The sequence below is a fragment of the Pelmatolapia mariae genome, linkage group LG8 (assembly GCF_036321145.2).
Source record: "Pelmatolapia mariae isolate MD_Pm_ZW linkage group LG8, Pm_UMD_F_2, whole genome shotgun sequence".
Classification (NCBI taxonomy): domain Eukaryota; kingdom Metazoa; phylum Chordata; class Actinopteri; order Cichliformes; family Cichlidae; genus Pelmatolapia; species Pelmatolapia mariae.
In genome coordinates, this window is record NC_086234.1 from 25,766,176 (window position 1) to 25,888,036 (window position 121,861).

General features: G+C 40.9%; 2 protein-coding genes across 7 annotated transcripts; both read right to left on the reverse strand.

The window, feature by feature from the left end:
- Positions 1-41,742: 41,742 nt before the first annotated feature.
- On the reverse strand, positions 41,743-43,971 carry LOC134633332 (WAP, Kazal, immunoglobulin, Kunitz and NTR domain-containing protein 2-like). Its single transcript, XM_063482205.1, has 2 exons — positions 43,786-43,971; positions 41,743-43,287 (listed from the first exon to the last, which is right to left on the reverse strand). The coding sequence occupies exons 1-2, from the start codon at positions 43,969-43,971 to the stop codon at positions 41,743-41,745; spliced, it is 1,731 nt and encodes a 576-aa protein (XP_063338275.1).
- Positions 43,972-49,343: 5,372 nt separating this feature from the next.
- abcc3 (ATP-binding cassette, sub-family C (CFTR/MRP), member 3) lies at positions 49,344-116,758 on the reverse strand. 6 transcript variants are annotated; one of them, XM_063481675.1, is made up of 32 exons: positions 116,397-116,733; positions 93,238-93,414; positions 92,253-92,366; positions 87,710-87,847; positions 79,902-80,027; positions 79,595-79,656; positions 77,947-78,081; positions 75,968-75,994; positions 74,160-74,411; positions 70,576-70,753; positions 70,248-70,409; positions 69,484-69,576; positions 69,152-69,355; positions 67,978-68,124; positions 67,785-67,872; positions 67,504-67,570; positions 67,298-67,424; positions 65,776-65,952; positions 65,385-65,552; positions 63,268-63,451; positions 63,065-63,173; positions 62,662-62,818; positions 62,254-62,461; positions 61,453-61,763; positions 56,302-56,501; positions 54,969-55,095; positions 53,875-53,976; positions 53,233-53,379; positions 52,982-53,140; positions 52,000-52,166; positions 51,722-51,916; positions 49,344-51,163 (listed from the first exon to the last, which is right to left on the reverse strand). In XM_063481675.1, exons 1-32 carry the CDS (start codon positions 116,430-116,432, stop codon positions 51,052-51,054), a joined length of 4,656 nt encoding a protein of 1,551 aa, XP_063337745.1. In that variant the 5' UTR covers positions 116,433-116,733; the 3' UTR covers positions 49,344-51,051. The 6 variants fall into 6 exon arrangements, 5 of the variants coding, with proteins under 5 accessions (XP_063337745.1, XP_063337750.1, XP_063337744.1 ...); XM_063481674.1 differs by lacking the exon at positions 61,453-61,763 and adding an exon at positions 60,342-60,655 and having other exon boundaries at positions 49,346-51,163; positions 116,397-116,732; XM_063481680.1 differs by lacking the exon at positions 75,968-75,994 and having other exon boundaries at positions 49,345-51,163; positions 116,397-116,732.
- Between the last annotated feature and the right edge of the window lie 5,103 nt (positions 116,759-121,861).

Sequence of the window (121,861 nt, forward strand, 5' to 3'; positions counted from 1 at the left end):
CTGGTATAGTGTTAAGTATAGTGATATTACACGGTGTTGGCATCAAATAAGCACCTGTTCGAAAAGACCTGGAATATAACATGATGCTCATTTATATACAGAAATCCTACACTTCATCTTTAAAAGCATCCATGCCTGAATGGCATTTGTATAAGTGTGAAGAAGTAGTTGGAGGAAAATACGGCAAACAGTAGGATACTAACTATAATCAGCCACTCTTGCTGGACTCAAGTGTACCTTACTGTGAGTGAGTTGAACTGTAGCGATTTGTTGTGCAGCTGACCTGTGCTACTGCAGTCAGCTGGGCCCTAAGACACCGGCCAGGCCCTGTCGCTCCCAATTAGCCCATCGTAGCCTCTCGCCGCTCCTAATTCAATCCTTCTGCTGAGCTCAGCCTGGAGTAAACTACTCACACAAGGGTTACTCACTGCTAACCCACTATTGATAGGCATGTTCACTCTGCTAGCATTTCATTGTAGCATGTTAATCAGCTCTGCAGCTGCAGTGTGATGAGAAATGTTGAGCTCTCAAAGCAGGACCTGAACTTTGCTTTTTCTGCCAGCAGAGCAAATTTAAAAACAAAATGATTTTGATTTCCACTATGTGCACAATCGCACATAACATGTTGGTGATTTTGTAATCAAATTTCATATTTTTATGCTGCCTAAAATGACTTTTGCTTGCTTTTTATTAGACATACACCAATCAGACATAACATTTTGACCAAGTGACTAAAACTGATTTTCTCTTCATGATGGAACTTGTTGGTGGGGTGTATATGCAGTATTAGTGAGCGAGTGAACAGTTTGTACTCAAATTTGATGTGTTAGAAGCAGGAAAAATGAGCAAGTGTAAGGATTTGAGCAAGTTTTACAAAAGAGTGCTATGGCTCAACGACTGCAGCTCTTATGCGGTGTTCCCGGTCTGCATTAGTCAGTATCTACCAAATGTGGTCCAAGGAAGAAACAGGAAGGCTGGAGGAAGGCCAAGGAAGGCTCACTGGTAAACATAGGGAGAATAAACCGTGTGCTCTAATTCTACAGACAGCCCCACTGTCCGAAAATGCTCATGCTGGTTCTGATAGAAAGGTGCCAGAATACAGGGTGCCCATGGTGATCCCTGCCCACTCCTGGACACGAGAGGATCAGAACTGGACCATGGATCAATGGAAGAAGGTTGCCTGGTCTGATGAGTCATGCTTTCTTTTATTACCGGGGACGGCAGGGTGTGTGTGCATTGCTTACCTGGTACCAGGATGCACCGTGGGAAGAAGGCAAGCTGACGGAAGTAGTGTGATGCTGGGAAACACTAAGTCCTGCCATCTATGTGGATGTTACATTGACCACCACACATTTAAGCATTGTTGCAGATCATGTACTCCCTTTCATGGAAACAGTATTTCCTGTTTGCTGTGGCCTCTTACAGCAGCTGCTTCTAGTTATGGTGCATTGGCTGTGTGGATGTCTTTTTATTTATGTTAGAGATATTAGCAAAGATATGTTTACATCATTAACTCAGTTGTACCTGCACCACCCGGTGGATTTCATTCATGAGGAGTACATCTCTGTTTGTTACATCTCTGGAGCCTTTGTGCAACTTTTCCTGGATAGTAAAATTCTTTTATTCCTTTGTCAGCAGGATATGTCTTTTGTACCAGCTTGTTCCAGCTTTTCATTGAACAAGTGTATGACTACCCTGTGAAATATTTTTAACACAGACCCTCTAAGCAAGAGATGGAAATATTCTACTTTTGTTCATTACCTCACACAACAACCCCTGAACTGAAAATGGTGTCGAAGAAGAGGAAAAGTACTAAAGCAGACTGCCATTCATGTTTATTTATTCTAAGAATTTTAAGCAATTTATCCACCTTGTATCCAATTTTCTCAGCTGACTTAATAAGCAGTCTGAAGCATCACATCTTTGGACTGTAAGGAAGCAGGAACTCTGAAGCCCATACGAGCATGGGGCAGCAGGATTAACCACTGCACCTCCACCACCTAGTAGAAACTGGGATGTTTTCAACTCTGTGAAATAGACACAAGTTTCTCTTATCTGCGTGGGGTCTCTCTGGGTACTCTGGCTTCTTCCCACAGTCCAAAGATATGCAGTTAGTGTGGTTAGGTTAACTGGTAACTCTAAATTGCCCATAGGCGCAAATGGTTGTCTGTCTCTATGTGTTAACCCTGCGACAGACTGGTGACCTGTCCTGGGTTACCCTGCCTCTTGCCCTATGACAGCTGGGATAGGCTCCAGCCTGCCACCATGACCCTGAAAAGGAAAAGTGGAAGAGAATGGATGGATGGATTTCAAATGCTAAAATGTAAGGATTATATTTTAGTAGGAAGTATACTTTGTGTAAGAAACACATATGTTGTCAAGGGGATGCATCACTATGGCAACTAAAAAAAAACCCAGCCATTTTATTTTAATCCAAATTGTGATCTTTTGTAAGCCTAAACTAGTAGTTTTAATACCTTACCCTAACCAAGTAATGAATTTAAATTAATAATGGAAAAGTACAAATGATGTGTGAAAGTCTCTATCTATTGCATACATATACAAAATGATTAGCTTCACTCTGAACCCAATAATGTGGACTTCTTTGTCTTTAAAAGTGGAAAATATTAATTTTGTGTACATGAACATGAATCAGGACATACGATACTGGACTGCTGAAACCTGTGTTGAGGACAAAAGCAAGAATCAACAGATTAGAGAGCAGTCGTGAGTCTTCCTGCATTCATATACAACTACCTGTATAACACATTTTGAAGAAAACATAACTGTAATGTTAAATTTAATGTGCGGTACATTTGGCATGTTTCATATGTTTTTAATAAATGCGTCTGTAAAATGATCAGTTTTTTCCTTTCAAAACACTTATACACTGATCATGCTGCGCCACATCAATGTTTGTGCAACATTTTTACCCGAAAAGTTCAGGGAATGACTGAATTAAGCAAAATAGTAACAAAATCCCAATCTTTTCCTTAACAGGTATGCCTGCACATTTATTGTTGTGCAGTATGTATGTCCACCATCTATCCCAACCACCTGCCAAAAAAACAACTACAAAAATGAAAACAGAACATTTTCTGTGGGCACAATCCTCCCAGTAAGAGCACTGCCACCTAAAATGACTTCCAGGGGACAGTGTTAATTGAGTCAGTATGTCCTGTCAAAATATCAATAAACCTCTCACTGCTCACTCACCATAAGTCTTTCTGAGCATGACCTCAATGCATAAGCAGTGAATGATATGGATGGACTGCATGCTGGACTTGTTGTCAGAAAGGCTACTCTGCTGCAAAAGATCAAAGGTCCACTACTTGCAGTAATAAACCACAGTGCCCATCAGTAGTTTGGCATCCCGTCCAAGTGACCTGGAACAATGCATTAACTCTCTCCCTGGTCTCTTATTATAAGATTCTCCCTCTAAGATTGCCTGAGATGTAAATATAGCTAGTATTTCAGTGTCTGCTTGTCCAATCTGCAGCAGTGAAATGAAGTTGACCTGAAGAATAATACAGGACAGAAAATCAAAAAGTAAGCTGATCCCTTGTTTTGGAGGAAGGAGGATGTGACGGAGATAGTGGTTCCAGTCCAATTGAAATGAATGAGAGCAGCCTCCTTGACAGTGGAACATATGGGGATCACGCATGTGTACGTTCTCATTCTACACTGACTGACAGCTGGTTTCAGGTGAACAGGAGAGAAACCAGAGACGAGGAGGTCAACAGACACTGGGCTCACTGGCTCAGGTAGATTGGGTCAGTGTTTCCATTCACACCTCACCATCCCTTGACAGACTAGCCCTGAACAAGTTGTTTAATACAGAAGATTTGCTTCCAAGAAGTAAGTAAATATGATACTAGGCCTATCTAACAGTTGTTTATCTTTTATCTTTTTTTAAAATAAGTAAAATATACTGTATCTATATTTGGGTCTATGCCTTCACAGAGGGTTTGTCTACCTCTTTGTTTATCCTGGGACGCCTCGCTCACTGAAAAAAATCATATAGAAACTGATACCTGCGCTACTGGGATGATTACCATGGATCTTTACAGGGATGCATTCATATGGATTATGCAGACAAGTTCTTGCTAAGCAAACAGGAGGAAGTCACTTTTGCTGGCACAAAAAGCCCAGGGTGGCAGCAGTAAACAAACGGAGACATGACAGTCAGACACACTGAGAGACACCCGCAGGTCATATCTGTCGTTACTTATTGCTCCAGTTTCTCTCTTCTCTTCCTTTTACTGTTCTAATTTGTTTTGTTTTTTAAAAACCTTCAGATCTGCATTTACTTCTCTTTAACTGCCCAAAACATACAAAGCTTGAGAGATATGTATATATTTGATAAGCTGAACAAATGAGAATTGTGCATTTCTTTTACAGAAAAACTGGAAACATTGAGCTTGAGAAGAGAATGTCTTTTGTGGGGGGTTTTGGGACACATGAACCATCTAACAGATTTTTTTGCAGAAATAGAATAAACAAAGAAAACTGCAAGAACTTTGAAAGACCTTTAATACTTTCTTAAGCAATGCTTACTTAAATTAATAAGCAGCTATGGGAAAAATATGGAGTAGGGTATTTCAAAGTAAAGTGGGAGGGAATCAGTAAAATGGGAGGGGCTTGAAAGCTCTCACAGTTTGGATTCAGTTGACTGATACTATCTCTACTTTTAAGATTAGGCTTAAAGATTAAAGTTAGGGCTGGACCCTGAACCCTCCCTTAGATAAGCCCAGGCCATGATGCACTGAGTGCTTCCTCTTCATCACCTCTTTTCACTGTCTGCTTGTTTAAACACGCCTTTGCATCCACTAATTAGTTATTGTTACTCAACTGTTTGGTGTTTGGTTTCTGATTGCTGTCAAAAGACCAACTTTTGACAACATAACCTTTTAACTCTCTTGAAATGGACTTAAACACATTTTCAGCATATTTAAATCAATTTCTCCCTGTATCTGTCAGTGTCACTGTCTGCCAGTGAATAGAGGGTTCTTTCTGTCTCAGTCAATTGCTCATTTGCACAAACTTGAGAACTCTATCTTACCTTCAGCTTTTTTAGTCAGCCTATTGCAGCGAGCTTTAACTTTATGTCAGCGAGTAACAGATAAAGTCTGTCAACAGTCCCACCATAATGTCTCCAGAAATGGCATAGTTGAGTTAATAATTACTGCTCTTATTTGTATTCCATTTGATTTCAGAGAGGTAAGGTATTAGTGCTACAGCTTTCAAATGTGTCTGTCTTTGCACATACATTATAATGAGTGATGGCACAAACCGTGAGAAAGAAAAAGACATAAAATTTTGATCATTTTCTTCTAAACTCCTAGAACACTGTGCGACATGTCTAAGAAAGTCCAAACGACATTAACGCTCACTGATTCAAAGGGTTCAGAGCTCCCAGGAAAACAGGCTAACACATGTGCGTGTACACGGTCGTGCTTGCAGATGGACACACAGACACACACTCAGAAACAAACAGTATCTCATTATATCTCAGTTGTGCCCTGCAGCAGGGTGAGTATTTAGACAGTTGTCCAGAGGAGTTTGCAGGGAGTTACCATGTTAGATTGTGCACAAATTAGTTTGCACCCTGAGGGCAAAGTCGATGCCAGCCTCAGGGGCTCTGTGAGTGCGGCTGTGTGTGTGTCTCTCGCTGCAGAGTTGGGAAAGTGCCTGAGTATGCTGGAGGTGGAGGACATCACACATGTCCCCGTGTACTTCTGCCAGCGTCCAAAAATAAGTAGGCACTCGTATTGACCTCTTGTTGATGAATTTGTCTCTGGGTAAAGATCACCAATGTCTCAGCAATGCATATCATGTTCATCTGCTTGTTTTCCTCCTCCTCTTCTCTTCCTCTTCAGTCTTACATCAACTGCAAGACATTAATTTCTCCCCTTTTCATCCTCTGCCTCTCTGTATTTGCTGTGGCAGCTGTAGTTGCTCTTTTTTTTATTTTAGTAGGCCTGTTGGCTGCCTGATGATTAATTGGATGGCGGGGCTCAGGTTGTAAATAGATGTTCTATTCTCATGGTTGTTTTTCCCAGTTCGGAGACCACGCAGCTGATTAGAATCCTCGCCAAATATGAAACCCAGCAGGTGCTGGGAAGCCCAAGGTTAACACAAGCCACACACATACATCCACTTATCTGGGTTTCCTTTTATGTGTGTGCCGCTGAAAGATGAGAGGCACGCAACTGTAAGCTGAATAACGAGATCTAAGCAACGCACACAAATGCATTTTTGCCTGTTACCGCATATGCAGGAACCAGAAGGTGATTTTGCATCTGAGTCATATCCATGAATAAACACTACAATATCATCTCTACAGTAAACCCAGTGTGACAAGTATCCTATTTAAAAAAGGACAGGTTACAATAACACAACCCACACCAAACGCAATCTCAGAGTCCATCGACAAGCAGCCATGTGCTCCCAGACGACCAGTGACTCATGAGAGGCCATAATCACACCCACTGTGGGGCTCTAGTGACTGACAGCAGCAGCTGAAAGTTTCTACAAAACATAACATTTAGCTTCCGCTCACTATTATCAACCCACACAAATGAACTTTAAGTGAAGTAATTGGATGATTCGAACAAAAATAAAATGGAATCATAAACATGTGCTGCAAACTGCTTTCTCTTCAGTAGTAAGGCTCACATAATGCATTGAAAGTAGCCAAGTAGCAAGCAATCTGCAGTTCCTGGAGTGACCACTTGAGGTTAGCTAATTTACTTCCCTTCATAACAACTGCACAGGGGGTTCATTATATCTCAACAATTTAGTTAAATGTTACTAAATAAAAAAATATGCAGTGTTTTATTATTTTTTACATTCACAGAAGAATATTCATGTCTGTCTGTGTTTTTCACAGCCAGTTATCTTCTCTATCCTCCATCCTATCTAATGTTAGATTTGGTCTGTGAGTTCCTCAGGATGGTTTCCAGGTAATTCAGTTTCCCCCACACAAACAGCATTTCTGTACAACTAAATTACAGCAATTACGTTTCAAAGGAAATGCATTTGCATCCAATTTTCCATTAAAGTAATGAAATGTGAACTGGCACCTTTGACAAGCATATGCATATATTTTCAGCCAAAATACTCACTCTCACATCTCTAGCAGTTTAATGTCTAGTTTTATGTTATGTTTAGGCTTGCAATACTTATGATTAAAGGAAGATTATGATCTGCTTAAAAGAAGGCAACAAAATCCAGATGTCTGGATGTCTCAGTGTGTGAGACGGGCACTTAGTATGCCCACCATCCACACAAACCACCTCTTGCCTACTTTAAAGGAGTTCTGTAGAAAAAATATTTTGCCAGAAACAACATAAATCAACTCTAACATTCAAACCGTCTTCTCTATATTGTGCTATCTCTCTTGTGCTACTCAAACAACTCTGTCCCACTGAGGCACAGACCCAAACTCCTGGGGGTGTTCTGTCCTGTCTTGGCAGTGGATTATGGGTGGTGTGGGGCTCCGTGGATCAGGTTTGTTTTGTTGCATCCCACAGTTTGGATGCCAGACAAATCTATTTTTGTCATGTTCACAATTCAACAGCTGCCTCAAGGTGCTTTATTTTGTAAGGTAAGAAAACCCCCCAAATTAGACAACCATCACGTACTTGGGGACGGTGGGAAAGAAAAACTCCCTTTTAGCAGGAAGAATCTGCCATGACCGGTTCGGGCTGAGGGGATGGAAACAGGACATACTGTGGAAAAGAGCTGGAGATTAATAATTAGCTAACGATTAAATGCAGAGTGCTATATAAACACACAGAAAGTGAAAAACGTCATGCTCAGGGCATCATGGGAAACCTAGTAGCTAAGGGAGTGTTCAGGGTCACCAGGTCCACCAGAGTTTTCAGCTTTGTCTGGATCCAAGAATTTTTTAATCAAAATATGAAAATATTTTACTTGGCCTGACTCCATATTCAACATGTTTGAAATAGCGTCACTTAACAGCACTTCACTTGAAACAGTGAAAATGGCAAGACCAACTCTACTATATTATATTCAAGAGTCACTTCAGCTTTTTCATTTCCAGCTGCACATGTAGTTTGAGTGTTATTGAAGAGTTTATTGATTTCTACACCTCAAACTAATGAAATTAATTTAGTTTTTATAGTCTCCAAACCAAACAAAGAAATAATCAGACGATGTTACAGAGTGTAGGTCAAATTCTGCACTGTTGTTCTAGAATTGGTGTTCAGTGTTCACTGCTTTCTATATAAAACTTTCAGCAGGGCTTGCTGGGTATTTCTGTTTTGATGCATTGCCATCTCCCGGTGCTGTCATATCCCAAACATAATCTCTTGAGAAAATCAGAATCAGAATTTTTGTAGCAGAAGGAAAGACTGAGCTGACTGCTCAGGCAAGGTTGCTTGGTGTGTATTTGAAGTTTTGGTGTCCCTCATATCGCTCCTCTACTTCCTCCATTCTGCTAGACATAAACCACACACTGGCTTCTCTCGAGAGGACCCTCACATTGAGGTCCATGTGACCTCCGAACAGAGTCTGAAGTGAGGGAAGCAGCAAGTGAGACGGTGCATCCATGCATGTGTAAAATCACAGTTTTCTGAAATTTCCTTTCAGTGCCTAGAGATTAATTGGTACACAGGTGTGCACGTTTGCTTGTTGATTAGTGTTTGTTGTGTGTGAATGTGAGAAGAGAGGACTAGAATAGTCTCCGCTCTTTACAGGATCCACTAATGAGCTTCATGTGTTTGGTAAAGGCGTCCTGCAACTCTCCTTGCTTTTCTGAAGCAGCTAAAAAGTACGCTGCGCAATGACCAGCATCTATGTATTCATTCCATAACTTCGTAATTGTCATTCATATTTATTAAAAAGATATTTAAACTATTTTCATCTGACATGAAATAGGTCATAATAGTGAATTCTTCTCTACAGCTGCCTTAATAAAAACTATTCTAGATTTGGCCTACTATCAAAATGGAGCCGTTTATCTTTGCCATGTGCTGTCGGCTTTGTGTTCATACCTTTGATATGCTGTTTAGTGATGCTGAGTCTCAAAACAGCCAATGACGACACAATGAGAATTGATAAGAGAATCAATAAGTGACTCAGTACTCAAATAAAAACCAATACAAAAAGGTATCCAGAAGAGCATCTCTGAACACACGTTCAAATTCCACCACCATCTGACCTTCTGGACTTTTACCCTTAACACTAGACCTACCCAACACCTCCTCATCACCTCTGTCCCTGCACCTACATGCCTATTGAAGTCTGCTCCAATCACCAATCTCTCACCCTTGGTCACACTCTACAACTTCAACCAATTTTAACTCCAGAATTCCTCTTTCTCCCTAACTGACATCCAACCTGTGGGGAATACACACTGACAGCTTTCAGTATGGCTACTTTGTTTTCCATCTTCAGACTTATGATTCTGTCTGACACTCTCTTCACCTCCACAACACTATTCACCTGCTCTTCTATTTAAGAATACCATTCCTTCCTACTTCATGTTTCTTCCTATCTATGCCATGGTAGAATAGCTTGAGTCCATCTCCAGTTCTATTCGCTTTAGTTCACTTCTAACTGGTCTCCTGCATACACAGTATCTACTTTCCTTCTCTCCATCCAACTCTTTCCTTTTACCATCCATATTCCCTATATTGAGAGTCTTTACTCTCACCACCATGCTCTTGCCTTTCCTTCACGCTCAGCTGTTGTTAACTCAGGCCTCAGCCTATTCTTTATGATTCCCAGCCTTAAGGGAGAAGACTTTCTACCAGAAAGGCTTTCAAAGGGTTGTTGGCAGACAGAGACCGCAATACAAGTAGGTTTGTTGCTTAACTCAGAACCCAAGAGTAAACGTCATCTGCTAACTTAAGTCTGTATCATATGTTTTGATAATTTATCCACCAAAAGGTGTTCAGAGTTCTACAAATGCAGCCATTCACCCTCTGGAATAATGTTAACAGCAACTTCATTCACCCAAAAGCTCATTCTTCTCGTTTCCTGCAAATCCAGCACCTCAGAGTTGTATTGCTTGTTGTAGATGTTACAGATTTTTTTATGCAAGTTTCAAGAAAATGTATGAAGTCATTTGGAAGAGTTTAGCTTGAAATAAGCACATCTCAGCTTGGCTTTTAAAAGACTAGAGTTCTCACTGCAGGCACACACAGGGCATCGTGTGTGCCTGCAGTGAGAACGCTTTCCTCTACACACACACATTCAGTTTGAGCACTCACCTAATAATAGATCCAACCAGGTCCACTGCTTCTCTAACGTCACTTCTCTCCACTTGCCAGTAACTCTGCACCCTAGAAACAGCATCAGTGACACCACTAACCTGTCACATGATGAGGGTAAACGGTATACAGCTAGCTATTCATATGACTGTAAAAGCTGCACTGTTACAAAAATTATACTTTTAAGAAGTTTGAGAAGGAATGCATTCCTGATTAAAAACTAGATTGTCTGCCTGTTCCTGTTCCTCTATTATCTTCTTTCTTAGAAGCATTAGCTTCACTAACAGCCTTATAAACAACTTTTACATCTGCACAAAGCAAAGCGGGGAGAGCAAATTTGGTTATTGTCAGTGTTATATAGCAAAGGCATGTTTTTTTACTTGCAGTGGCAGGGAATTTCATTATCTTTTGATTTCACATTTCATAAAATGTAAAAAATGTTGAGTAGATTACAAGGACTCTAAAACTTAGGCAGTTAAATTTAATTCAGCTATCAATCGTTTTATTTGTTTCACTAGGGAAAGGTGCATTTTGGATATTTCACTGTCAAATTGATGTGTTAATCCACAGGACTGAAAGGTAAAATAAATGTAATGGAAGCAGTTTTTTAAGAAAATCATTATTATTTCTATAGTTATTAACTTTGTGTATTTACTTTCCCATTAAATAAAGAAAGATTAAAAGCTTCAGTTATTAGACTTGTGTGACAGCCCTCTCATTAGCACACTGAAGCAGAAATACAGAAAGAATGTAAAATAAATAGAATGAAATCAAAAAGGTCGGGCATGGGCAAATCCATCCATCCATCCATCCATCCATCCATCCATCCATCTAGCCAACCACTTCCTTTTCCTCTGGAGGGAAACCAAGGCCCAAGCCAATGAAGAGACTGTCTCTCCAGTCTGTCCTGGGCCTTCAACAGTTATTTATGCCTGAATCACATCACCTAGTAACTGTCCAGGGAACCGAATATAAATTAATGCCGAAAGCTCAATCATGAATACGTGTCAAGGGACCTGTTTACCCTTCCAGGGACAGGCTCAGATCTGGAATCTGGTAGAGAATAACTAGAGACCTTAGCCCAATGGGGGGTAGTCCAGACCCAGCTGCAAGACTTACATGGGCCTGCCCTCCTGTGGCCCCACAACCTGCAGGATAGGCTGTAGAGTTTGGGGCAATTTTGTTCTTTGCTTTTTATTTTGGCAGTTGTCCTCCATAATACTCCATCCTAAAGGAAAAGGAAGAAGCACAAATCTTGGTTGTTTTAAAAAAAAAAAAATCAAAATATATTTAATGCATTCAACACTCAATTTCACTCCACTACAAAGACTTTCTTTGTGTATTATGACATCTGTGTTTCCCAGTGCAGGGACTAATCTAAAGAATCAAAACAGAATCAGAGCACTCTAGCCTCTTTCCACACAGCAGCTACATCACTTACAGCTTTTTGTGTTTATGGAAATGAATCCCTTGAACTATATGCTGTGGTTTTTTTATTGACAACACTTTTGCAACACGCGCTTAAAGGCATACACCTGCTGAGCTGCCGGCTTCAAATGAGCACACCCACGCTGCATGTGCGTGGCATGCAGGAGTGTGACGCTGTTAACACACGTCACATACCCAGGAGCTAAAAATGTCTCTCTAGAGTGGGCGTCGATGACAGGAACAGGAGCCCACTTACTCTGCACATCAGCCAGACAGGGACATGTGAATGTGTGAAAACCCTTCTAAACATGTGCATCTCCTCAAGCTCACTCTCACTCATATACAGCACTATACCTATACACTTTCTTTAGGAGTGAATGGCGGCATAAGCACATTTATGACTATTCAGCATTTATGCAGCGAGATTTCTAATGCTCAAAGACCCCATAAAATCTAGTCCTGCTCTAATTACGTTCTGTGTATTAGTAAAATTCTCAAATCTCTCATGTGGAATTGTTGAAATAAGAATGAATTTCCCAGAACAGTAACTTAGCTTTTGTACAGTTTATCACAAGAAACCCTCCTTTAAAATCCAATATGACATCCAGAATCCCTCCTTTCTCTGTTCTGCTGTTTTGTTGGATTTATCAAACACAGCATCTGTAAAGATCATACAGTGTTAGCTCTCACTGGCAGAGGACACCTAGATGGTTGTGACACACAACCACGCACAAGTCTGGCACTGGCCTTTTAGCTGGGATTTCATATAAGTCAAATCTTATGCCAAAACTGACTTCTAAGAAATCTCTTGTATTTCCCATCAATTTGAGAAACATAACAGCAAAACCAGCGAAGAAAATGTTAAAAAAGTAGCTGGATTTTAGTTTTAAAATTAGCTTTTGTCTCTTAAAGGAAATGCGTGTGTTCCGGTTCTTCCTATCTCGGTGGGGACCAAAACCTGAAATTTACTATACTGGTGGGGACCAACAGCCCTCGTGGGGACCAAAATCCAGGTCCCCACGGGGTTGAAGGCATTTTTCACACTCAAAATGTGGTTTTAGTGTCAAGGTTACGTTAGGGTTATGGTTAGGTTTAGGGTAAGGGTTAGGGGTAGGCATTCATTTTTGATGGTTAGGTTTAGGGTAAGCGGCTAGGAAAAGCATTATGTCAATGAGATGTCCCCACAAGGATAGCAACACCAGACGTGTGTGTGTGTGTGTGTGTGTGTGTGTGTGTGTGTGTGTGTGTGTGTGTGTGTGTGTGTGTGTGTGTGTGTGTGTGTGCGTGTGTTTCAGCCTGGCCCTATTTTTCTTTTTTCAGTCTAAATTTTTAATATGCATGAAAAGTGTTTGGAATTGGTTCAACACTGAGTTAGAATGCTCTAACTGGCAACCAAGAAACAGCTATTATGTAATCCTGCAGAGGAACCGCCTTCATCAAAGAGTGCTTGTTTTTACAAAGATCACACTCGGATTAAAATGTTACAGTAGTCCACGATCTCCACTCGGAATATACAGTAAGTTGTAGAGAGCTTACGATCATCATTGTAGCCAATCTTGGACTGCTAGTTCATTACCCAAGCTGAAAATTAATTACACATCTGAAATTAAGCAGGGCACCCCAGTTCTGAATAAAACTTTTGCAGTATGTTATGACATCTGTGTTTTATACTTCAGGGACTAATCTAAAGGCCTACCAACCGCACAAACATGAACAAGAGAATCCTACATTACACATGTATTTGACAGTACACAACAACAAAATGCAGGCACATGGTTGCAAAGTTCATTGCTTATACCAGCTTCAGTCTGCAGAAAGCTAAACTAAACACAATGACAAAGAACACCAGACTCTTTCAAAATAAACCAGGATACATGGAGACAGACATGAAAACACAAGCTTGACAGACCTAAAACACATGACAGACTAGACAAGAAACCAAACACAACAACCAAGGAGACAGATTATAAATAATGGCTAACCTAAAACTCAACTTAAGTCTAAATAAGAATAACACGTGAACTTAAATTCACAAACCTAACATAAGAAACTCAAAAACAAAGAATAAAACTCAAAACGTTGGGTCAAAGCGCACTTTTCTCATAGCACCTCTTCTTGGATGTTTTCTTGTCTTTGCCCCTCTTCTGCTTGATTTAGCTCCTTTACTGTGACTGTCTATCAAACGTCCTCATAACAGCCCACAAAGTAATCATCTACTGCAGATTTTACTACACAATTAATCCCTGAGATATTTTAATACCTGCAAAAAACTGGCAATCTATCCAGGGTGGACCCTGCCTCTTTCTAGCCTAATGGCATCAAACCATACTGACAAAACAAACATGGCTGACAGAGCGAGGGGGGTCCACAGTCAACAAAACAAACTCTCTAATGCTTTCAGACTGGCTCATTCACTGTATTTTCTAAAGTGGACTAACTTAAGAAATTCCATTACCTCGACATTTGAGATAATGATGAAGTATGACAGTGAGATTAATATTTCTGTATTCTGAATGTGTCAGGAGGAGATGTGTTAATGTACAAATGTGCTGTGTACAATAAGGTTACTTACCACTGGTGAGCTTTTATTGGCTGATTTCTCATTATGGTTACAAAAACCATTCCCCACCTTTGAGTTTCTTTATTTACATTTCACATATAATATTCCCACACATAGCTATTTACTTGCATAATAACTGGTTTTATGACATTAAATAACATGTGTTATCATCCTCAAATTGCAGGCACTGTTAAAGTGTGTTGCACATCCTGCTGCCTTTTTTACTGTTTATCTTATCAGTCACGTCTGGGTGTTTGAACCAAATAAAAAGGAAAGAAATTTGTTTGTCGTTTGGGCGTTGAGGTAGTGTTGTGGTAGTCAAAGCCCATAACACACCCATACCACAAACACCACACCCAGTGTGAATGTAAATGTGGTAAGTGAATACCTGAAGTTGTACCTGAAATGTGTGGCTTCCTTTTGGAAGTAATAGGATCACAGGTATGAAGGATAACTTTGCAGTTCTGTGCGCTTGGGTGTGTGCACATGTGTGTGTCTTCGTGGTTTTGAGTACTTTGGCAGGTGCTTATATGTCCGTCTGGATTTAGATACATTTTGCCATAACAGTGTGAAAGATAGAGTCCTTTAGTCTTACAAGGTGAACGGTCAGGTTTAAACATGAGTGTGCGATAACCCCTGACCATTGAGTAAGCTGCACTGGAAGTATGTAAAAGAGTCATTTCCTTAATCTCCCATTGTTGTAGGGTCTTTTTAACTCATACTACTAAGGAGCTGAATAATGAGGCCAACATGGAAGTAGCAGAAACTGGAGTTTCTTTAGGTGCCAATTAGAGGCGATATTACAGGAAGTCAGTCTCTGCAGTCTCCCATGTTAACATTTTAAAAGAAGCATTTAAAAGCATTTAAAGCCTGGTAACAAAACAGTTACAGCCTATTTAGATGGCCTCGTCCTTCATAACAACTCTGAGTCGGGTGAATGGTTTTTATAGTTCATCACTCTGGATATTTGATTTAGGTACAAGGCCACATTGATTGGCAGGTGTCCCAATCAAAGCCTGGCTTCGTCGTCTTCTTGGGAGTCATTAAACTGGTCTTCTTCATTTTGTGTGACAAATATTATGGCTTGCTATGTAAAACAGATTATCCAAGAAAAACTGAAGTAGGCTTCAGCTTCAATTTCACCCTTACAATTGGTGCTTTTGCAGCTTGCTAACTAGAGATGCTAGCATTATTTGACATCTTAGCAGTCCATCCTTTTTATCCATCCAAGGTCATTTATGTCATAAAACAACAAAAACAAAACAACAACAAGGGGTGGCTGTAGCTCAGGTGGCAGAGCAGGTCACCCACCAATCAGAAGGTCGGTGGTTCGATCCCAGGCTGCCTCCTGGCTGTATACCAAATATCCTTGGGCAAGATACTAACCCCATGTTTGCCTACTGGTGGTGGTCAGAGGGCCCGGTGGCGCCAGTGTCCGGCAGCCTCGCCTCTGTCAGTGCGCCCCAGGGCAGCTGTGGCTACAATGTAGCTTGTCATCACCAGTGAGTGAATGGGTGAATGACTGAATGTAGTGTAAAGCGCTTTGGGGTCCTTAGGGACTGAGTAAAGCGCTATACAAATGCAGACCATTTACCATAACAAAGTTAATCTTGAAGCTTAAAAAGATTCACAAACCAGTAGTTGACATTTTGGTGGCTACATCCATGTTTCCCAGATGATACATCTTTGGGTATATGATTTCTGATGTATAGACTGTGTGATCCAATTGCAAGCTGGTCTCTAAACTCTTCTTAAAAACATAAAAACCTAACTGTTGCTTGTAATAATAATTTCTTCTGTTGATAATGGCCATTAAGAGATCTGCTCTCATTGTGCTTCCAGTGTAAGTGATGGAGGATAAAATCCATGGAGCTTTTCTCAATAAAATCTTATTTTGAGTCAAAAGAGTCATCTTCCAGAGTTTTCTTTAGATCTTTGTAACAATGTAGTAAGAAAAAGAAGGTATTTCTTTTAGAAACTATTTTATTCTAGAAATATCATTTATTAGAATGGACACTGCCTTACATATATATATATGAAAAAAAAATCATTTACAAATACTTTTCAGTTCATTTAGGTACAGAGTTTAAATCCATTAACAAGATTAACTTTTGTGCTGATAAGTTGTGGAAAAAGCTCTATAAGTGTTGTGTTTAATATTCCATAAACGCCCAGGGGTTCTCACTTGCTGATAAAATGTTGCTAATTAATACGCATGACTTATTAATGAACAGATTAAGGTCCAATGATTCAAAGAATGTTTCCTCATTTCTGTCCTGGCAAAAATTTCTAACCAACCAGTAATTCCTTACTATATTTTTTAAAAAGGTCATGAATCACGACTCCTCCGGTTTTTATTAGAGCTAAAGGCGGGTCTGAAACTGTATTCAGTTAGCGAGGTACAATGATGATGTTGGTCACTTTTTGCTTGTCGTGAATTTAAAAAGATCAACAGGCACAATTCCAGACACCAGTATAGTCCACCAACAGCTGAAGTTTGCGGTGTGTGTTAGAAGCTCTGACCAGGGAGATGTTAATTGCTCTTCCATAATCTTCAGCCACACAGCTGTTCTAATGTTGTGGGGGGGGGGGGGGGTCCTTTTAAATTTACCCCCCCACCACCACTCCTCTTAAAAACAAAACAAAGACAAACTATCTCTGCTGAACAGTGAAGAGATTCTGTGAGCTTGCCAGACAATCAATGAATTTGAATTTGATTGCTGGCTCATTTAGCAGAATGCGATTCCTGCTTAGCTGGGAGACAATTAGAGCCAATCAGCTATGAACACAGTCTTTCCATAAATCTTGTTTTCGGACTGCAGCCAGAGTGCCCCCCCCCCCCACATACACACACACACACACACACACCCATTCCCTAAAAGGAATTAAGAGTATCGATTTTGTTGTGATAATTATAGCTTTCATTAACAGAGGCTACAAAACAGAGCAGTCTCCTCTGGAAGTCGTTTCACCCCAAGGGCAAGTTGGACTGATGGCTTTCTTAAATATGGCAGAGTGTATCTAACTGATGACCAAGGCATTGGTTTAGAGCAGTTGGAATGAAGTTATCAATAACAGGGTTGGGTGAATAAGCATGGTTGTGTATGGGCTTTATGTGTCATCAAGGTGTGGACGTATCAGCCCCCAATCAGAGCATACAGAGCTTTAAAGGAACACTGAATTAAACTGGTGGTCCCAAATAGAGACAAAACAAAGTTTCTCTCTCATAAGAGAGTTTTTGCATCACTCACACACAGTCTGACTAACACAGGTAAAGTCACAGTGTACACCAGTGAGGTACAAGGAGATTTTAAGCGATTTATGAGTATTTATAAGAAGAATTTGCTTATAAATTTATGGATTTTATATATATTCAAGTCCCTAAAAATGAAAAGGTATCCTCTTATAAATGATTACCTCCTCTATTTGAGTCAGAATATTCCCATCCGAAAGCTTCAAATAATGATTTCCTGGCAGATGTCAGTGGCACAGATATGCACCAGGTCGTGGTCATAGCGAGAAGCTGCCAACGCTAACACACTGCTATATGGCCATACAGGATGCAGAGAGATAGTGGTCCTCTTTTACAAAATGCCAAGGCCAGCAGACGTGGTGATTCACAATTTGAGGCATTTCTTTGCTTTGCTTTCTCTCGCTGGTTTGCACTTGCTTTTTTCTGTCACTTTCATGAAACATCAACCTCTGAGGCTGAAAAATTAACCAAAAAAAACTGCAGTTCCTCCCACAGCCACTTGAGACTGTTTAAAAGTGAGTTAGTCCCCATAGATTGCAGTGTTTACATTATTTCGCCTTTATAACAAATTTCCCTGGGTGTTTTTTTCTTTAATAACTTTAATAACCTTTTGGATTTCTACTGGGGCTCACCTCTGACCTTCCAAGCACCCGGATGTTACAAGTTTGGAGTGAGAGGCCCATTTCACAACTGCTTCAACCTGGCACCAATGCCACTTTGTGTCTACGACTTCTCCTTCACTTTAAAGGCTGTTCAGCATTCGCTGCCTGATTGATGGAGACATCTGGATTTCAGATGTTTCAAGACTTTCTAGCACTTTAGCGACGAGGTTTGACTGGTTGACTGGAGCAAGAAATACAAGTTTCTGTTTTATGGGCATCAATAAGCATCCAGCTGTGAGTAGAGATCATGTAGTGATGTGAGTAGAATAGTCATCGATCAGCTGCAATTCCATGACCTATGTATCCGATGTGGCCAAAAAAACAGAAATGGGAGGAAAAAATGAGAGAAGACAATGAGGATGGACATGCTGAAAGTTTTTTTTTCCCTCTGTCTACCTTTCTTCACAGGAAGGAGCCAGCTCAGGGCTTACATTGAGATTCAGCGCCAGCTCTCTTCCTCTGTTTTCTATTCTGTCAGTGTGAAGCAGAGAAGCAGGAGAGATAGAGTGTTCTCTGTATCAGCACTCCAGGGGCTACATGGCAGGCAGAGACAAGTTTCCAACAGTTTCTCCATCACATGGGGAGCTTCTCGTCTGGATGTGCGCATTCAAACCAGCCCTGTGTTTGAGGACAGGCATTAGTTTTTCCATGCCTTGAGTGTATGAGCATTCCAGAGCCACACTGCTGCACTCACAGCGTCTGAGAGCCTGCGGCATTATAGAAGAGGGAGAATACAATTCCCTTATGAGGAACGTATGTTTCAGTGCGCCACAGCTAACCTTGGCTTGTCAGAGGTGCTGTTTGTTTTTGGGCTCTCTGGTATATGTGTGTGTGTGTGTGTGTGTTAGTAGGAGGCACATCATCCCTTCACTTCTGCAGCAAGCTGCCCTTGAATTACTGCAGTCTTTCTCTCCCTTTATCACTCTCACAATCACAAACTGCAGTCGCACACACACACAGACTCACACCCAGGGGCACACACAGGGCAGATGTGCGGGCTTGAATAACCCCTCGTTTCTTAGCTGCTGCTAAAAAAAGAAGCTCTCGCCGCTCCGACGCTGATAGAATTGCATAATGATTGTGATGTCAGCATTGTTCTTCCCACGGTAACAAGTGACGCTGACGGGCAGTGGAGCAGATGAGCACGCGGGGGACTGAGGCAGAGGTAGAGGAGAGAGAAAGCGTAGGGTGGTTTGAATATAAAGGATATAAAGTCAAAAAGGCACTCCTTACAAATGGATGGGGATGCTGTATATTCTGTTTGCCTTCTGCTTTTTCAGTATTCACCTCTTATGTTGACTTTGATTCAGAATTAAGAAAAAAGCATGTCATACAAACTCATCATTGTCACCTCTCTCTTATCCCTCAGGCTTATGCAGGTATACAGTGTCACAGGCCAAGTATAAATATGAGCAGTAGAATTCAGGTCCCTTTTTATGAGAGCATGAGGGTGGGAATGGATGTTTGTATTTGAGTGTGCCTGTATGTCTGTGTCTATATGTCAGGTTGGGTATCAGACGCCACCTCTCTGGGGACATCTCAGGCCCTCCAAGGTTTGGAGGCCTATCTCCCCCCACCACTTCCCCTGCCGGTGGCAGGGGAAGTGGTGCTTATCGGGGCCTGGAACCTGGGGCTCGCTCGGGCCACTTCGGGGGTGGGGTGCCCTCGGCCTCTCGGCCTGGGGCTCGGTCACTCAGGCACAGCTGGCTGCCGGCGGAGCTCACGGGCACGTCACTGCAACCCCCCCTGGCTTCTGCTCCGCGGCTGCTGAGTGATCCCTCATCTGGGACTCTCCTCAGCTCTTTCTGGGACAGTGGCGCGGCTGCCCCTCTGTTGGTCTTCCTTGGTCTCTTGTGTTCTGGGGGCCTCTGGATGTCTGGAGTTTTGATCTCCTCCATACCTGCTTCATGCCCTGGAGGATGGGACTGTGGCCCCCCACACCCTCTAGCAGATCATTACATTAAGGAACCTTTTAAATACAAGCGCGCTCATGCTCACAGGTGTACACACAGGTGATCACACACACAAACTACACCCTTTTTGGCTCCTACCTCAAAGCACACTGTGCGCTGTCGATCTTACGTGCTGCACAATAATGTTTAATATTAAGTATGTAGTGTTATATTCCCATATATCATTGTGATGTTGTTTATTCTATTACTCTCGTTTTCTTCTGCTTGTTTTCTTTTTTCTTTCTCAACAGGTGATCCAGGTGATCGATATATGTATTTTTTGTCTGCTTATTTTGTTGGTTTTTGTTTTTTGCCCTTTATCCCCGTCCCTCTTCTCCGCTGTTTTTTTTTTTTGTTTTGTTTTTTCCCCCCTCTTTCTTTCTCCCTTTTCTTTTCCCCTGTCCCGTATCTAGCAAGTAAAAAAAATAAAATAAAATAAAATAAACAATAAAAGGTAAATCAAATGGACCATTACGGCAAGGCTGGGATGGTCCATTTGGTAAAGTAAATCCGTTGGTCATCTTTCTTCGCCTTTAGACAATAATTCTGATGGCAAAAGAACCAAACGGGACAGGTTTAAAAAAAAAAAAAAAAAAAAAAAAGAATTCAGGTCCCTTGTCACAATGTCATTAACTCATATCTTGCGCTTCTGGATTGTACATTCCTGATGTTTTAATGAATAAACTTATATTTTTAGCCCGTAGTGGAGTGAAGAAAGCGTTACTTTTTTCCAGTGGCCAAATCAGTGAAATATAGCCAATTTATAGCCAGCGTTTCTGTGTCTGAAACATCTGCACTGTAACATCTGCACTGCTGCTGATCAAGTCCTGAAATACTCTCTTAATTTTTCTAGTGGATGTGCCGTTAGGAAACTTCTTCAGCTGATGCAAATGTGCCTGATTTTGTTTTTTGGAGGTTTCTCTGTGCATTACATTAACAAAATGTCTTTGACATTTGGACATTTTGATCAATGCTTTACTATTTCTATTATTGGTGCAATCATAGTGTTACAGTATATGATACTGGTGCATTACAGTTGCCATTTAGACTGGGATGTCATTTAACTTTGATGTTGCTACAGGAATTCGTCTCAGACAAGCTTCTCTGTTACCAACAAATTATGGAATTATTGAAGGATTCTTGGATATTTAAACATTTGTGTCAATTTTCTAATAGGACTACCTATCCTTGTAGCAACAAGGATAGGTACTCTGCTACTGTTGTATCTGTTTTTCTTACTTGTTAGAGTAAAAGTGCAGCAACAAACTCCAACAGAACTCACAAGCCAGTGCAGATGTTAATGTGTTAGTATGGTAAAGCTCAGCTGGATAAAAAACTGATAAAAAGGTCTGTGAACAAAAATATGCACACGCACAGAATGCACTCCCTCCTGTAGTTCTTTTAAGCCCTCGTGCAATCATCATGCTGGGTGAGAGATCAGGGGTGGCGACCTCCATGAATTCTGGTCACATTAAAGAGGTGCTAGCATGCTGATTCTGAGAAATAGCCATCTAATTACCACATAGGATCAGAGAAATTATTAGAGTAAGCGCCGGAACGCAGCAGGAGGGGAAACTAAATGCCGAGGCCTTTATTGTTGTAGCTGTGGAGAGCGTGAGTTAACCACAGTATAATTAGCTGGAGAAGGTGTTTAAAATTACACAATGAGCTGCATTTCATCCCCCTGCCTCCATTCTTGGCACCAGATGCTTTATGTGTCAAAAAAAAACAAAAACAAAAGGAAAAGTTATATATTTTATTGGGAATTTAATGCATTGACGTCATACACTTTACATGACGTTCACAGCATGAACTGTTCCCAGCTGTCAGTTTATTCACTCCCCCCCCCCCAGGCTAAAGCCTGGAGATGAGTCCAAATATAGCAGGGGAGGGAGAGGGGGATGAGTGAGTCATCAAGATCAACTGAACGTGTGTGTGTGTGTGTGTGTGTGTGTGTGTGTGTGTGTGTGTGTGTGTGTGTTATCATGTTCAGCATGAATACATTTAAACTCACACATGCATAATAGAATTGCGTGGCTTCATGAATTATATTTCTGAGTTGCCTTACATGCTTAATAATATTACATTTTATTGTAAATGATAAAGTATTGTAATGTTTCAGATTTTTATTTCTATCTGCAGTAGTTTGTATTCGACACTATGGCTCTTCCATTAGTCACAGATATGAAGTCAGAGGAGCTGGGCTGTTGGTGGGTTGCAAAGTTGTTTGCAGATACACGACTGTAGGCAGACTAAAACAGCCAATACAGTGTGCATGTGTAAGAGTTGGCTATTGGATGTATGTAAAGACATCAGCTGAACCACCAGCATTAAGATCAGCTGATCTGCTTGGATCGTCACTGTGCTTGACTTGATAGTCTGCTTGAACCAATGCTATGCTCAGTCTGTGGTGCTAAGAGCAATAGTAAACTAAACTATAGACTAAAGCCTGCTTTTCCAAACGTGTTAAGGCTGGGGGGTGTTTTGACTTTTGTAACAGTCATTTCAGCATTCAGTATCCAGAGCTGTAAATGGGTGGAGTTGAACTACATGCCCAAGCTCCATGACTTTTCTTGTTTAGAACCAATATAGAAAGCACCAGGCAATTTGCAGCCAGGTCACTGCAACTTAAAGCCATAACTTTTGACTATTCATGTCATATTTGCCATATTACAATATTACCCATATAACACTCCACAGCATATCTCAACATAGACTTGTGTCTCTACAGGATCACCTAGGGAGTACAGTCATGATGAGCATTGAAGGTAGACGAATCACTTCAACTTGTTCCTGTATTATCTCCTCTTTCTATTATTCTCTCTACTGGAAATACTACATCTGGCTTAGGGAAGCAGTGAGGACTGAGTAAAGCATGCAGGTCACAGCATGCATGGTGCCGACTCTTTAATTGTGAATTCTCAGGCAATTATACAGGCTTTGTAACAGATAGCTGCCATAGTAAAGGTGCCTGGCTGAGACAATCTGAAGGTAGCGAGCACTCTTTAAGGATTCGTCTTATTACAGGTGGCAGCAGTACCACAGAATGAACTGGACCAAGTAATAACTAAGACCAGATCTAACTTGACCACTATTGGATCCTACAGAAGAGAGACCGTGCGTATCTCATACTCAAGGCTGTTTATCCCTGCCCTCTGTCAGAGGAGTGTTTCCTCACCTTAACCAGGAAAAGTAGCACCAACATTTTGTGCCACAGTGTAGAAGTTTAGGAAAGGGTTAAATTTGGGGTTAAACAATTAGGAATCATCATCACTGTAAAAATAAAATAAATAAATAAAATAAAACATATATGTAGCTAAAGTTATGGAAAAAATATGGTTGAAAGAAATTAACTGTACCATCTACCCTAACTTTGATAAAATTGTAATAGACTCAAAATGAAATGTTACTGTGAGTTATAACAGGCTGCTTCTATAAATGACTAATGGGGTAATTCTGAGTAAAGGGAAGAGGCGATTTTAGCAAGTTACAGATAAAGTAATTTTTTAAGATTATTTAAAAGAACAAGAGAATACTGTACTTATACATATAGACCAATACTGTAATTACATCTTACAACAAACTGATACATTTTCATAAACTTCCAATTAATCCATTAAAATTACAAAGGCACAGGCACTGGTTTTGGAAGCTGTCATGTTGTCACCTTGAATACAGTCGCACTTTATATATGTGGCAAGCAACCAGTCACATATGTACACCTAATCAGTCACTTTTAATTTAAAGATTACAAATAGCTCTCTCATGACCATTTAACATTTGTATAGAATCGAGTTCAGCGCAATCTGCACTCTACTGACATCTAGTGGTGAGATTTCACACGCTATACCTTTAAAGGAAAAATGTGTTTTTTGGAATTTGGGTGACCTCATTAAATATAATAGTGATCAGATGGACATTTTTAACATGCAGAGACTACAAGAACATAATACAGCAAAGCCTGTATGATTCCAACACCTAAAGCATCACCTGTAAAGGAGCTGAAACAGATGCACCAGAATGCATCAGAAGACTTTTGAAGAGTTTACTCGAGGTTAGATTGAGAGAAAAGAATGAGGGGAAAAAATCATACTGGCTGCTTCTCTGGAGACGAACCTTAAACCTTGAGAATGCAAGATAATAAATACAAAAAGGCACTGAGTCATCCCTTCTTGCTTTAACACCGTGCCCCTCTATATTCATGTAGAGCAGCCGCCGTGCAGTGAATCTGTCTGTGGATCCACAATGCCACTCCTTGGTGAATTTACACATGACTGTTTGTGCAGAGGCTTTCCCTGTCAAGTGGATGTGCTGTGTAACCACAAATCTCTAATGGAGCATAGTGTATGTTTTCTAAAGACAGACTCATTTAAGTTTCATCAGGCTGCTCCTGAGGATTCAGGGGAAGGACTCCAGCCGATGGGGAGGAGGAGAGCTGTTGTGGCATCTGATAGCCAAATTAAGCAAAGTAGTGCATCTCCTCACCTCTGCACCTCTGCACTTCTCTTCCTCACATAAGAACAACTAAATACTTTTTCTTTGTTTCTCTTCACGACTGCTCATAGGAAGCCAATAAATACACAGCAGGGCTAGATGAACCTGATTTGGGGCCCAAAGCAAAAGTGAGCTATGGTCCCCCCTCCCTGCCTTGACTTCCCTTCAGTAGTATAAACAACAATATTAAAGATAATAATGCAGGGGCCACCTTAAAGCTCTCATAATGTCACATATCACACAAAGTCCTTCAGTTGCTGTTCGGCAGTAATGTCGATGACTGCAAAGTCAAAGGGGAAAAAGTTATTCTGTTGCATGCTTGTATTTTGCATTTGTGTGAGTATGTGATAAGATGCATGAAAAGAAATGTGTCTGCACAATGAGCTAAAAATCAACACACCTTAAATGTGTACCCCTGACTTTTTAAATGTACCAGTTCTTCATGATTTTAGACTTTAGAATTAACTTAGCATGAATGCCTTTAGGAGGAAGCCGGGGTACCCGAAGAGAAGATACGCAGGCAGAACATCCAAACTCCACACAGGAAGGCCACAGCTGGCCTGTATGCATGTTGTAAATAAAATAATGGATGCAATTTAAAGTTAAGGACATAAGCTGAGTATTTTCCATTGTGTTGTTTGCATTTTATTTAAAATAACCACTGAGGAAATTTGCAAACTTGTTTGCAAGTTGAGATAAAACTGCAGCACATTCAGTTTTGTTCTTTTACCTACTGCAGGACAAAATGAATTAATAAAGCTCATGTTGTTCGCAGAAATCGATGCAGTTAACATGTTGGTATTTTATATAGCACGTTAGCATGCAAACTGCATGGATGTGATGCTCAGCGTACGATTCTATGTTGGAATTTTATCAGAAATGTAGACAAGGACGGCAATGATTTTCTAAGAATGCAGGGTTGGTGTTGCAAGTGTAAACAATCAGCACGAGAAAACATCAGGATACACAGATGTATCACAGCTAAGTGAATAAAACTGTAACTTAAAATGAAAACTGACTGACTGTGTGAGCTAACACAGCCAGGAATAAAATGAAAGAGGCAATTGCCGCGCTCGTTCTGTTCCTTTTATTAACATTTTGATCACGCATTGCTCCTTTAACAAAAAGTACTGTAGAAATATTTCCCTCAGATCTGTTGCAGTAATTTCCAATCTTGTGATGTTTACGGCCAGTTAGAAGATTAGCTGCAGAATTACTTAGTCAGTTTGGAATTACTCTTTGGTTACTGATCACACAGTACACGAGGTACACATTTACTGTGTCTCCCTTGTGTGTGTGTGGTTTAACAGATTGTTTTCTGTGTTTAGGCTGTTATTTGTGTCAATATGTCTCAGCAATTCTGAACAAATTTGAGCGTGGGAGTGTTGGTGCGCAGGCCTGTGTGTGCTGAGTGCATGTGTTTGAGAGAGGGAGAGAAAGGGGAGAGTGAACACGATGTACCCAGGCACAGTTTTCCTGGGCCGTGTCCAACTGTAGGAGACTGCTCACAGCTATGTACTTTGGGGACACCTCCTCTCCCACCTCCCCTTTCCCTGTTCTCTGTCTGAGTCCTAATCTGATCTACCCCTGTGACCTCACTTTACCCCCCACCTCAAAACGCATACTGCCACCGATACCCATCCAGTGCCCCTGACTTCCTGTCTTATCACACTTCTTCCCTCTCCTTCCTGCCCTTGTCCTCCAAACCTTTTTTCACGGTCTTCAGCAGCCTTTTAATGGCCTCGACACCCCGCCTCCCTACCACTTCCTCTCCTCTTTCTCTCCTTGTATTTCATCCCTCGCTACCTTTCACTTGTCCTTTGGAAGCTTAGAGTAGAGTTTGGTCATGTGAGGTGAATGCCGTCTCCTGTGCCAAGCCTGCAGGCTGGCGCCAGCAGCATGAAGACAAAACAGAACCACTCTAAAATACACACACACACACACACACACACACATGCAGTCACATTCTAAAGGTCTACAGCAGCACGTGCACTGAGAATTTAAAGTGGCAACCCCTGAGAGCTTCTTGTTTTTAGTTTGGGAACATATCTCGTGCTAAGCAATTATTAAGGTGGTGTTTTTGATCTGTGGCCAACACCTTTCTGACACTGAATTTTCTGACCACAGTTCTTCTTCTGTCCAACCCCGTCCCATCAAAACAAAAGAAAAAAAAAGGTCGAGTGCCAGAGTATTTTTCCCAGGAATGACCAGAGAAGCTTGGCACGCTGAATCCTTGCTGCCAGTTTGTTCAGTGGTCAGTTGTTGTACTTGAACTACCCTCATCATGATTACATCCAAAGTATGGTCATGGACAATCACAAGTCTTTAACTAATAGGCATGTGGTTTCACAGTTTGTTTCAGTCTTTACTCACAGTACTCTCCTACTTTCTTGCTTTGGTGATGCACGGTTCTTTCTAACAACTTTATTGCTGTCTACGTCGTCCACTTCAAAGTAAACGACAAAACTTCAGCATGCAGACTGCAAAAGGGGAGGACATGCACGACAGAGTGATTCTACTTCATTATCAAATTTAAAGTTTGTTAGTGACTAAAATAAAAAAATGATCATGGAAGGGCCAATCATCTAATTAGTAGGCAACATGCTTTGCCACCTGAGCCACGACTAACCCTAAAACTCCCACTCAGAAGCTGAGAGTCTGAAGTTTCATCTCATGAAATTTCACAAGGTAGTTTTCGAACGGTACTGCTAAAAGATTAACAGACAGGTAGAGAGACAAATGTCACCAAACACATATTTTAGTCAGAGGTAAACTTTTTAAGATGGATGGGGTTTTTTTCAGCAGTCTAATTGGATAACTCTTTCCCAGATCAGGGAGAAGGGAGGTGGGTCTGAAAAGATAGAGAAACAGCAATACTGAAAGAGAGGGTAGATGAACGAGGGAACAAGGGAACCAATTGGATGAGCAAGGGAAATCTGGGTTTAAGAGCTTTGCTCCGCTTTAACACGAGCAAATTATTCAGAGCCTGCAAACAATGGAGCCAAGAGGGGAAGAGGACTCAGCTGAGATCAACACCATGTAGGAATTAATGAAGTTCTCCGCCAACACACAGCCGAGAGATTTTACAGTCTGGAGGCTGGAGAGGCTCTCCTAATTGTGTTTTGACAAAACAGAAATGTCTCATACTTCATTTTCCAATTAGAACTGCTGCACTGATAAAGACGGAGAGATTTTTGTCTGTTCTGGCAATTTGCAAGGCAATTAACATAAATTGAACAAAATCTTTGCTTCCCTCTGATTCTTCATCTATATAGATTTCTACTGAATCCCTGTGTTTTTCTATATATTATATATGTTTGTGTAAAAGTGTCTGAACCAGAAGCAGTTGCACGGCTGTACTGTACTGTAGCCAGCGATGGGCGGTACTGTAATCCGATTACTTTTTTTCAAGTAACGAATAAAGTAAGGGATCACTATTGCAAAAAGTAATTAGATTACTGTTACTCTCCCATAAGCACGCTGCGTTACTGCGTTACTGCGTTACTTAACCGTGATTTTGTTTGTGTCTCATGACAAACGTAAGTGTGTGTGATGTCTGTGGTAACAGATGTGTGTAGATCAACAATGGATAATATGGAGTGCGCGAGAGAGTACGACCATGCAGCATTTAAAGCTTGGAAGTGCTGACATTACTTTGAGTTTCATTCTGTGAAAAGTGACAAAAACGTTAGTGTTTGCTGTACACTCTGCGTGGGAAGAAAACTTCTTTCTACAGCGAAAAATTAAACTTCAGATCTGAGCAAGCAACGAGCACGCTGCCACAGGAATGTGAAATTCACAGAGAAACCCCCGGATCCTCCCACTGACATGACCGCTGCAGCACCGGGCAAACCTCCACCCGCCCCACTCCTGCTAAACAGGTGAAAATAGACTTAAGAGTGACAGGACTTAGTGCCGCTATTTGAAAGAGTGCGTGTAAACACAAAAAAATATTTCATTTTATATTCTGGAATATGCAGAAAATAGGTTTAAATGTTAAACAAATTTCTTCAAGTCAAAGAATGTTGCATACAATTACATTTTTGCTTGATGCAATGTGCATGAAGTTAAAAGATTAAAACTAATAAAACAAGTTTTAAGAAGAGACTTTTTCATTTGATTCAATTTTATATGATGGATTATGCATAAAAAAATACAATTGGGCTGAAAGGTCGATTGCTTTATTACATATTCAGGTTGTGTAATGTTTTTTAAAAGTAACTAAGTAATAAAGTAACTAGTTACTTTTCAAAATAAGTAATCAGTAAAGTAACAGGATTACTTTCTTGGAGAACTAATCAGTAATTAGTAACTAATTACCATTTTCAAGTAACTTGACCAACACTGACTGTAGCTGTATGTAAGTGAGCAGCAAAGATTTAAATCTATGGATCAGGTAAACGTGTGGTATGAAGAGGGGAAAAACAGTTTACGTCAGAGTTTTAGTATCTTTAAGCTCCTTGTTTTGGTTTTGTAACAGATAAACTTGATTTGTTTGAATTTGCAGCAGCAACAAACAACCATTTTATAAAGAACAACAAAACTCTGAAAACTCTACATTAATCAAAACTCTACATTAAGAATCAGTCATTTATTAGAAAGACACATTTAGCATTCAACAAACGTGAATTGCCTTCAATTAAATTTAAATCCATGTTTGAATTTGACTTATTTGTGCTTGTTTTTTAAAAAAAAAAAAAAAAACTGTACTGAAAAGAATAGCTGTGCATATCTGTGTAAGTTAATATTTTCACACTTGTGCAGTAGCAACTGCAAAGACTTATGACTAATGTTTACTCTGAAATCCTTAATGTAGTTGTGTTGTGAATATTATTCCAATTATATCGTCTTTTATTGATTGGATGTTAATTGTTGTGGATGTTGTCCAAGTGTTCCAGCATAAAGTTGAGCTAACGCACCACCATGACTGAGACTCCTGTGGTGATTTTGTCAGTGTTATCATTCAGGGTGATTGTTAAAACATAAGGTTGTATACTTAACACTGCAGCTCTTTTACTATAATAAAGTATTGAATTCATGTGAATATATTGGTACACTCAAAAAAAGTTAAACATTTTTAGGTTATTTAATAAAATAAGAGCCGATTATTTACCATACAACTACACAGATTTTGCCCCTGACAAAATCTATTACAATAAAATAACCAGTTGAAGCTTTAAGTAGAGGTATGGAAGTTAGAAAGCCTTTTTTTTAAATTCAGTGATTAATCTGTTGATTTGTTGGCAAATGAGACACTCTATATGTCTATTTAATGAATCGGTTAATTAAATTACTGATTTTGGCCCCTAAAGTAGAAATACTAATCTTTTAGAGTGAACTTTTTCTAAATAATAACTCTATTCTAATGTTTAGCTTGGGAAACCTGGGCAGCGTTTTCTATTTCAGGTCCTACCTACAGTTTGTCTCTTCAAATAGAGCATACTGTGTATGCTGATCCAATATTTTTAATGCGATGCACAGCCGATCATACATTTTGATTAGCTCTAGAAACAGAATATTTAAAAAGAGAGATGTAAAAACAAGATCAGTAGTTTTATATGAGTAGGAAAAAGTAGCAAAGCAGTAAGTAAAATCTTTCTGTCCTCATAAAACCTTTTCTTTATGCAATCAGCAACAGCAACTTACATCACAATTATGTCACAAAGATTTAGATCGAGGTAAATCAACTCTGCTAAGCCAAAAATAGATTTCTTCTGTTAGTTTGGTTGCAAACGGCATCTGCTACAGCTCTCATGTGAAACTAAATCAGGCTGTGTCCATATGGCTCTGATGTTTCCATCGCTGCAGGTCGGCCGGTAACAGTGGGCTTAGTATATAACGTCCCTGATAGATCCTGTATTGATCTCTTTCTCTCTCACACACACTCTGTGTCTTTGTGGTCTGCCAGCACCCTGATTAAACTTCTAAAGCAGATTGCATAATACATGCAACAGAAGCGGGGCAGTGGAGATTTAGAACAGCACCCTCTCTCTCTCTCTCTCTCTCTCGCTGATGAAGGGATTGCATAAGAAAGGAGAAGGGATGGATTCAGGTCATGGTGGCTCTGGGAGCCAGCGTGAGTGATTAGACCAGACACACTCAGGCGAGCTTGCTCAGTGTCTGGAGAGGAGGGATGGAGGCAAGTGAAGGAGAGACCGAGAGAGACCAGCCTGTCAGCCCATTCCACTTGACTGCTGCTCTGTTCCTGACCAGCCTGTGTGTGCTGTTCCAAAAATAAAACACTATGAAGGAGTGGGCGAGCACATGCATATGCAGCAACACTCCCCCGACAGATATATACACACTTTCTAGCCACATTTAGACAAGTACAATTGGGACAGCTTTACTCTGACATTTGATTGTTTGAAGAAAAAAAAACTCCACGTAATCTCTAATCTCTGTTAATCACTGTGTAAGCTTCAGTTTCCCCACACTTCCTTTTAGATTAGCCCTTTTTTATTAGATTTCTCTGGTTTAATTGAAGCTTTATATCATATTTAAACATTGAGATGAGTCAGTGAGACAACATAAATATAATTGTTTCAGGATAAAGTTCTCCCTCTAAACACAAGCTGTCAGTTTTTACCTTTCTGTTTGAGATTACAGAACAATGATATTGATACGTCTGTAGATGGAAACTTGTTTAATTAGCATGAAAAGTAGAAGCAAGGGTGAAGCATCTAGGCTTGTTTGTTAGCTCTTAAACTGTGGCTTTTCTATATACTGTACATTTCCTGCACATCACTAGAGGTTTTATACTTATTGAGCTACATATATATGAAGTAGTTCATGAATTAATACACCTCTGCTGGACCTAAAGGCACTTCTACTGCTATGGAAACCTTGCACCTTGGATAAAGAGATTAAAAATGGGTGGCTGGGTCATCTGGTTGCTCTAAAAGGTAATTTAAGCAGTTTTAAGCATGCTCTTCAAACGTAGCATCTGATATAATATCACAGGTAATTCTGTAGGAACCAGCAATGTAGGTAGCACTAGCATTTGCTTCCACTTGGCCAAATCTGGTCATGTCCATTTTTTTAAGCAACATATAGTAGCAAAGGCAAAAAAGTTCATCTCCAAGGTTCAGAAACGTAGCCAGCAAACTAATGCTCATTTTCTGAATTTGACACCATGACTGACCCTTTTCTACAATCATTGATTTGACACCATTAGCTAATGTTAAATAAAAACCAGAATGCATTGGTTATATTTTAGCGCACTTTTTAAAAACATAGCCACATTAGCTTGTAACTAATGCCGAGCTTGGCACGGAAATTTCCACTGATAAAGCATTCCTTTACTGTATCCAACAAATGCTACGGTACCATAGCTTCATCCACTTGCCGTTTTGCTTTTTCTTTGTTCATCCCATCTGTCGCTGATATGTAAATGTTTAATATGAAATACGCAATGCTGTTACGTAATCTTTACTGATGTTTACTATTCTGGGGATTTTTCGTGCCATTAAATCAGTATCAAAGATCTCATTATGCATGAGAAAAAAAATCCCCAAAACAAATGAAACCCATGAAATATTCAGGAGCCGTCAATCAAGGAGAGTAAACTGGTTCTGAAAGTGTCATTTGCTGTCACAGCATGACATGAAAATAAATGAAGGGAGGATGCACTTTCTCCCCTCATTTTCCACCAGCCACTCACTGTTTTGCTTCAAGCATCAAAACATGCTGAGTGTGCAGTGTGTGTGTGTGTGTGTGTGTGTGTGTGTGTGTGTGTGCTTGTCTTACTTAAATTGTGGGGACATGCATTTTTGGTATAGTTACATTGCGGGGACTTGTCTCTTTTATGTTGAAGACAAACAACCCCCCATGGCTACATCCCTATATTTTAGGCTGATAACTTGATTTAAGGTTAGCACAGGGGTAGACAGCTGATGGTAAATCGATGTAATGACCTCAAATGTGTATACATGTGTTTGTTTTGTATACGTTACCAACCTTTGTTACATAAGGACAGCAGTAGTAGAACAGATGTGACCTTAGGCTCGGTAACTGGTTTACAGAATGGGGTAGTTAAAAGTGTAATCTAGCAGTTGGATGGAAGACAGAAGCCGATAGTCCATTTGAATAGCTCCCTTTAATGTCTTCATTATATGGTCAATAATCTGGGCTTTAGATAACAACATTTTTCTTCTAGAAGACAAACTACTTTTCCTGAATGTGTTCCTGCATTGTGGATAATAAGACTCCAACAACGAACCACTGATCTCTGAAATTGTTTAAATGTAATTATAGGAAAAATGGGCAAACTGATAGAAAGTGAACTGATGTATGCTCACAGTGTTGTGTCACTATGCTTCAGTATGGATGTTAGAGGTAACAGATAACATGAGCTTGTGCTTCCCTCTAGTGGAATTGAAAGGTTGCTGCACCTGTTGGTTGCATGACAGCTAGAAACAGACATAGGACAACTTCTTTCATTGATTTTTATTTGCATGGTATGTGCATTTGTTTTTCTTTATAGCCTTAATTGGAAAAACACATTAAGATAAGCATTATTAATAATTAAGGCAACTTTTTCGACTTAAGTAGAAAGTCACTTTTATGAATGTGCAAGCAAATTTATATTCATAAAAAGTTATCCAGGTACTTTATTTAAATTTCCATTTTTTTTTTTTTTTTACTACTCCAGAACTTTTAGGAGAAAGAAACTTTTCTTTTACAATTAAAGGATAAACAAATCCCAAGTAGAACATGATCTGTAGAAAATCAGTTTAACATCAGTTTAACCTATGACATGAAAACAAAAAAAACCCAAAATACAAAACAGCAAAAGTCCCACCTCACAATCTACATCTTACCAAATACCACCAGATGCTACACTACTTCGGGGGAGTCTATGACTTGATAGGACAGAGCTGTTTGTCACTTCATTATTCATCCTGCTACACAACTGTATCATATTTGATACATGTAGATTTTGTGAACTAGATTTCTACATCATCAGTGGGATTTTTTCCCCCTGAACAAACTTAAATAAATTCCACAAAAAAAATGTAAGCAATAACTTGCATTTACCAAATAGGATTATTATTATTATTAATAACAACAACAACAACAACAACAACAACAACAATAATAATAATAATAATAATAAATATTATTTTGAATTGTCAAAGGGTTTAATAAACACATTTTCAAAGATTTGAATTTTTTGGCAATTATTTTATGGTTCAGGCTTCACAGATCAGCGTATGCCAGTGTTCACATACTTTACTCTCATAAAAAATAAATATTTTTGAACTACATTTAAATTTTAAGTTAATAAATGAGGTTTTTTTTCTTATATAGCAGCTCAGTGGAGAACAAATTTCTGTTTAAAGTTATTTTTCTTTTAGATGTATAAATAACATTAGATTTTGACAGAAAGACTGAATCATAAATATCTGTCAAGTCAAAGTCCCTTTCATTTTGATGTGCATGTTAAAAGTGGTTCAGCTGTATAAGAACCAGCAAAACACAGATACAGATTTATGGAAGTTAGAACAGCGACCTGATGCATGATGCTTGACTAAAATACTTGAGTAAGGTTTTCTGATATTTAAGACGTCTTTTTTCAGTGTTACAAATGTAGCACTGTATTTTATTTTATTTTTACTTTAATTTAAGTAAAGGATCTGATTATGTCATCCACCACTGTTAAATCACATGTCAAACTCAGATTTTAATCCAGCCTGCACGTCATTGTTGGTTCTAAAAATACTTTTTCCCTGGTTGTAGCTTCAAGCACCTCCAAGCTTGATCTCCCCAAAAGGCAAAACACGGGGAAGCAGGCAATTTTAAGAGAGGCTGGCAACTGCGAACTTATTTACAGTGCAAAAGAAATGCCTCAACACACACTAAGACGAATAGAATTTGTTATTTCGATTATAGTCATAAGCTGAGCTACAAAGACACATGAAGCAGGCAGAAAGTTGTTGAACTCAAAAGCAGCATGCAGCTGAAACAAAATATTGTTCTTTAAAGCAAATTTCAAAGGGACAGATCTGTAAATGAAAGTTTCTTCATATCAGAGTATAGAAATAGCTCAGATAGGGTTTTTCTGAGAAAATGAACACTATAAATTTTAGGTTGGTGTCATAAAGCTGAGCAGTCTGGTACAGGTAAAATTCAAAATCAGTGATCTCTAAGTTTTCTCACTCAACCCCTTTTTCTTTTAGCTGCTTTAGGAGTCACCACAGAGAAGCATCTGCCTTCATATCGCTCTATCCTTAGCGTCCTCCTCTGTCACAGCAGCCTTCTGCATGTCCTCCTTCACTGCATCCATCAATCTTCACTGTGCTCTTCCTGTTTCCCTACTGCCTGGAAGCTCCATATTCAGCATTCTTTGTCCAGTGTATCCATTCGTCCCTACTTTGTGCCTGTCCAAACCATGTCAGCCTTACCACTTTAACATTGTCTCCTAACCGCTGGACCTGAGCGGTCCCTCCTATTTACTCGTTTCTAATTGTGGTCACGATCAATGAAAATCTCAGTATCTACTTCTTACGCAGCTATTGAGTTTATCATTTAGTATTCAGATGTGAAAAATGCTCATTCTTGTGAACTGGCTAACTCATTTCATGAGTAAGAAGACACCAAGCTGCATGTGAGAAGGCTTGGACTTGCATTTTATAGTAAACAAGAAGCACTCTGATAACTAACTAACTAACTCAACTCTCTGGACAGAATTTATTTTCTGTATATTAATTTTGTTTTTATTGTTCTTTTTAAACATACTTTAATAAGTTTTTAGTGCACTAAAAATCAAATAAGGGTGGCATTCAATTCAAATCAATTTTTTTAAATACAGCGCTAAATCACAGCGACAGTCGCCTCAAGGTGCTTTATATTTTATTGTAGAATAGAATAGAATAGAATAGAATAAAATTCAACTTTATTGTCATTGCACATGTCACAGGTACAAGGCAATGAAATGCAGTTTGCATCCATCCAGAAGTGCTTTAGCCATAATATAGATATGTTACAAAATATATATTAGCAATAGATAAAAAAAAAAAAAACGCTAAATAGCAATATCTGTAGACTGTACAATAATACATACAGAGAAAAACCCAACAATCAGATGACCCCCTATGGGCAAGCACTTTGGCGACAGTGGGAAGGAAAAACTCCTTTTTAACAGGAAGAAACCTCCGGCAGAACCAGGCTCAGGGAGGGGCGGGGCCATCTACCATGACCGGCTGGGGTGAGAGGAGGAAGCCGGGATAAAGACATGCTGTGGAAAAATCTTGACATGAATAACTTGAACTTATTTATGTAACTTTTAATATTATACCACAGTATATTTCAAACTAAATAGGCATCTCATTCTCTTTCTCTTGAAAGTAATTTTTTTAAAGATATAATGCATTTTGGGGTCAACTTGAAAGAAAGGCAGACATGTAATATAAAAGTGAGGTCAGAGTTCAAATATGACATGATATTTGACTGTGTAATGTGATATTTAGAATCCCCATATACCAGTATTATTTCCTAAACACAAACACAGGTAGTAAAGATATTTTATGAAAGTTTGAACTTTTTTGACCTTGAAGGCGAGGTCAGAGGTCAAATGTAACACGATATTTAAGATCTTTATACACTACATTCTATATGTTGACAATGCACACCACACTTGTAGGACTCTATTTCTGTGTTATGAGGCTTTTTTAAGTCAACCTTGAAAACTTTGGTGGATAAGATAAATTTAATGGAATGTTAACATGACCCCACTCTGCACCCTGTAGAGGTGACACACACACACACACACACACACACACACACACACACACACACACACATGCAAATTCTACCAAAAACATAACCTCCTTTGTGGCAGTAATTAAAGCAAAGGATCAGAACCTTTTGCTACAAGCCTCATTCACCCAGTCATACAGCACTTTTATTCTGTTCCCAAGTCTAACAGTCAGGCACGCACTCACATGTCGGGAGTTCAGTATCTTGTCTAAAGACGATTACAGTAAACATGCAGACTGGAAGAGGGAGCAAATCACATTGCTTCCTATGCCACCATTGCGCTTGAATGGAGTCACATTTCCCTTATTGACCCTTAACAAGGGAATGTAGTTTTCAATTTATTGTGCACAAAAATTTCAGATTACAGAGAAATGGTATCTGCTGTTAAACATTTAAGTGACTACCGCAGAATCCTGATGTAACAACTCGAGCGTTTAGATTAAACAACATCAAAGTACAGAATGTGTGGAGAAAATGTGTTATCATATTTCCATACATTTAATATATTTAGTTTAGATTGGACTTTGTGTTGGTAGCAAAGGAAAAATCTGAATGAAAACAAGCTGCAGTCAACACCAGAGGATGCTGTGGTGCATGCAACCTCGTCAAATACAGAACCACATAACCTGGCCAACACACTGAGATCCCCATGCTTCTGTCAACTAGGTCGTCCCTACGTGACCTTGGGAAAAAAAAGACATGTCTGTCACAGCTCAACAGTTGCCTCAAGGCACTTTATATTGTAGGGTAAAAACATTACAATGATAGAGAGAAAACAGAACAAAGCTAAATAGCATTTTTAGATCGAGATTTAAAAAAAAAGAATATAAGCAGAAGACTTGACAAATGCCGTGATGTGAGGTAATCTGTTCCTGGCCTTGACTCGGTGATTGCCTTTTCAGACATCATCATCAGAGAGTCTGTCACATTTGACAAAGAAGGGCCTGGGGGTGAAGCACTTTGCTCAAGGCCACCTATGTTTGTGATTCAGGGTAGTGACAGCATTTAACAGTCGCTTCAGCTTTAGACCAGCTACCACCTACCAGCTTCAGACCTTTCAGCTGCTCCTGCTCCAGGATGATATACTGCCACGGAGATCCCGTTCATCTCCAGTCAATGCGTGTGAGTGGCCACTGTATCTTCTCAATAGACATTCGAAATGATATAACCATAACAGATGCAGGTCATGAATCAAAGGTCTTAAACCACCCGGCTAGCTGATCTGTTCCACAGGTGCTACTGTCCAAATCTGCTCTGGATAGACAACGTGAAGGCACCGCATAGATGTACACACAGAGAGTGTAACCGGCCCTGCTGTCCTAGTCTCCGCTCCCTGTGCTGTCCTTTCTCCCTGATGCAAGTCTACATCTGAGACTCACGCAGACCACACCGACTATTCCGGCCTTGTGTGAACCGAGCTTGTGAACGCAGTGACCCCATCAAATCAGCAAAGCCAGAGAGAAAGCAAAGGGGGGAGAAAAAAATACGTGAGTGAAAATTCTGCACAGCATATCAAAGCATAACTCTTGTACCCTTTCAGTTGGCCCAGCTCAAATTAGAAAAGCATAAAAGTCTGCGAGTGCCTGAAAAATAAGGATCACACATGTTTCAAATATGCTGAATTTTAATTGATAATAAATTGTGCTTTTGTAGACCTCAGACGATGCATTGAAGTAGTTAAAGGTGTTTTTTTTTTTTAATGCACATAGGTTGGAAAATGAGAAGAGAAGAAAAATAATTGATGGCTTTTGCGGTTCTTTTAAGGGATTTTTTGTTTGCTTGTTGAGCTAGTTTCCTCAGATGAACTGTTGGTTTTACCTGCTTGGCCTCAATCCAAACTAAATTAAAGGGACAGTAGTGTGGGTATGCACTCATGAGGAAAGCATTATGAAGAACCCTGACTGTTATACTTGGTCCTCTGTGAGCCACTGAAACAGTTTTGACCTGTCAGCATGAAGCTATTGTGGTTCAAATCTTCATGCACATAACCCTCCACTACTGACTGAAAAACGCACAAGCATTCCCATTTTGGAGACACTATGATGTGGTTGCCTGGTTTGTGCATTGTATCTGAGCTCTGCGAACGTTCATGATTCAAACCCTGACCTTTCTATGTAAAGTTCTGGAGCGTTAAAAACTGCCTTAAATATTAAAAGAATGTGCATTACTGGGTAAAAAGTGGTTCTGGCTGATAGCTGTGAAATCAACTTTAACATTTTAACTCATTCTTTCACTATGCAATCATTTGAATTTATATGAGTACTTTTATTTTAATGATAAATCCTCTTCTTTAATGCAGCTTTTCATTCTTTATCTTTTTGTCCATGTAGAATTGGTCATTGATGTAAAACTATGCAGACAAGCAAGTACCACTATACCCTGGTGACAACCACACACATACAGAATAATCCAACAAAAGATTTGAATATCATGGTAATTTAGACCTTTCAATGACTTCTTTGAACTGGTCTTTTTCTTGGGTGGAATGACTGACATCATTCGGGCTGGATACTTGACCATTCATCTTGGTAGAATTTGTAGAGATCATTTTAATTACTTGGTTTACAGTTAGCACACTCAAATAAATTCAGTGGGGTTGAAGCAGGAGCTTTGGGAAGGCTATTCCAGAAGCTTAATGGAGCCATTTCTTAATAACTGCAGATTCTGAGAGTTATTCCGATGTGTCACCACTTTACCAAGTTCCGGACAAAAACCTAAACTGCTGCCCTCAGATGAGATTAAATTGGTTAGGATGTTCAGGAACACCCAAGGAACCACCATGGCTCAATCCTGCCAAAAATCAACACCTTCAAGCGTGACTAAAATGTGCAGCTGCCCACATGGATGAGCCAAACGTCTTGAGAAAACTTTAATGGTTACATGAAACAAACAGTGAGCAATTTGGTCACAATGAGAAGATGTATATTTGGAGGATGAGTAAACCTGAGGCTTTCAAACCTAAGAAAATTAGACCAACTGTCAAACATGGTAGTGGTAGCATCATGCTCTGGGGCTGTTTTGCTGCCAGTTGTACTGAATATTGTTAGAATAATGAAAAAGTGGGGCTACTTCCATGTCCTTCAACTTCATGTCAAATCAACATCTAGTTGGTTGAAAGTTTGATTCAGTTTGGGTGTTTCAACAGAAAATGATCCCAAACAAACAAAACTGGTTTGGAATAGATAACAACATTTAGCTTCTGCAATGGTCTTCCCAAAGCCCCAACCTCAACCTGAAAATGTATGGACTAGGCTTAAAAGCCAAGTCTGAACAAGGAAAACCAACCAATTTAAATTAACTCTACCAATTCTGTCAAGAAGAATGGTCAAATATCCAACTAGGATTATCCCAGAACCTCATTGATGGCTACTAAAAGAATGTGGTCAAGGTGAGACTTGCTAAGGGAAATTTAACCAAATCCTGCTTTTCACCTTGTGTGGATTGAAGAAAATCCAAAATTTCAAACTTGTGCATCAAGCAATCGAGCAATACAGTTAAAAACAGCTTTTGCTAGCTTTGCTTGACTCCTTAAATATACATTAAGAAACATGGCTGTCTTGTCTTGTGCCTTGAAGCCCTTCTTTGCAATGTGCAGAAGTTAGGGAATTATAGGGAGTAAGCAAAACCACTATGTAGCTTATGAGAGTGCATGTTTCAAAACTTAAAAGTATCTTGTTTTGAATTGATAATTTGCACAAGATGTGGAGGTTACACCCTTTTTGTACAGCTATACGTGCATATAGAGGCCCCAATCTCCGTAATTAAGTCCTTTAATCAGTTATCAGGTATATATAATTAATTTGTATTTCTAAACGGCCATCTTTCCAAAATAGCATTTTGATCCATACAGTTAGTTTGCTTTTAGTTGTCAAAATCTGGAGAATCTGCAAAAACATACCAAAGATTAAACTATCTTTAGATCAGCTATGTGAATGAAGCAGTCAAACCCACAGACCTCAGTGTCCTGAGGAGTTGTCTGTAATGTCATCCCGTCCATAGTGGATGGGATGAGGGATTGAGAGATTCTAAAATGAATTAACAGCGTATCAGAGAGCAATAAAAGGTTGGCAAACTTTGTGTTTGTGTTGTTGATATCAACTTTGTTTATATCACTTTCTGATGTGATCCAAGGTGCTGCAGATCTAATATTTTTCAGAGTCTAGAGACTCAACAGCTGCTGAAGTGCAGGTCTGACCTCCCGGGTGGTTTTGCCAGTAAAGGAACACCATACATGGGCTGATCTCTGCCTCCATCACCGCTCTGGATGGGAGAAACAGAATCTCATCTGGGAAGTAGAACACCCTCGTCGAAGCCCACCAAGGCCTTTTCCTAGTAACCCAGAGATGCCGGCTGGCACGGCATGAAACACATAACTCTTGTATGGGAGTGGATCTGAGGTTTACGGCCTGGGATCCTTACCCAATTAGGCTGGACCATGGAGGCAAAACAAAATAGGGTGAAGTTTTTACAATGCCACATGGGTGTTTGGAATGGATGGGTTCTGTTTGGAGGTTTGCAGGGATGGGGAGGGGGCAGGGTGGACTGTGGATATGCTATTCCCAAGTCTCTTTTATCACAACCTGTCAGCGGAGCTACACAGGTACAGTACACAGAGCAGCTGCTGTCTGTCATCACAACAGGTACAAAGGCACCAAAACTGAGCTGAAAAGGTAATCTGGTTCCACACTCCTGTTAGCCTTATAAAGTAAGATCGCCATGACTGCCCTCCCTCATAATATGGTGTTACAAGACAAGAAATGAGGAGGAAAGAGAAGATCCCAAATGTTTATTTTCTTTATACATTACACAAAATACAAAAGTCCACTTGATTTCAGAGAGGATGTGAGGTACAAAATCAAAGACAAGCTTCCATGGTAATAAATACCCAAGAAATAAGAGAAGGACGATATAAAATGAGCAGCTGCTTTGGAGAAAATGTGGTAAATATAATATTTTACAACTCATTCATTTGGATGAAATCTATGCAGTCATACTGCATATGCAGTATGGCACATGTCCTGGTGTGCCACACCAAGTAAATGTTAGGATGTTAAAAGTTCCTGGTCACATACCAAGTATTTAAAATGGAGAGTTCAAATTGTTTCATGCTTTGATGCCAAACGTCTACAAGCTATATTTCTGCATAGGTGAGAGAGGATATGAGGGAGGACAGAGTAAGGTAACTCTCCTGTGTTCACTTACATGGCATTTGGGTTAATAACTCCAATGGCTGGACAAAGAAATGCTTCCCTGCAAACTGACAACACAAAACATAAACAATATCATAGTGAAACATTAAGAACTCCAAATGTAGCTAGAATGCTCAAAAGATCTCGACAGTACTGTGGGCAATGTTCAGAATATAATAGCTTAACATTATGTACAGATATTAGCTCTACTGAGGGCTGTTGGTGATCGCTTTGAGAATGTCACATGTGTTCTTAGAGATGACCTCTTTCAGTTTCCGTACCCGACGAGGGCTAGATGCTCCCATGTAACTCTCAGGCTGAAGGATGGCCATGCCATCGCTGACATTGCCCATGATGATGACCTGGCCCTCTGCAGCAGCAGCTGTGATGTTGGGGCATGGGCAGTTCCAGTCCATGTTGATGAAAGTGACCTCCAGGGGCTCCTTGCCAAAGAAGCGGAGACCCATCTTCTCATCTTTGAAGATCTCCTCCACAGTCACGAGGGCGTGGCCTGAGTCTTTCTCCTCTGTGAGCTCAGACATGCGACCCAGGATGACGAAGTCGCTGCGGCAGAAGCTCGTCACCATCTTGCCTCTCGGCTTACAGGCCTTGCAGTTTTGGTTTTTTGGGAAGGGGCACATCTCCTCGCAGCCTTCTTTAGATTCAAAGTTGTTTTCATTTCCTTCACAACCTCCGTAAATGAAGGACTGACACTGCTGTAGGGTGGTGCTGTACGCCCACCGCGGCTCGTATGCCTTGCAGGGGCCTTGCAGGGTGGGGAGCCCACAGGGGCCAGACAGTTCCGGACCACAGCACTGCATGCACTCCTCATATGTCTGGAACACCTTCCTGGGCTGCTGGCTGTTGTTGTGGCAGTGCGTAAAGGAGAAGCAGTTGTTGGATTTGGACTCGTAGTACCAGCTGACTTTCTGCAGCTCACTCCCACAATCCTCTGCGCTGTCAAGGGGTTTCAGACATTCGTCAGGCAGGCAGCGGGTCTGGTTCTTGGGTTCAGGAGTTTTGTGTAACTCTGTGGGCAGCACAGTGAATGGGTGTTTGGCTTGCACTAAACCAGATGGGTTCTGAGCCGTGCAGGTGTAGACCCCTGAATCACGCAGCTGGGCGTTATAGATGACAAGCTGACCGATGTTTGTGACCACCATGTTACCCCTAACATGATTGGGCCTCATGAGAACCCTCTCTACCCCATCAGGCATCTGCTTCTCCCATGTGATCTCAGGCCGGGGGCGACCGATGATGTCACACAGGAAGCTTGCCGTTTCCCCGACATTCACAGTCTGTGGAGTGGGGCTGCTTATCAGTACAGGTGGCTGAGGCTCGGTGGTGGGTGGGATAGTCGCCTGAAGGGTCGCAGTGGTTGGCCGGAGAGTGGTCACCTGGGGCAGAGAAGGGCTCGTGTTGGGCCACATCAGATGGAAGCGGCACGTGACAACGGTCAGGGTGATGCCCTTAGAGCACGCCTCTGCATCCATGTAGCACTTGTTGTAGTAGGTCATGCCATCAGAGGCGCAGGTGAAATGTGGCTCCTTCTCACAGCGGTCCCGGCATTTGCACACCGGCTGACCGTCCCAGATGTCGCACTCAGAGCCCTGCTGAGTGCACATGAAATTGGCGCAGGTTGCTTCCTTTGGCATTCCCACGGGGCCCTTCTTTCCATCCACATAACGGGCTGCCACACAGCTTCGATTCCCACACACATTTTGACAACACTTCTCATAGGACTCGCACTCCTGCAAGAGGGAGAAAAAAAGTGCTTTGAATCCAAGATGGAACAAAACTAAACTTTCCATGTGGGATATAAACAGTTTAAAAAGTCAAAAGTAACTTATATACCTAAAACAGAAGCAGCTGAAAAATAACTACAACTAGAAAGAGTCATGCATGATATGATATTTACAAATTAAATAGAAATAAAATAGAAATATTGCACCAATAAGGCACATATTCTAATAAAGTAAATAAATGTGTAATTGTTCCTTTTGTATAGTCATAGTTACAGAGTCTATCATCATTTTCGTGCACTTGTATTTTGAGTTTAATTAATTTGATTAAAAACAAAACCAAGGACATCAAACAATGTGGCACAATACCATCACAATAATATAGTTATCCTGACTGTTTTTTTTTTCTTTTTTGTTCACTCTATTTGAAAATCCCACATGCACTATTAACAAAAAATAAAACAAACCACGATAAGCCTTCATTCCAAGTTACTGCCATGACATTACCTGGTCAGATTCACACTCTCGTGTGCAGGTGCTCATGGCGTCTACCCACAGGTTGGGGTTCATATCATTGGGGCAGATCCCCCCGTGCGTATAGTCAATGTGGGTCAAAACTCCGACCTGGAGCTCCATCCACACTGACACACACGTCAGGAACCAGATCCAGCGCGGAAACAGCATCCACCACATCTTCAGAGCGGCGCGCAATTCAACAAGTGCTGAAAGTTAAAACAACCAAACGAACAAAGTAATGTGTGTTTCTGTGATCCGGCTGTAAATCAGTTCTACTCGAAATAAAGGCAGGTGTGCAAACGAGTCAAAGCGCATCAGTCTCCAGAGTCCGTGCGATGTGTGTCAGCTGATAAATTCACTTCTCTATTTATACCACCAACCCGCCGCCATCGCTGCTAACAAGACGCGCCAAGTAACTCGCAAAATGACAGTTATGAGTTTCTCCTTAGATGTTGAAAGAAGCTTTAAAAAAAGCGAAAAGCTGGCGGGGCACCTGCCTGTGAAAAGGATTGCTGGTAACCCCGTTTAACCCTTTGCGGTCCCCGCCGGCGCCAGGGCGCACCGTGCGCTATGACGCACGGAAAGAAAAGTCTCAAAGGCATTTTTCAGCTTACAAAAATGTAGTTCTTATTATTTAACGACTGCAAAACAACAAAAAACACATGTTAACACACATTCAGACTGTTTGAATTAAAGCTGCGTGTTCGGTTTTTACAGGTAACAAGAAGTGATGTACTTTGACTTTACATACTATGAATATAGAAGTCTTATATCACACACACACACACACACACACACACACACACACAGGATTTTTTTTTTTTTTTTTTACAGATGTTGGAACTCATATTTTAACAAACACAACATGCTCTTGGAAAATACATCATTTTTAAAGACAACAAAACCATGTCATAGTTATAATTTTATTCTAATATGCTTAATTTTTTCATTACTTAATATTAATGACAACTGTTTGTAAAAATCTATAATGGGCCAAATAAAGGGAAATATGTGACCTGCAGTACTTTGTGATCAGCACTAATAAATGCAGTAAATTTCCATCAGGTTAGACATAATGATAATGTCGATAACAGCAGTTATAAACAGAATCCATTTCAATGTGATTGCATTCATTGGGATTCCATGAAACACACTGACGTAGCTGATTACATACTGTTCCTCACTTTAATAGACTTTCTGCACTGTGTAAAACACGATAACTTGCAGCCTGAGCTCAATAAAGCCATTTTAGCCATGTACAAGTTCATGCTTCTACCTGCTTGATACATTGCACACTCAGTGGACTTTTTCTTGTCTCTGTAAATGCATGCAATCTGTGATACGTGACTGGTGTTGCACAACAATCTCTATTTTCCACGTAGCAGTTTTCCATTTATACAGTCCACATTCTTCAGCCGTCTGCATACATCCTACAAAGCATGTCTTTGTACACAGGATTACTTTGAATTTATGCAAATGTACAGACTTGTTCTCAAATTCCAGAAAAGAAAAAGAACGGTCTCTGAATCTTGGCTTGAGGACATTATTTGACAAGAACAAAGCTTAATTGGAGCACTGAAACAGGTTATCACCCAAAACTTAAGTACTCATTTGGGTTTGGGTTCATATCCAAGACTTAAAATAGAAAACATGAGTCCAGCTTTCAATCTGTTCCTTAACAAGTCCGACTGGCAAACCAGCAGAGGTGAGATGAGGACAGTGCAACTCAAAAACGGGAAAAAAAATACTTTGAAGGTGTGCTCTGCAGTGGGCGTGAGAGTTGGCACCGTGTTTAATGAATGAAGTTGTTATTATCATTTCTTCAGTCCTTTCCTGTGTAAACCGCTTCCACTGGTTTCCTCCACAGTTCAGCTGAGGACAGGGTAGCTATTAGACTGCCTTCCAGTGCAATAACGGTGGCCTCATGCTGCGTTTAAGTATGTGTGTGCAGGAGATTGTTTGTTCTTCATGCAGACGTGGTGATTTTTGTGTAAACCTGTGTGCGTGTGTGTATGACAAGCTAATAAATAAAGCCTTGTTTATCTGGATCTTGCCATGCTCCGGATCCTGTAGAAGGATTATTTTAGGTCCATTTCAGTGCTAATCATAAAAAAACATATTCCCATATTCTCCATGATTCACTATGTCACCTTATATTATTGTTTACTGGATATGTGTTTGTGGTTGGGGCAACTTACTGTACTTCTTGTTATTGGATATTCACTAGGAGCAAAATGTGTACGTGCACACAGATGAAAATACCTGTCGCTCTCCCCAGGGCAGAAAGAGTTACAAATGAGAGGTTTCATAATGAGGGAGGATTGTAAACTGTTAACTGTTGTCAAACTCAGTAAGGGCAGACACATCTTGGGGCTACAAATAATAAGCTTATTTTGTAGAATCACAAAAATTCCCCAGGTGTCAGGAAAATTACAAAATCATGAAATGGCATGCCCTCAGGTGAGAGGTTATGTGAGGATTACAAGCTTTGATATCAGTTTTTTTATTTAGACTATTAAAGTCAACACCTGTCAAAGTTGAAGAGACAAAACATCATCATAGTTTTTGAGATTACCCCAGTAATGAAGATCAGCTGGCTGACATTAGACCTGTACAACAATTTTAAAAAGTATTTTGAAGAATTTAGCAACAGGTTGGTGAAGTAAAACAAAATCCAAAGAAACAACTTTGACTTTAGCAAACATCTGCATGTTTGGTTGAAGAGATATCAGCTGAAGTAGGGCATCTGGCATTAAAAAAAGTATATATATATAAAATATATATATATATATAAAAAAAGAAGTATATATATATATATATATATATATATATATATATATATATATATATATATATATATGTATACTTCTTTTTTTTTAAGAAATCTGTGCCAAATCAAACATTACACATTATCTCATATCATCATCCATCTGCTGTGGCGACCTTTAGGGAAATAAGAGAGCGGAAATCTCTGGACGGTAATTAGAAAAAGCACTTAACTAAACTTGTCAACAGAATGTGAAATATCAATAGCAGTGATGCTACATCAAAGGAGTCTACACATGGTGCTGCGGCAATATTAGGTGAAGTTGAACCAGGGCTACAGGCTGTGGCTCCGTCCATGTCACAGATGAGTTGAGTCAGAGAGTAATGTCTACTCTGTCCTGACAGCAGGCTGGGCTGATACGTTGGCAAACCTCAAACAGTTTCTGGGTATATTTTTGCAGTGGTGGTCTGCATTGACCCCGAGTAGCAACGTTGCCAGAGTGGAATTTGGCCAAAAATGTTAGGTAGTGTGTAAGCACCGACACAAACACTAGGACCCAAGGTTTTCTTTCAAAACTTTGTATTGCAACAAGATTATCAGTGCTTGTCCCCTTCAGTGGTTTTAATGTTGTGGCCCCTCATTTACAAATGGTAAATGGACTGATTCTTATATATGCGGCCACCCCCACCTACACACCTATAGTGTATATGCCAAAAGAAGCTACCAGGAAACTGACTCTAGCTTTATATTACAGTAAAATCTGACTAATGCCAGCCTTCTTGGTGACCACCTGGTATTTATTTCTCAATTTAAAACCAGTTATGCATTTCTCAAAAATCTAGACCTCTTCTATGAATTTCCTGACATCTGTGGGTGGCCTAGACATATCAAAAGAACATCTTGCTCTGTCTGGTACTCCGATATTGAGCAATACTGAGCAACATTCTGACAAGGCATCAAAAAATAACACTCAAACCTTCTTGCTGTGTCACTGTTGTGCTAAAGTTGTTTTTAATCTTCCTCTCACCTCTGGGTCCGATTCTGTACATCTGTGCCAATAGGCAGGGACCTTATTAAGGAAGCTGGCACCACAGCTTTCATTCATGCCGCCCTATCAACATTTATCAGTTTTAGCATGTTGGAGACAAAGAAAGGTGTGTGCCAGGGAAAAATACTGAGAAATGTTAACTGCAGTGTTTCTGTGTGTGGGGCAAGAGACATCTTGCTGTAAGGAATCTAAGGTGAACTTCTCTTCTTTGCCCTGTCATGGTCTCTCTTCCTACTTTCTCTTAATCCCCAATCAGTTCTGAGAACAGCCAACCCAATTTCCAATAACATATCCACAGAATCAATGTATAAAACAATAGAAAAAGCAACAAATCCCTCTCGATCCACAGTTAAGAAAGCTCTTACATTAACTCTCTTGTCTTATTAGATTTTAATTTATTGTATTTTTGTACTAGTTTCTACCAGCACTGTAGTAAAATTACCATATTTTTGCCTGTTAGGATACATCAAGGAAGACACACAAGTTCCTTCAGTTTTAAGTGAAGAAGTTGGGGCAACAGTCAGTTTCCTGGCTTGCTGACTGAGTGTGAGCACACTCTAGTGGATGGTTGGAATAATTACATACTGACTGGCACTAACGTTAGGTAGATTACCCCCCAAAAACTGGTGATTTGCAACACTGTCTCTTCTTAATTGTAAAAATAAAAACATCTTTGCTGCATCACTGTATAAATGACATTCACACAAAGCACAACTGAAACAGTCTTGTTTTGTTTTACCTGAAAAAAAAATCCAAATATGTAAAATATCTAATTTAAGAAATCTGTACTGACTACAAGGCTACATGGGAATGATTCATTAGCCACAACTTGAATGAAACAACCCTCTGGACATCATCAGCATACATTTTTTAAACTAAGGCTCCTCCAGAGTCACATAACCAATTATAGAACTGATTTGCCTTCCAAAGCAGTAATCCCCGTGACCACTGAGACCCCATTTGGATTTTTAGGCCGGTGTGTAAGATATTCTGAAAGTCCCGTCTGCATCCCTTTATATCAGGTCAATGCAACCTTTGGTTAAAGGTTAACTCTAACAAGTTTCACTTCATATAATTCATTCTACCACACCTGTATTCCCGAGTTCCAAACGGATTGACCCTGGTGCTGGTAACGTTAAAAGAACTTTCTGGGTGTCTTTTATTATCTTTGCCAATAAATATCCCCACAAAAATGTGGAAGAAAAATTTGTTGCACACTTCAACCCATGTAAGTAGTATATAATTGGTACATTTGCATGTATGTGCACACAAAAAGGTCCCACTTACATACTACTCCTAAATTCTACAAATAAGGTCCTCTAAGAACTCTCATCTGGTAGAAAAACCCAAGAATTAAACCATCCTTTTTTTAAACCTATTAATATTTTGGTTTTTTTAAAGGCTTTTCTGTTTGGTTGTTTAAAGGGGTGGGCTTTAATCCAACCCCTAACCCTAGACCAGGGGTGGGCAACTCCAGGCCTCAAGGTTTTAGATGTGTCCTTGATCCAACACAGCTCATTTAAGTGGCTAAATTACCTCCTCAACATGTCTTGAAGTTCTCCAGAGGCCTGGTAATGAACTAATCATTTGATTCAGGTGGACACCGGCCCTCGACGGTCACCCTGAATCTGGTGGATGTTTTGAGATTAACTAGAATCAGACACTAAACAAAGACTCCTGCAGAAGCTGACATGATACATTTTCTTGCAATGGCGTTATCATTACTGATGATTTATTAAATCTTTATGACAAATGTCCCAAAAGATGATGGTAACCTTTCAGATATGCATTATGTTTTATTTTCTTCAGGTTTTTCTGTTGTTGTGGTGTTTCTGTTATGAAATGTTCTTCAGTGTTGTGAGTATGTGACGACTTGCAACCAACAACAAGAACACTTGATATGAATGTGTGACATTTTAGACTTGGTAAGCAGGATTGTCTGGACTTAAAATATGAGTAATTCTAAATACATTTTTCAGATAAACAAAAAACAAGTCAATCTTCCAACAAGCCATTCAGTTTCAGTATTGGGTTAGTGGAGGGATGTCAAACTCATCTCAGCCACATGCAGCCCACTTTGACCTTAAGTGGGTTGGACCAATTTATTCATTTCCATAGCGCCAAATGACAACTGTCGCCACAACCAGTGAAGCTTCCCTTCCCAGTTAGTGTAAAGAACTTTAGCTGCACAAATTAAGGCCCTCTATAACTCAGTTTTTCTGCATCACAGAGAAGTTGCTGTAGAAAATGAAAGAAGTTCAGAAAGGCTCTTTGGACTTGTAAGAAATATATGGGTAAAACTGCAGATAGGGTTGGGGTGGCTCTTAAGAAAATATAGTTAATATAGTCCTCTGGACTTTGGGTCTTATGTTTGACACACCTGAGCTAGAATAACCAGTTTACAACAAACCTGTTATGTGCCCAAACTAACAACAGAGCACATTAATCTCTTAGCATCCACGAGGTCACAGCAACCCATCTAGGATAAAGGTTCCACACCCAAGTGGAAAAACAGCATTTTTTGAAAGGCAGCATTTTTTTTTAAATCAGACATAACAAAATAAACCCCAAGCAGCCTCTTTAACATAAAAAGCAAATATCTTGATTGTAAAATGTTAAAGTCATATCATATTTGACCCTTTGGCATGCAAATGACAATCCCATCTGGAAACATGACTTCAATAAGCAGAAACAAAAATCAGAAGGTTTTATACCCCAGCACCATTTAAAGACAGCACAACAATTTCGTTCTTCCTTTTTTATATATAAAGGCATTTTCATATTTCATATTTTGGTGGTACATAATTCAAGTTTTTATAGATTTGGTTCACAGAAGAATCACATAAGTAACTGAGCACACTTCCCTAGATAAGACAATTCTTTAAAAGTAGCTTAAATAATAGTGCAGTACAAAAATAAGTGGGTTTATCACAAAAATGTAGGTTTTTTTCTCATGTGAAAGGTACAGTGGCACATTATTCTTCTTTGTAGAAAATATGAAATTAAAAAAGTTCCTCCTTTTTTTGTTGTCGTGTTGTTTGTTTTGCAGCAGAGAGCCGATTAGAAAACGATACATTCACTGGCTTTCTTTATCCCACTGGCAGAAGGCACTAGAGAGCAGACTTGGCTCAAATGACATTTGCACTTATGGCTTTTTTTACTTGCAGGACAATCAGAGCCAGAAACTTCCTACTGAAACATTTGTTTATGTCCTGATGTGTTTTTGACAGACGCTGCAACTACTTGCAAGTGCTAAATGACCCAAGTCTGCAGAGGAGCTCAGGCTTCATTCAAAGAGAGCAATAAGGTTCCTGAAAATGATAACAAGTGCACACAGAAAGTATTCTTCGGTTCCACTGCCAGGTTTCAAACAGACTCAGACTGAAGTGAACTGAGCTGAATTCCAGACTCCGGTTTACAACATCGGGACAAAAAGGCAGTTCTACTGTGCCAGTCCTGCATCTTTAGCCATGCCGTAGAAGATTCCTCTCTTAGATATAAGGTTTGTAGGAGTATCAAACTCAGCTATCCGTCCCTTGTCCAACACCAGCACTCTGTAAGAAGAAAGGAAGAGAGTGTGATTCATTCACAAGACCTATACAGGTTTTAAATCAGTACATTCTTATTTTCTTTTACACACACATCACATTATCAAATTTACTCCTACTTTGCTTTTGGTAGAAAAGCATCAGTATTGTGTGTTACGGTTCTAAAAATCTCAGGAATTCTCTTGATGACTATTCGTCCTTCAAAATAATGAGCAGCTATTTCTAAAATAGTTTTAAAGTGGCCCATTTCTGCCCCTGGGACCTGACTAGAGTAGCTTTGCATGATTCAAAATAATGAATAATAGATGTTTTAGCCACATTCTCTTTGAGGGCATCCTCCCTTTAAGCCAAGGATGATAAGAATGGCTCTCCCTTGCAAAAAAGAAGAGTTGAACAGCAGGTCGGCTACAACCACAGTTTTGTTCCTGAGATGACCATACTAAGGATATCCATCGTCTATGAGCGTTCACCATTGTAACAGTACATATATATATATATATATGACAGAAAAAAGGAAAAGCAGGTGGTGCATTTTCCCTTCAAAGTAATCGGTAAGGTACTAACCTTGTATAATCCATTATTGTGTTGAGTCTGTGTGCAATGGTGAAGACAGTGCAGTCTTCAAACTGAGTCCTGATGGTGGATTGGATGAGGTCATCTGTCTCCAAGTCGATAGCAGCAGTAGCTTCATCCAGGATGAGGATCCTGGTCTTCCTCAAGAGGGCTCGAGCTAAACACACTAGCTGCCTCTGGCCCACACTGGAGACACACCAAAATCCAGTAAATGAAACAGCATTTACAGACAAGCCTTGTTCACCCTGCTTCTTTGTCTTTGAGCGTACCTGAGGTTCTCTCCTCCCTCTGAACATTCTAGGTCCAGTTTTGCTGCCTGGTTACTGACAAACTTCTGGAGGTGAGAATGTTCCAGGGCTTTCCACACCTCTTCATCGCTGTACTTCTCAAAAGGGTCCAGGTTCATCCTCAGTGTCCCAGAGAACAGCACAGGCTCCTGAGGCAAACACAGAAACACACGTGAGCAGGAATAAGCTACCACAACCCTGGCTGGAAAGGAAAACCGACAGATGGACATTCAGCTAGGCTCTCACTCTGATATTATTCGATGCTACAGAGTGGCAGGGTGAACTTGGGTGGGTGCAGGGTGGTGGTGGGTTTCACTGGTAAGGTGCAAAGCACTAGCTTTAGTTTACAGCAGACAGACAGACAGATCAGCAACTAAATTAAGAATTAGCAGTCTCCAGAGCCTCAGTCAACATAACAACAATCTAAATAACCCCGTTTATGTGACTCAAGCTGTTTTCACATAATCTTTGAACAATTTTTACAATAACATTTTTACAATAACAGGCTCAGGGAGGGGCAGATGGCTGCCCCTCCCTGAGCCTGGTTCTTCCTGTTAAAAGGGAGCTTTTCCTTCCCACTGTTGCCAAGTGGCTGCTCACAGGGGGGTTGTTTGACTGGTGATTTCAGATGTTTCCCGACTAGAGATAGCTGAATATAGAGCTTGAGACAGCAGTAGCAGATATCACATTGAATAATATTAACTGCGCTATGTGCGCATTGGCTTAAAAGATTTGGTCCTTGAGTTATCCCAGACCCTAATAAGTGGTAGAAGTAAATGGATGTCTTTTAGACTGTAATTACTACTCTGAATCATTTAGCTTAGTTTAATTTTTTTCCTGTTGATGTATGAGATCTAAACTGTACATATTTCATTGAAAAATTAAGATTGTTAGCACAAATACTGACATATAATCCTTTTCAAACATACAGGTGCTTCATTGAGGCAGAATTTAGCAGTCGTACCTGTGGAATGATGGTGAGTTTAGACCGCAGGTCGTGCAGGCCTATCTCTGATATCTTCACGTTGTCGATGCTGATCTCGCCTCCCGCAGCTTCCAGCAATCTGAAGAGGCAGAGCGTCATCGAAGACTTGCCAGCCCCCGTACGACCCACGATACCGATCTGCGCAGAAACAAACGGAGTTGTGTTGAACACCCCACTGAGCCATTATTCTGCACTGATAAATAAATCGTCTCGGCATATCCTCCCCACACCTTCTCTCCTCCCTTGACTTTTAGTGTGATGTCCTTCAGAACGAGGTCCAGTCCCTCTCGGTACCGAACGCTGTAGTCGTGGAACTCCACATTCCCCTGCATGGGCCATTCAGGTGGGGGCTTCTTGTCCTCCACCTCCCAGGGGGCCTGTAAACACAAACACAGCTCTTCATGGTAGGAAAACTTTCTGAGCAACTCATTAGCCTATTTGACTTCGACCAGAACGGATTTGTTTATCAGGCTAAGAAGTCAGAGAGCTGTACTTCTTTGCACAGCCACTCGGAGCTGCCAAATATTTATTTCACCTCTGGGATGCACCGGATGCTTCAAACAAAGGCTTTCAATAACAGCTATACCAACTAATGCACAGAAGGGGCACTTTCTGTGATGGCTACTGAAAAAGTACACTGTGTACAGTATAAGTGCAATGTTTCTCTGCAACAGAGGGGCCCTTGTTGGCAGCAGGTAAGCTAACATTTCTGGAACTAGTTACAGTTTATAGGTTTTTTTTTTACATGGCTAAATTCCTAATTTTAACTGTAGCACAAAGCCAACACCACTTTAAAAGCAAACATATGAACAGTCCCATCTTCACAGAGTATTAGAGAGGTGCTTAAAGGGAAATATGCATTCATGACATACCTCTGTCTTGGTCTCAGAGTACTCCTTCACTCTCTCCACTGCTACTATGTTGTTCTCCAGTTCTGAAGTCATCCGCACCATCCAGTTCAAAGACATGGTCACCTATTGAAACAATGCCTTATGAAACATTCCAGAAATTTACAATAAGGGATACTGTGTGTCCACCACAGCAAAGTAAGGCAACGCAAAACAACTTCCAGAGCCTTGTAAATAAAAAATGACTTACATAAAAGACATTAAGACAAAATGAAAAGGAAAAAGTTTTAAATTGAGCAGAAAACAAGTAGGCCCTTCACAAGAACGTGAAGCAGCTCAACTAGATACTAAAGAGCTGAACTTACAATATGAAGACTTATTCACATATAACTTCATTCAATTAAAGCTGTATAATATTTGGTGAAGTTTAAGGAAAGCGTTAGCATGCAAGTAAAGTAAAGTTTATTAGCTAAAACTGAGCAAAAGGATAAATGATGCAACTTAACAACCCCATCCAATAAAATTGTGATACAGAGTAAAATGCAGATACATTCAGAAAGCAATGATCTGCTTTAAGTGAGAAAATCTGCCATTAAATGAAGCTCATTCTTAATTTGATGACAGCAACATATCTCAAAAATACAGAGACAGATTCATGTTTACCACTGTGCAACACCACCTCTTATTTAAACAACAGTCTGTAAACACTGAAATTTCTAAAGCACATTATAGATTAGAAGAGTAGTAACTGTGAGGCACAGATGATAAAATATTTAAAAGGATAAATGCTAGAAACTAATTATGAAGTAATAGGGGTTGAAATAGCTTGTGTAAAATAAATTAAGATGCTTTGCTAATCAACAAACATGAGTTTTCATAAAGTTAAAAGTAACTGATAAAGTGATAAGAGGCAATACTGAGAACAGTTATAGCGCTCTATATTTCAAGCAAACAATAGGCTAAAAGAGGAGATAACACTGATTTGATCCATGGTAAAAATACCAGTGACTGCAGCTTTACTGAGAAAGCATTCTAAATATAACAAATACTATAAAGTGACATTATTACTGGTTAAATGAGATATCTAGATCATATTCTTGTAATAGCTGTAGTAGTACCTGTAGAGCATAGGACACCGACAGACCCACGAGACCGGGACTAAGACTGTCCTTTCCTGTCACCGCAAACAGGCCAGCAAACAACACAATGCAGTTTCCAATGAACTCAATTCGCACTCCGAGCCACCTGCAAAACAGCAGATGCAGTTGACCTTAAGAACACCTGAGAAACTAAAACACGGGATAATTCAGCACCTCATGTTACGACAATAATGACTTATACTCATTACTGGGATACAAGGGGCAGTGCCATTGATAGAGCCACAGGTTTTAGAAATATTCTTTATTGTGGAGCAACACTATAGTAAGTACAGTATATTTTCTTATGTGTGTATAGACAGTGTGTGAATTCCTTTTGTGCTTTTCACTCTTTGCACTCAGACAGTGTTTCACATTAACGCCATCTTTCCAATAAGATGGACAGATGTTAGAAAATCTGCTTTTTTAAAAAGGATCAGGTGAGAACTTTGATAATGACCTTGACCTTTCTCACTATGTGTTAATAGACCTCTCTGCATTGAATAATACTTGTTATTAATCTCTGGTTCTCTTCCACAGCATGTATTTTATCCCGTCTTTCTTCTCTCACCCCAACAGATGGCTCCGCCCCTCCCTGAGCCTGGTTCTGCTGGAGGTTTCTTCCTGTTAAAAGGGAGTTTTTCCTTCCCACTGTCGCCAAAGTGCTTGCTCATAGGGGGTCAAATGATAGTTGGGTTTTTCTCTGTATCTATTATTGTAGGGTCTACCTTACAATATAAAGCACCTTGAGGCGATTGTTGTTGATTTGGCGCTATATAAATAAAATTGAATTGAGTTGAATATTACCTATGCTACACCCAGTTAGCTTAGCTTATCATAAAAGCTGCACACAGGTGCAAACGATTTGCTAAGCTTTGTTAGAAGCTACCAAAATTTCACTGTGCACTTTGAGTTTAAACAGTCATTGTAGTTAACCATAATAAACCTACAGACACGAGCAGGATTGATTTTCTCATCCTGTCACTCAAATTTAAGGCTGAATAGAAGAGAAGATGTCTTTGAGCATGAGTACCTCTTACCTTCCTATAGTTATAAACACTAGATATTCGCCATTTGTGCACACGAGACAATGAGATTTTTAAAAAACCCACCTTATAGAACTTTAGGGGCTCCATAAGTAACAGATTATGTGCAGCCATAATTGTGACAATTTGAAACAAAATTCAAAGCAGAAAGAATCAGTCAAACAGAGACGCAGAATTTTTACATGCAGTGGCTGTGCACAGAGCGACACAAGAACTCTTTTTAACAAGACTGGAACACAGCTGCTTCTCTGCTGGAGCAGGATACTTGCCTGTTTGACACTATACCAGGGTAGTAACTCTTTTGGTTCTCATCCACTTTGATATCACTCATCAGAACAAAGGCAGAGTGCCTGCCATATGCTCGGATTACACTACAGCCAGTGATGGTCTCAGAGAAATGGGAGTATATGGGAGAGCGGCTGACCGACTCCAGACGCTTTAGCTGCCGAGACGTGGCAACGTAAAATCTCTACAAGCATTGAGGGGGAGAAAAACAGACAATGTTAAAACACAACAAGGCTTTCCATGTGCTTAGATATGTTTAAATATGATGCAAATACAGGCTCGCACGCATACACACGCACACCCACACAGAGTAATGAAGAAAGCCTATGTTAACAAAACAACTGCAGATATTTGACCCTGAGCTTTTAAGCGTCGATAATAATATTAAACTAATACAAATAACAAGATTCACTGATAAAATCCACAAAGCTGACAGAACAGGTGATTTTTATCTGCAGGTGTTTTGTTTTTCATTACACATATATCTGCATCCAAATCAAATTTATATACAAACAGCCGTAATATTTCTGAAAGTGTTAGAAGCTTGAAGCGATAGTTCTGCTTTTCTGAGTATTTGGTAGTTTCTCAGCACAGTGAGATTAAAGACGAATACGGCAGAGAGACAAGCGATGCAAAGTGGATGCCATGACAAAGCTGCAGGAACAACATTTAGTGTTACTGTTAAGCTGATATTAGTTGTGTGAGTGTGCAGTTAGTATCACGTAGTAAGGACACAGAATATTCCCTATATTCCCTATCAGACAAACTGATAGTTGGGTAAGGAAATCTTTGGACAGTGACGCAACCTTTATCATTTTTGCCCTTTATGCCACATTTGAAATGAAAGATGCAATTTTATTTATAAAAAAAATCAAAAAAAAAATCGTATAGACAGTTTTATATGTTCATAATGTGAAATATGACTTGACAAGTAACCTATGTTATAGATATTTTTTATTAGTTACACAGGAAAAGGTTAGAATATGAGACGTATATACCTGATGTGGTCATGGCACAACATGTGGCTAAATGAGCCCACTTTAGGTTAATCAGGCTACCCTTTGACTACAATGGACTGTAGGAAGATTAATGGCTTAATAAACATTTTAGTTCATTCTAAAAGAGTTAATGTGTACTTACTAAGATAAAAAAGACATCTGCAAACATCTGCAGAAGACAAACATAATGGATGAATGATCACAGCATCCGTTCCATGGTTAAAAAAAAAAACGTGGATAACACTCTTTAGGATGTCCGTAAATCATTATCCACACCTATGGTAAATCGAGATGCCACAAGAGTAAATATAGAGGGTTCACCACAAGGTGCAAACCAGCGATCTGTCTCAACATTAAAAAGAATTGGGCACTGGTTTAAATCACAGGTTGAGTTGGAGCCAGGTGAATCTCTCCCAAACCGGTCGCAGCAGATGGCCCCGCCCCTCCCTGAGCCTGGTTCTGCTGGAGGTTTCTTCCTGTTAAAAGGGAGTTTTTCCTTCCCATTGTTGCCAAAGTGCTTGCTCATAGGGGGTCATATGATTGTTGGTTTTTCTCTGTATGTATTATTGTAGGATCTACCTTACAATATAAAGCGCCTTGACACGACTGTTGCTGCGATTTGTGTATGAATAAAATTGAATTGGATTGAATTGAATTGAATCATTGTCCTCCGTTTTTGTTGCACTGGAAGAATCGCATGTTATTCTCCATCTACATGCTTCTGTTGGGTCAGATTACTCTGTAAATGTTAGTGTTAATTTCCAATCTTCTGTGGATAATATGCAGTTATATTTTCTGCCGACAGGCTGTTACGTAAACACGGTCTCACATTGCTGGGCTTTTCGCTCAGATTCAGCCAAGCATTGAAGTTTAACAGACAACTTTCTTCATCTACTACATCTTGTGTGGCATCAGAGAGCTTAAATTGTGAAAATTGTGTCACTTCCCAATCACCTCCAGACCTAACTGTATTATCCTAAATCAGGGGTGGGCAATTCCAGGCCTCGAGGGCCGGTGTCCTGCTAGTTTTAGATGTGTCCTTGATCCAACACAGCTGATTTAAATGGCTAAATTACCTCCTCAACATGTCCTGAACTTCTCCAGAGGCCTAGTAATGAACTAATCATTTGATTCAGGTGTTTTGACCCAGGGTGAGATCTAAAACCTGCAGGATCCTTGAGGCCTGGAGTTGCTCACCCCTTTCCTAAAGCCTTTCAAAATCCTATAAGAAAAACCTGTAGTGAGTTGGCACCTGACAAAAAGAGATTCATACTCATTCATATTCTAGTCACCTAGTTATTGAACAGCTGTTTGAGCCTTCAACTAAATGCCTGCACACCTAACTGAAAGCCAAAGGGCTGACACTGCACAATTTCATCCGATGAGTTAGATAAACCTGTGATATGCAATAAAAAGCTGAGATAACCCTGATACCAGAAAAGTAAAAAGGACACCATGTGTTAAAATTGTTATTTTGCCCTTTAACTGCACATAGGCAACAAAGTGTTGCTTGAGCACTGAGACAAAAAGCTAACATGTAAAACTGCATTTAAAATACCTTCTTCAACCACCTTTTCTATGAGGCTTTAAAACTGCCGACGTAACAGAGCCATGACCGGTTGGCTGTTAAGCTCATGAAAATCAAAACACAGATATAAAAATCAGCAGAAATTTCTTTGGTGAATGTTAGTGTTGATTATATCTCATAGCATTTATTAAAAAGTATATTAACACAGCAGTGCTGAACACTATAGAGAGATACCACCAACATTAACCACTGCTGCTGACACCAACACCACTAAACAGATTAGAAAGGGCTGCTCTCACGGCAGAAATGTTTGCCCTATCCTCGGTGAAGTTACTCATCTTCTGTGCATTTGATTGTTAAAAAAAGGATGTAAATAAAGAAATGTAGTTTATGAATGAGCTTTTAGCTTTAAGTAATACGAGCTCCCAAACTAGAACCAAATTATACTGGATTCTTCAAGGCTGGGGCCAACATCTATTGAAATAACCTGACAGCATTTTAGCCAAAATTACCCCAATTGTATTTTTTTGTGGTGTATATGGGACAACATATATGATGATACCGATATATCTGCATGAGGCCAACACTGACAGTTAATTTAAAGCGCAAAGGCCCAAATATGTTTTGCGAAATGAAAAATAAAATTCCTTAAAAACTGTTCTTTACTGCTTTATGAAACCTCGCAGAGGAACAGATAAGTTTCTTTTTGACACACTGACCGATGTTAAGAGCAGGAAAAACATGCACGGCTCTTCATCAACATCTGATTTGCAGTTAGTAATATTATTTCTGCCCTAAGAGAGGCCCTGCCTCCGTGGATCGACTGTAACGAGTGCTGGGCTGTATACCTTTATATATGATACACAGAGACGTTTCTCAAGGCTAACAGGTGTTTTTTTGGGCTACAAAGTTTAGAAGAATAACTTCTAAATGTGATGTGTTTCAAAGCTTCACTCACAAGCTCGTATGCAGGAGTGCAGCTGTGTCTCACGCAAAGTACTATTATTTTACCACGTCTATATTCAGTACCAGTGCGCTTTGAGATATGAGTGCCAAATGCAGTGACCTGATTGGTCAGATGTGTTCATGCAGTAACTATAACAAGAACAACAACATGATCTACTGTGCAAATACTTGTGTGATAGATATTTCAGGTCATACTGCCCAGCACTAACTGTAATCCAATTCACATTTGTTGATTACAGCAAAAAACAGTTTAACCGACGTTTTGCTGCATTTTAAACCCATAAAACCAACTACGGCTCACACAGTCTTAAACTACACACTGGCCACTGAGCGACTAAGGCCACAACAGTTTATGACTACTGGACTAGACCAAACCACACAGCAACTAAATCTAGAAGAGCAACGATTACTGCCTCAAACACATGCAGCTGTTTACTACCACACACACACACACACACACACACACACACTCAACAGCACTCGCAGACATGCATGTTATATTAATGAGTTAGCAGACTCTTTTCCTATTTACCTGAACCCACCAATAGAACACCATTAACGGGGCTATGACTATGAGGAACATTGGGGTGAGGGCACAGCATATGAGCAGCACATTCAGTGTGTACCAGAAAGTGCGCATCCATATGTCAATATTGTCTGGGATCTGGGAGTCTATAGCATCCACATCTTTGCTGAAGCGGTTTAGTAACCGCCCAGTGGGGGTGCTCTCGAAGAAGCCCTGCGGAGCTCGCAGGACCCCCTGAAGTAAGTTGCGGTGTGTGAGCTTGGCTGCCTGCAGCATACTGTAGGCCCGGCACAGCAGGCAGTTAATCAACAGCAGCACACCTGCGAGACAGGAGGGGAGGGGGTCAGGTGTGACAACACAATAACACCTGCGTTAAATGGATGAGCAGCCTGTGAGACAGCGACTTTCAGTGTCAGTGCAGGTTTCCCAGAGTCAGTCCTCAACGGTGCCACTTATACACCTCATAAGTGGCATTTTATCATCATATTCTTTTATTTATGCTTCCCTTTTGTGCACATGGTGCTTATTTTTAATATCTAATGGAAAACTACCAGATGTGGAAATCTTAAAAGAAGACCAAATAATTAAACATTTCATTAACTTCAACAGAGAAATGTGAGATACTGCTATCATTTCACCTAAAAAGGTGAGGTCACACTGGCCTTCAATAAAAATAAAGTTTATTTAGTTGTGTTAACAGAGCTTCACCACTAGAGGGGGGTATAGATCACTAAAAACTGACTGACGTGACTTTGATTTTGTTCAGATACAGTGATGGTATGAATGTGTTTAGGAGCGTGATCTGTGAGGTGTGTGTGTGCATGTGCATCGCAGCAAGCTGCAGGCAGGACAGGAAGTGTTTTGGCTGTGGAGAAAGAGCAAAGTGAATTTATAACTGAAAAGGAAAAAATGACAGCAGGAGGTGCTCATCATGGACAACATTGCAGGCTACGGAGGAAACAAGCCAAACCTGAAGGTTACAAATTTTGCTGCGGCAAACATGCAAGCAGCATGCCACTTGAGGAAGAGGAAGAGCCCCACATTTTCAAGGAAAAGAGGAACTGAGAGAACACATTTGGCACGCGAGCCACACTGCCACCCGACCCCACCCAAGTACCTGGACAAAGACGTATATGACAGCCAGGGGCACTATGACAACAGCAAAAATGGGTGTGCTGGAAACAATAACTAATATAGTGGAGAGAGAAACGAAGAATGTGCCCAGGAACATGAGCACAGTGGACGGCAGAGCCTCATCTATCACGTAGATGTCCTTGGAGAAGCGGTTGATGATGCGTCCTATAGGGGTGGTGTCAAAGAAAGACTGGGGCGTGTGGAATTTGTTGGTGAGCAGGTTAACGTGCAGCTTCTTGGCTGCACCGATGTTCCCCATGGCTAATGTGAAGGAAGCAATCATGATCAGGATACCTGGGATTAGGTTAAACCACAGGAGCAGAAGAAAAATTGATTAGGGAGAGGAAGGTTTCATTGTAGAATGAGAAAGCAGCTGTTATAAATAGACATGGGCAGCTTCTGTCCTGAATGTGAGGTAGTCAGGGGAGCAGTTCACCATGAAAGGAGCCGCAGTTAAAGAAAAAAAAAGGATGTCTCTTGTATACAAGAACAATGCTCAGTGTATTCCAATTAACGATGCTGTAATCAGATTAACTCTCCTTTGGCTCACAGCATCTCTCCAGAGTTTACTGTACAAAAGATAAGCATTTCAACTGGCTGCAAAGCAAATCTGTTCCGATTATTTCAGTAAAACACAAAGAAAAAGCTGTGAGGGTGGAAGTGGAAGTATAAAGTAGGCATTCAGGTTCAACAATCCGACATGGCAGCTGTTTGCATTTCCGCATACAATACATGCATTTAAATGAACAAGGTTTGAATGACATTCAGCATCAGCGTGTCTTACCTTGTGCAAACCCCAGTGCCGCGTACACCCCCACCCTCATCTGAACATTTTCCGTGGTGCTATTCGTCACGGCGTCGTTGGTCCACTCGCTGAGCCAGATGTTTGTTCCGATGGAGGCAGCGCTCTGACAGCCGTACAGGAAGCAGATGACCACTGACAGCAGTGGTCCGACTGCCTTGACGTACTCCAGGTACACCTTTCCTTTCACCTGGGATCAAAACAAAAGATAATTCAGGGGTCGATGTGGTCCAACCAGTGAATACCAGGTTGCTATGTTGCAGTGAACGCTGAGCAGTCATGGGTCGGAAGATATAAAAGCTGATTTGTCGCGCGCTCAAAGGTGGAGAACTTTAAAATGAGCAATTATATATTTGCAGGTTAAAAAGAATTCAAATATGATGCACCGACCTGGCCGGTTTCTGCCGTTTCTGCCTGGATGAGTTTCTCCATCTCGCGCGGTTTCTTCTTGTCTTGCGACTCTGAATGTTTTCGCTGGCTGCAGCCATGTCTCCTTACTGAACGGGACCTGGGGTTCTCTCCGTCTGAGGACATAATGCTCATCTGCCTGTAAACAAGGGCACAGGGCAATGAGCTCACGCTACTGAACAGGGTCAGGATATCTGGTGGCGATAATGCATTTATTCAACTGTTATTTTGTGCAAAATGACTCCATATTTTTCAATTTGCTTAATGTTTTAAAAAGCTCATATAATTCTTGAGAAATTCCTGATAAAAAAAGACAAAGTTTGGAGTTTATGCAACAACCGTTTTATCTCATCCAAGTTTAAATATCCAGTTTTTTTCAATTTACCTTATAAAACTTCTTTTTGCTTCATTGATCATTGGTTCACTGTCCACCATGTCTGTGTGGTTGCTAAGGGCGTCATCGGGGAACAATTCGTCATCTTCCATGATCTCATCTGTGAGAGCAGAAAACCAGCATGAGACACTATTGAACCATCAATCCGTTCTGCACCAACATGAGGCGATATGTAAGGGGAGGAAATGCTGTACCGCCAGCCTCATCCTCCTCTATAATATCCTCCAGGGCATAATTTCTGAGGAACTCGGCGAATGCTCCGTTCTGCTTGAGGAGATCCTGATAGGAGCCCATCTCTGACACCCGGCCATCCACCATCACCATTATATTATCCACTTGAGGCAGGAAGCTGATGCCATGTGTCACCAGGATGCGTGTCTGGAGTCAAACACAAGAAACTTTTACTTCTGTCATGCAATAAACCAGTATGACAATTACCATTTGCAGGATGGGTTTGAGAGCATTTTTATATTTCTGTTTAAATATGAACTGAAACATGATGTGAAGTTCTAAAAGTAGAACAAGACAACCCAATTAAACTGATGAAAATGAAAATATTAGACTTAGACTTAGATCATCCAATATATGATTTAGCCCAAGGCTATAATCTGGCATATTTACATTTGTTAAAATGTTCATTAATATGTATTGTCCCTCTTTCTAAATAAAACTAAAATTAAATTAAAATTAATATTGTCCATCTGGGAGGCAAAAAAGCACGTGATCCCAAGCGCTTATTTTCTGCATACAGCCTTGTGCAACAATACCTCAAAAACCACATTTGCAGGAACCGCCGATCTGTCCTGCACATTAGGTTAGAGGAGTTTTAGACGAGCTTCAATTCCAGCAAGCTGGATTCCAAATATTCACTTTCATGGTATTTCTATTATTACAAGGTCAGGACTTTGACTTGGCTGTTCCAAAACATTAGATTTCTTTTGTATTTGACCATTGACCACTTCTGATGAAGAATGACTTGCAAGTTATGTATGTTTTGTTATGTTATGTATGTTTTGCTGCATGACTCAGGTTTTCTTGAGATTTGGTTCTTGGGGAAAAAAAAACATCCTGAATTTGCTGAATCTGGGAGATGGGAAGCAGGTGAGGCCAAAAATAAACTTCTCTCAACTTCTAGCAATTAAATCCTAGAAAGCACTGAGGTGACAAAGCCATGTGTGATGATTGAATCTCAGAAGATTATCACAACAACTCATCTTCTGGGAAGCTCAGAGATATGTGTGCATGCACTCATAATTTCCTTTCAACTCTCCTTTTCATACATCCCTGTTTCTTAAATAAATACAGGACGCACACTCACACCTGACAGGAAACACCTGCATTTAATTTCACCAAAAGGCAGAGGTCTGCACACCCTTCCCCTCATTTTTTTAAAAAAATATTGAACTGCTGTGTACTTTTTAGGTTCTTGTTCCTACTTTTAAAAGCTACAGCCATTACAATTTAGCTGAATGCACTTTTGGTTCATAGTTCTCTTTAAAGTAACAAAAGAGAGAAGGAAAAAAAAAAAAACAACCCAAAAAACTAATGAACCGGCAGGGAACAGTGAGTAGCATCTTACTAATGAGGGAGAAAAAGATACAACTGTACATACTATATTAGATACTGCATTGTACAGTATATAAATAAAGAAAACCTGAAGGCCAGCTGTTAGTCAGGTTCAGTAACTTCTGAATATGACTACTTCCAGCAGAATGCTGCCACACAAAGTTACTCTTTTTACAAGCTGGTGTCATAAATATGAAAAATCAGCAGATTGGAAAGTGATTACAGCTCTGCGAGGCTGTCCATTTCACACTGAACTGCAGAAGTTTGCAGGTATTAAGTTTATAATGGTAGTCTAAAGCACTTTGAGTGGTCAGGAAGAGTAGGAAAGTACTACATAAATACAAGTACATGAAACTGTTCAGACTCTAATGGTCGCATTCTGGCACAGAGCCAGACAACCACCTGATGTCCACCAATAGAAGGCCGGTGGATCGATGCCCAGCTCCTCCAGGCGGTGTGTTGGAAGTATCGTCGGGTAAGATACTGAACGGAGTGTGAGTGTATGCAAATATTAGATAAAACGCTTAGCACAGACAAAAGTCTGTGTGTGTGTGACTGGGTGAATGACACTTAGTAGTAGTAGACTTCAGCAGTAAAACTGAGCAGAAAAGCTTTATAAAAGTACCAGTTCATTTACAACATAATAGAACAAAGATTCATGTCATATTTACTGGTTGTGTTGTTTACAGAGAACCTTTACATCATAAACTAACCAGGACAGAAGTTGGGTTTAGAGTCTCCTCACCTTGCCCTTCAGAGCCCCTTCTGGGCCGATCAGGTTGTCAAAGATGTGTTTGGACACGTGGGCGTCCACCGCGGACAGCGGATCATCCAACAGATAGACATCAGCATCACTGTACAGAGCTCGAGCCAGGCTCACCCTCTGTCTCTGACCACCAGACAGATTGATGCCCTGCAGGACAAAAACCAAATAAAAAGGCCGAGGCTGAATTTATATCAGAGTTCCTCGAATCGGAAGCCTGATTACATTAGCAACGAGTATCCAATAAACTCAGGAGAGATCTTTGATGAAAGTCATCAACAAGCGCTGGGAGAAAATTGGAAATAAAACAGATGCAGAAAGAGATTAAAAATTAAAATCAAGGAGACTAAACTCGCTCCCTGTGCTTCTGTACCTTCTCTCCTATCTCAGTCATGTCTCCTCCAGGCAGCACCTGCAAGTCTGGGGTTAAGGCGCACGCTTCCAGGACAGAATTGTATTTCTGCTCATTGTACGGATTCCCGAACAGGATGTTGTCCCGCAGGGTGGCGTTCTGTATCCAGGCCTGCTGAGGTACATAAGCCACTGACCCCTGAGGATAGAGACAAACAACCAGGTTCTTCTCACTTCCTCAAATAGGAAACCTTTTATTGTCAGAATAAACCATGCCACATTTTCTAGAAATGATTCCCACTGCAATAGGATTGATGTGCCCTTTTGAAATGTAACGTTAAGCAAAATAATATACACATATATTCTACTCAAGACTAAGCTTTACAGTACTAAGTTATAAGTTCCTTTTTGTCTAACTGGATTTTATATTTTATTACTTATTACTTCCAGAATTGACCCTAAGCTAAGCTAAGCTAAGCTAAGAGACTGCTAGCGCTCCTCTCTCTGTAAAAAAGCAAATCATTTTTTTCCCAAAATGTCAAACTCTTCAAACTCTTATGAACGCTGTCTGCAATATTTTAAAGAATGAATGTACCCATACATTAAATACACGTTTATGTTAATAATGGTCTTAAATGTATTATGTAGACTGTTTTTAATTAACAAAAATGTTTAAAAATTGAGAAAATTGAAGCCAAGTCCCATAAACCTGCATCATTTTCAAAGAAAAGCATGGGGCAACTCATTTGGTTCCAAAAATGTTCTTTTTATGGAGAAACCTTTAGGGAGCGGCCCTCAGCTCATTTGCTTTGTAATCTTAGTAAACAGGTTCCTGAAGACTTTATGGGCTCAAGTATATTCTGTGTCCTTTATCTAAAACAGAGCAACTTGTCAGAGCCACTCCTCGTGCGTGATGCCTGGTTTTAAAGCAGCTGGATGGTGTCGTCACGGTGACTGTCCATTTTCCCACCATTACTGTTACTGAACCACAAAGATCAAAGAGTGTCATTAATTTTAGGCACAATGGCTACAGTTGTTTTTTTCATTCTTGAGTAGCTGTGTTGATGTTTACATGCAACATTTCAGACATAAACTGGAGGTTTATGCAAATATTAACATTCAATAAAATGAAAAACATTTGTAGAAGTTCAGATATTAATGTTCATTATGCCAGAGATATTCGGGAAATTGAAAATGCTTGTTTTGTCTGTTTTGTTTTGTTTATTTGTCACTTGGCAGTAGTAAATAAACACATCTTTTCAGAGGACAAATATCTAAAAACGAGTTTACTGAGTTTATCAGCGTTTTTTAGTAAGTAAGATCTCAAAGTTGCATCAAAAGGAGCAAAAAAATTTGATGACAACTATTTGATGGTTCCATCATTAAACACAAGCCGTTTCATTTTACATCTGGCCAACTGATCCAGTGTTCACACGAAAATATCAAATGGCGAAACTTTACAGGAAGGAAAACTGCAATAACTGGGTCAAAACCACCTGCTGCTTCCCAGTATGTTATTCAAAAAACACTAGGGGAATTCCTACCCGAACAGAAACCTCTCCCTCCACTTTTTCCATGTCACCCAGTAATGCTGAGATCAGGGAAGACTTCCCACAGCCAACATGGCCCACCACAGCCAGCAGGGAGCCCTGGGGCACCATCACGTTAATACTGCAAGCACACAATCAAATATTTTACTAAAACAAATACGGTGAATATAAAAATACGATGTGTGGCTTTCGTAGCATACTTGTGTAGAACAGGAGCGTCGTCTTTGCCCCACGTGAATTTCCCATTGACAACCGTGACTGCAAACTCTGTTGAGCAACAAAATGACACAAGTGAAAAAAAAAAAATCCAAGTCATCCAAGAACTGGTCAGGCAGGAGTCACTAGGTGAAAAAGAAAGCAGTGAACTTGCACTCAAGCATTGCATTTCAATAGCCCATGGTGTTTACATAAAGGAATAATGTAATCCAAATGACTAGACAAAGCAAAGTTTTGACAAGTTAATCCAAGTGTTTAATTTCACCTGTGACTGTGTTGTTCCTGTTTACGGAATCTGGATCCAGCTCATCATGACTCAGGAAATTTTGGACTCGCTTCAATGAGACGCTCGCCTGAGATGTAGAATAAACAGATGCATGCAATGAATTCTGCTAAAGAAAACCCAAAACACAAACACAGCGCAGGAGGTGAAAAAGGACAAAGAAAAAGGTTCCCACCTGTACCAGGCTGCTGATGACTTGGGGAAGCATGTTGAGGGGAAACCTAAGGATGTTAAAAAGCGAGATCGACACGAAGGCCGTCTCCGCATCCAGGATGTTTTTTTCATCCACAGTTACATACACGGCAAATGTTGTCAAGGCAACCTGGAAACACATGGGAAAAACAGACCACTCAGACATCAAGGTTCATCGGTTTAATGCAGAGAGGAGGCAGAGCCGTGATGCCAGACAGTCAGTGACTCAGCAAGGATCTAAATATCAACAGCACCATTAAGGCGTTATCATCAACACAGATATACACTTGTTTTGGTTGCTGAAGTGCTCATTTACCCAACTAATAAAACATGTGTCCACAAAATCTCACATGTGATATGACCTGAAGAAGATAACAATTGCAGGCATGAGCACATGTGAAAAGAAACGCTGCTCACACACCATATGAAGACATTTCTCCATTTTTCTTCGCTCAGAAACTTGACCTCAGGGTAAGGCCATGTGTATATATACTTGCTTCAGTTCACAATTTACTGTGGTTTTGTTAGTCCGCTGCACAAAGACGGCAGCTGAGTGGTGAAAGTCGAAGCACTAGAAGCACTCTGGTTCTTCCAATATTGTCTCAAAATCACACTTTTCTTAATATTTTAGCCTTTTGCAATTGGGACACAAACTTTCTGTGGTGGCCCCAAGTGCACCAGAATAATTAGTCACTGTAGGTTTATCCAGAGCTTTTCAGACTGCTTAACAAACTTTGATGGGAGATGTTTAGAATCATCATCAAATAAACAAAATAAACAAATGGGGTTAGTGTGATCGTATCTGCAAATAATCTTAATCCAAATATTTTCATATCAAGGCCTAAAACCCCTAACAAGGAGATTCTTAATAATAATGCCAACATGTGACATTCTTATACAAGTTGGAAATGAAAGTCATGTTAATGTAAAGCAGCTTCCAGCCAGTAAAGTTATTAAAATATGACTTTAAAAACTGACAAAGAAGCTCTTCGTCAAGGCGTTTACTAACAAACCATAATAGACAAAAAGCAGTGCTGAAACCTATAGTGGTGTCATAATAATAAACTGTCAAATGAATAAGCTTTCATCCTGTTTAAATTTACTGTGTAGTCAACTTTACTTCATGAGTTTCTTGCAGACATTTGGGGGAAGCCTACCAGGAAAGGCGCACTGGTCCAGGCCATGGTGGACAGTGCTCCGAGGTAGGCCGTCTTGCGTAGCACGATAAGCTCCTTTTGCCGAATGGCCAGGACCTTTTCTTTGAAGGAGTTCTCCCACGCGTACAGCTTGAGGACTTTGATGCCGTTCAGGATCTCGTTCATCAGCTTGATACGAGCATCTTTGTGCTGCATCTGCTCCACCTGACGATGATGGTGAGACCAGCTGTTTTTACTTGTGAATTTTGATACTTAAAACACAAAGGGAACTTATTTTTAAGCAAATCAATTGTGTAAATGTGACATTCTGTTTGTTTTACACTGTGAAATACCTGATAGGCTCGAGTCTTCATAGCGATAAATGCATTAAAAGGGATCAGCATGATCATAACAGCCACCCCAGCAAGCACAGATGGACCGAGGATCTGTAAAATAAACCAGAGTCAGCAAATGATTGGATTTATAATCCAAAATAAAGAAGAACTCTCCTGTGTGTAAATAAAAACGTGGCAGGTCCTGGATAACCACTACCTCCCACGGTCTGGTGAGGAAACTGTAGACTGACTGGATAAAGAACTTGATCCAGTGCGGCTCAGCTTCCCACAGCTCTGACCACGAGACCTTCCAGTCCATTCCCTTCTCCCACTGAGTCCACACCCCTTGCTGTCACAGTCTGTCTCTAGTTGTGCAGGTTTCCTCCACCCCTGTTCAGATTCCTTCCTAAACCAACTGGGTTCTTTCTTCTTCCCAGTTTTTGTTGCATCATGGTCCTGGCATGCTGTTCCCAACACCAAACTCTGCCGCAGCAGCTCTTCTGCTTGGTCAACTCCTCCTGAGCCCTTCACTTCCTACCTGTCCTCACCTTTGTGGTGGTTGAGGAGGCTCTCTAACAAACAAACCACTAATTTTTCCGACAGGCTGCTGAATGGGAGTCATAGCTTGGAAGATGACAAAGATGATCTCAGTGACCGACAATGGTCAGACAGCTTCCGAATTACAGTAAATTTTAGCTGTTATTCTCATGAGTGCATTAAATAAAGTCCCCTTGGCATAAGGAGAAGACTCAGTGTAACACAAATACAATCTGTGCATGTACCTGCCAGAGGAAATATAGTGCCAGCATAATCTGAAGAGGGGCAGACCACAGCATGTTAAGGAAGGTGGTCAGATCCATGAACCTCTGCGCATCCACAGACATCAGGTTGACTATCTCTCCCACAGTAGATGAACGCTTGGCTGCATTAGTTATCACTAGTGCCTGTAAAAACAAACAAACAAGTAAAACAGAAGATCAGGGAACAAAACCCTTAACACCACAAGAATATTTTCTATGAAGCAATCGATATCTCCCTTCTAAATTTAAATATGAATGTAATTTGTTTGCAGAACAAAAAAAAAATCTAATGTGATTGTTTCCTGCATACCTTCCTGTAGATAGCTCCGATGACAGCAGTGCGCACATTCATGCCAGTGACAAAACAGTACTGAAATTGATGGTGGAGTATGAGGGTTTGCAGCAGGGCCGTGAAGAACATAAGGCAGGCCAGCGTGTACCCCCACCAATTAGGAACATCTTTTGCTTTAATGAACAAGATCAGCATCCTGGAAAGGTAAAAAAGAGGAATAACGGTCTTTGATTAAAGCACATGAAGCTGAAATAACCAAAAGTGTAAACTCCTGTGTAAGCCCTCCATCCTCCATACATGCAGACACACACTGCAAAATGTTAGTGTCATTTAGCGCACTATGATCCAGGTATCCTACAGGTTGGACTCTACAGACATCTATTCTTTAACTATGGCCTTAAAACACTGGGAAGAACTGCTGACCTTCAACACCTAAAAAAAAAATAATGAAAAAAAGTCTGTCATTCACAAAAGAGTGTTACTATTGGCAGAGACCTTAGCGGCTTTGTTGACTCATGGTGTGAGTGTGTCAACACACCACTGTTTCCCAGGCCTCTAATTTCTTCTGTGCTCGCCTGTTGAAATCAGACCAAATCAAACATTTTCTTTAATCAGCCGTCCTCTGACACCGTTATGAGGACACAGAAGTCACGAGGCTCACGAGACTTGGAATGTCCTCCGACAATCACCTGAAGCTCCTTTGTTCAAACTGTGCTCATGCTTTTGCCCTCAAGGCGAGTCACGTTCCCTGAAATCTCAGCTAAACCAAAACTCTAGTCTGTTTTAACTTTTCATGCATTTTACTTCATTACTCTTACAAAGTTTTTAAAGCTACAGACTTATTTGTGCCAACCCCAGTTTAATCAGTGAGCTTGATTGGTCAGAGTGGGTTTGGCATGCTGTGTAGCTAAAATACTCTCACGCTGTTGAATTTGTATCTTTTTGACTTAGCGACTCAGGACACACGTTATTTAGCTTAGCATGTCACCTTTATAGCTTTACATACTATATATCAGAAACTCACTTATTCCTGACACTCCCTAACTTCCCTAATTTCGCATTCCAGAAGGACTGCTATTTGGTGCTATAGGGACAAATAACAGAACCTGTTTAACCTGAGATAGATATGCTTAATCTGCAGATTATCTGCTCTTTCCACAGGTGATTTGAGTATGTAAAGGCAGCTTAAAGGCCAGAGGTAGAATGACAGGTACATCCTGTTGTAACAGTCGATTTTTCATAGTATAGCATAGTATATAAACCAGTAAAGGGCTCAATGGCATGTAAAAGCTGAACATGAGGGACAAAATAGTTGTCTCTAATGTTTAAGTGTGTGGGAACAGCTTCTTCTGGTTAAGGGTTTTGTTATTACTGTGGTTATACTCTTAGAAACCACTTTTACAAGTTTGATTATAAATACAGTGCATCTGAAGAGTGCTCTTTACTTGCTCCACAGTTCCAAAATGAACTAAATTCATTTCTTTACCACAAAATTCTGTACACAATACCCCATGATGAAGGTTCCTAAAATTCTTGCAAATGTGTTAAAAAGAAAGAACAAAACCATGTATGTAACATGAACACAAGTATTCACAGCTTTGCTGTTTCCACTGATCTCCTGTCATATGTTTCCACAACTTGATTTGAGTCCACCTGTGGTAAATCCAGTTGATACGACCTAGAAAAGGCATACTGTCTATATGAGACCCCATAGCTGACAGTGCATATCAGAGCACAGACGAAGTCATTTAAGTCTAATGAATTGTCTGTAGACCTCTGAGACAGGACTGTATCGAGGCAAAGATCTGGGGGAGGGTACAAAACTTTCTGCAGCATTGAAGGTCCCAATGGGCACAGTGGCCTCCATCATCTATAAAGAAGTTTGGAACCACCACCAGGACTGGTGACAGAGCTGGCTGCTCAACCAGTCATAGCAACTGGGCGGTTTGGTCAGGGAAGTGACCAAGAGCCCGGTGAGCTCTGACAGAGCTTCAGCATTGGAGAGAGTAGAACCTTCCAGATGGACAACCATTTTTTCAGCACTCTTATTATTAGGCCTGTATGTTAGCCAGTCGGAAGCCACTCCTCAGTGAAAGGTACATGACACCTCATCTGGAGTCTGACAAAAGACACTTAAAGGACTGTCAGACCATGAGAAGCAAAACTCTTTGGTCTCTTTAGTTAATGTCTGGAGGAAACCAGGCAACGCTCATCACCTGGCCGATACCAATCATTTAGTGAAAGATGGTGGTGGCAGCCTCACAGTTCCTGCTGACCTGGGTGACCTGTCAGGGTCGAGGGAAAGATGAATGCAGCCATGTACTGAGACATCCTCGATGATAACCTGCTCCAGAGCACTCTGGACCTCAGACTGGAACAAAGGATTTTCACCCAAACGAACAATGACCCTAAGTACACAGCCAAGATAACAAAGGAATGGCTTTGAGACCACTCTGTGAATGAGTGCCCCAGTCAGTGAATAGCTGGGCACTGATGCGCTCCATCCAACGCGATTCAGCTTGAGAGGTTCTTCAAACAAGAATGAAAGGTGTGCTGAGCTTGTGGCATCATACTCGAAAAGACTTGAGGCTGTCACTGAGGCTACCAAAAGTGCTTCAATTAAGTACTGAGCAAAGGCTTTTAATTCTTATGTGCATGTTTTATGCACTTTTTCCGTTTTTAGTAAATTTAAAAGAATTCCAAGCAAAGTTTTTGCCCACTTTGTCATCATGGGAACTGTGTGTAGAATTTTTAGTAGAGCAATGAATTTATTAAATGTTGAAAAAGACTGTAACATGACAAAATTTGGAACAAGCAACAACAGCATCTCTGTGAAAGGAAACATGCTGTACATATAAAATATAAATAGGAATCACTGGATGGAGTTACCACCGACATTCTAATGAATGTTTGGAAGGACTGTAAAGTTTTCCCTTCACTATTTTCTTCCCTCTCTTTCTCAGACTGTATTAACTTCCAAAAATGGCTCAAAATTAGTTTTTCTATTTTACATATAAGGCATGGTATTAAATCCTGAGATCCATTTTTCCATAGAGGAGAGGCTGGAACTTTAACATTACGTTAGGATTTTACATGGGTATGCTACAAAAATAAATGAAAAAGCTGTCTTATCAAAAGATAACTGTCAAATAAAAGGACAGAAAATTTGAAATTAAAATTTCCCCCCACTGTGCCGCAAGTAAGAATGATATATCAGTGTTAGGAGGGAATGTTCAAACACATCAGTCCCACAAAAGACACACGCAGGAAAACTATCTGGGAAGCCATCTCTGATACCTTATCTACACAGTGATAAGTATTTCTGAGAAAGGCTCCTATCATTGAATTTGCACCCTGGGCTACTAAAGGCATAAAGAGGAAACATATTTACATGAGGCGTTTGCATCCTGAACAAGGACAGTGTACGCCTTTAAATATAAACAGCTAACATACTCTGCATAAAGAAGACCGAAATGCAAAAACACAAACGCGGCATGCAAAAATCTGTCCTGGAAATGGTATTCCACAACACTGAAACAATAGCTGTTAGTGTGCTGTAGTAAAGAGAGCACGCAATAGTAGAGTAGAATCGTTGTCTTTACTTCAGGAGCTGTGGGTTGACAAAGGTGATGATATCCTGCAGGAGCTTGTAGCCTGAGCCAATCAGAAAGTAGGGTCCAAAGGCCTTGACGAGGGCGCGAAGGAAGGATGGCTGGTGCGCAACTTTCTTACTGGACAGCAGCACCTCTACTTCCTCTGGGCTGCTTTCGCCTTCTCCTCCTCCTCCTGAGATGTGGTTGGTGGTTGACGGCGGGGGCTTAGCGTACGTAGCCTGGCTAGCCACACTCTCTTCACTGTAGGGGGGAGGATTTGGGTATTTAGGATGGGAATGAAAGAAAAAGAGCAAGAGATTCAATACAATTACATTTTATTTATATAGCACCAAATCATGACCACATCATCACCTCAAGATTTATATTGTAAGGTAAAGATCCTATGATAATACAAAAAACCCAACAATCAGATGGCTCCTAGAAGCAAGCACTCGGGAGGAAGACTCCCCAGGAACAGGATGAAACCCCTGAACTAGGCAGAACTAGGCTTTTGTACTGGACCTTCACCAGGACCCAAGCATAGTGATTGAATCATGTGAGGCCAAGATAACATGTTACTCAAGATACAGAGGTGCTTTTTTCTGAATAACATCAGTTGTGAATAGATAATTGGCACAACAATTTGGATCAAAAAGTTTGGAAGGAAAAGTCTAACTTGAGTTTCTTTAATGACACATATCCTGACTGTTTAACTACAGCAGCAGAAAGTGGCACTCTCATACTGATAAGGCAGCATGTTATGTGTCTGACTACCTCTGCCAAATATTTAACATTTGCTAACCTTTTCAGCAGGCTTTCAGGGTTAGGGCTGGCTTTCGTTAAAGCCACATGCTAGGCACAGGCACAGTTCAGAAACTAGAAGATGCCATGCTTCACATGAAATCTCAAACATTTTTGGCATTACAGTTCTTATGTTAGAAGATTTTCCATTTGTGTGCTGTGCTCGCAAAATATTTGTCTCCAGATTTTTAAAATATTTCAAAAGAAATTACTAGGAATAATTTGATATGAGTTTCGAAAAAGTAAATTAAACTGCCAGAGCTCCTTACTATCATTGGATTTAAATAGCTTGACCATCTGAGGTCCAACCCCAACCCTAAATCTAACTAACTCCATAAGAATGTGTAAATTTTGACACATCAAAAAACTATTCACATTTGTTCCAAAAAAAAGACAATTTTGCCTTTTGCCTCCCAAATACAGGGTTATGGTGTGGTTAGGGTTACCACCTATGCTAACGTAAACCTCAGATCATTTAAAGTCAATTGTTCTCTTGGTCAAAGTGACTGCTATTATATCCGTTTGATATTGTACAAACTTTTCAAATGTTTTCTTAGCCAATCACTTTCCTTTAATGAAAATACCAAATGCATTTAGGAAAGTGTTCAACAAAAGATACAGGAGGTAATATTATAGACCTTTAGATGTCATCCCAGGTTGCTAGAAAAATTTCTTCAATTTGAAGCTAGTTTAGCTGCAGATTTGATGATGTTTATAAATGAGAAAAATGTTTGCCAGTTTATGGCAAACATTGGAGGAAACGACTGACTACTCAGTCCTAAATTGCAAAGACACTGTAACCCATTAAATGATTCAACTTAAATGTAAAGTACAGTGAACTGTTGCTACTAAATCCCTGGAAATGTAATAAAACAAATCCCAGAAAAGCAGTAAATCACTGTCACGTACTGACTATAATTTACCATAGCTGATGAATCACACTATGAGCGCAACTGCCAGTGTTCAGTAGCTAAACTGTTTTAGCTCTAAATTATACCACATAAACAAAATCATACTTCAGATTCCCTCTGCAAACCTGGATCCTTCCAGTGGCGAGCAGCGATGCAAACATCGGAAAGGGAGAAAACAACAACAAACAAAAACTACAGCATTAAGAGTTGTTGTGGCTGTTGGTGGCTGCATTTGCTTAAAGGGTAAATAATGGCATTATTTGCTCAAAAGAAGCTCAGACAACTTTTGTTCAGCATACTACACAAAGTGTAATACAAGCTTAAAGCACAGGAGTCTGATTACAGCAGTGAAGTAAAGGGAGACTACAGTTCAGCAAACAACTGTTAACATTAAACAGGTTTCCAGGTCACTACTGAAAAGGCCCTAACCAAACTGTTCCCTCTCATTTTACAAGAAGAATGCACAGGGAAATCTGACAGGAAAACTGCACAGAAAGAGGAAGCAGCCTGACAGAGGTCGGAGTTCAGCAAAGTTGTCAAGCGTGTTTGCTAAAGCGGCACAACGTGTAGCTGGAATGCCGTTCCCAGCCGGCAGGCAAGGAAAGTAATTTCTTCTGCATGAAGCTGAACAAACTCAAAAGAATAGAATGCAGCAACCTTAATATGAGAAAAGTCATTCACTTTGCAGAGCAGCGGGAGGTGGACTTAATCCTCACAAGCTCTGACAGTAAAAGCCCGAGATATTCCACAAACGTACAGGAAACATCAGAGCAGCGTTACTACAAACGAGCTGCTTTCTTTTATAATGTTGCAGTGCATTTCGTATATCCTCTCTGATGCCTGCAGACGCTCTCTGTGTGAGTTGTTGCTGCAGTCTGTGTGCGTGGAGTTTCCCGCAACTCTTTAAAGTAGAAATGGTGTGTGGCAGCTTCAGATACTGATACCCTCCTGCTAGGGTTACAAAAGAAACGTGCTAGTAGTTTCACTTGTGCAAAAAGGAATGAACCTACGCCTGCATGCGCACAACCATACACAAAGAGCTCTGCCCTCTACGACAACATCCCTTCCCTTTTCTAGTCTAACAAAGAACTAATAAATCTGCCCTTCCTTTGAAAGCCTGAGCCCGGGGCTACAATCAGCTATGGCTTTTTTTTAAATTCACATTATGTGGATCAAAGAAAGCATTTGTAGAAATTCAAATTAGTTTATAAATGTGAACTCTTAGGTTTTCACTGACTATTCACTGCTCAGACAGCAGGAATAAATGACAAACAGGAGAAATGTAAACGGTCTAGAGGAATACATACACAACAAGAGAAAGGCACACAACAGAAAAGTCAGCGTGTTGCAGGAAGACAGTGAAAAGGCTTTAAAAACACAAAAAGGTGCAATATTAGCCGCTGCATACGTCTGTATGCGCCGGCATCATTGGACTATGTTACATTTAAAAGTTTTGTAAATGTCATTGAGCCATAAAGAGAACTTAAGGCGGACACTGTTCAGTATCCCTTACCCCATCTTCAGCTGGCTCAGAACCTGCTCTCACTGGCGAGTTAGCAGCCAAAGAGAACACATCGTCTGTGTCCTTGCTTGGCTTGCAGTAAAATTTTGAAATTGCTAAGACCTTATTCTAGCATCAGCCCTCTCCAGTCATCAGATCAAGGCCTTTTAACTATTCCCCATTTAGAACAACGCTTCCTCAGCTCATCAGGCCGGTTGAATCCCAGTGAAAAGGGGTTTGTACAATTCTGATGAGCTTGAGAGTCAATATTTGGTATGACCACCTTTTTTTTTTTCATGACCCCCAACACCAGCAGCCCCAAACCATGACAGTGCAAGAATTTAAAATATGGATTCATCACTCTATCGGACCCATGGACACTGATTTTCAGCCTACTTATAAGTCTGCAGCCTTTTCTCACAGCTTATCTTCCTTAAGAGTGACTGAAGATAGTTCTCCAGGCTTCAGACTAAACCTGGAGAACTATCATGTAAGACCACCTTAAAAGACATCAAAGCCTGTCTTATTTTAAGCAAAACACAAAGAAATGAAGCGTAGCTCAAAGCTTTTAAGTTTAACATACCTTAATTTTGCCTTGGCCTCCTCCTTCTCCCACTCATTAAGGAGCCTGGGCACCATGACTTTGGAGCTATCGCGCTTGTTCAGAGACCACAGGTCTTTGGCCTCCAGGGGCATTTTGTAGCCTTTTACAGCCATACTGGGAAAGAGAAGCAGCAACTTAATTCAATCTGTTACATTAAAGCAATTCATTGCTACAAGTGTGACTGAAACAAATGAGACATTATCTAAATGGTTAAAGTGCATTTTTGCCTCTTTTTTTCTCGTTAGTTTGCTTTGATTCATTGCCAACATGTAACACTAAAATTCTTTATCCCAGAGCCATCTTACTAATAAATGTTGTCCTCAAAAATACTTAATTGAGTTTACTGAATTAGCTATACGTGCAACTGGATTGAATTTCACCGGAAATTGGCCCTATGTTTTTGCAGCACTGAGGGGTGGGGGGTGGCTTTCGAAGCAAAGAAAATAAGAACCTGTGCCCGAGAAAAACAGCATCTCAACATAGTACAATTTTTTTCCCCACAGAGATAGAGATATACAGTCTCTCTGCATGTTGACACAAAAATAACAGATAATAATAATAATATGATATTGAAGTATTAAATAAGCAAAAGCTACATTATGAACTACGTAATTATAATCACAGTGCAAACTACCCTCATGTTTTGACATCATGTGATATAGTAAGTAAACAAACTCTTTAGTGACAGGTTTGGCTAAACAGTGATTCGTGAAAAATTGTCAGGAAATAATATTTGTAGCATGGAGTAACGGTGCCAGCAACATTTCTTTTTTTTCTTCAAAAGGTATTAAACAACTAATAAACTGTAACCAATAAACTGTACAATGAAGGAGTAAATAACTCTTACATTTAGATAAAGTTGAGGTTAAGCAATACTAAATAATATAGCCACAGTATGTGTGCATTACATACTGTTTACTGTGTAAACAGCAAATAACATAATGACATATATTATTAATTGTGGATTAGCTAACATAGCATGGAACAAGCTAACAGCAAAAGTAACAGCATTTTCTAAGCTTCTTCATTCAAGCTGCACTAATAGTTTGTTTTTTATGACTGCAAACGTTTTACATTTTACCACCAACTGTGGTCGAGGTAAGTCGACACTGCTTTTTTTGTTCAGTTTCACTGCGTTTATGATCACTGCAATAAAAAAGGAGAAAGGAAAGGAGAAACTAGCACTAATCTAAACGACAACAGTATGAAGCCAAATGACTCTCAGGCTAAGCTAAGTGAGATAAGTCCAAATAAATTAGCCAATTGATTTAAATTATCCTAAAACATTTTTCTTGTTTTAAGAGGGCTAATCCATCTTGAGAAAAAGCCCCAAACTGAAGATTTAACAGAATAGCACGTCCTATTGATTTAAATTATCCTAAAACATTTTTCTTGTTTTAAGAGGGCTAATCCATCTTGAGAAAAAGCCCCAAACTGAAGATTTAACAGAATAGCACGTCCTACTATACTCACAGAACTAAAAAAACTGCTTGAAAAATGAATAGCAGGGTCTAAAGATGGAGAAACGAACACCTCAGAGCCTTTAAAGCCCCAAAACCTTTAGTGTATACCACGAACTGTGAGTCTGTGGAGGTTGATGTGGTGGCAGACAGCAATGTTAGCTTACCTTGTGAACCACCAAAAAGTGATCTTTGAGAGAAAACCTGCTGTAGCTTCAGGGCAAGGATTCTGGGGGAGGGGAAAAGAGGATAAGTGTGCATAATATGAGACCAGGGAGGTTAAATGAGGATAAAGAGGACATACTGAGAAGCAAGTAACAACTGAATTCAGTGTGTGACTGTGTGACCTGCTTTAACAAGCACACAGCTGCCCCGGAGCATGCTCAGACTTTCAGCTACTCAGAACACTGACTTTATGGTGTGAGCAGGAAAACACAAAAATTATTTATGAGCGGACTGTGACCGATGACTCACAGGGTCAGTGACAACATTGGAGAAGAGAGGAGGTTTCTCGTTGAAGCAGCAGAGAATGAACTCACAGACCACCATGCTGAAGTAGAAGTAGAATGTGGTGAACCGCAGCTTATCTGTGACTTCGCCCTGTAAAGTATAACAAGAACACACACACAGACACAGCAAAATGCAGGAAGTCAATCATGAATTTGAATCATGTACAGGAAACAACTCTTGCATTATGCTTTCATTGTTCCTTTAAAATGAGGTCTGTACTGAAACCAATATATATGAAAAATAAAAGCTGAAACCTAAGGCTCACAATATCAGATAATAATTAGAACACGTGTGTATCCTATTCTTTTTGAAAACAAGACATCAGCTTTTATCAGTTTTTGGGATGAGATGGCTTTTTGGAAAACACAACATGTCCCTGAAGGACTCTGAGACTACTGTGCTTACACATTAAGCTTCTTTCAGCTGCTAACTTATTTTCATGGGTCACCACAGCAGATAGATGTGTCTGAAACCACGAATCATGTTAAGCATGAAAACGTTTTTCACTATAGCACCAGTCCACAACAGCAGTCACCTCAAGGAGTGTTTAAATCCTACGCTAAAGACCCTACAATATTATATAGAAACCCTAACATTCACATGACCCCTGTGAGAAAGCCTTTGGCGACACTGGAAAGTTCATTTCCCTTTTAACAGGAGGAAACCTCCAGAGTAACCAGGTTTCAGGGAGGGGCAGCCCTCTGCCATAACCTCCTCTAACAGATGAACAATGTTATTCCTCGACTGCACCTTTCAGACCTGCAGCTATATCAGAATTCACAGGTGTGTCTGGGTGTTGTCATAGTGTGTAAAAGGTTCTTTGTGACACATGATGGTACTGCTTACAGCAATTTTACAGCTTTATTCTTTTATGACAAAGTAAATGGAAATGTAAAAAAAAGCACCTTCCTTAAAATTCTTATTGAAGTCCTATATGTTATGTCTGCTTTGGTGATGAATGTAAAATTCACCCCTGGCAGTCAGGCAGCAGGCAGCCCCACCCATGCATTGCTATGATCATCCAGGAGAAAGGTAAGCATGAGTTGTAAGTGTGTGGGTGTTAGGAACATTCACATGAATGGATGGAAGCTGACCGCAGGATATTCGTATGTAAACACCTTTTGATATATGAATGAGGTAGAACCTTATATGTGTGTACAATAGTACAATACTACTGGCAGCTAAAAAAAGCATTGTCACAGTGAGCACAGCAGCATGCTGAGGTTAGGATTTGGTTCAAAGGCTAAACAACCCTACATGACTTTAGGCTCTTGAGAAATGCTAAGGTAATAGAATGGCATTTCCATTCACTAAACATCAACACAGAGGAGAAAGTATCACAAAAGCCAATAGTCTGCAAAAATCAGGCACCCCTTTTTTTCCTCTATTCAGTTCAATTCAATTTTATTTATGCAGCACCAAATCACAACAACAGTCGCCTCAAGGCGCTTTATATTGTAAGGTAGATCCTACAATAATACATGAGAAAAACCCAACAATCATATGACCCCCTATGAGCAAGCACTTTGGCGACAGTGGGAAGGAAAAACTTCCTTTTAACGGGAAGAAACCTCCATCTGAACCAGGCTCTCGGAGGGACGGCCATCTGCCGCGACCGGTTGGGGAGAGAGATGGTCTGCCATGAACCAACACAACAGATGTGAATCTGAAGATCTCAAATGCATGAATGTTGTCTGGTCCAGTGAATTTGTATTTACCATTCAGAAAGCACGCTACATTGCAGCTATCAGGAGAGATCAACGCTGGCTCCAAGAAACAGAGATGAGACAGAACCTTGTTGAGAGTCACGGGGGGACACATTTAGCCATAAATCTGATTATCCTCAACATGTAAAAATGTGAATATGAACCCATGTAAACACGCTAATTGGGGTAAGCCTTACTCTGATTATTGACTATAATCCCATCATTACGTGCACGTTAACACAGCTTTTGACCTTTTTATAACAGAAAACAAGTATATCACTTATAGATTTTATACAAGATTAACATTCTCCACATGATAGTCATTCCATTCTCTGTTCTCCACAATAATATTAACTCATGAAAAAAAGAATTACTTGAGTCAACCATTTAAAATAAAGTGCATACATATATCAGACATCAAAGCCTTTCATATCCAACACTGAGGCTGGTCATTTTTTTGAGTATTAAACGACACCAACCACAAACAGAAACATCTGCCTGTACAGCAGCTAAATCGTCCACTATTCTCACTAGGCAGTACCAAGTGTATGGTACCTGATTATAAATAGTAAGAATGGACCAAACCAGTAAAGACAAAGATTAAAAATGCTGCAATGCAATGCACAGTCTAGGTTTTATTAGGAGCAGTTTTGTGTCTTTGTCATGATCCTGGGCCATGTTGGCCCAGCATTCTTAGTTTTCATGTATTTTTGTATTTTGTTCTTTATTTAGGCCATGGTTCCTGCCCTGTTACATTGTTCCTTATGTGTTTTCCCCCTTGTGGCTCTTACCCCCTGTGTGCCCCTTTGTGTATCTGAGCCCTCCTCTCTCCTTGTGTTTTATTCCATGTTTTCCCCAGCCCGTTATGTCTGTGCTCTTCCCGTGCTCTCTCTCCTCCTGTCTGAACCTCTGTGCACTTCCTGTTTTGCTTTGACAGTCCCTCATCAGCATCCGTCATGTTGTGTTCACTCCTGCCCTGTCTCGTTATGATTATCAGTGTCACCTGTGTTCCCCGTGTGCTCCCACTCCCCTCGTTAACCCTCTGTGTATTTAGGTCTGCGTCTCCCTCAGTTCTGTGTCGCGTTCTCCCTCATGACTGTGTGCTCCTCCATGTGTTTCCTCGTAAGTCAGTTACCTTAGTTCTTCCCAGTTTAGTTTCATGTTATTTTGTATCGCTATTATCTCCTGTCAGCAATAAAGCTGTATTTTGAGTTCAGTCCTGTTTTCCCGTGAGTTTTGCGTTTGGGTCCTATTTCCTGCCTGCCACACAGCCTAACCATGACAGTAGAACGCGACCAGTACATGGACCCAGCAAACCGCTCTCAGCTGCGTGAGCGTCAGGATGCTGCCTTTGCCGAGCTGGAGGAGGAGCTCCGCTTGAGGCCGTGGCGCACTCCTGACTACGGGCAGATTTTCCGAGGAACTCGGCTGGCTCTCGGCGGTCCCCGGAGCTGCCGAAAGCCCCCACCTGCTGCTTCACCTGCACCCAAGCTGCGGCCGCTTCAGGTGGGAATTCTCCGCGTCTCTTCAGATGCCCACGCTCCAGCCTCGGCTTTGCCGTTCTGCATGCCGGAGGCTCAGCTGTTTTCTCCGCCCGCTTCCCCTTCCCGTAGGAAGCGGCGCACACGCCGCCATAAGCCGGACAATGGTGAACAACCCACGGTGGTGAGCGGCAATGACTTTTATCCTCACATCCCATCTGACATTAACAGTAATAAACTCACCTCTGATCCGTGGGGAACTTCCCTTATGGACGACGACATAGACTGGGAAAACTATTTCCATCCAGCTCCCTCTGAGTTGGGATTTATCAAGGACTCTCACCACTCTTTAAAACCTCCAAAGACGGCTAAGTCAAAGACTGTAAATTGTGATGGCAGAAGGGCTACACCGATGTTTGATGAAACAGTTTTTTCTGACCCTGTGTGTGTAACCCCTGAGTCTGCCCATTCAAAGACTGTCTTATCTGAGCCTGCCTCTTCGTCTTCCTGTGTTTCTTCTCCCAGGGCAGCTCGGGCCCAGCTTTCCTCTGCACCCGTTTCTGTCCCTCGGGTGGAGAAAGCTGAGGTTCAGCTGGTCCCTACTCCGGCTCCCAGGGCAGCCGTGACTCAGCTTCCTCCTGCACCCGTACCTACTCCTCGGGTGGGAGTGGCTGGTGTCCGGTCTGCCATATCACCAGTGCCGGTCCCTGAGGTGAGGCCAGCTAGTACACAGCCTGCCTCTGCACCCGTACCTACTCCTCGGGTGGGAGCAGCTTGTGTCTGGCAGAAGCCTGCACCCGTTCCCGTGTCCACTGTAAGTGTAAGCAAGTCTGTCCAGCCAGCGTCTTCGTGTTCAGAAGGCTCCGAAGAGTTAGCTCAGCCAACCATGACAGCAGACTCACTGTTTCTCGCGCAGTTGTGGAAGTATTGCCGGGGCGTTATCCACGCTAAGGACGCTCCCGAGAGACACGTCCAGGTTGTTTTTTTTGACAACTTTTTGTCTTCCACCTTCTGCACAGCCAGCTTTTTGGACATCAAAAGACTGAAACAAATAATAGCAGCTCTGAGAGCCAGGCTTTGGTTTGAGCTGTTTGGCATTGGTGATCCGGGCAAAGAAGACTCTGCGGCCCTTCTGGACGCCCTCGCAGCCTGGTATTCTCGGCGTCAGCATCTTTTTCCGTCACGATTAATAACCAAATCCTTCGATCCTCCCTTCAGAAAGAGACTGCGTCCTCGCTATCCTCGCTCCACCACACCTCCACTTTCTCCAGGAGCTCACTTAGCTGCCCAGCCTCCAGTAGCTCAGGTCTTAGCGCAGGCATCAGCTTTTCCCCCAGTTCATACCCCAGCGCAGCCCCCGCTAGCTCAGTCTCCTGTGTCCCCGCTAGCTCAGTCGTCCACCCGACCACCAACTCCACTCTCACCACAACCATTACTACAGCCACTAGTTCAGTGTCCAGTGTCACCTGCAGTCCAGTCCCCAGCTCAACTGCCTTTCGTTCACACTCCAGCCCAGTCTCCTGTAGCCCAGTCACCTGCTCTACAGCCTGCTCCAGTTCAGTCAGTCCAGCCTGCCCCAGTTCAGTCAGTCCAGCCTGCCCCAGTTCAGTCAGTCCAGCCTGCCCCAGTGCAGTCAGTCCAGCCTGCCCCAGTGCAGTCAGTCCAGCCTGCAGCGCCGCCGTCCCAGCCTGCCCCAGTGCAGTCAGTCCAGCCTGCAGCGCCGCCGTCCCAGCCTGCCCCAGTGCAGTCAGTCCAGCCTGCAGCGCCGCCGTCCCAGCCTGCCCCAGTGCTCCCTGTTCCGCCTGCAGCGCCGCCGTCCCAGCCTGCCCCAGTGCTCCCTGTTCCGCCTGCAGCGCCGCCGTCCCAGCCTGCCCCAGTGCTCCCTGTTCCGCCTGCAGCGCCGCCGTCCCAGCCTGCCCCAGTGCTCCCTGTTCCGCCTGCAGCGCCGCCGTCCCTGGCTTCCACGCCGCCGCCTGCAGCGCCGCCGTCCCTGGCTTCCACGCCGCCGCCTGCAGCGCCTCCGTCCCCGCCTGGTCCAGCTTCGCCTGGCCCGGCATCGGCTCCAGCTTCGCCCTCGCCTGGCCCGGCCTCTGCATCGGCTCCAGCTTCGCCCTCGCCTGGCCCGGCCTCTGCATCGGCTCCAGCTTCGCCCTCGCCTGGCCCGGCCTCTGCATCGGCTCCAGCTTCTCCCGCGCCTGGCCCGGCCTCTGCATCGGCTCCAGCTTCTCCCGCGCCTGGCCCGGCCTCTGCATCGGCTCCAGCTTCGCCCGCGCCTGGCCCGGCCTCTGCATCGGCTCCAGCTTCGCCCGCGCCTGGCCCGGCCTCTGCATCGGCTCCAGCTTCGCCCGCGCCTGGCCCGGCCTCTGCATCGGCTCCAGCTTCGCCCGCGCCTGGCCCGGCCTCTGCATCGGCTCCAGCTTCTGCTACGCCTGGTCCGGCCTCTGCATCGGCTCCAGCTTCTGCTACGCCTGGTCCGGCCTCGGCTTCTGCTACGCCTGGTCCAGCTTCTGCACCTGGGAATCGCCGGTCCCTTTCCGGGCCACCAGCCAGATGTCACCGCCGTCGAGGCCGGCCCCCTGAACTGTTCCCGCAACGTTGCCGTCCACACGGTCGGCCCCCAAAACTGTGTCCTCTGCGTCGCCGCCGTTGCCCTCCGCACGGCCGGCCCCCGGACCCGTGTCCACGTCGCCGCCGTCTTCCACGCGGCCGGCCCCCGGACCCGTGTCCACGTCGCCGCCGTCTTCCACGCGGCCGGCCCCCGGACCCGTGTCCACGTCGCCGCCGTCTTCCACGCGGCCGGCCTCCGGACCCGTGTCCACGTCGCCGCCGTCTTCCACGCGGCCGGCCTCCGGACCCGTGTCCACGTCGCCGCCGTCTTCCACGCGGCCGGCCTCCGGAACAGCCGTACTGTGAACTTTGGTGCTGTCGCCCCCGAGTCGACACTCTGTTCTATGTGGACATTGCTTCCCTGTCCTGGACTATTTTTGTGTTCCTCTGAACCTGGTTGTGTATCATGCTCTTTGTGTTTCGTTTGGTTTTGTTCCCTCCGTCCTGGTCCCCCGCCGCCCGCCCTGGGTGGGTTGTTTTTGGTTTTTCTTGTTTTGGTTCTCGGGTTTCGGCTGTCAGGAGCCAGCCCTTGAGGGGGGGGTGGTGTCATGATCCTGGGCCATGTTGGCCCAGCATTCTTAGTTTTCATGTATTTTTGTATTTTGTTCTTTATTTAGGCCATGGTTCCTGCCCTGTTACATTGTTCCTTATGTGTTTTCCCCCTTGTGGCTCTTACCCCCTGTGTGCCCCTTTGTGTATCTGAGCCCTCCTCTCTCCTTGTGTTTTATTCCATGTTTTCCCCAGCCCGTTATGTCTGTGCTCTTCCCGTGCTCTCTCTCCTCCTGTCTGAACCTCTGTGCACTTCCTGTTTTGCTTTGACAGTCCCTCATCAGCATCCGTCATGTTGTGTTCACTCCTGCCCTGTCTCGTTATGATTATCAGTGTCACCTGTGTTCCCCGTGTGCTCCCACTCCCCTCGTTAACCCTCTGTGTATTTAGGTCTGCGTCTCCCTCAGTTCTGTGTCGCGTTCTCCCTCATGACTGTGTGCTCCTCCATGTGTTTCCTCGTAAGTCAGTTACCTTAGTTCTTCCCAGTTTAGTTTCATGTTATTTTGTATCGCTATTATCTCCTGTCAGCAATAAAGCTGTATTTTGAGTTCAGTCCTGTTTTCCCGTGAGTTTTGCGTTTGGGTCCTATTTCCTGCCTGCCACACAGCCTAACCATGACAGTCTTATTCATAACGCCATGATTATGGACAAATATTGATTTTTGCTGCTTTAAATAACACTAAATACACTCAGGTCTAAAATCTTGCTTTATTCAATAAACTGCACCATTCCTCATCATGTGCACAACTTTGCTTCCTCTTGTGATTTGCAATCAACTTGGATATGAATCTTTATTGTGCAAAAACAGCGGTTTTCAGCCTTTGTAGTACAACAGTTTAATGGGTCACTAATCAATTTCCCTTCTAATGGACGGGAAGCTTATCTGGGAGTCATGTAAGTCCTGCAGATTAGAGCGTTACACTTGTTAAAACCAGAATTCGCAGAACTACTGGGTCAGCAGCGCTTACAAACAACTGTTCTGCATCAGTCCCCATGCGTTCCAATCACTTTGTCCCATCGGTCTGCATATTTAACATTCCCTTCCATTTTTTCTTCATGATGATCTCTGTGTGAATGTGTGCATGAGTTTTCTCCACCTCAGCTCCATACTCCCTGCGTTACTGCCTGCAGGGTTTGTTTGCTGTGAGCTGCAGCTCGGCTGGTGAGCGGCGCACACTGGAGGTAAGATAAGTACACTGGGAACAACAGGCCTACTATTCCCTTTTTTGCTTAGTGGTGCCCTGATCTAACCCCTGCCAGAGCATCCACCCACTGTAAACTCCAAAACAACTCCTAAGACAACAAGACTGGGGGAAGGCTGCAGACAAAGCTGAGGGAAGGAGATTCTGAGGGGTGAAAAAAGGGCAGCAGGCAGAGAAGATGATGGCAGACAAGTAAAAGGTATTTGAGGGCAACAGCGTGTTCTCACCTGGCTGGAAGCCTGTAGGATCTTGGAGCGGAAAGGCACGGTGGCACACAGCAAACACAGCAACCAAAAGATGAAGAGGACCCCCGAGGACTGGACCCCGCGTAACCTCTCAAACTGGATCAGAAACGTGGCCAACAGCTGAGAGGGAAGGGAGGGGTGGGGGTGACACATAGAGAGAGGAAAAAGGATTGGGAAGGGGTGAGGGGCAGAGGGAGAGACGGTATTAGATTAGCCATGACAGAATAACTGAGGGCATGTGAGGTAAACCACACACAAACTGGGTCAGTGTTTCAACTTTGGGTTAGATATGCTCCTCGTGGAACTGCACACAGCACTCAGGGCAGTTTACTTCAGGAGGACTGCTTCACTTTTTTTCCAATCTGGTTTTTCAGTCTGCTTCTGCTACATTACCTCTCCATCACCAGAAATAAAGACAGACTTAAAAAAGACAGTGAGATCAAACTGGTGCTAATTACCAATTTAAGTACAGTTGTTAAATTAAGAGTGAAAGCGTAACTTGCTTTTCATCCTCTGTCATATTAGAGACTTTTTCAGAGGTGGATCCTTATATCGAACATGCTCAAAATTTAAAATAATGACATCAGAGCCCCGCCTACCTACTGATCAAATCTTCTGTTTTCAAGGGGCAGCCAATCAGAAGAGAGTTGGCTTAAAGGGAGAAAAACTAAAACAGCTGATTTCAGGCAGATGATGAACTCAGAGGCTGCACCAAGGCCTAGTGTAACGTAAATAAGGATTCATTTAAGCTATTAATGAGCAAATGAACTCTGATAGAATCCAATAAGCTGCATGCTCCTTTGAGGATGTCCTCATTCAGGACATTCGGTACACTTACTCATTCTTGTTATGCACAGTTAGAGCAATGGCTACGCATACAGTAAATTGGAAAATGCATCTGCATCCATACATCTTTACATTCATCCTTTGATGATGAAATTTTGGATCTTAGTAGACCATTGCACATTTCCGGATGCAAAAAGTATGTTAGGACTGCAATGCTGTCCATGGACACCGCCAGTCTTTTCTTCTTTTAGCCGCTGTGACTCACCCGTGTTTAGCAAGTAATCTTTTCCTTTTTCCTGTCTAAATTTAGGCTGTCAAGCAAATATTGGCACAGGATAAAAAAAATTTTTTTTAAAAAAAGCACAAAGGTCATAAAGACTCATGAACATCTATACCAAAAAACATGCTAAAGTATCAGAGGACGAGCAAAGTCATTATGGACGCTGAATTCTTTTAAAATGTTCTGCAGAAGTCGATTTATTTTGTAAGGATTTTTCTGCCTTTATTAAATTCTTTCACCTCAAATCAACAATGCCAGCTCTTTAAACCTCACAGCTACATTATTTTCACAATTCACAATTTTTTTCCATTTAAAAGTGCAGACCGAAAACCTCAATGTGTTTGATTTAAAAGATTCTCTCATCTTTTCAGTCCACTTTTAAATCCAAAACTTTTTTTTCTTTTCATTTCCTTCTGCTGCGTGATCTTTTTCATGTCAGTGCTTCCTGTCTCATTTTACTTTGGGAAACCACTGCAGTGTGTATGTCTGTCTTTTAGACAGGGGTGGTTATAAAGGATTTCATCACCTTTTCCATCAGAAAACTTTCTCTAAACAGTAAATTTATGCCAACAATAACAACAGAAGTGATGGAACATTCCATTGCTGTGGCGGGGGAGACGAAATACAATTTTCCTGTCTAAGAGCAACCTGGAAAAAAAAATACAGTATCACTGTTTACACAGTATCTGGCCTCAGGTCTGTAGCACTGGCCTGGTTAATGGCCTGGTTTGTTTGGAGAAAGAAAAAAAAAAAAGAGTGCATATGACTTTTCTCCTTTTACTGCCTAAAGAAACTGTTTCAGATTTGTTTTTACTTCCTGGAAAAAAAACTGTTTTGATTTGGAATAAGACATGCGACATTTGAAATTGCAACAACTTCACGATGGTGTAAACTGTTTATCACAAGACTGCCAGCTGTATCCAGTGTGACAAGGACATTTCTGCGCATGTGCAAGTTGACTAAGAGTACCTTCACTTCTGCATCTTGGTTTATTTGGTCCAATCTTAGATAACTGCATCTGAGCACTTATCACACTGATGGATGCATTTTGTTTTTAACAGTTTGGGATTTAAAGAGGTAACATCAACAGTCTAACAGATCATTCATTTACTGGACATTAACAACATTAAACCACATGGGAAAATGTATATTGCTTGAACAATATATATTTTTGACATTTCATAAACAACAAAATGTATCTTTTAATCAAGCACATGAGTTAGTAAACTAATCAGGTATTGAAAACCCAACTCAATGCCCGCTCCTCCAGTCTGTCTTGATCTGTGGCTCAAATGAAAGCACTACTGTGATACTGATTAACTCCAAATGAGCTAAAAATTGCACCAAAAACTGCATTTCTTAAAATCGCCTCCAGAGCCTGGCTCAGACCCATGGACTCCTGTGTTAAAACACCCAACTTTAAAACATTACAACACTACAAAGCATGTTTTGGCTAACCTGCTAATTTCCCTTACGTAACAACTATTTTAGCATCATTGTCTCAACTCACCAATTCAGATTTTGTCAAGGCTTACATAGTTAGGAGTTGTTTTATCTGCAAGTCTGCCAAGTTAGGCAGCTGTAGCTGGTAAGGCTCTTAGAGAGGTTTTAAACGTGTCCGTGGTGTTGATGGTTTTTGGAGCATTTTATTGGCATTATCTGACAAATACAAGAGGCCATCAACAAAGTTATTGCTGCAGTTAGTGAGTAAAATTCTAGCATGTTATCTAGCACATCTGACATGATGGCAAAGAGGCTTCAGTGTGGAGACTAGGATTCATTTCATGGTCTCACGGGCACTGTGCGTATCTTTTATCAGTATTTTGTGTATTTTTTGGGTGAATTGTATCAGTTCAGAGAATTTCCATTTGAAGCTGACTGTTTTAATGGCATTTTTACGGCCATCTCTATTCTCTTCTGGTGAAACGGCACTTCAAACTAATTACTCTGAACCTATAATATCAGCTCTTGTATTGTTTCATCTTCTAAAGCAGGGGTGGAGGAAATCCAGGCCTCGAGGGCCGGTGTCCTGCAGGTTTAAGATGTGTCCTTGATCCAACACAGCTGATTCAAATGGTTAAATGACCTCCTCAACATTCTTGAAGTTCTCCAGAGGCCTGGCAATTAACTAATCATTTGATTCACGTGTGTTGACTCAGGGTGAGATCTAAAACCTGCAGGACACCGGCCCCCGAGGCCTGGAGTTGGACACCCCTGTTCTGAAAGTTTCTATTGTGTCTATGACTGCAAGTTGAAAAACGTTGAACCATTAGAAACTCTAAAGTTCTGCTGCCAAACCATGTACATTTATGAGTGTGGAATGATGCAATATCACCTACAGGGATTTCAAATCAAAGTAGCATATATGAGTGTGAGAAACCCTTTTCTCTTGCATAGTTTAATTTGGTTTTCTTTTTGTTGTTGTTGTTTTTAAAAACAAAAAAACAAAACAAAACAAAAAAACAGGGAAATCTTTACTGTGGCATTATGTCTTAAATGTATCAATCGGAGAAACATTTGTGCGTTTGTGACCCATGTCTTTGAAGTACAGTGATACAGGAATGTTTCCCACTTCTTGTTACTTCAGGAAATCAAACAATAAATAGCTGAAATACTGATGCCTTTGGATTTCCTGACAAAGACCAAATAATTTAGCTTTGGCCCGCGGACAGACATAAGCAGGAAACGGACACAGAATTACACAGTGCTTGCTACGTTTTCCTCTTTTGTTTTCTTATTCTAGGCCATAACTGCACTTAAGATGATTAAAAAAAAGTTTGAGGCTTCCCGCTCCTTAAATTCCGAATCACATTGTTTGTCTATACAGGCTCCTCCTCGTCTCTGTGAACGTTTCTGTTTACACAAAACTGACTTATTTTGTTGTGCTTCATAGCCGAGTTACACTTGCTTAGAAGAAGCTAAGAGAAAGGATTTCAGCCTTTCACCCACACGCAGTAGTTGAGTGTGTGCATGTGAACATGAACAAAGATTCTGATCACACATTAACTGGCCACAGCTGGTTACTGATGTGTAATGTCAGCTTCGATTTTCTGTTACAGTCATGTAAAAACACCTCTGGAGCACTGAAGGCAAGCTAACTGCCCATGTTGCTATTTAACTTTATCCATCACACGAACAGCTGCTGTCATTTTGGCAAACCAGTCTCTGTGACTCTTATCTTTTATCACTCAGATATTAATCTCTTATATATGAGGTCGACATCAGCCTGTATTTGAATATGCAAAAAAACATTTGTATAATTCTTAAAAAAAAAAAAACTAAAACAAACAAACTATAATCTATCAATGTTGCTTTCACACTGTGACTTAAAAAAATAAAATAAAATAAATAAATTATATATATATATATATATATATATATATATATATATATATATATATATATATATATATATATATATATATATATATATATATATATATAAAACATGATCCTCACCATGGTCATGCCAAGCACGAGTGGGGTTACATAGTAGATGGGCGGCTGATTGCCCTCGTGCAATGTGTAGAAAAGATCTGTCCAGCACACAATCCACAGCAAAAAGCCAAATGCCTGAGAGCAAACCGAGAGACGAGGGAGAGAAAACAGACATTGAATTATATAAAAACAAAGAAATAAGACACAGAAATCAAAGCCATCAAAATATGAGGAGATTTCTGGCCAGTCTTGTGCTTGGTTTAGTTAGTTAGTTTGTTTGTAATATGTTTATTTATACTTCAAGTTCTAGACACTCTCTGCTGGTCGAGTTAATGTGATGATATATGATAACATGTATGATAACCTGAAAATCATTTAACCATCTAAAACCATCTGAAACAGAAACAAAGTACTCGGTTACCAAAATTGATATACTCTAGTGCAACCTTACTTTGATTTCTAGTAACGTACTGCAAACACATAAAAGAGGCTTTAAAAACTGCATTCATAGAACATGAAATGCTCTTCTTTATACTGCGGTTATACCATATATGAGAAACAGATTACATATTATTCAGTAATTATTTAAATAAATTAACACAATGTACAATTTATAGACAGTAAACTTGAATATATGAAAGATAAATGTTGAATCTAACATGGTTCAGTATTGGACCCTCGGGTTTTTATTTTATAGACATGAATATACGAATTATCTTGCAAAATCTCACATATTGCAGTTTGTCTGTACAGAACATACTTTTAGTTAGCATTCCTGCAGCTTCAGATCTACATAATGTAGAGTTTTAAATAAAACAAATTATGAATGAGCTACCGATATTAACATAAGGAGTAATATATCTGTTTAGTCTTCTGTCACGTCTGTATGTGACGGGGGGGCAGTACCTCCCTACTAGTTTTAAACACAATAGTGTGTACTATGTGATATTACCATACACTGAACTATAATAAACTAAAGTGATGAGTGTATGAAATGCTCTCTCACCGTCTTGAACCTGTTCAAAAGTGACATCATGATGTATCCTTTCTTGTTCTTCTTGAGACAGAAGATGTAGATTGGGCTGACAGCCCACAGATAGATGCACTGCACCCATGAGAGAACAGAAAGCTGAAAACACTCTGGGAGGTCAGGCCAACTTGAATTAAATGTCCGATTGGATACCTGTGGACACAAGAAAACAGTGGTTTAGTTTACATACCTACATCTCACTGAAAGACCCACAAAGCTAACACCTTGTCTATACTGCACAAGCTGGAATCCCACCTCCACAACCCACAGAATTTAATCACACCAACTAGTTTCCTTAAGTTAAAACTCTTAGTAAACATCTTGTGAACATCTGCTCATTGCTACAAATTGGGGGGCAGGAAAACATGATGTACTGGCCTGCAATAATATTAAATCTATAAATTCAAAGGTGACCAGCTTTTCAAGATGGTAAGGTAAAGAGCAACAACAGCCTGAAAACATCTCTATAACCAGTGGTTAGCTACCCAGTGGAAGAAAGTTTTGTTTCTTTGTTTGTTTTATATCTGATGTTTGAATTTAAACTACACATGATATATCCAGTGAAAGTAATCTGGCATTGTGTTGATCACTTTCCTTAATAATCAAACTCAAATTAAATCAGTATTAGGATAAATGTCAGGATAATTTTGGGTTTTTAATAATTTCTTTGAACTGGATATTTAAAAACTCCAAATTACCATAATATTCACCATCATAATGGGTATATGGGTAAACTGCATTCAATTCAGTTTTATTTATCTAACGCCAACATGACTTTATTTTGTAAGGTAAATGTGCATTAATACTGTGGATAATGTTCACCTTGTCATTTTGACTTTTCATCCCACATTTTTTACTTTAAGATTAAAGCCTATCGGCCAATAATATCTGCCAATTGATAAATCAGTTCGCGTCTATTTTAGATGAGCCAACACTGGTCCACACACTGCACTGACGGGAAAGCAGAGTGCAGTCCACCTGCATTAGTAGCAGTGGAGGTTAAGAAACATGTACAAAGTGGGCATCATTTCCGATAATGTGTAAATATTAAAACCTTTAGCGTGACAGATGACTCATTTACTTGCAGCTGAAGAACAATATCTGATTAGCCCAGAGGACATCCGGAGGAGAACGCCAAGTAAACATTCGCAGATACGCAACTCTGACAATGCAGTTATGGTGCTTCCACACGGCTGAAGGCCCACCCACAGATCGAACCAAGATAAACACAGCTGCCAGCATCTAACCACTCTTCATACCTTGCCACGCCCATCTGCATGGCTAAGTGTGTGCTTGCGCATGTGTGTGTGTGTGTGGCTATAAAATGTCCCTCTCCACTTCAGATAGTCTTAACATTGCTCAAGAGCGAGCAGTGAAACCAGTGGTTCTGTTAATCTTCTTAACGATTTCCCAGACCGTGAACGTGAGCCTTATGAACTTGTTATTTTTAAACCTAAATTCATGAACTTCTCCCAGTGTGTGTTTGCAGTTTTTACCACAAAAAATGTATGCACTCTAGCTCCAATAATGACAGGAAACTAAAAGAATTCTCAGACCGTGAATCTACTGTTTATCAGCAGGGTTTCTCCATTTCACAGTCCAAACAGAAATGAGTTTTCTGACTCACAGGATGTTAAAATCCACAAGCCAAAACAATAAGCTGTATTTTACCATCAGATACACATTTACTTCAGTATATTGTCATAGAGATAATAATCTATTATGTTTAACATCAACTTTAGGAAGGCCTACAGACAGGTCAGTGACCCGCTGTAACTGCCAGTCTTTTAGGAAAAATCCAATTCCAACCAACTGGCAAGTGGTTGCAGCTTCCTAGCTGTTACTAGATGAAATTGGTTGTAAGAAGGCCGCCCTGCAAATGCATTGGTTGCTGCACACAGTCCATTCTACTGAAAAAACATGTTTCAAAAGGTGCAGCTTGTACTTTGAAGGTAAATGTACTCCATTTCAGGTTAGCATCACATTTTTTCCTAGTTTCACAACCGCTCTGTGGTTACTTAGCAAATGTCTGCAAACAATCATCTTCTATGCAAGCTATATGTGATCGAGGTAATCTGCTAGCAACCAAAGCAATCACAAGGAGAATTTCTGTGTAGCAACTCCGTTGTGACTGATATCACCCAGCGACAGACAGCAACCTGTAGTAACCACTTGGAAACTGCAGCGGGAAATACACTTTCTTCCCTAGTGAGTTGACGTTGCCAAGGAATCCCCAACTGGTCTCTAGGTCTGGGTCCAAAAAATCCAAAGTTCCAAAATTGCTGAAAATTTATCAAAATGTTAATACTACGTAAGGAATCTGTTTGGGTTTGTTTTGGTTTTAAACTGCTCAATGAAGCATTTAGATAAAAGACACCTTGCTGCTCCTACAAGGACAAACAGGTAGAGGGAACATGCTGTTAAATGATCAGTATGCACAACCTGAACCCTGCTAATAAAATAAACTAGCACCGCATGTCTAGCTTACCTAGCAGGTGTGATAGCTGACAATGTTTTAACAAAGACCAAAGAACACTGGGTCTTAATGGCATAATATCAGCTTCAATAGCTTGGACTGGTGTAACCAGCCCAAGCTCTTAATCCTGTGTAATGCACAAGCTGTCATTTTTAATTTCACTTTTTATGAAAATAACACAGGGAAGCTAAAGTGTGGCATGCTAATTAGTGAGAAGTGTCAACAGGTGGCTTTTGTCACCTCTGAATACAACTGTGTTAGCGCCCGTTTCCATTTAAGCTAACCATCTCCTGTCTGGACTAATACATTTATGACACAGGCATGAGAACAGTACCAATCTTCTTCTCCGGTTCTCTGGAACAAACAACTTCCTCTTTTTTTTCCTTTTTTTTTTTTTTTTAAATGATCCATTCAGGTTTACCTGACACATGGAGGACTACTGCAAGCAGATGTTACTTTTCACCTATATGAAGTAGTGACTTCTGCATGCTTTGCATTGCAAATGTGCACATGACACAGCAAGTAATAGGTCCTCCTCCTCTCCATTTCTCCTTTCTTCAGGTCAACCTGAGCAGCAGGACAACATATTATTTGTGTTCAGATTGTAGTATGTAAAACACTGCTGGTCTCACTCAGCATGGAGCACTGCACTGAAAGGCAAATAGTAAATGAAAAGCAGATATCGTCACTGCACGGTGCACACAGTGCACAGTGGAAAAAGCACTGAGTAAATACCAAGTTTAATGACTGACCATTAATGAACATCATCATCACAAATGCATTGAATACACCATAGAGCTCATATTAGCATTTCTTTTAATCCAAACCTTGTTGTTCTACTAAAACTAAAATCTCACTACAAAAGAATGCTGTTCCTGAAAGTAAACATACCCCCTTTCAAAAATATGTGGTTCAGAGACAGTCTCTGCTGCTGCCTATCAAAGTTATGGCCCAACTGTTTAGCTACTGTGTTTTGTAACTGTAAAAGCTTAAACGACTATAACTCTGTGTGTAAACTGATATTGATTAAGGAAAAACAAGTTAACAAAATGTGTTTTAGAAGCCTTAAGAAACACCAGAGGCTTCTATCAAGCAGGAGTTTACGCTGCAACAACATCTTAGCTGGTGATTATCAGGAAAGGGAAGAGACAAGCTACTTTCAACACACTGCAGCTGCTACTAAAGGCAGACTGTCTAGATATCATTCTGTTTCATAGACTTTCAAGGTCGTTGTCTCCGCACTAAAGACCTGAATGCTGAGACTTTAACAAAAGGAGAGATGTAAAGGTTCAGAGAGCAGGAGGATTTCTTTTCACAAGACTGAGATAAAATATTAGTAGAAGCAGAAGCAGACCGGAGTGTTAAACTGCAAGCCAGATATTTTTCTCCCTTATGAGTCTCATTATGTGGTAATACCGATCACACTGAGCGATAAGAGCCAGGAAAGATTCAATAGCGGCATTTGACTTAAACATCCTGGTACATCAGCTTCATGGTAATCAAATCAATCTGATTTATACAGAAGCTGCTCTCTCGACTCATCAGGAAACGTGTTATCTTTGACTAAAACCACAAAGAAGCAAATTGTGTCACTCTGCATGTCAATCACGCTCGTTAATCAGAAGTCATTAGCCGATGAGAATATCCTGCGTAATTCTATTTTGTTAATCTTAGAATTACTAAATCTGACTCAGTGATCATTACGGCAAATGGACCATTACGGCAAGGCTGGGATGGTCCATTTGGTAAAGTAAATCCGTTGGGCATCTTTCTTCGCCTTTAGACAATAATTCTGATGGCAAAAGAACCAAACGGGACAGGTTAAAAAAAAAAAAAAAAAAAAAAAAAAAAAAAAAGTGATCAGTTTGACCCAAAACAAGTGGATGAGACCATAAACCAGGGATCTCTGGCTTAAATGAGCTGTGGGCCACTGCTGGCACTGTCATCTCATGTGAAGGCACTTTAGTGTTCAAGTAGTACAAAAAATAAACAAAGAAAACACACAAATATTTCAGAAAATTTAGTGTTTTGTTTGTTTTTTAAATTTCAAATATTGTCTAAGAAGACAAAACTGCAAACGCAAACACAATTTTCCCCCCCTCACTCTTAACTTTTTTTTTTTTTTTTTTAACCTGTCCCGTTTGGTTCTTTTGCCATCAGAATTATTGTCTAAAGGCGAAGAAAGATGCCCAACGGATTTACTTTACCAAATGGACCATCCCAGCCTTGCCGTAATGGTCCATTTGATTCAACTTTTTATTGTTTATTTTATTTTCACTTGCTGAATACGGGACAGACTTGACTGGAGGAGAGAATGTGGAGAAAGAAAGAGGGAAAGAAAAAAACCTGAGAAGAGGGACGGGGAAAAAGGGCAAAAAACAAAAACCAACAGAATAAGCAGACAAAAAATACATATATCGATCACCTGGATCACCTGTTGAGAAAGAAAAAAGAAAGCAAGCAGAAGAAAACGAGAGTAATAAACAAGATCACAATGATATATGAGAATATGACAGTAAATACTAAATATTAAACATTATTGTGCAGCACGTGAGATCGACAGCGCACAGTGTGCTTTGAGGTAGGAGCCAAAAAGGGTGTAATTTGTGTGTGTGATCACCCGTGTGTACACCTGTGAGCATGAACGCGCTTGTTTTTAAAAGGTTCCTTCATGTAATGATCTGCTAGAGGGTGTGGGGGGCCACTGCCCCGACCTCCAGGGCATGAAGCAGGTATGGAGGAGATCAAGACTCCAGACATCCAGAGGCCCCCAGAACACAAGAGACCAAGGAAGACCAACAGAGGGGCAGCCGCGCCACTATCCCAGAAAGAGCTGAGGAGAGTCCCAGATGAGGGGTCACTCAGCAGCCGCGGAGCAGAAGCCAGGGGGGGTTGCAGTGACGTGCCCGTGAGCTCCGCCGGCAGCCAGCTGTGCCTGAGTGGCCGAGCCCCAGGCCGAGAGGCCGAGGGCACCCCACCCCCGAAGTGGCCCGAGCGAGCCCCAGGCTCCAGGCCCCAATAAGCAGCCGCCAAGGAGTGAGCCGGTGGGTACCTGGGCGCCCACCCCCGGAGACAGAGAACCACCAACGCACCGATGTCTGAGGGCGTCCGCCACCGGCAGGGGAAGTGGTGGGGGGAGATGGGCCTCCAAACCTTGGAGGGCCTGAGATGTCCTCAGAGAGGTGGCGTCTGATACCCAACCTGACATATAGACACAGACAAACAGGCACACATAGATACAAACATCTATTCCCACCCTCATGCTCTCATATACAATTGCTCAACACTCACCCAACGTGGAGACAGACATAGAGAGACGCTGTACACACAATCACACTCCCCAAGCGTACTCTAAGCCCCGAGTCTAGGTACCCTTGCCCCTGGAGGGGGAAACTGCACCCAGACTCAGGTGGTGTAACCCTTTTCCCTGCGGTGGGGAGAAGCAGACCGCCCCGACTCCGCAGCAGCAGGGAGGCCCCATACACCAGACCCCAGTCGGACGGCCAACTCCTCCTCCTAGCCCCCCTGCTCCAGCAGGCCGCAGAGAACGGGGGTGTAGGAAGACTCCAAACCTCCCTCCACCCGCTCATATGTACTGTTGATGTATGTGTGTTCTAAGGTGCATTTAAAACCCAGGAGGGCATGGAGCCACCTGCCAGAGCAGCAGGTAAGCATATAGCCCCTCCTGCTAGCCCTCAATGTCTACATGTATTTAAAATTGAGAGGTGGGCAACAACGCCAGGGGTGAGGTGTACACCCTGATGGTAGTTTGGAATCCGTGTAGCGTGCCCACCTCCAAGATCCTATATGTATGTGTAATGAGAGTGTGAGTAATGTGAATGTCTAAGTTGTGGGATAAAATTGAGGCAGAGGCAGCCAGAAGGGGACAGAGGGGGGGGATGTCTCCTCTGCACCCTGGTGACACACCCCTACCCCAAGGCCCTGCATGTGTGGGTGATTGTGGTGGAGCGGGAAGAGGGAGGCCGCTGGAGATGGGGAGGGAAGGAAGGGAGGGGCAAGTGACCCCTCCCTGGGGCCAGCTCCCCCGCTGACCCCAGTAGGCACCCCCATGCTGTGCAACCCGCCAGGGAAAGGGGGCCCAGGCCCATCCGGACCGGGGCCCAGTGCAGCAGCGCCCCCCGGCCCCACAGAGCCCGGGACAATTCACCTGACCCCACCACAGAGAAAACTGCACCCACCCCATCATCCACTCATCTTCCAGACTACACAAGACAATAGACGCCCAGGCTGAGATCTTCCTCCACCACTCCTGTATCTCCCCCTCCTGCAGAGAGAGTTCCTGAAGAGAGGAAAGCTCCTGCAAGATGTGACAACCTCCCCCACCAGTTGAAGAGCCCCCCAGGTGGCTCGATGCACCGGCGGCACCCCGCGCCAGGGCCGGGCCCCCATACACCCACCCGCCCACAACCTCGGCAACACACCAACCAGGACCCAAGCCCCTGAGGCCCGGCCAGGGCCCCAGCCCAGAGACGGAGCGCCCCCAGAACCTCACGCCCATCCCGGACCCACCCAGGGGCAGCCAGGCTACCAGGTCAGTAACCCACGTCCGTCAGCACAGACCCTCCCCTAGCCCCGCTGCACGCAGCCACGAGGAAACCGTCACCTAAGAGCCAACAGAGCCCCTAATTGGCCATGACCGCTGCCCCGGGTTGAGCCCCCCAAGGAAGATGCTCCTGGGGAACCCCCCGACGCCCTAAGCCTGTCCCTACCCCCACACCAATCACAACAGTGAAGGTGGGACCAAACTATGGCCCCCCACCCCCACTAGGTGATGGAGCTGATCAAAGGAGCCCAGAGCAATTGATCTGATGTGGTGGCAGAGGCTGTATCAAGACTAATGTAATCTAATAGATAATTTCTATATTGGTTAGAATTAAGATTATTTTTATTTTTCCAGTTCATGAGGACTGTTTTCTTGGCTATGCATAGGGCAGTGAAAACCATATGGGCTATATTCTTTTCCGTAGTGACATTATCTAAGCTGCCCAACAAACATACTAAAGGAGAAGTTGGAATGTTACATTTCAGACACTTTGATAAGTCTTCACATATCTCACGCCAAAACTTCTGAACTGGTGGACAGAACCAAAGAGCGTGGATATAATTGTCCGGTGAATTGGTTTGGCAGTGTGAGCAGTTGTTGGTAGACGTAAAGCCCATCTTGAACATCCGATGACCTGTATAGTGCACTCTATGTAGTATTTTGTATTGAATTAATTGAAGACTGGGATTTCTAATTAAATGAAAGGTTTTTAAGCAAATCTGAGACCAGAAGTTTTGGTCTAAGTTAACTGATAAATCCGCTTCCCATTTTGCAATAGGAAGTGATATTGATTCATCTGTTTTAGAAAGCATTCTGTATATTTTGGATAGTAATTTGGGGGTTTTAAGAGTAAGAAATTGAACCACACTTGGTGGTGTTTGTAGTTCAACTTGACCCGGTTTAAATCTCTTTTTTACTATGGATTTAATTTGTTGATATTCTAAAAATCTTTTTTTGTTGATCCCATATTGTGTAACTAGTCTGTCAAATGAAATAAATTCTGTTCCTTCTAGTATATGTTCTAAATATTTGATTCCTTTACTACTCCAATCTGAAAAGTTTATCATATTATTGTTTTGTAATATGTCAGGGTTGTTCCAGATAGGTGTACGTTTGCATGGGATTAATGGAGACTCTGTCAACTTCAGAAACTCCCACCACGCTGTCAGAGAGGAGCTGATGTTGACGCTTTTGAAGCATTCATGTCGTTGGATGTTTGAGCTGATAAACGGTAGATCTGAAATCTCTAGATTATTGCAAAGTGCTTGTTCTACATCTAGCCAAGGTTCATCTAAGAGGGTATGTTTTTGCCATCCTGAGATAAACTGAAGCCTGTTGGCCAAGAAGTAGTGCTGAAAGTTAGGTAGTTCTAATCCTCCTTTATCCTTGGTCTTTTGTAGTGTTTTTAAGCTTATACGTGGGGGCTTATTTTTCCAAAGGAATTTGGACATATATGAATCTAGAGATCTGAACCAATCTTGCGGCGGTTTAGTTGGGATCATTGAGAATAAATAATTTATTTTTGGTAATACCATCATTTTTATAGCGGCAACCCTTCCCATGAGTGATATGGGTAGACATTTCCACCTAGCCAGATCACCTTCTACTTTCTTTAAAAGTGGGATATGGTTTAATTTAGTTAGATCTGCAAGCTTGGGAGAAACATTAATACCTAAATATTTTATATTTCCCGATTGCAGTGGAGTAGAAGAGGAATTATGGAAGGAGCAATTAATCGGAAGGACTGTAGATTTTGACCAGTTAATTGAGTAATCTGATATTCTTGCAAAAGAGTTTATCAGTTCAATCACCCCAGAGATATTGGTTTGTGAATTTTGGAGAAAGAGTAACACATCATCCGCATAAAGGCTGATTTTATGTTCCACGTTCTTGCATTTTATGCCCTTAATTACTGAATTCTGTCTAATTGCTGCTGCTAGTGGTTCGATAAAAATTGCAAACAGTGAAGGGGAGAGTGGGCATCCCTGCCTGGTGCCCCTCAGGAGACAGAAGCTGGAGGATGTCTGGTCATTTGTTCTGACACAAGCTGTTGGGGAATTATATAATATTTTTAACCAGTTGATGAAAGAAGATCCAAAACCAAATTTGTGTAAAGTTGCAAATAGAAATTTCCAGTTAACTCTGTCAAACGCTTTTTCTGCATCTAGAGAAAATATTGTAGTTTCAAGGTTTTTACTGTATGAGTAGTCTATCAAATTAAGTAATCTACGTGTATTTGTTGATGAGTGCCTACCTTTTATGAAACCAGTTTGGTCAGGATGAATTAAGAGGGGGGTTATTTTCTCTAGTCTCTTTGAGAGAGCTTTGCAAATTATTTTAAGGTCTACATTTATAAGGGATATTGGACGATAGCTTGAGGGATATACAGGGTCTTTGCCTGGTTTTAGCAGGAGATTAATGTTTGCAGAATTCATATTTGGTGGAAGTCTGCTATTTTCTTTGATTTCCAACAACGTTCTGTAAAAAACTGGTGCTAGAATCGTCCAGAATTCTTTGTAGAATTCTGCAGGAAAGCCGTCTGGACCTGGAGCCTTATTATTGGGCATATTTATCAGGGCTTCCTGGAGTTCACCTGGCGTCAGTGGCGAATCCAGTGCCATTGCTTGAGTGTCTAATAATTTTGGGAGAGTTATGTTGTCTAAAAACTGATCAATTTCCTTTTTAGATGGGTTTATTTGTGGTGAATACAACGTTTTATAGAAATCCCTGAAAATGTTGTTTATTTGTTTCGGTTCATATATTGTGTTCCCAGATGAATCTTGAACAGCACATATAGTTGTTTTTTCTTTATTTATTTTTAGCTGGTTTGCTAGAAATTGACCGGATTTATTACTATGTTCATAATTTTGTAAGCGTAGTCTTTGTACTAAGAATTTTGTTTTTTTATCAATTATCTCATTTAATTCTAGTTTTGTTTTGCGTATTTTGTTCAATGTTTCCTGATCTTGGTGGGACGCGTAGGCTTCTTCTAGTGATTTGATGGTTTTTTCTAATTCCTGAATATTTTTGTTTTCTTTTTTCTTTTTATGTGATGAGAAAGAAATTATTTTACCTCTCATCACGGCTTTCCCTGCTTCCCATAAAACAGAAGCTGATGTTCCGGGAGTGTCATTAAAGTCTAAATATGAAGTCCACTCTTTTTTAAAATATTTAATAAAGTCTTCATCTTTAAGCAGTGATGTATTAAATCTCCAGTTTTTACTTGGCGTAGTATTATTCTTGTGCATTAGTGTTAAAGATACAGGAGCATGATCGCTGACAGCTATAGGGTGAATCTCACTCTTAACTAACTGCAGCCTTTCATTGAACTACCAAATAAACAAATTGGTGCTCTCTTTCTGGCCACACACGTGGCAGCACTTCTGCTATAAATTTGTTCGTATTTACCAAAATAAAAATGCAGACTTAAGTGAGCACATTAGTTTCTGACTGATAGTGAAAACTGTTTTCTTTACAAATAACTCTCTAACTGAACTAACACAGCCAATCCCTCCATATGTTTGTGCTCTCTGCTCATATTGCCTCCATATTAAATATTTTGTTGCTTTTTAAAGAACTTATTTTAACATTGCACGCAACAATAAACAAATCCTTCCTAAAAAAAAAAAAAAAAAAAAAGTAACTTCAAGGGCCAAATTGCATTTTATTTCTTCAGGTCCATGTATGAGCCTCAAGTAGGGGTGACGTGGGCCACCAGTGGCCCCCGGGGCCGTGAGTTTGGCCGCTGCCATAAACTGATCAACAAGATCAGCAGACACTGCAACAAGTAACAAGATCCTGGTGGCCATTAAAAAGAATGCAGCTTTAAGGCACTTCATGCTGGCTTCCTTTCTAACACTAGTATAGAACAGACTGAATAAGACAGTATTCATGCCATATTAACATGAACAAATAAACAAAGTAAAAATACTAAACCATAATGATAAACATTCTAATTAAAAGGTCTTTTAATAAAAATTTTAGCCCCCTCCCGTCTTTCTTTCTTGAACTTTTGATGTTGTAAAATCAAAACACTCTGTGAATCCAAATAAATCATTTGCAGAATATCAGAGAATGAAAAGTTGAAGCTTTATATTTGAAATTATGGACAATTTAAAAGATCACTTTATCACCTGAGCTTCAAGTACTACCACTTTCAAATACAACAAGCAATGCAGCTTTCAGAAGTACAAAATCTCTACTGTACATGCTGGCAGTTTTAATACAACCAGTGAGGCAGAGCTGTTCTTTGGCTCGCTGAGACTCGCTGTCAAATTTGTTTAGACTTGCTGCAACGTGTGCTTTTAAGATGACTCAGTATGGTGACACAGTCATTCTATTGCATACCCCCATCTGCCCCCCAACCTTTCAGTCATTTAATGAGACAAGCACATGTCAGCAACCTCAATACTGAAAATTTCAGGACTGTGACTTAAATATCCAATTCACAAAATCACTGAAGTGAAGCTTTTCGATACATTTCACATCACTAAATGATTAAGGCCTTTGCTAAAAAGTTGGCACCAGAGAATACTTGACTGTCGCCATGTCAAAATCAATTTGATAAATTTTACTGTCAAAACTTGAGGTGATTTATAAATGGTTTATATTGCAACTGATTTGAGACTAAAATGAAAAATGAAAAGATTTTAAATAAACATCACTTGAATTGACACTGAAAATAGCCACTGTTGGTAAATTATAGATTGACAGTAAATTAAACTGTTAGCTGTTAACTGATAACAGAAGTAGCAAAAGCACACACGTGTGCCTCTTCTAGCAGAATCAGATACTTGCATTAAAAAAATATTCAGCTAAAAGTTGAAACTACCGATTCAACTTCTTCACTCAAGTTAAACTGAAAAGCTTATTTTTGCCAAACTATTTAAACCTCATGTCATACTAATATCTTAATCAAATAGTATCGATACAAGGAAACACAATTTTATGCGAAACTGTACATCTAATTCACTTAGTTTGACCAGAGAAAATCCGCTCTATTTGCTTCTGACTACACTGTAGGAGGATGACTGGTTAAAGTGAGATTTGGCAGGTGTGCACCACTACCACCGATCTGAAGGTGTCAAAAATGAGTGGTGGTGCAGCATGGGGTCACAACGATAAGTCACAATGATTTCTATTGTGAGAAGCAGCTTTTCTGCACAGGTTGTGATCAGCTGATCGGCGCTGCTGCTCTTTGTGGATTTAATCATTAGAATTTAACAAAATACAAGCAGATGTTACACAAGCCATCGTGTCGAATTTCCCATCCCGAGACAGTATAAAGCTACTGTGTGATTCAGTCAGTGAATCGACATCATCAGCTTAACTGAACATGAGTGCTGTAGAATCATGAACACAACTTATGAATCCTTTAGTTCTGGCTCTTACCAAACTACTTTAATCCCCAATTTATATATCATACACACGTTAGATACTACATTCTGACTTTGCGATCATTAACACAAACTCTAATTTTGTAATAAAGCTTTTATTGGTGATTAGTAAACTCAAGCTAATTCTCATGATGTCTAATATTACAGCAGAGGTTCCCAAAGAGTGGGGGCCGCCCCCTTGGGGGGGCGCGGTATGAAAAGAGAGAGAGAGAAAAAAAAAAAAAAAGAACATTTGGACACAGCTAGCATAATGGACAGGTTTTTGACGGGGCTTCCACACAAACGCAAAGCAGGAGATGAAGCATCGCCAAATATGTTTCCAAACCAACTTCCTTCCAAGCCAAAGACTAGAAAATATGGTGAAGCATATCTTCCCTTTGGCTTCACCTGCACAAGTGCCAAGGTAGGTCTCCCCTGCAGAATTGGTTTTCCCCTCGTTGGGAGCACACACGCTGGGCTGTTCAAATCACGGACAAACAGTATCCCACATTCTTGATTTTTAGTTCACAAACACTTCTTATAATGACTAACTACTCCTGACATTTTGCTCTTTATACAGTAAAGTTACCGTGGGATACAAATAATATCAGGCTGATCCTGCCACGATTTATTCCCCATGTCCAAATCACAGACAAACAGCATCAAACAGTTGTTTATGTTTTTGAGCCCATTTTGCACAGAGAGGCATTTTTCTTATAAAACAAAGGGGGGCCTAGCAAAAAAAGTTTGGAAACCACTGTATTATAGGATCTTAAACTTACCTTGAAGTTAGTTTTATCTATTGTAACTCTTCACCAAAAGTGAGTGAACTGCCATTACTTTACTAAAGCGAAATAGATACTTAAAAAATAGAATTCCGTTACTATTTAATTTTCTGTAACCATTTACAATCTAATAGTTTTTTGTTTTCTTTTAATTAATGCACCTGTCGCTCATTCAGGTGTCCAGAGATTTAATATCAAAGGTTTGTAGGACTAGCCCTAAACATATCAACTGAAGATAAACTCAAGCAAACAGCAAAATGAATATGGAAAAAAAAAAAAAAAAAAAAAAGCAGGACACAGACCACCATCTCTAGGTTTGGAGTCTTGTGATTTTTCCACCTAACCTTTCTGCATACTTAAAAACATAAGAACATCTATAAATATTATTTAGGTTAAGTATTTATTTTTTAAATCACCCAGTGAAACTGTTAACAGTCAAAACTATTAACTAAAGTAAAATGAGCTATCAGTTCACCATTTAATAATGACGATGGTGATTATAAAGTGCTATCACTGAGTTGTTAAGGATGTTTATTCAATAAAACACTGTTCTAAGAGTGGAATGCTGAACAGCTTAAGAAGTAATGGAGCAGAGCCATAGGTGGTTTCTAATTTTTTAATTCATCCTTTTTAATCCTGGTGCTTACAGTACATGTTATGTTAGTAGCAAATAACTGAATATGCCTACTTCCTAACTCCACATTCCCAAATGTTTTTCCATTTTCCCATGGTATTTTTTTTAACCAATGACATCATTTGAACCCATTTATGAAAATGGTGAATCTCAAGCTTATTCAACATTTACTATATACATGCAGTGTTTTGATTTATGGTTTAGTATTCACCTATTTGATTTTCAGAAGCATACAATTATCAACAAGCCTGATCAGGTAAATTACAGTGATACACAGAATACAATTATCTACGGCAAAAAAAGGATCAAGCATCTGGCACACTCATCTTCTAAGTACCTGTAGCGACATGCCCAAAGCAATGCAATCATATGATTTGTTTTGGCACAGTCTAACTTTCTTACACAACCACATGCATTTAAGATTCAGCCTTCAGTTTTACACTGAATTTTAATCCTTAGACTGCTTTTTATCAGCAACGTGGTGCATACTCATCTCGTGGTGGAAATCTTGGACATGTGTATCTGTAAAGCTGTCGTTTGCATAGCTTAGCACAAAGACTGGATTTACGGAAATAAATAGCCTGGCTTATTTCAGTTTAGTTTTCATACTGTATGAGTATGAAAAAATGAGTTACCAAATGGTAACCGGTGAGTTTTAAATGCATTAGGCCCATTTTGATGTGGTGGTAATTCTGATCAAGCACTTTGCATGTTTTCCTGTGGTTATGAAACTGCACTTCAGATGTGTATGAACACAGCTTGGTACACCTTGCCTTGGGGAGACAACATTGCATTCTGTGCAGCAAATGCATTAAGCCTGTTTTACTAACCTCATTTTGTTGCTAATGACTGTAAATATAATGTTGTGGCTCTAGTTTCATACTTTAATTACATGTGGTTTAATACAATACACCAGAGTACTGAAAGCCATAGCAAGGGAATTACTCGGTACTGAGACACTGCAACTGTGTTGTGCAGGGGAATTATATTAACTTGTACCAGCTTCTATTATAGAGTGCCTGTCTTAATAGATGAATTACCATCAACCAACACAGTTTAGTCAGGCTTATGCTTTCTAGCGTATCTAGAGGTTTGAGAAAATCAACAGGCTCTCCATCTGTTCTCTGTTACACTGAAAAGCTGTCCAGTGGTGTGAATGGGAGGCTGACGACAGTAAAGACTGCAGGGGGACAGGAACTGCTGCTGGCTGTGTTTGCTTACACCGACGCATGGAAAACATTAGCATTTTACCCATGGATCTTTGGTCTGTATAGTGGGCATTGCTGAAATAACTTAAATGCAGACTACAGTATAGATGTTCATATTTGGAGCAGATAAAAGACGATACTTTACAGATCTGTTGCGTAACTTGGGGGGGGGGAAAGCCTTAAAGAAAATACAACAAACCATAGAGGAAAGATAAATCAGACCAGCCGGCTGAGAGAAAACTGAAAACATGAAGAACTCTGAGCTGCAGAAAGAATGCTTTTACACTTTAAACCCATAACGTTATTGGTTCACGCAGAGAACCACATTTATTAAAACATGGTATCGTGAGCCTGTAACCTCCCTTACTCATTCAGAGCTGTTAATCAAGACATGTCACAACTGTCTCGATTACCAACTTTTGCTGACTTAGTAGTCTCTCAGTTCAGGAAGTAGACACTGCATCGGGGGAATTTTTCCTAGGGCATCACTACTTCTCCATGCCAGAGTGGACAGATATAAACTGACATTAAAATACCGGAACTCATAATACACATGTAACTACATTTTTTTTCCTACAACAAAAAAGCAGCATTTGTTTTCAAGGAATTAAAAAAAAATAAAATCAGACTTCAAATAGCAACAAGCAACTTCCACTCCATCGGGCACCACTGTCACAAAGATCAGATCAATTTCTATTGTACAGCAACCACTTGAGGAGGGATGATTAGTTTGGAGCAAATTAACTAAGGATAACATATTTCCTCAGACTAATCCAAAAGTAAAAAGGCACAAATGTGCGGTCACATAGACTTTGGTAATATAGCTAGGAGGCCCTCATGTGTTACCACAGGGCTACTTCCATCCAACTTCTACCGCTTATCTGGCTCCATGTCACTGGGACAGCAGTCTAAACAGATGCCCAGACCTCTCTCCTTGGCCATCTCCACCAGCCCTTCCAGCTAAAGGTGTTCCCAAGCTTGCCGAGAGATGCAATTTCTCCACTGTGTCTGCCCCGTCTCCCAGTTGGGACATGCCTAAAACACCTCAACAAGGAGGAGTAGTAGCTCCGCTCTTAGCCTCTCCTGAATGACCGAGTGCTTCACACTATCTTTAAGGGAGAATGAACCAACAGCTTCACTTTCACCCTCACCACAATCTGTCAATCTCTCACTCTTCTGTGGCTGAGATACTTAAACTCTTCCATCCTGAGGCTTCCTAACCTGGAGCAGGCACACAACAAGCCATTAGGTAAAACAGAAGTCTTTATTTTGTCTGTGCAACTGGTGGCAGACAGATCTGCACAGCAAACCTAAAGGGATTGCAGGCTGATCTAAAGATTGCAGTTAAGGTGATTAAATATTAATAGGATGTCATTTTAAACTGTTGGTTACTACTGTTAAGATGGTCAGTTCTCAGCTGCTGTAAAAGGCTGCCAAATGAGATGGAGGATAGAAAGCATAAAGGCCAATACTTTACTTTTATGGATAATGAAGAATAAATAATGTAAAAATGAATGAAGAACAAATGTGTACAGGAAGTTTGTCTTGTCAAGACACACTGAATGCACTAAGCGCATCTGCAGACTCATCACCTCATCAGTACTCTCACTTCCCAACAGAGTGTGACAAGGGTTTAAAATCTCAAAAACCGCTACGCATTCGACGTCTACAGTTTAATACCAACTTTCCCACCAAGTGCTTTTCCAATACAAGAACTTCCTCTTTTTCAATTTCAATTCAGCTTCAGCCACGTAGTATCCAACCTCTGCCTAAGAGCAGCACATGAGACAAACTATTCCAGCCTTACACAACAGCTTACACTACACTTTAAAGTCTTTGAGAAGACGACGCTCAGCTCCTCCTGCACGGCTGATCTTCCCCACGGCGCTCAACTGTAATCCAAGCTGCTGCTGACGGTTTGAATTGTTGGTATATAAAGCTGCTGATAAATAGGCTTTGGATCAGTCTGATAATGTGTGCACTGCATACCATGCATTCTGTCTGACTGTGCTCCGCCCTACTGTATGACTATAGGTTACAATAAATGGACATTTCTTCATTCTGGCCGAATTCACATCAGGGTGACATTAGTGTAATAATCTTTACATGCACATTTAAACCTGCCCAACCTCAGCTTTGATGCATACTTTAATAAAACTGACAGAGGCTTTAATAAAGTGCTGTGAGGCAGAAAAGTGCTTCACACTTAATCAGTTATTGTTGCCACTGCTGAACATGTTCTGGCATTTTCTTTTATTTAAATATACTTTGTGTGAGAAACTCTGCAGTTTCCCCGAGTTCACACACATACTGTACTCTTTACTTGGGCGGTGCAAGAACAATCATGTGAGATTTTCCACTAATTAATCCACTCACACTTGAAAACATCCAGTCGCTGATAACCACCTAGCTCCAGTCCTTTTGGCCATCTGGTCAGGTCATTATTATGGTGGTCCCTGAAATTAATTCAGCTGCTTCTCTGGAAATTCACCATCCACCACCGTGCTACCGTATCCTTTAGCAGATCATCTGCCTCCATCTAACCCTACCCTTAGCATCCTCCTCCATCACACCAACCCTCCTCGTGTCCTCCTTTGGTACATCCATGAATCTTCTCTGTCCTCTTCGTCTTTACCAGTCTGGCAGCTCCCTCTTCGACATCTTTTGCCCATTATCCCTCCTCTGAGCATCATTTTAGCCTCACCTTTCAAAGTTTGTCCCCAGTCTGCTCAACCTGAGCCGTCCCTCTGATGTACTCATTTACAATCCTGTCCCTCATGCTCACTCCCAACGGTGGCTTTTAGTGAATAGCTTAATCATGAAGATGTCATACTTAGCTTAAATGGCTTAATGGACATTTTTTTAATCAATGTGTTCAGTTCCAATTATCTTTCAAGTAATCAGTTCAAAAGCTTTTTTCTTATTAGAAGCCAAGTAGGCACTTTAATGGTGAGTGCGTTTTTAAATACTGGAGTGCATCTATTTTACATTAAATAGAAACATACTGTTATAATCTATATTTCTTTTTTATGTGTACCCAAAAGGCATTTTCCACATTCAAACTTCAAACACTGTTGGGAAAAGTTCAGGAACATTCTGCAGTCCTCCTTTCTCTATTCTAGTACAAATAAGGAGACAGTCTGTGTCAGAGGTGCTCCTGCTTCCAGAAATACTCCATTTGGTTTAAGTGTTTAGGCCTGGATTGAGCATGAAGAGGCAGCACACAACTAGACAGAACTGGACAGTTAGCGGCTGTATTCTCACAATGATACACAACACAGACTTTGTACAAGGGTGGGTTAGGAAGGTTATCAAAACAGTACGTAACACATTATATTCAAAGTGTTTAGAATTTTCATGTAAAATACCAGCCCGTGTTGAAAATACATATAACACATTTTTCCCTATATAAAAAAAAAGAAGTAATTTACATTTTTTATTTCGCATGACAGCATTCACAGCGAGTCGATGATGAAGATTTGCAGGTGGTAGCAAACTGCTGTGTCCAGTGCTGAGACTGAACTTTCAACATCAACTTTGAAACCAACAGGGAAGTCTTTAAAAAGCTCAGAAGAACTAAAATTTGCAATCTAATGAGAACTTGATCCGTACAGGAAGAATATGTGGGGAAGCCCCCAAAAAGCAGCTGTCAGATGATTTTAAGGAGACAGTTCTGGCAGATGGTGCGCAGGGCTGGCATGTGCAAAACGATTTGCATGTCTTTTGAGCCTTTTTGTACTGCTCAGTCACTGCAAAGCCAAACCAATAAGACTGGAACCACCTATGTCACATGACAGTATTTCAAACATTGGCTCAATATTGGTATTAGCCGATATCTGTATTGGTTGACATTGGCTTTCCTGGTCGATGTCAATATAGTCAAACTTTTATTTTATTTATTTTTTTTAAATCATTGGTATTTCACAGTCTGCAACCGCTCCAATAACTATTTAATTGTTTCAGTCAACAATAATTTTCTGGGCCTTTTTTAAAAAGGGGAAATAGCTGCATTTTTCTTTACACTTTGAAACTGTTAAAACTTTCTTGAAAAAGAAAACTGTGAAAGATATTTTGATGATTATTTAATATTATGCACTAAATGACTCATTTAGAAACCCATATGGCATTATCAAAAAGTGGGATTGTAGCCCTTTTATTAAACACAACCCTTTTTTTGTCTTTATAAATATTCAGAAACCAGAGTCACAAAATTAAAACTCACCACAGAACACAGGGCACATTTTCTCTAATGTGGCTTCACGCTGATTTACCACAGAGGTAGCAGCATTACAGACAGCCTACCCAGTGTCACACTGACACAAATGTTAAATACAGGGGGCGGCTTGTCTATACACTCTTATATGCTTTATAATAGAAGTAAACAGGTCAGAACTAAACATCAAAGCCAGCTGTTTTCCCATCCAAATCTTGTCAGTGTGAGGTTTCAAAGCAAAAGATTCCCCTGCGTAGTACTTCAAAACCCCCTTTTATAAATGCTGTGTACACGCTCATTCACACAAAGGCTAATTCATAAATCACCCGACAAGGAAATGAGCAGTGCAAACGCTGATTTTACTACAGCCTTGTTTGAGCAATCATTTAGAGGGGAAAGGTGCACACTACACCTTTTGCAAACAGTGAGGGAACAAATAAAGCCCTCTCCCATGTGCTAAGGGGCATACACTCAGGAAATTAAAGGGACAACTAGTGACCATGGACGACAATGAAGTTCGATGACTTGGAGAGACGACAGGCAAAATAACCTTTAGCAATAACTGGTGAACTGTTACCAACTTTAAAGTGAATGATTGAAATGCCCATCGGTGGAATGGAAGGATCCCACATGGTGACAAATTATAAGGCTGCCTACAGAAGCACATCTACAAGCGAATCGCTTTATATGTGAACGGGGGCTTTAGTAGTTAACCTGACTTGCACTGTACAAGGGGATTACAACTGCCATCGGTCTGTTTAAAGCGGACAGCAGCAAATAGGATAGGCAAGTAGGCCTCAAGAGCAAGCCGGCACTTAATGTGAGATCCAACCAGATGCAGGTCAGCAGCACAGTTTGGTTCAGATTCTGGTTTCTTTTGTGATAAAGCCTTCCTAAACTTCAAAAGATCCCACAGAAAATTTTAAATAAAGCCACATAATCTGCATCTTTGTACATTCAGGTGCTAATTAAGAGCTTCTTATCAACAACTGATTAAAAAAAGAGAAAATGTTTTACAGTTGAAGACACTTATTGACTAATTCTGTACAATCACTAACTAGTTCAGTCTCAGTGAACTACACCAAACTCGGATTTAAAGCTTTAACATAAATAAAGGCTAACTTTTCTTTTTGTAAGGTCACTTAACTTTGAATATTTTGCAGCATCCATGCTTCGTGATATTACTCAGCTGTAATATCACGAAGCAGTCAGGTGCTAAACGCTGAGAATGGCCGTTTCAAGCCAAAATACTATTTGATATTCACTTGGAGCTCATTGTGCGAGATTCAAAAATTCTGGATTTTATTATTTTTAAAATTAGTTTTCATTATCTTTGGTCTGTGCTCATCTTTGGCTTTCTCTAGCTTCCTTTGTGTGTATATGGCATCTAGTGTAACTACACCTGACTTGATTCACCAGTCCACCACCTGCTGGTTAACAAGCTTCTTCGTTTTGCGCTGTTTAGCGGTTGCTGGCACACATCCATACTAAACAGGCAGACAACCTCTCCAAAAGCAAACAAACGAACAAACAAAAAGAAGCATTTTTATCTGAATGGGTCAGATCGATGTTTATATGCGCAACTGTTGGCCAGCGATACACAATTTGTGGCTAAACCATGAAATTAAAGCCTTAAGAAGCTATTCATTTAATGCTTTACAATATGGCTGCAAAATATTCAAATTAAAACAGCACATTGTAAATGGTCTTTCAACCACAGGAAGCCAGGCAGGCCATAACTATGAAGTACATGTGGACAAAAAGCATCCAGGCAAATCTAGTGTTAGTGACTGAGCGTGGCTGTTGCAATGTGGTCATTTTGGAATCTGCATTCTGCAGTGAAGTGACCATTGTAACCTCCATGAGAGCAGCATATACACTTTCTACTCTCTTACCGTCACCCACCCTGGGAAATACTGATTTGCCGCAATGTCACTTCTTTAAAACAGACTTCCCCAAACAGAGACAGTCATAGTAGTCAAAGCTAAATGATGACACTCTGTAGGCGGTGTTTGCATTCTCACAGAGGTGGGAAGTAACAAAGTACAAATACTAATAATCAGATTTTCAAAACAAGACTCAATACTTTTGGTTTAATTTGAGGGGAGTTATTTTGTCATGTCACTGCAGGCCTTCAAACATTAAACCGATTTGAGCCTGAACCGTAACACATGAAAGGCAATGCTGTTCATGTGTTGACCACCAAGGGATGTGGCATAAAAAACAGAGATGAAAGATGCAAAAACACTGTGTGCCATAGTCAGAGGTTAAAGTGAGCCAGTGTTTCTATTTATTTATTTTTCTGGCACAACACCGGAACGAACTGTGTGTGGAAATACTCTTTTGTACAGGATAAACAGGTTAGTTTGCTGTACTGTGATGGATCAGTGCGTGTCTGGTGCACAGCGGCTGTGGTTCCATGATCAGAGTTAGGTTACATCAAGTGTAGCAGAGGAGAATCTGAAGTTAAGCTGATGATGCTGAGAATTATTGGGTATAAAGACATTATAAACAGTGTACTGTCAGTGTAGATGATGGAAATCAACCAGGACAGCTCATGAAACATCTGCTTAATTCAGGTGTGTAAACCCACAAACAGCAGTGAACCTCAGCAGTAGCACAGATCAGCTGATCACAGCCTGTACACTAAGAAAATCTACCGGAGCTCTCAACAGAAATTATTGTGAGTTGTGATTCTTTTCCTCACACTGAGCCACTACAACAGATTTATTGGGTTCTCCACCTGCTGAAACTGCTTTAACCTCTTCCCTACGCATTTTCCTGTTAAGAGGCAAAGTCCCCCCTTCAGTGTAGGCAACATAAAATAATGCCACTTTTTATAACATTTCCTTCTTTTTCTCTGTTCGTGTTACACTTACTGATTCAAACTGAGTATATTTATTGGAATTAAAATTCAGGCAACTATTAGTATAACACAAGGTTCAATTAGCTTTGTGTAAAAATAGTTGGAAAAAATATTCTTTAAGGAGATACTTTTATTTTCTTACTTTGAGTACATTTCAGAACTTGTACTTTTTCACTTTTACTTGACTAAAGAAGATGAATCATTATTTCTACTTTTACTGGAGTATTTTTTTTTAACAGTAGTACCTGTACTTCTACTTAAGTACAGAATGTCTGTACTTCTGCCCCCTCCGCATTCTCAGCATTAAAGCGGGGAAAATGAAACTCTGAACCGTGTTTACATTAGGAGCTGCTATCATGTTTTATGGCATTAAACCTGCAAGTATACGACAAACGACGCACTACACCGAGCATGACCTCAGTTTCCTCAGTGTCGCATCATCAACAGCAGAAGGGGAAAAAACAGAGTCACCAAAATATTCCCATTGGGAAAATGATTAGTGCTGATGCTTAACTGTGAGTTTATCCCTCCTTTATTCCCAGTTAGGCTAATGTAGCAAGCTATTTAGTAGCTCTTGCCCATTCGATCATCTTGCTATCTCCAATCGGTACACCACTTTTATATTCCCTGATACGGCTACTGTTTATGGACTGTTAGAGAAGTTTAAAGACCCCGATATGTCTAAGGAGTGCCGCAAGAGCCATTAAACAGAAGTTGACAGGTACTTATCCAATGAGGTGTTCTTTTGCACTAGTGACCGACTTCTCTAAACCGAAAACACGCAGTTCGCCGTGTCATTAACTGTGAGCTTATTAACCCGGTAAATGCTATTAGGTGGGAAAAAGCTTATTTATAGACAGCTGCGACGGAAAGAAAACAAGAGCAGCCGGTGACATAACACTGTTCAAAACCACCTGGTAGTGAACGAACTATACACCGGGGTAGTGGAGTATTCTGCAGTATACCCCGCTGTTCATGACAAACCACCGAGGGCAGATGGGGAAGGGTACTCACCCAGAAGGGAAGCTTTGGTCCGCACAACCGCTCCATCTCGGTCACAGCGGGAGCCGGGGAACCACCGGAGAGCTCTGCGTGCACCTTCTACAGGTCGAGCTCTTTGTAGCCAAACGACCTGCTTTCCTGTTCCTTCTCGTAACTGGACGCCCTCTAACCGTCACATGCCACACATACGAGTACAGTGTAGCGGAGTTGGTTCGGGTGTCTGTATCGCGCCCCCCTCTCTCTTCACAGCGTGGACCGACTCGCGCAGTACTGCTCTGGTACTTCCGCACTGCCGCGAGAGAACTCATCCAGAGTCAGCTCAAGAAGTAGTTCGCTGGAGGTTTTCGTGACAGTAAAAGGTTGAACATATTGCGAAGCTCCACCCCTTTTGCTGCTCCCTGTCTCACTTTTAGCGTGCACGGTCAACATGACTCGACAGTATTGAATAATGCTTAGCTTCCGAGTCAGATCATTAGGGTTTACACGCGATAACAGTTTGTAGCTATGGTTTAAAAAAAAAGGTTTTGGCTTAGATTTTTTTGTGGCCAGGATAAGAGGGCACATTATCTTCACTGAGATCATATTGTGAAGTGCTCCAGACTGGTCCCGCATTCATTCTGTAGCATGACAACCACTAGAAAACATGCAGCAAGAGTCATAAAAAGCTATCTTATCCTGCAACAGATGGTATGGCCCACACAGAGCTCTGATGTCAACATCAGGCTATTAGATGAAGAGAGTGAAGACAACCTAAATCCACACAAAGCAAGCTCTCCGAGATTTTAAAAAAAAATATTTAAGTCCTTTTAGTGCACTGTATGTTAAATTGATGAATGGTAAATAAACACTTTTGTTTTTAAAAGCAGCCTCAAGTAATGGTGGATTTCAGAAAACGGATGTGTGCTGGAGGGCACAGCTCTGTGACGGTGATGCTTGGTTACATAAGGACACATACACTTAAAGAGAACATACAGTAGGACCACACCTCAGACCCCACCTAACAAATATATCTTCAAACCTGTATGACTGGAAAGGTATTTAAATAAAAGTCCTTAAATCTTCCTTCCACCTCGTAAACCTGTTACACTTCCTCTTGGACTGATTCAACATGCTTAAAAGGTTATTATAAGATACATTTTTCCTGTCCTACAGATAAACTCTGTTTGAGGTATTGTGACCTTAAGCGCATGTATAAGCCAAGTCAATCAGTGAGTCCTAGTATTCTGTCATTCTCACATTTCTTCTGATCTCCAACCGGATATGGCACATGGCTGCACTTTCCTAAGCCTGGTTCTGTTGAAGGCCTTCTTGTTAAAAGGATGTTCTTCCTGTTGTTGTTCCTCCTATAAAGGAACTGAAATTAAATTAACTGAAAGGTAGACAACCTCGAAAAGTGTTTCAGCTTTACCTATGTATGGCCCTGTGATGGGGTATGCAGCTATTGGCAAACATGTCAAGCTCTGTATAAATCACCTGAGACATAATGTCTTCAAATGTTCTCTTATAAAACTCGTTTGAAGCTTGATTGCTTCATTGTCCAACTCCACAGATACTTCCTGAGGATTTAGAACAAGCTGCAAAGCACTGATTACACACACACAAAAAAGGCCAGAGAAATGGTTCATGATCTGAAGCATACCATATTATTTACCAGTTTGTCCGTCTGATTGCGTTAATGCATGTACTGTATATCAAGAGTGGTTCAGCATCAGTTACATTATGTGCAAAGTGCATACTTGTACCTAACAGTCTGATACAACTTTGGCTGAATTGGGTATCCCTGAATCGTCCCTTAGTTATGCAACTATAGGCTCACACTGCTGTGGGTACTCCTGTGGTACTCTGTGATGTGGTTTCAATACCATTGCCATGTGGTTTCTGTAGTACAGAATGTTACATTTCTGCCTTCTCTCTCTTTGCTCTTGCTTTCTTCTTTTCTCTTTCCCCTCACTCCCCAAACAGTCATAGCAGATGAATGCCCATCCCCGAGCCTGGTTCTGCCTGACGTTTATTCTTGTAAAAAGGGAGTTTTTCCTTCTTACCGTGACAAAGTGCTTGCTCATAAGGGGCCAACTGATTGGTGGAATTTTCTCAAGTATACTTTTTACCTTAAAGTACGTAGCAGCTTGAAGCAAGCGCTGGTGTGATTCAGCGTTAGCTACACAAAAATGAATTGAACGTCCGTTCTGTGCAGTTACACTCTGTTCATTTGCGGATTTCTGCATTCTGAGCCAAGTCAAAGATAGGAAAGTAAAAGTCAAAATACTTTTACTGAATATTGCAGTTATTATCTTATGTACAGGAATCAAAGCTTTAACAAATACGTCTCAAATGAGTGCCAAAAAAGCAGGCTCCTTACAGAAGTACAGCTACTGAGCATGCCTGAATATTTCCTATGCTGCTCAGTGTTGCTGTGAGTGAACAATCAGAGCCTAGATTTTGCTTCAAAATATCCACTCCACGCCAACATTTCTCCACATAAAAATAGATGCACCTCTGTGCCTTAAGAATTAACCTCAGAATCAAACACTGCTAGTGTATCTACTATGGTAAAAAAAAAACAACCCACGCTTCATACTAACGTCCACAATTCAGTTTATTTTCCTCTCACAATGCTGAAGCATCGTGAAAAACAGAGACAAATAAAATCATTTCAATTTTACATATTACATCCATCTCAGAAACGTATTCCCTTTAACAGAGTACGTAAGTGCTTAGCAAAGTTAACGCGCGTAATTCTACTGTTGAAGTCTGCCGTTTATCGTTCTGTCTCTCCCGCTCACAACTTCCGGTTCCTGTGACTCACGGAGGCGGGGACTATTCGACAACAATTTTATCAGAAAAATTTTATTTAAAGAAATGCATCAATAAACTTGTAAATTATCTTGTGGTGTTTCACTATAAGTGTAGACAAATATAAAATAAACAAAAAGAAAATAAGCAGAAATCAAAATGACGATTTCACATACTAGCTTCTGGTGTTGTCATGGCAACCCACTCAACGGCATTTCAGCGTGGCTAGGTGGCTTTTATTGCCTCTGAATATTTATAAAAGCTACCTATGGCTGAAAGGGTTTTTTTAAACAGTGTTCATTACTCCCAACTGTCTTTACAACAAGAGTTTTTTCTTACGCTGTAAAAAAAAAAGTAAAGAAAGGTAAAAACAAAAAACAAAAAAACAAAATACTGCAGCATGAAAATGTACCACAATGATGGAAAAAGTCACATGAGTCTCTTGTTTAAAATTTGTAGTGTTTGGTCATGCTGAGATACTGAGCTGTGAAGTTCTCTGTTAAAACCACCAGCATACATCAATTCCTGTCACCTGTCAATCTGTTGAACACACCCAGGAGTATATGTAACTCCACACTGTAATAAATTAAAATCTTTAATTTAAAATTTTTGCAACTTTTATAGAAAAACAACTAGCTGTCAATCCATCCACCCTTTTTGTCCACAAATTATCCTTAATTGTCTCAGGCCTTTGGATCCCGTGTTTAAATGTGCACACCACATCAGATGTTCCACGAACCAACACAGCCAACTTCAGTTTAGTTTTTTTCCACTCAGTAATATATGAATTCTGCTAGTGGCACCTCCGATTAAGCTGTGTAAGCTAATGTTTTTGTCAAACTGATTAAAATACCAGAGTCGTGCAGTGTATTTCCAGCAGGTCAGTTCTGGTCAAATTATAGACTTCAGAGTCAACATAAGCACAGAGCTCTGCTTTATTTTGGCTCATAGCACAGCAGATGTGTTGTTTTCTGTTTTGGAGATAGTGAAAGAAATGGAGTTTTGTGTTTAGTAAAGGCATTTTTAATTGTTTCGCAAACAGCAGCACTGACTTAACTACTGTTAAGCTTGTGAGGTATGGGTTGTAAAGCTTTCTTAAGTCTCCTGCTTGCAGGTGTCACTCCTGCTTCTCCAGCCGGGGATCTGCTTACTAGAGCTTAAGCCCTTCTGTTCTCTTCCTATGTACTGAGAAGGCCTGACCTTGGCCTACAGGCGGATTCTTTCCTGCTCACGATAAGATGGATAGCCAATCCACTGAAGTGCAAGTAAACGAGTCCACACGAGAGAGAACCTGCACGGTGTGAACTTGCAGTGACATGCGGGGGAAGCCCTGCGTAGTGTTTACACTACAGGAGCTGTTACAAGATTCAGGCATCAGAAGTGTCATGTTATCCAAGAGGGGCTATACAGAACAGCTCCGCCCATTTATCTTTCCACGCAAACCACGAGGGAGTGCTCTTCAGCTCACCAGCGGGTGTTTGATGTTTTTTTTGTTTAAAGTGAATTAATGAGTTAGAGAAAAGTGGCCTTCGTGAATTGAACAAAATAAGCAAACATGAATTAAATAACTACTATATATATATATATATATATATATATATATTTATATATAAAGTAATTTCATGTAAGGTTTTCAATTTTTTGAATCTCTTATAAACAATGTCAGTGTACAAGCAGAGCTTCTGTTCAGGGTGTTACCCTCGGTTATTTGTAACGCACAGTGCACCATCTAGTGGTCATGTCTCTAATCGACGATCACGTGGTGTTGCTCGTGGAACTCTCCAAACAAAACAGCTGGTGGTGGACTTTCTGACGGACGAATGGAAAAACATAAAAAGCAACTTTAAGCTTGTATCTTATCATTCTAGTGTAATTTTGTATTAGCTCTCACATCCACTAGTGAAATTTAGTATGGATTGGATCTTATTTGTTGTGTAGCTACTTTCTTCTCTCATTATGGGTAATGGGCTGAATAACTAAATCTCAGTTACAATATTGTGCAAAAGTCTTGAGTCACCTCTTATTTGTTTATATTTTGATCCGAAATTGGAATCACATGAAACTACAAAACACATGTGATACACTCTGATGTGAGTTTGCCAGTGATAGCAAGAAATTTCTTCTACCCAGCAACCTAAATGACAGCATTCAGGGCAATCAGCTAATTTTACACATTGGTTTTATACGTTAGCATATTTTTACTGAGAACACTGAATAAAAGCATTATAACATTTCTTGTCACACAAGGACCTCTGATGATGACGTAAGTCAGCAATTTGGTTCAGGATTTCATAACTAAAAAAGATTTACCAAGCAGTAAATCCTTTTTAGTTATTAAAGGTTTAACAAAAGCATGTTAAACGTAGTGCTCACAACTCAAATGTGATTGTTTTTTCCATAATAGCTCCAATTAAAGATGGGCAAAGATTCCAGTAATGACATAATATGCAAAAACAATCCATCGAGCTTAAAGCTAAAGCAGCTTTAAACACTTTTTTTAATACTAGCTCTGTGTGTTACCAACAAAAGGGGATGTTACTGTATCTCAAGCAGAAACCTACCTGCTGTTCAAATCTTCTTTTTTTCGTGGGAAAGCAAATCAGAAGAACTTAGGCTTTGACTACTTTTGGACTGAGTCAGTCCAAAACTACTTGGTATTGAGGGGTTACACCAAGGACCTGTAT

Coding starts and splice junctions, on each gene's coding strand:
- LOC134633332 (XM_063482205.1), bottom strand. CDS start 43,971: ATGTGGTGGATGCTGTTTCCGCGCTGGATCTGGTTCCTGACGTGTGTG. Junction 43,288..43,785: donor GAGAGTGTGAATCTGACCAG/GTAATGTCATGG, acceptor TCCCTCTTGCAG/GAGTGCGAGTCCTATGAGAA.
- abcc3 (XM_063481674.1), bottom strand. CDS start 116,432: ATGGAGCGGTTGTGCGGACCAAAGCTTCCCTTCTGG. Junction 65,553..65,775: donor TGACTGAGATAGGAGAGAAG/GTACAGAAGCAC, acceptor TTTGTCCTGCAG/GGCATCAATCTGTCTGGTGG. Junction 60,656..62,253: donor GGCACTGGGGTTTGCACAAG/GTAAGACACGCT, acceptor CCTGTCTCGCAG/GTGTGCTGCTGTTGATTAAC.